At 38.7% G+C, this 144,179-nt stretch overlaps 2 protein-coding genes across 5 annotated transcripts; one reads left to right on the top strand and one right to left on the bottom strand.

Moving 5' to 3' along the window:
- Positions 1-26,492: 26,492 nt before the first annotated feature.
- Positions 26,493-37,578, bottom strand: C2H3orf85 (chromosome 2 C3orf85 homolog). 2 transcript variants are annotated; one of them, XM_088156812.1, is made up of 4 exons: positions 37,400-37,578; positions 29,481-29,629; positions 29,138-29,280; positions 26,493-27,400 (listed from the first exon to the last, which is right to left on the bottom strand). In XM_088156812.1, exons 1-3 carry the CDS (start codon positions 37,440-37,442, stop codon positions 29,161-29,163), a joined length of 312 nt encoding a protein of 103 aa, XP_088012938.1. In that variant the 5' UTR covers positions 37,443-37,578; the 3' UTR covers positions 26,493-27,400; positions 29,138-29,160. The 2 variants fall into 2 exon arrangements, with proteins under 2 accessions (XP_088012938.1, XP_088012937.1); XM_088156811.1 differs by lacking the exon at positions 37,400-37,578 and adding an exon at positions 36,724-36,856.
- Positions 29,608-143,125, top strand: GUCA1C (guanylate cyclase activator 1C). Of its 3 annotated transcripts, XM_088156796.1 has the most exons (13): positions 29,608-31,981; positions 51,016-51,106; positions 58,466-58,552; positions 59,263-59,339; positions 66,136-66,279; positions 76,400-76,529; positions 76,609-76,752; positions 86,029-86,177; positions 95,664-95,830; positions 96,698-96,794; positions 135,208-135,357; positions 137,962-138,049; positions 140,669-143,125. In XM_088156796.1, the coding sequence occupies exons 9-13, from the start codon at positions 95,676-95,678 to the stop codon at positions 140,797-140,799; spliced, it is 621 nt and encodes a 206-aa protein (XP_088012922.1). In that variant the 5' UTR covers positions 29,608-31,981; positions 51,016-51,106; positions 58,466-58,552; positions 59,263-59,339; positions 66,136-66,279; positions 76,400-76,529; positions 76,609-76,752; positions 86,029-86,177; positions 95,664-95,675; the 3' UTR covers positions 140,800-143,125. The 3 variants fall into 3 exon arrangements, with proteins under 3 accessions (XP_088012922.1, XP_014737509.1, XP_088012929.1); XM_014882023.2 differs by lacking the exons at positions 29,608-31,981; positions 51,016-51,106; positions 58,466-58,552; ... (5 more) ...; positions 95,664-95,830; positions 96,698-96,794 and adding an exon at positions 105,273-105,476; XM_088156803.1 differs by lacking the exons at positions 29,608-31,981; positions 51,016-51,106; positions 58,466-58,552; ... (5 more) ...; positions 95,664-95,830; positions 96,698-96,794 and adding an exon at positions 117,690-117,878.
- Positions 143,126-144,179: the final 1,054 nt, after the last annotated feature.

Below are 144,179 nucleotides of genomic sequence, written 5' to 3'. Positions count from 1 at the left end.
AAATCAATACTGCACATTTACTTCGATAAAACTCAATTGGTTTTATTTCCGTTGACTAGATAGACAGGAAAATGTCAAACCTGAAATTCTGAGGTGGCCCAGCCTCTGTCCACAGGTCTTTACCAATCTTGATCTGTGACTTTGGACCACTCTTGATGCTACAGGATAGAGAAGTTGAAACAGCTTTTTGTTTTGTTTAATCCTAAGTTCCTGTTGGACAATGCACAGCAAGAGTCCTCCCTGTGTATCAGGTCAGTTACTCACTCCAGCCAGGAGCTGAACTCAGTCACCTCTGAAGACACTGGATCCTTTCTCACACTAATGAAGGTGCAGGGAGCAAAGCTGTGCACCAAGGGTTATCCCTGTACCTCGGTTCTGGACAGGTAGAAAAGCATTTTCCTTAATCCTGCTTGTAGAGTTTTCCCAGGGGCTGTTGGAACTCTGTAGTCTGCCTTTGCTCCCTCAGAGCAACTCAAGAGCTATGACTCTGAAGTTGATTCCAGTTAGATTTGTTACAGTTATTTAAAATCATTATTGCATCTCAGAAATACATTTGGGTTGCAAGTGCAAAAAAAAAAAAAAAAAAAAAAAAAAGGCAAGGCTGAATTGATAAATCAAGTCCAAATATATTGTTTTACTAGAAACCAAGAATTCTGCTCTGTAGTAAAATTCTATAGTTGATGTTATTTTTCCTATTTTTCAATAATATTATTTGACCTTAGCAACAAAACTGGAAAATCTGATTTCTAAAGACAAAATTGCAAATAATATCACTTGATTCAAAACAATAATTTTTAAACAAACATTTTTATTTGAGTCTTTTGCCTCCCAGTTATCTTGTTTCAAAAATATTCCTTGGAGTTTAGTTGAACCCATGCAATGTTTTAGTCTGCTCAAAAGTGCATATTTCAGAAGACTTTATTTCTCAGAAAAACTTAACTCAGCTCAAATTATTTGAGATGTCTTTTTCTTTAACCATGTCTGAACCCAGTAAGTGAATTATTTTGCCTATTTTGGTACCAGTGATGTGCAAAGTGACTAACAATGCATACCTCTGTGGTGGGAGGGCAGTGGCTGATTTCTACAGCCAGTGTACCACCTTCTGCTGAAGCTGTCATCTGCAGGCAGGTGATTTCTTGATCCATCCGTGCTATTCATTTCAAGCTGTTCAGTAGCTGTTCCACAGTCCTGTGCTGGTTTTTATGATACTGCCACAGTAACCTAATAAATCCTCTCTGCCTGCACAAAATCAGAGGATGCTTAAGTTTTAGATGTCACTACCAACTTACATATTTTCACGGCTTTCCATTGTTTTGGGTTTTTTTTCTTTTCTGAATTTGACAGGTTTTCAGCTCCAGTAGGAGGTAAATATTCACTGAGGCCATTACAGCTCTATCTTCATTTTTCTGCACTTTCCTACTTCTCATCCTCCCTTCTGATTTTCTGTTTCAAAAATCAAGTCACTTTTGCAATTTCTTTGTAATGTATTCTGTGCAACCCTTGTTCTCCAGCATTTTTAGGAATTCAAGTTGCCTTCTTAATTGACCTGTCATTTATGGACTGTATCTGTAATTCTTGTGTGATACTTGGCAACCATTCTGAATTCTGATGAACAAAGCAGAAAATTTCAAATCTGCAATACTTTGGAAACAATGAGCTGTCTGCAGGAAGGATGCAATTATTATTATTCAGACTGGTTACTAAACTCTCCTTGCTCATGAAACATGCTCATATAACTATGCATTTTGAGTGTGAGTTTAATTTGGTCAGCTCAATCTATTACATCAATGCTAGAGTCAAATTAATCTTTTGACATGGACAACTGCAGTTTGAGATAAACTGAAGCTGTGTTAGTCAAAGGCAAGATACCAGCATAAAATCCTGGCCTACTTCATTGCTTAATAAGTTTTATAAATATGTATTTTTACAAAATTGAGACAATGGTTTTGAAGATCTTAGTTCTTTTTTGCTCTATGAAGTTGTAATCCAAGGTTATCTCTCTTTTCCTTTCTTTTTGTCATGCACATGTTTTATAAGCAGATCATTCTAAGTGACTGGACTTTGAAACCAGATATGTAGGTGGGAGTAATTGCTTCTCAAAAGCTGAGATGATTTATCAAACACGTGTGTTTTAGTTTGCTTTTTTACTGTTTGTGTTTCTGACATGAACCATTTCTGTTCAGTACACAACTGTGATAAGTCTTCTGCCAAACTTTGTATCTTAATGTTGCCTATAACATCCATAGTTATAGTATTCCTTCCCTGACTGAAGTTTTCAAGAGCAAATAGTTAACAGGTTAGGTTACAGGCCCAGTTATATTATTAAAAGCAAAGCTGGATGAAGAATCAACATTTCTCTGACATTCCTTCTCCTTAGTCATTGCACATGATCTGTTAATAATAACCTTTACTAGATCGATCTCTAGCAGAATTCTCATTATTTGTCCTTCTCTCTGCCCCCAAAAAGAATATGGTAATATCGGTGCAAAGAACAGCCTGTAGAAGGTTATGGGAGTCACAGTTAGATCTCTCTAGGAGGCTCTCAAGAAAGGGTTTTCTTCCTAGTGTTCAGATATTCCCATTTAAAGGATGATCACAATGCTCTAAAGAGTGTCCTGCTGTTAAAAAAAACCCCAGGAATTATCCTTAAGCCAGATCAAGTCCAGATGGATGAGTTTTTTAACAATGCTCAGAATAGAGAGCATCATTTAAAATATTGACAAAAGGTGCATACGTAGTAAAAAGGAAGCTGTTCTGTCAATCTCATAACAAAAAAACCCATCCTCTTCTGTATTACCTGTTCACATGGGGAGATTTTTGGCTCAAATTCTCAGGAAGGCATTGTTTTCCTATGGTCTCATGAGTATCACTAGATGCAGGACATTCCAAGTCAATTGCATTATTTTCTTGGAGTCTCTATGCATATTCAAATCTTGGTTTCCACATATATTCAAATCTGCATCTCCTTCCCCATTAAATCTACACTAATGCAAAGAAAGAATCTAGCCCTTTTCCCAGGAAAGGATTACTGAACATTAACCCCCTCTGGAAAGACTAAAGCAGCTTCTGGCACATCAGGTGCTGTTTTCTGAACATGACTGCCTCTATTAAAATTATTAACTATAAACTTATTCCTTAAGCCAGGGAAATACCTTTCCCAAGTACATTTCACTGTGAAATGTCTCAGGCATTTTATTATCAAGTACTAAATGGACAGATATACTCCAGGCAAATAATACCCATTAAATGAGCACACGCCTTCCATTACTGGTTGTTGATTTAGAACAGATACTGTGTAAATCAGCCACTTTAGAATGATCCTCAGTGGGTTTCAGACAGTCTTATAGCTGAGGGAAGCCATAGCTGAGATTTTTGGGCAGAAGAGTTAGACTGACAAAAGACAACTATTGAGAGAACTTTGGTGCTCTTAGATTGCTCTTACTTTAATTTGGAGATTGATCAACATATAGAATTGGAGCATCACAGCAACAATTCATATTTATGCAGTTGCAGAAGCTCTAAGTGCAACACCCTTTTTGATGGCTGAGGCAGAAATGCCTGTGACTTTAGCTCCTCTTCACAAAAGTGAAATCATATTAATTCACAGAAACAAAAATAAAAGGATCATTCCAGCAAGTCATACTCTTGAAAAGGTCAACAAAATTAAATAAGTCTCATCTTCATGCTAAACTCTGAAAGATTTCCAGGTTCTCCTGTCTGTGAATTGAAGTCTTGGTTCTATCTGTGACTCTGCATTTGTAGCTTCTAGCAGATGATTTCACTGTAATTCCTAAACCAAAAAAACTGGGAAATCCACTGCTGTTTGTGTCGGTATCTAACACTACTGTGATAGGTTGACTTAGGAAGAAGAAACTCAGAAGAGATTCTTCCTAAGGGAATTTCCTCTGTGGGGGTTGGGATACCCGCAACAGCCAATTAGAGAAAGTTAGTTCGCTCCGTGCACACACATTTTGAGGAAGGTAATCCGGAACTGACCCTCTTTGTCTTCCGGCGGCTGAGCAGGTAACACCAACCCGAGCTTCCCCCTCCCTCATGCGGGGGGGGGAGGCTCGGGAGGCCGCTTGGGCCCCGTTTGCCAACGAGGGGGACCCGATGGCCGGAGGGAGAAAAAGTTGTGTGCTAAGACCTTCACGGCTTCCTCCTCCACGGGTCTGCGGCTCTGGCGTGGGGGGCGGCCGACTCTTGCTGCTGCCGGACAGGCCGGGCCTGCCCGGGTGGCCATGAGCAGGGTGGGGCTGCAGCCCAGCCCCAGAAAGGCTGATTGACACCTCGGCTGCCCCCCCAGCACGGCCTGAGCCTGGCCCAACTCTTGTAGTTGTGTTAAACTTTAACTCTTTAGTGTTCAGATAAGATTTGCAAAGCCTCCAGCCTTTCCTTTGAATATGAAAGGGAATAAGAAGATTTCTGAAGTCAGTGATGTAAGAGCTAAGTTTTTAAGATGGAAGGAGAATGAGAAGATGCTGAAATGGCTGAAAATCTTTTTGTGAAATTGTAGGAATGAACTGATGTACTGAATATTCCTATAAACCATGGAAAGAGACATGGGGGGATGGAAATGTTCCATTTAATAGATGATTTGACTAAAAAGCACCTGTGTTGAGAATTTCTGCCCTGAGAAAAAGAAGGGGATTTTGGTTTTCTGAAGATGAAGCCTGAGCAGTGAGAAAGGAGACAAAGAGAATCTTTGCAGTTGAACATTTCATTCTTAAAAGTAATACCCCATGAAGCAGACATGGCCCACATCTACAACTTTGGGACGGTTGTAGAGTTGGGAGGAGCGTCACGGTTGCAGGTTCCCAGGCGGATGCAAATCGTGAAAGATAAAACCACAAGAGAACTGTCTTTTTCCTTCTTGTCGGAAAAATCCCTACAACTTCAACAAGAAGAGGCTTCTCTCTCCAGAAGTGAACTGAGAAAGACTAAATTGGGCACTGACCGAAGTATTTGTTATATGTTTGTTTTGTTATGAAGATTGGGAGAGGGAGGGAAAGGAGTGATCTAAAAAATCTTATTCTGAAATTTTTTTTTCCTCTCTTTTTGTTTGTGTAGTTAATAAATTTTCTTTTATACTCTCTCAAGTTTTAGGCCTGCCTTGCTCTTTTGCTCCTGGTTCTGTCTCACAACAGGAAAAATAAGTTTATTCAAATTGGCAACTCAAACTCAAGACAACTACACATCATGTTTGAGTGTACAACATTACTTTGCATGCTGGCACGAGCAATGGATCAGACTGCAGAACAATTACCTTTACTCTAAAATTGTGCCTTCTATTATAGTGTCTTCAGTTTTAATGAAGATCAACTATGACAAAGCTACACGGAGTAATGGAAGTAGCAGAGTGAAATTGCTTTTTGAAAACAAAAAGCTGTTTAAAAAGTCACAAAAGGATTGGGGGAGCCAGGAGTGAATTTTCTACCCTAACATTTTGGCATTTTTCTGTGGAACCTTGTGCTATCATCAAGGAATGAATAATTGCAGTTGACATCTACACCTGGCATTTTTCTCCATTAACGATTAATGCAGGGACTCTGTTCTCTTGGCTTAGTCTCCACCTGTCAGGTACTCTTTAGAAGAAAAGAAAGCAGAGAGAAACCAAACAGATTTAGGCTTCCTTATTTTGAACCAGATTTTCCAGTGAAATCTATAGGCAAGTGTTATACTCACATTCTTAATGAAACAACTTCATTGTGGCCCTGTCTGTCTCCTTCAGAGTTGCTGTTTCATTCACTCATCTGCTATGGAAATTTTCTGCCTGTCTTTTCATACCAGGAGCTAGAAATCAATTTTTATACTTGGCCCATCATTCAAAGATGATGGAAAGCCTGTGGCATAGCTGTTTTAATAGAGAGAGAGCACTTCTATGTCTCTGACACAGGAGATAAAAAGCTGCTGGAAGACAGAGCCTGGAGTCCTACCTGCTATGGGAACAACAGCTCCTTGTGGAGATTCAATGAAGCAGGAAAGTTAGAAGGTGGTTCCTCTGCATGTCTCAAAAGGAACATCCCACAGACTGCCAGCAGTGAGCCTGGAATGGCTGTAAGTGGTTCCAGATTCACCATCTCTTCCTAACTCAGACCATAATGTCCAAGAGCTTTTTCCTGAAAGCTGGTTGATTTTTTTCTTGCAATGAACAGGAATGGCTGCAACTTAAGAAGGCAAAAAGTATCACATCCACTAGCTTTTAAACACATTGATGTTAGAGGTTATCCATATCTTTCTGGCATCTTAGGGGCATAGTCTTGATGTCTGCTTGTTGTAGCTCCCAGGAGCACTTCTCAACTGCTAGAATTGGAGGCACACTACAGCAGTAACCCAGCTCTGTAGTATTTTGGGCAATTATCCCCACAAAGTAAACCTAGGCCAAATTTTTCCAAGGGTGCTGGGGCATGATATGCCTCTTCCATGGCTGAGTTATAATTTTCCAATGAAAGGAGATAGTTTGCTGTTTCACTACAGTCGTTGGAAACAGCTTTGAAAGACAGCATAGAATGCAATAAAAGAAATAACAGACTTAAGTCTGGGCCAAGGCTGTTTCTGAATAGAAAACCAAGAGTTGTTATAGCAACAGATGAAGGAGATTTTTTTTAACGAATTCATGTACCTGAACCTTAGAACCCTAACAGAGCTGTAACTGTGAGAAAGTCTAAATGGTACCTCTTAGTCTTATGTGTGTTTGCATCAGGCTGACCAAAGCTGAGTGCCAGTATTGCTGCCATCGTAATCCCAAGCTTCCAAGACTCATTGAAGATCCATGCCTTGGATATATCAGCCCAGCCCATGGTCTACTCTAACTGGGACATGATTTTTGGAATATAGTCATTTGCACTGGAGCCCCTGTGGACCAGGCTTCCATCTGCCCATGAGGTTTTGTGCAGGCACACTCCAGCTGAGTTGGCCTTGTTTTGCTGTCAGCAGCAGCGTTCTGAACATCACAGGGATTTAAAGCAGAGTGGCAGCTGCTGTGCCATCTCTCACCTAGCAATGGGCATGTCTAATCCACTCACTAATAGCCAAATGTCAACTGCATGAACCTGGATTTGAACTAGCATTCCTGTCCCTTGTAATGCTGAAATAGTAGCTACTACAAGAGTAGGAGTTTTCCTCACACACAAAAGTAGGAGAAGGGATCAGAAACAGCCACAGACAAGGTATTTGTGAATACACGTTCCACTAGAACCCAACCAGATATTTGACCTCAGGTTCACATTTCTGTAAACATGTATCTTGGCAATGTATAATTCAGTTTATCAACATGATACAGTAAAAACCGTTTCTCATTCATCTTGGCTGTCTTATTGTGTTATGATACAAATGATTACTGTTAATTCTGTGTTTAATTGTGCTTAGCATAATTTATTTTCTATCCAGTGATTTTAACTGTTGGACATAGCAAAATATGGTTGTTTTCTCTTCTGCTTCCTTCTGCTTCTCATTTGTGGATGCTGAAAGCAGCTGGACTTGTTCCATGTGAATGGAAATAGTTATGGGCATGTGCAACAAATTCATTAATCTCAAGAAGGCATCTCATCTACAGCTATGCTTGGAGTACTCTTCACAAATTGTCTTCATCTTTCCTGCCCTTACAAAATTCCTTTCTTTTTGTTTTCCGTTACAAACCTATCTTCTGAGAATCTACCTCCTTTCTCTTGCTAATGGGGTTTGGAAATAAAATGCATTTCAAGAAAAATTGGCAATGATAACGTGTTTCCTAAACCAAAACGCCCGTCCCAGATATTCTGGAGAAAAGGGAAGCCCTGAATCTTTCAAATGCAATTGGAGCAGTAGGACTATTTTGTACACAGTGAGCCCAAAGGAGAGCAATTTTGCTCAGTGACATTGTCCCTTACTTCTAAAATATATTTTTCCTGGTTTCCAGCTGCAGAGCAGTCAGGACACAAATATTTTATTTGGTAAAGTTTAATATTCTGAAAATAATCTATGTATTTTTTGCTAGATCACTTTTATTTTCCTCTTGGTTTTGCCTTTTTAATCCTTGTGAGTCATTTGTCAGTCCTCTATCAGACTAGGAGTAAACCTTGTTCCATTGGTTCCTAAAGGTTCTGCTTGCCCTTGAAGCCACTGTTGGATGAATCTGTTCAAATCTTACCCTTCAAGGCTCCCAAAGTGCTTGAGTAGGAGTCCACATGAAAAACCGAGCACAGGCCAGGGGGCTGGAGTCAGGCAGCAACTATGAAGTGCACCATGATGGCTTTCAAGGAGGGTAAGAACTGTGCATCCAGCACAGCAGCAGATGTGTTCGTGTTTCAGTACATACACATTAGTGTACATATTTCCATGCCCTTTCAAGTCTGAGCACAGGGATTTGTATGTGTAACCCTGTGGTACAGCTAATGAACTTCCCAAGGTATGCAGATGGAAGTTGCTCCTCCATCTCAAAATCAAATCTGATCATGCCCTCATCATTACCTTTTAAATATACTGGGTTTGATCATATCAGGGAATGTTTCCAGCTTATCCATATTCAATTTATGTTACTTCTATTTCTTATTTACCAAAAATACACTCCTCTGTGTGAAAAAATGAGAGCAGCACTTAGTGGAAGGAAGCTTTTGAGGATGTCTCAGCTATTGTTCACTGTCATCTGCCAAACAGAATAATGACAAAATAGAAGGCAGTGCATACATTATGTCTAATGTGATTAGTCTTCTAATGCTGAGGATGTAGGGAAGAACACCATCAGCAGGTAAAATGGACCACTGGGTAAATATTTAAAGAGTGCAAGGCCACCCTGAAATACAAAAAACCATACAAAATTAGCAGTTTTTTTACTGTAGATTCTGCTTTTATGTATATATAGTACTTAATTAAAATTTAGCAGTTTTTTCACTGTCGATTCTAGTTTTATGTATATATAGTACTTAATTACCTTGAGGAGGAACTGCAGTGACACTGCATGGAGATTAAGTGTTGGGAGAAGCAATATAAGTTTGGTGTGGTAGGTTATGATTAAATCATTACACCAATTATATTTTGCAAAGGAGCACTTCAGGCAGCAATCAGAATTATGGGAGGTGAATGGCAGTAGAAGTTCAAGAATCTATTTATCTTATAATGCACTGTAGACCTCTCTGCACAGCTGTTGTGGTTCAAATCCAGCTGGAAATTAAACACTACCAGGGGAAAATAATGCAGCCACAACAAAAGCGATCTCAGTAAAGAACTGAGTTGTAGCTTCTACCCAGTGTTGAAGGGGAATCTAGTATTTTATCTGATTTCTGAGTTCTTGCCCACTTTTCTCTGAAGGGTTTGATAGTGAGACAAAGAGCTTTCTGTTTGTTTCTGCGACTGGGCCTCCATCTATGCACTGAACCTCATTAGATGGATAGTGCTTTCACAGGCATGCCTGGGAACTGGATTTCATGATCCAGAAGGTCTATTTGACATCTATAAAAGCAAAAAAACCCCAAACCATAATCTATTGCATATTTGCGTATGCAGATTGATTTCCCATCTTCTGTTCCTCAGAGGATATTTCTTGTATTTTCAGTTTGTCACTGTAGTAGGAGCTGGTCAGAAACGTCTCAGTTTTTAAATTATTTTAAATTGCTGGTTAGAGTTGTTTTTAAAACCTCCCTTAATTTATTTTTTTTTCTGAAATACTCCAGTAGTAATTCTATTGATAATTATCAGCCCATAATGGAATTTTCACTTGAAAGAAAGACAGGCACAATATTAGATGTAGAATGGAAAATCAGCAGAATTGAAGTGTGGTGCAGAGGGTCCTTACACTGTATGCTGTGTATTGCTAGTGATTGGCCCAGGTACCTGCAAGCAAACTATTTTGAGCTGTGTGTACACATAATTCCTCCTAGTGCCCCCTATCAAACTGAAAATCTGTGCAAAGTCTTAGGTTGATATGAATTAAAAACTCTCCCCAGCTTACAAACATTTGAGGATGTAAAAATTCTTTGTTAGCAAACTTCAGCTGCCCTTTCCTTATCTGTAATCCTACCACTGCTTACATGTCAGTGCAAAGTTATTTTGATTTTAAAAACTTGTTTAGAAATTGAGGAGCTTTTCTAGTATCACAGTTCCAAAATTGGGAAACTGTGTAAAAAACACATGGATAAAATTTCATAGTTGTGTTCTCAACATTTTGAACTATACTGGTGTCTTTTATGAATGGAGCTTATTAGAAGGTCATAAATAAGTTTAATAGGAACATTTGAGTTCTTCATTTAGTATTCTTTATTTTCAGCCTAATCCAAAGAACAGATTTGATTTGCAGAGAAGAGAATGGTGCTGGCAGTAATTTCTAAATGAAACTTGAGTATGGCAAATTGTGTGTGTGTGTGCATAGATTCACAGTATGAACTGGGGCAATAGACTATCCTGTAAATGGTTCCTGGTTGAGTACCATTTTCTTTAAAATGTCCCTTTTTCCCCATAACTGGTGTCTTTGGTAATATTTTGCAAGCAAGGAAAAAAAATCAGCTGTTTCAGTAGGGACATGCATTAATTTAATTTCTGCTATTGCATATTTCCATATCAGCAAAGTACAATCTGTGTTATTTTTCTAGTGTTATAATATTCTTTCCAGTTCAACAGCATTCTTCAAGGTGAAAATATCAGCTGTTTTCTGATAGTCTCCCACTTAGGAAGAAGATTTAAAATCAGTTGTATCAGCAGCTTGTTCTTGCTGGCATTGAGATTCTATTTTCCTCTCCCTCACTAAGTATCTTAATGCCTTTTTCTGTTCCCTGCCACAGCTCCACTCATGAACCAGCCATGAGAGATTAAAGATTCAAGCAACAGGAGTGTTCTAGAAAAAGGAGATTGGGTATCCAAACAGCTATGTGTTAGCAACAAAATATATTCTACTCTGATTATAGAGATCTTTGCAATTTGGTTATGGCAGGATTTTGCACTAACTGGCATGGAGTGAAAAAGTTATGTGCGGGGGGAAAAAAAAGAGTAAGTAATTGTTGATATGAATGTAGCAAACTTTGTTCAGTTTCTTCATTGACTTTAGGACTTGAGAGTATAGAACTTCATACTGTCCTAATTAGGATGCCAGGGGAAAGAAACTATTTAGATCTTTTTTTAGTATTCTGTAGAAGTGGTAAGTCTTACAAGAGTGTCAGTTAGATCCATGGACCTCTCCAGGGAAAGAGGAGAGCTAGGGAAGCATGATGATTATTTAATGCATACAAATTCTGGACAAGAATAGTTATATCTAATGAAAATGCTGCGGGGGTGATAGCCAGTGTTTTCATTCGTCTCCAATTTCAGATGATAGGTCCTGTATTTTTCCTCTTTGTGGGTGTCTTCTTTGGAGTTGTAAATGTACAATTAATGCAGCATGGAAATGTGCACTAGCCATGTTATTGAAAGTTATCATGGCATTAGCTTTCAAAAATGAGTAGCAACTTGAAGCTGTATAAAAGACTTTCCTGTGAGGAACTCAATCATACAAAGCATTGAAATTTATTCCAATATTATTTCATTTGAGCTTTTTAATTACTATGGACAGATAAGCAGGTCTGTCCATTATCTTTGCAGAACATTTGTATTAATAATGTCACTCAATTTGCAATGATTGCCACAGAATATTCTGTCCCTATTAGGAGCTTAGTTTAAGCTGATACGCAAAAGCCAATCTTCTACAGGGCAGAAGGGTCCCCACTCACTTCCACTGGGCTCCCAAGTGACAGCTGTTTTTCTCAGCTGGCTGACAGCCTTCCCTTAAGCAATACAGCCAAAGGAAACAGAAAAAAATCTCTCCCAGAGCATTGCTTTACTTTCTATCCATAGCAGCAAGTTCTGAATGCACCCATGGTAGACAGAACCTTTTTTTATTTTAAGGTAATCCTGCTGTTTAGAAAATGTGAGACAAGGTCATTTTGTAATGCAAAACTGTACTTTCAATTATTTACAAGTACTTTTGTGGGTTAGGTTTTTCTTTTTTTTTTTTTTAATATCCATAACATGAAGCCCAGCAATTTATTTCAAAGCATCACTTTGCTTCTTAGTGGGATATTTGTAGCTATTATAAGGGATGAAAGAAGATATATTCTAGTTTATCCATCCTCTTAAAAAAATTAAGTGTCAAGTTCTAACACTGAATTTGAGCTTGAAGTAGAGACGGCTTTCTTGTAATGCTACAGAACTCACCAAAGCCCTACGTGTAATATTCCTGGTTTGGAATGATATCCAGATTTATATATTTCAAGCAGGAGTGATATTTTTAGTGAATAAGCTAAGCAAATAATTATTTATGGATATTGTTTATGCTACACTGTTCTGCATTTTATCTGTGGGAGAGCCCATCTCTGTACTCAGAACACACATAATGAAACAATGAAGAAATTCAGGGTTTGCTGTAGCACCACAATACCCATTTCAGTTTGTAATGAGATTTTTAAAGTACTGCTGAGAAGATTTCAAATATCTATATTGGCTGCAAACAAGTTTTTGTCCTTGAATTATCTTGACTTCATTTAATTCAGGACAGTTCAATGTTTGCATTATACTTCCACAGCTCTCAGAATCTTAAATAGAAAAGGGCCATTAAGATCCATTGCACTCCCTCTTCTTTGCAGGTCAAGGCAGTATTGTTCCTTAAATTGCATTTTTCTGGCGTTTGTCTGGCCTTGGTAAAGACTTGTTAGGCTGATGTTAAAAAAGGACAGCTACAGGAAATGAGCCACAAAGAATGAAGATGAGAAGGCTTCCAATTTTGGAAGCTGGTAAAATTGGGTTATGGTATTCATGCCAAAATGTGCAGGAGTGTCTTGAAAAGTGCGTTGGGGATGATTCCTGCTGGTAAGTGTAGAATTGCAAGTAAGGATGTCCACTTGTGTCTTCAGGGCATGAAAACACAAGTACTTTATGAAACAATCAAGTTTATGACCTTAAAGTTCTGCAGTTGTGCACTGTGGGGAATGAACAACCTTTAGGATGCTGGCAAAAAAGTGAGAAAATACTAAATTGAACTCTTAGATGCATCTGTTCAGGTTTTTTCTTTTGAATTCTGAGTCTATTCTGAGTTTAAAAAAATGCGATATTGTTCTCCTAATCTTAAAAGAGATTTTCAGTTCTATATGGAAACTTGTAAGATTTAATTTTTGTCTGCTGACTAAAGAGAAGTGCTTTATCTGAGGGAAAAGTTAGGAATTGCACAGCCAGCAGTAGAATGGTGGAAAATTGGATTTATGCAACTGAAGACACCCTTACTTTCTAATTCTAATGTAATAATTAACAAAATATTAAAAATAAAGATAATTTAGAATTTACCAGAAATAACTAATATGATAAGTGTTCTGCTCAAATATCTGTTTTTAAAAGTTTTTGTACATCTTTTTCTGGCTGCAGTCTGTGGGTCTTATAAATAAGTTGCAGTTCAATGTGGAAATGGCACAGCTGTTAAAAAAAAAAGAGGTGATAAATGTAAGTTTATGTAAGTGACATTAGATGGTTTACTACAATATATGACTCAAACAGATTGGATAGTTGCTGGTAAGACTGTCTTTACCTAAAATTCCCTTCTTTCAGTACGTTGTTTTATTATTATGATTATGATTTTAAATTTCATGAGCTAGTTTTGAATATTTGCAATACTCTCCATGCTGCCCTCAAACGCTCAAAGCCACATCTCCTTCACTGAAATATCAACTATTGGCATCTTTCATGTGAGCCAGTCTCATCCTGTCTTTAAAAACTTTTTCTCCTAGACTTATATGTCCTTTGTCTTCCTCTTTCCTGTAAATCAAATGCTCCTTTTAATTCTTTGATAAGCACTAGGAATGGGAAAAATACCTAAAATATTGTTTAAAATCATCACTTACGGCGTGTGAGGTAGTGCATCTTGAAATGAGCAAGGCTGCTCATGGTTGGGAGTTCCAGTCTCTCAGCAAAACCCCAAGGAATGCTGAAATCCAGCTGTGCAACTGGAGAAGTTACAGACAGTGGTCTCCCCATGCTGAGGTAACCCTCCTTGTGCTTACACACAGCATATTTGAAGTAGTGTCACTTATTTAGAGTTCCTGTCATCTGGAGAATCCTGGATGCACGTTTGCTGAGTTCCTTTGTTTTGCCTTTTTTCTTGTTAGAGGGATTGGCTTCTGAGAACAGGATTCACACCAGTCTGTTAGCACAGCACAACATTCCATATGGCCACACATTCCTCCCCACTGTTTATAAAAGGGTGCCACAAACGAGTTGATGTGTTCATCCACCTCCTCTGAAATACTGAGAAGAAGAGAAGCCCTCACTCAGGTAGGATGGGCAGGAGATACAGCTCCATGATGTGCAGCTTCTGGGAAAGGGGGTGGAGTAAGGGCTAAGGGTGAAATGAGAACTTGAAATAGAGATATTGTCACAAATCCAAACCTCAACACTGTATGGGCTGCTATGAAGGAAATTAACTCCATCCCAGCTGGACACAGTGTACACACAAGGAATGTTCAGTTAACGAAGAAAATAAATAGCTCGTTCCCCAGACCTTGAGGCTATCTGCAGCCAGCTTTACAAATCCCTGTTAGATCCCAAACCAACTTGTCAGTTTTCTCCAGCATGTAGGGCTGGACATTTTCTGCAGGTCAAATTCTGCCCCAATTGGTGACACCTGTACAAACACACTTGACAGTGGGGTTTGGGTGGGACTGATTTCCTCCTGGTGTTTACTTAGGTCATGAATGAGCAAGCAGCAACAGCATCTTTCCCTCTGTAGGTTAATCCTCTCTCAGTTAATTGGCAAGCTAGAAAAAAAACAGGGAGAAATTTCTAGTCATGGCAGTTTGCTACAATGATGGTTAACAGTATATGGATCTGTACAGTAAAAAGAAAGATCTTAAAACAGCTCTTCAGAGATGCAGTCTACTTGGAATAATTTTTTCTCTGTCTCCACAGGATGCCTTGTGTGAGGAAGCATAAAAATACTAAACACATGTAAGCTTCTGAACTGGAATTTGCTGGCTGCAGTTAGACATATAAGTCAGACCTGAAAATATGCCATTTTAAAAATTAATCCTGTGTGGAAGACAAAAAAAGAAAAAAGAGTAGAGTGACCACTGTCAGAGCCAATAATTTTCCTGTTCTTCATGTACCTGAACACCTGCTATATCCTGTGAGTTTCCTGGGTTTCCATCAGGCCTGCCTTCCACGTGAGCTTTCTCTTCAATAGACTTCAGTGTAAGGGGCCAGAAACAGGAGCTACTTAACATGAGTGCTGCTGGCTGTTTGTGGAAGGGTGCTCTGTATTTTTTTCTTCCCCAATATTTGAGAGAGAGCAAGCACTAGTTAGTATCTTGGAGCTCTTCCTTCAATTAATTACTACTCATTTTAGTAACAGAACATCCTTGAGCAGAAAATTTTCCTTCTTGTTTTGATTTTTTAAAGTTATCGGTACAGCCCCAGTAGCTTCATTACACCTGAATTTCAGGCTGCTCTCAATTCCACTGTTTTCTCTAACTCTTGAGCTGGTGTTTGAATAGGGCAGGATGAAGAATGTTACTCATATGGTTAATTCTCATTTTATATGCTTCAGTGTGTCCACTGCAGAGGAATTAGACAAGGCTGGAGGGACTGCAAACCAAAGCCAAGTGGTGATTGATCTCTGTTCCCTCTTTTCTGCTTTTGTCTCATGCTCTAGGTATTCAGCTGTGTCTCAGCATCTCCTTAACTTCTCCAAAGCCAAGGGTAAGCCTGCATCAAGAACAGTATTGCTTTACTTTCTTCACCTGTATCTGTATGATACAGGTCTGTCTAAACACACACTGTTGAAGTCATATCCCTGATAAGTTATAGTTCAGGGAAGTGCCTCCTGCAGCCTGCAGTGGACTTGTGTCTATTGCTGCAAAGATCTTAGAGCTGGGGGAAAATGTAAGGGCTGGACGGGAGTTCAAAGGTGAAGTAACTTTTCAGAAGAAACAGAACACTATGATCACAGTCTGGAAAGTGAATCATTTGAGGTTAGTTCTCTGCATATTCCTCTGATGGTGCTCAAGACCATCTCTGTGAGGAGGTGTGAAGAACAATTGCTGTTTCTCTGGGACGGAAATGTGGTTTATTGAGGGAATTATGTGTCAGAAATCTCCATTGTAACAGCACCAATAAAGGGTGGGGTGAAGAGGTTCTGTGACTTTGGTGGGGATTTTGTTTTCCTTTGACCTTTCAAAACAGTATGGGCTGATTTATTTGTCTGAACTGATATCAGTGGTATTCTATTTATCTACAGAAAAAGTGCAGCTTAAGCTGGCACAGGTATAAAAAACGTACTTCTATTTTAAGCACCTGTCCATCAAGTGTCTTGCTATAAATTCATTTCAAGTAGAGAGATCACTAGTGACACCTCTTCATCACTATCAAATTAGATTTGGACAAAAGACATTGACAAGACTCACTGAGTCTTATCTCAACATCTTTGTCATCACTTGTAAAGCACAGACCTTTCCTATCTCTGCATATGATTTAAGACCAAAGTCTTAAATTCTGGTCTGAAATATAAAATATTTTGCCTTTATAAAAAAATCTGAAGGTTTAGATGTCAGCAGCTCTTTCTTCTGTCTGTGAGAAACCTGCTCATCACCTGGAAGAAATAGTTAAAATTACTCTTGCAGGATGCTGATACTTATCTATGGTGTATTTTAAAAGCACTTTTTAAAAGGTCTGGTAAGCCTGACTAGTCTATTGATGAGCAATTAGCACTGTGCAGGATTCTTTCTTCACCTCAGACAGGTTTTTTTGACAAAATTATGATGAGACTGTACATAATAACACTTCAAATACAGAAGAAACTATAATTTCCCAAATACGACTACAAATTCCTAAATGGGGCTTGCAAATGGCAGTCCAGAATAAAGAGCAGAGATTAGCTAATTAAATTTTACCTGTGCAGGCTACATTCTGTCTCTTGTTCCTGTTTTAGTTAGAAAACTAAGACATGAGTGAGTTGCTTTAGATTAAAATAAAAACTATAGTGCTCTCATCTTCAAACTCAATTAAAAGTAATTACCATTTTGTTAAAAACTTTTTCAAGGCAGAGAATTGCAGGATTACACTTTTGCATGTTCTCACAAGTTCCTTTCTCTTGGCATGCAAGCAAGTTGCCAGTCATCGTAGAAAGTGTTTTGGCAGTACCTTCCTGACACTTCTGTGTGGGAGGTGTAAGAAGAAATAAGGAGTTTGCTCTTTGCTGCAACCATTCTTTCAAGAAGTGATTTTTGAGATGGTCGAAGATTTCCAAAGGGGAGAATAGCAAGAGTTATAAAATGGCTTTTAAAAAATTTTTATTTAAAATTTTTACGACATGAGCAATTGTGAACAGACTTACATGCTGTGTATGATCCCACATCCACCCAACTCCAGTCTCCTAGAACCCAAACTCTGTGCCTCAGATGGTTTCAGGGAGGCTTTCTTGGGCTTGGAGCCCTTTGGGTGGAGGACAGCAGGGAAGTCAGGAGCAGAAAGGAGGAGTGATGCACCCACCACAACTGTCTCCCCCTTAAAGGTAAGACAGGTTTCTTTGGACTCTGCACAAATTCTGCAAGGTCAAATGAAGAGTGGATGGTCCCCACTTTCTCTGACCTCGTGGGGCTTCCAGCTGTGTCTGAACTGCCTCTCCATCTGGCTCCATCCTCCCTGCCCAAGCCAGTGGTGACGTACACCAGGTGATCACAAACACCCTGCCCCTTTTTTAAATTTGACCCCACTCCAGTCTCCTCTGTCCAGGCTGGTGTGATGCCTGTTTCTGCTCCATGTCAGGCCTGCAAATAAGCAAAACCTCACAGCCCTTCCCCATGTATATGATGGGTCCACCATCAAGTACAGCTTGGGATGATGTCACTTCCCATTTTTGGAGTTATTCTGTGCAGGGCCAGAAGATGGACTTGATTATTCTTGTGGATACCTTCCAACTCAGGATATCCTGTGATTCTGTGATTTCTTCTTGCTTCCTTCTGCCAGGAAGGGACATATTTACAGTAATGGCCATGGCCATGTGTGTAGTCCCAGAGCACGACCTGAGCCCTGTTTAGATAAAGACTGGAGTCTTCTGTGTGGTCTCTTTTCAGCAGCCTTGCCTCCTTACATTAAACCTACCTAAGGAAGGAAGAAGCAGAGTGACACACTTATCATGACTTGTGCAATGGTAAATACTCTGCTGGGTGAGTAAATCACTTGGTCTTCCCCATGACAGCTTTAAGCAAAAAAAAACCCCAAAAACCGAAAACCAAACAAACAAAAACAAAAAACAAAAACAAAATCAAGTCTCAAGTTGGAGGAGAAAAGATATCTTTTACAGGAACAGCAAACATACAAAACTTATTTCCTGGGAAAGGGCACTCTCTGTGCAAAATCTTTGGAGTGTGAGGGTTTTAAAGGCACAGGGATGAAAAAGGTAGGTCCAGATACTTTATTTTTTGAAAGAGAAATATTTTCCAATCCTTTCACTTCATTAATTTTTCCTACTTAGTTTCTTCTGTGTCTTGAGGCCACATGAGTTTCCGATTCCTAGACAACAGGATCAGAATGACAGTCTTTTCTGTGACCCCCATTCTCCTCCACCTGCACCTGGCATACTTCATCTTTTCCCCTTGCTGCCCTCCTGCCCACTGCACCCTTTTGCATGAGCTACCTGGACACTTGGTTGTTATCTCACAGACACTTGCCCCACACACCACTGAATCATCATCTGCAGCATCAAGGAACAGAAACATTGGCACAAATATTCATAAAAGTCAGTCCCAAGGAAATGCAAGGAAATTACTGTAGTTCTATTGAAACTAAATCTAAAAGACCACTCTGTGCTTCCACTTGACTATTTTCAGTTGCCTCATGCAGACACTTCCCCTCCTCGCCTGTTCTATGCTTTCTTGTGCCCCAGCTCCAGGCTGCATCTGCCAGACATCAGCTCTTCCCAGCCAATCTCACTCACTCCCATGGATGCTTTCCTCTCCTGGAAGGAGGCAGGCTTATTTTTCGATTCAGTTTTTACTCTCCCAAGCCATATTTCCTTCCAAGGTGTTCAGGAAGATCTGTTTCCACTAAATAAACACTTGCTCTCGTTTTTGGAGGAGAAGCTCAGGGAATATTTCTGTTGCAAATTATGACCCATATTTGGGGTTTAACTATGTTATTTAACTGTTTCTACAGTTACCAAGGAGTTACACCTTCCTTTTCCTCTGTTTTTTTTTCCCAGACATATCAACATTAACCTTTGAATGTGAAATATGTTTATCTGCCAAAGTTTCTAGTGGATACCAGCTCCAAAATTGACTAAAACACTTGTCCAAACCACTAAATCAGAAAAATACATGCAGCTCATTACTAACTCTTGTCACTAGGCATGATGATAATCAACTAATTTAGGCTGATTATTGGCTGACTTGAGAGGTGTTTTGGGCTTTAGAGAAGCTGTTAATATTGAGATTTGGGCTTTATTCAATGATGTGTTGAATAACTTCCAGGACTGATGTCATCTTGCAAGAAGAAATTCTTGAGTCATCCCATGTAGTTTTAAAAATTTGAGACTCTTTTTGGAAGAATCTCTTTCTCTCACAGTTATAATATTAGTATTCAGAGGAAGAAAAAGTCAGTGTATTTAATTCAAACAATCTGGAGCTTTGTGGGACAAGATGAAACTGTCCAGAAGCTGTAGCCTATCGAGTCACTGGTGGTAGCTGTAGTTTCAATAAGGCTGTTTCAATAAGCCATTTTGCAGATTTAAATTAATTTCATATCCTTTTGACTGACCTGATCTCCTTGAATATGCTTAAAGAAAGTATTTCCTCTGTAAGTGTGCCAAGTGCAGCAACGAGGTTGAGGGTTAGTGCTGAAAAGCATCTCTACTACAACATGGAAGGAATTCAGGTAATTCAGGTGGTTATCTATGCATAAGTAAGTAAAAACACAAGTAGCCTCTCTTCATTCAACTTTCAACTGGAGTTCAAGTGACATGTTTATGCATGAATATTTGTGGGCTGAAAATTTTAATTGTTCTTCTGCTGGTCAATAAGGTGAGTGTCCAGTAGGACCTGTGCTCATTCCTCCTAAAAGCAAAAGACAACACAATAAGATCTGCTGTAAAAATTGCGGCTTGGCATTCAAGATAAAATATTTTTTTAATTTCTAAAAAATGTAATATTAAAAAATGTATACAAGCTGTACATTTAAAATAAATGCATAAACCCAACTGAAAAAAATCATAACTCTGATTTTCTTGAAATTACTCAAACCTTCTTCAGTGACATTGAGCCCAGGTAAGAGATGAAACTGAAAAATTGAGCTACACTCTCAAAGGAGACACTGCTAGCCTATTATTGTATCTGTCTATTGTAGTGATCGTTCCATTCTAACTGTGCAATCTTTGCATGGATTCATCACCTTCCAATGTTTCTGCTGATGAAGTAAGTACCTGTACAACTGCTATTGTTAATTATTTCTGGAGGCACAGTCTTGCACTGCCATACCAAATTAGCAGGACATCCACACATGCTGGAAAAACCTCAGACCTCATTATCACCTTGTAATTCGATGACACTTTCCAACCGTTTTTGGAAATCCACGTTCTCACTGTGAACTGTAATGCCATCTTAACAGCCAACTTTCCTGGGTTTGAATAAAAATCTGTGGTATATATTTAATTGTATTAATGCAAGCTCGGAGAACTCTGAAGCCCACAATCTCTTATTGGTCCATTCCATCTAGGACACTTGCTTGCTATAAAATCTAGGTAGTAGGGAAAAAAAGAAAATTAATCATATATATATGTACATATGTATGTATATAGCCTGTCCTTGAGGAGACTTTCTACAAAACTGTTGTTTAGTCACAAGTTAATAACAATCCTGTCACCAGATAATGAGACAGAAACACTTACAATCCATTATTTGCATTGGACATAATGATTGGTAGGGGCATTGCACATCGAGTGATCTTGTACTAGAAAGGTAATGAATTCACATCTGTCCTCTTCAGTGCTGTGAGCCATTGTCTGTGAGCCTGAAACACACACGTTTCAGGATGTCCAATTTCAGGGGGTGTTAAGATCAACTCTCTAAATTGATTGAGTCCTGATGCTGCAGGACTTGTACGAGAAGACACATCACTTGTACCAGGGTCAAATGCAAAGGACACATCCAGTCTCTGCCAGCCAATTTATTGATACAGATGAGCTACTTTCAATCCTTGCTCAGAACCAGAACTGACAATTTTAGAACATGTCTCTGAGAGTTCCCTTTCTGGACTAATATTAACAGTAGCAGTACAGTCTCAAGGTAGCAGATTTCAGAGCAGATTAGTTCAATTTTTAAAAAGGTTCAGAGAAAACTTGGCTTGCCCAGGCTGTCTAGTGAGCTTTTGAGACAAATCGAGTTATCTATTCCTGCTTCTCCTGAGACTCATTTCTTCTAATCAACTGACTACAATGCAGGTGATTAAATCTTCTGTGTTAATCTCTATTAACTCATTAATAGTTCTTTCAGAAGCTGATTTTAGGAGGGTGTGAGTAAATTTTCAGAATACATTGGTAACTGCCCCTTCATTTCCAGCATGTGATTTTACATGTTAGTTAAGACCTGAAAAGGAAGATTCTGTCAGATAAGATCCTGTCTTCAGTTGTCACTGCTCCTCCTAATAATGGAACTTCAAAGCTTTCATTGTGGGAAAGAAGGATCCAGCTGACAACAATTCTCTCAAAATCCTTCAGCTTTCATTTCTGGTTTCAGACTAGCATGCCTGAACTACAAAATCTACAATTTCAAGAGAAGGGACTTTTTTTTTTATAATTCTCTTTCTTTGTAATTGCTGCTGTAATATGCTGTTCCTGTTACAGTTGACTTGATAGATCAAGGTAGCCCGGACATTTTAGTGAGGCACAGAGTAATCTTTGATTGCTATAAGCAGTACCTGTAGTTGTACTTGGGCTAGATCTAATCCTCTGGCAATTATTAAGAGAATGAAAATAGACCTTAGCTTGGGGCAGAGAGGTTGAGAAAGGAGTAGGGAACTGTGTAATTCTGAATCATGAAAAGGGAGGTTATTTTCTTACTTGTAGAAAAAATATTTCTGTTACCCACAAAGTATAATATTGAATTGTTTGTACACTTAGCAGAAAGTAATTGTTTCAAATTATATATGAGAAACCATGGGGGTTTTTAAATTTTGTTCCTCTTAAGTTCACTATTGAAATGTTTCAAATAGACCCTTCTCTTTAGAAGACTGTAAGTCTTCTAAATTAAAAACCGAACGTCAGCACATGTAGCTTTGCTATAATGTAGTTGCTTTATGAAGTACCATAGCAAAATTCAGACTACATCCTGCCCACAATGTAATGTAGGGATGTATAGGTCTCAGGCCATCAGGAAGTTTGTGGTGGATCTTTCAGCACTGAGTCTCCTGCCTGAACTCCACAGCAAGGGTAGTATCATAAATATTTCAACAGAGACACCAAGAGGAAGCAGCATTTTATAATTCTCAGTGCTGTGTTTAACCAAAGCCAGTTTGAAGTTACAAATAAAATGTTTTTAAGAAATTTTTCTAAATAACTACCAAATCAGTTATTTTTCAGTGCTAAGCAGCCACCACCACCATCCATGGTTGTCTTTTAAGCCACTTTCTTTCTGTGGTTGTTTTCTTACCCTTAGATAGTCCTACCTTCATTTTGAAGATGTCACAATAACTGCTTTCTCATTGCATCTTGCACAGTTGGATTTATGATAATAGTATTGACAGCAGTTGTAAGGATGTTTTTTAAGCCTTCCTTGAGTGAGCTCCCTGCTGCACAGCAGCTTTCAATAACATGCAGGACATAGTTGAATTATTCAGATAGGATTTCACATGCTTATTCAGTTCTGCCACGGAAGCAGTGACTGGCATGAAATCACCTTAGCAGTGGCTGCTATGACCAGGAATAAGGAGCTGAATAGGAAGTGTCACTCCAAGCTGAGTATCCTGTAACACCTCATAGAGAAAGAAGCATTTAGGGATTGACCCTAGAAGGCTGAAATTCATCAGTCTGTCCCTTCTTCCTTCCCTGTCCCTGTCTGGATTGACACTGGCATAGGGAAAGCTTCCTCCCCTCGGGAGGTGGTAGTTAAATTTGCATTGCGAGTCTCAATGAGTGCTTGCTCCATCTCTAAGGCAGTCAGCTGCAGCTCTCAGCCTGCCTAGTGCTGCAGTGGCATGTGGCTTGGGCTCAAAGGGAGCAGATGTTTGCTGTGTTGCCTTATGTTGATCACCTTTACAGATAACCAGCTTGATACCACTCGTCTTTCACAAAAGGAATTGTTCCTCTTTTTTGCAGCTGGTGGAAAGTAGGCTCTGCAGGTTTGATGTAATGTTGTTTGAAATACATATCTCTTCAACAGTCTTCGAGGCAGAACAGTAATTATTGATGTTTGTTTACTTAACGTAATAGTCGCGTACAAAGACTGCTTATTTCCTGGCTGAACTATTTGGGTTTTGGATAACTTTCTATGTTTACATTTTAACTACTGAGCTCATTTTTTTCCTATGGATGATGCAAAACGCTAACAATTTATTTCACACTCTACATGAAGAGGTTACAGCAATGCACCTGCCTCAGGTGGGTGGTTTATATATTTAATCAGCCAACATAAATTGCTTTGAATACAGCTCACTCTTGCTGGCAGCCAGCAGCAGGTGTAGATTAGATGCATATTTTGTCTCAGCTGTTCTGGTTTAAATTAAGATAACAAAAGATCAAATGTAAAGCAAGGAGCAACAGTAGTGTGATACAAGCTCAAAAGGCTTATGCATTCAAATCATCTGGGACCAGGTTCAATCACATGAACTGTAGCAGTGATGAAGTGTGTAGAGCTACCAGTTGCTACTGTTCTGTTTGAAGAAACCATTTCAGATCATAAAATAAATGGTTCTTTCTCATTACCTCTATATTACCTCTACCTGCTGAGTTTATAGAAAACTGTACCTTAGTACTTATCCCATACTCAACATTTGTAAGGTAAGCTATAAATAGGTTACTTAGCTTCTACAGCTTTCTCTATTCGCTGTGTTCAGAATTACTTGCTTTTCTCATTAAAAGAAAACCATGGAGTATTATTTTTTCTTCGATTATTATTGAAATGATAGGTTTTCTTACTTCTCCTGTCATGTCTGACTACAGTGAATCCCTCCTCTGTTTCCCTAACATAGCAAGGCTCCTACAAACCATGCTATCTCAGTAGGTACATGTTTATCCCTTATGTCTAGCCACAGTAATTTTGAAATTTGTGGGCTGTTTTCAATTCAACTTGACAGAGTAGGAGAGTTTGCAAAGGCAGTTTGATTCTCCTAAGACTGGGAAAATTAGGGATACAAGAAGATGGGGAAATAGGCAAGTGCTCTGAGGAGGAATTTGCAGCATGACTGACTTGCCACTCCCATGGCAGGGATACTCTGTAAGGGCCTTGCCTGGCAAAAGGCTGCTGCTGGAGCTGGATACCAACCATGAGATACCTGGACATCCTGATTTCTGTCATTCTGTTGATTTTAGCCACCCTGTTCACATGAGTCAGGAAAGAGTTGGAAAATCAGGCTGCCTGGTGGGTGTTCTTCATCTATCCAGTTAATATCTACACAGAGACAAACCTGACTCCAGGTTCCTGTAATTCCCCTTCCTCTCTGCCTGTTCCCCTCTCTCAGAGGAGCTCTATTCTCTCTAGCCTCGGGGAGCTCTGGTATTTGTGTGGCTTTGGGGTTTTTTTCCTCAAAAAACTTGCAATATTCAGAAACTAGTAATAAATACTGATATCATTGCACCAGAAGCAAAGGTCCTATGCGCTGAGACATAATTCCACTCCCATGACCAGCACAGATGTACTTAATTTCTCTTTAGTATAACACTATTCTTTGGTTTACTCATTGCTAGGGTATTGCCTGTGTATAAGTGTTGTGTAGAAAAAGCAAGGAGATAAAATTTGTAGGGGGCAATATAAAGATATGTTGGAAAAGTCAGCAAAGAAGGGTCCAGGTTTACTTGTGTTAAAGTGCTGAAACAATATAGGAAGATAAATAGGGGAGGAAATTCACAGAGTAAATATTTTTCCCAGTTATTAATAAATGCAGATGAAGGTGTTCAATATCCAAATGCTGTGAAAGCCATTTGCTCATTGTCATGAGTGGCATGTATTTGATAACACAAAATAAGCATCTCATCCTCCACCTCTACTCATGCATGCACAACTCTTCCCATTTAATTCAGCAAGACTAATTATCTGAATTACTGACATTAGCTTGAAGCTATGGATTTGCAGATTGAGTATTGAGTCTCTGGCTTTCAGAACAACTTTTTAAAGGAATTAGTCATGTCTAAGTACAACAGACCTGTCAAATTGCATCCCCTGGCATCGTCTGATGTTTTGGTTGCAAAGCCAGCCTTGTGTAAGACTGTCCTTGTGGTAATAGACAGTGGTTATCCTAACTTTATGGCTCTGACAACCCTAAAATGGCTCATAAGGGTTGGGCAGTTACCTCACTAGCTGATAGCAGATGGTAGCTGATAGCACTTCACTTTGCCTTCCACCTCACTGATGGACTTTGTCATCCCCACTCCAGGATGTCTGCTGTCTATCTGCAAACCAGCTCCTGAACTACTCCCATTTTGGTTTAACTTGCCATGCAGGCAGGAAAACTGCAGTTAATGCACAGATAGATCACAAAACCCTGCCTTGGCAGCAACAACATCAATTAGAGAGATGGGAAGAAAAGAGCAGTATTTCAGGAACTGGTTCACAAGTGCTGTGGGCATCACTGCCTGCAGAGCTGCAACTTCTCTGGGACCAGCAAGATGCTCATCTGGAGCAGATGCATCCTTGGAGTTTTACTGCAGATCCACTTAAAAGGCAATGCTTAGCCTTACAGTCCTGCATTTTGCTATCAGTTGAAGAGTTTCAGTAACTCTGCCAGGTCTGTGCTGCTACTGAGCAAAACACTGGAATGTTTAGGGTCTGGAGCACTAGCTTATCCAAGGCTGAGCAGTGCAGAGAAGGCAGACAGCAGGGACAGGCCATTACTGTGTTTAACCAGTGAGGTCTTTAGTCTATACATCACTTGTCACCCCTTATCTTTGAATGAAATGTTCATAATTAAGTAGTGTGACTAAAGATGTGAAATACTACATGGCAAATACTGAACTTGCACCTCATTTATCTCTTTCAAATGTTTAATGAATTTTCAGCTTCAGCTAATGAATAATGGCAATTTCAGGCCCATTGTCCTACGCAGGGAAATTAATAATGGCCTAAGGATAGTTTCATACCTAGGAGCATGGTAGAGATTGCCAAAAAGCCAGAATGTGTATTTCTTTCTAGAAGACCCAACATTACCTTCCAATTTGTTCCAGTTGGTGTACAGAACATATTCCTAAAGAATCCTGAAAGCACAACATGCAGAATCTGCTCTTTGGGGATAAAAAGCAAGCAAAAATTGCCTTCTTTCACCTCCCCTGCCATTTTGTTTACCTCAACAGCTCATCTTTATTCATGCAAAAATTTTGGCCGAGTTTGAAAAAGCTTTTATTTATTAGCATTATATTAATAACATACAAAAGAAACATGGAAGCCTAATCCTCTCTTCAAAGATGTTCTGAAATAAGGTACATTAATGAATAGGAACCAGGAAACCTCCAAGCTCAAGAATGTGGCATAAAGAACATTTGTCACCACCATTTGCTTCTTAGGAAAGGAGCCATGAATGTTTCCACCATTTCCTATCTCTGTGGAGTAAGAAAAAACAACTCACAGTAGTAGCTGTGGGTTCAGTTGGTTTGGGCATTGAAAACCAAGTACAGAATATTAAATGAGGAAGGAGAAACGTTGACATGAATGGATGTGTACTACAAAACTTACTACTGATACTTGAAAAAAGGGAAATGCCCTTGAACTACAGAAGTACATCTGAAGCAAATGTGCTCTCTTTCTCTCACCCATCCAAAGTGACTGACTTTCATTTCTCATTCGCCTCCCAAACATGTAGCTAAAGGAAAATACTGAGAAATAAAAACGTAGTTTTCAGTCACAGAAGCAGGAATGTACATCTTCAAACAATTGTTTAGTCAAAAGAATGTTTTATCTGAAAATACTAGGCATTTTCAAACCCAACCTGCTAAAAGTTCATGGTTGGTTTTCTTCAATTTCTTATTCAATTTACCATGACCTACATCTCAGTTCTACTTATGAATATAAAATATGCAGTATTTATGCAGAGAATTAGTCTATTAATTTTGGGTTTAGACCCAAATGGGATGAGATAAAGTCATCTTATCAAATACATAATGGTAAATACATAACATGCCATATCCTAAAATGGCCAGATACAAGATGTGTAGGATTTAATAGCTTTTTGGTGGAGGTGAGTCCCAGACTTCTGTAGTAGCTCCATATAGGATCTGATGTTGTTGCTAGAAAAGATGGAATAAATTACTTTTAGAAAAAATTTTAAAATCACAGAATTAATCTAAAGATCCTGTCCACATCTGCAGTGTTCAGATTTGCCAGCTTTTGCAAAAGTTTTCTTCTGGAAGTACAGGCCCTGAACTAGATTCCTGCATAGGTTGTATAGGCTTCCCATTTCAGAACTATCACTAATCAGGAAAAATAAGGTTTAAAAGAATTGTTCTACTTTATCCATAATGGTTTTTGTAACTTCTAGCTTGATGCTTCTTTGCTACTATATGGCTTCTCAAAAACTCTGGATGTCAATTCTTGTCACATTAGCATTGGAAAGTTTATTTCAGTCTGTGAGTTAACTAGCCTTGCTTTGAAATCATAAACATATTTCAGTGGGAGTGCCTGTAAATGTGTTTATGTAAGTGGCTTTAATCCTGTCATATGACAATCATTAGAATTATCTTTCTGGAGGCATAACTCATCCTGGAGTCTGCCTGGCAGCTGCTACATTCACAGCCATCAGGCACATGGATGCACAACCAGTAATTAGACACAGTCAGGGCTTTTCTCTGTGAGGAATTTTTCTGATTGGAAAGACAGTGGGGTTTTTTCCAGAAAACTGCGTAAAGTGTCTTCAGGTAAATTTATCATAAGGCAGAAATGACTGCTGCTATCCACTCATATCAGTATTAGAAATTGTGAGTGAATAACCTGGTGCTTCCTTCCAGTTGCCCAAGGGCACCAGCTGAAGCCTCAGCAGGAGAGAAGGTAAATTATGGCTTTTAGCTATTCTCTCCTATTTGGCTTCTGCTCAGAGGAGTGAAACTCGTGTCACCTTTCAGGTGGAACAGTCTTGGAAAGCTCACTCTAAGACTCCCCAAGTCAAATTCTTATCTTATAGAAAATAAAATGCAGCTCTTTTCAAAAGCTGCTTTTCAAAATGAAACTAATTTTCAAAAAGAAAGGTACTTTTAAGTCAATAAAATTCAAAGCATATTCAATTCAAATTATATTAGGAGAAGAAGTTTACCCATTTTCCTATAGGTGGTTTCAGTCAGACTGACAGATTGCTATCTTAGTAACTATTTTAAGCACTGAAACTGTATGAGTTTATTCCTACCCACTCTTGTCCATCTTTAAGGACTGCAGTATCTTCACAGGAAGAGTGTTCCACAGGAATAAGGTGTGTATTGTGCTTGTCAAACTGAATCACTTAGTAATTGTTCCCTAAATCTGACAAAATTTTGTCCCCAAAATGTCCAGTTTTAGCACAGTCCTTAACAATTTCTCTGAGACAGTTTGCAAGGCTTCATTTCATGTACTCCTGTGCCAATCTATAAATACTGCTTTTACCAACTGGTATGTCTCATTCTCTGTTTTGTTCTGCTGAGCTTTTATTCCACACTGAATACAGTTTTGTTGCTGAAATAAATGGAGTTTTTTACCTCTTATTTTTCTCCTCAGGAATTGCTTTCTGTCTGCTTTTTAAATCAACTCTATAGGAAGCAGTTTAGCTTCTGTGGACTTTTAAAAGGATATGTATTCTTTAAGCTCTTAATGAGCTTTTCCAAACAATACCTAGAAAAGAACCCGCCTCAATAAAATGACCGCATATATATAACTATTAAACTTGGGCAGTAGAAACAAATCTTCTTAAATTTTTCAAGACATAATTGGGTTTTCACTGTGTCAGGTTATGACACTATAAACCAGCTGTCAGCGGTGTTGCATGGGTCAATTGTACTTACTGAGGTACACGCAGGCTCCAAGTCTACAAAATGCTCTGTTGAGAAGCCCCATCGAACACGGCTAGCGAGGGATCGAAGGCAAAAGGCTCCAAGCCCATGTAGTATTGTGCTGTTTCTCTCAAAGCTGCCAGTGACTCACTAATCTGAAGTAGAGCAAAACAGAAGGGAATATTCTGAGCTTTGGTACTGAATAAATACAGCCTGTGACTACAGAGCAGCCTTGCCCTTGTTGATAAATCAGAAGAATTTCCTCCCTTGACCCAAAGGATTTATGTTGCATGTTAATTCCAGACCTCTGCTTTCTTTTCCTCAGTAGGTGCTGCAAGAGGAAGGAAGAAGGTACCTGTTCAGCCACAGTGTATCCCCACGTGTTCTGGCTGCTGCTTGAGTCCCAGTAGCTTGGAGAGTATGGGATGTGTCGTTTCAGCCATATGAATTGATTTGGTGATTCTTCTGTCCGAAAGGGAGCTCCGAGGACACTTGAAACAGAAGCTGATAAATATTGGTAATATCAGAAAAATATGCTAGGATGGGCACTTCAAAAATATGTTTATATCCACAGAATTCAATGGTTTTGAATCAGTAGTTTATTTAATAGAAATCAAAGGTGGCCCTACTTTAGATTAGCAGAAAGAAACTGATTTTAGGCTTGAAATTAATAAAACAAATGCTCTGAATCATTATTTTGCTGTTGAATCTGAAGTAAATAAAGTTAAAATTTAATTAAGCCACTAATTTATTTTAATGCAACATTTTGTTATGAAAGTCCTATTAGACTGTAATTGCACTAGTCTCAGGTGTGCTGAGAGCCTAACGTTTTTTAAAAAAACACAAACCCTACCTATGAATTTATCTATGGTTCTGAACCTCCTGGCTTATATATGATATTTACTCTCATTAGTATCAGCATAGAAATTGCATGCTTGGAAATTACTTTCTGAACAGAAGATATTACACTTCTAATCTTGTTATTGCATTGCTTCAGATAGCTTCTGAGGTCACCACAGATGTGGAAGAGTCCTTGCAGATCTTGAAAAAAGTATTCTTCACAAGAAAAAGTTCAGAATTCCCCTTTAGCTTCATATGAAAGACCCTTGTATAGAAAAAAAATATTTTCTTTTTAGTCTCAAGTGTTTGAGACATACATTTATTTTGAGACATAAATTAATTTGGGGCTAAACGAGTCCAAAATAGAATGTCAGTCTAAATCACACAATTTTTAATGAACCACTGAGTAAGATTGAGCTCAGATCCATCAGCTGAGCTGAGGACAGTGACTGTAAACAGCTGTGCTCTAATTTAATGAAGTGGGTTTAAATGGACACCTGAGGGTCACCTGCACATGCTTGGAACAGTTGGGCCAAGAACTTGAACCCTTCTCTATTATGTCTTAGACTAGGAGCTCAGCAGGGCAAGCTATCACCTCACTCACAGCTCTCCAATGCCCTGATTCCTGAATTTCTAGGGGGGAAATCTAAATGGGAGTATGAAATGTTTGCTTTCATGTGCGATGTTCAGCTGAATCCAGTTCATATGTAATTATTGCTGGCTTTTTTGATTATCCACAATATAATTGCTTTTTAGTTTTTTTAAATAGAAGAAAATGTTTGTTGAATGCATATAGGTAGAAGATATGTGATCTTGTGTGTTTGCTGCTCCCTTTCACTTTGTTTTTCAGTGCCAAAATGCTTAAAAAGAAAATGAGAAAAATTTTGGTTATACAGTAATGAACAAAAAATAAAGTGAGGGTGGTTGTCATCTTTACTCTTGATATAGATGTCAAAGAATACTTTAGAAAAGTTACTTAGCAAGCAATCACAGTCCCAGCAGCTCCTTCCTACTTCAGTCTCTTCATATTCCAAGTTATTATAATCATAAACTGGAGGTACAAGTTTTAGGGTAGGGAGCTTTCAAGGAATACCATCTTCAAAACTGTTACCAGCTCCATGGAAGAAAGTAATTTCAGACATTTGGTGGAAGGCTGGGAAAGAAGAAAATGTATTTCATGCATATGTCTATTAAGCTGCTATACTTGTATTCTAGAGCTGCACAAGAGAAAACTAAGCTTGTGCCAAATTTCAATTTTTCTCTGGCAATTTACTATTTTCCAATAGAAAACTATATGAGCTGTTAATTTCTCTTTAGTGAATTTGGGGTGGGTTTTTTAATATATTAAATATTTTTTAAGCTCATGATTACATTTCTGGACTGAGATAATTGAACGGAGATCAGAAATTGACTCATTAAAAGGCTTCTGTTTTCTTTAAATGTACATATAGTTACTAAGGGCCATTAAACATCACATTTTATCACCAATATGTGCACTGGCCCTCCAGATTCAAAATAAGCTGCAAAAGAAAAGAAGATCATTAAGCAGCTCTGCTTCTTGTGGTTTGTTTTTTGTTTTGTTTTTTTGTGGGTTTGTTTTGTTTTGTTTTGTTGTTGTTGTTGTTATTGTTGATTTTACTGCCAGTGTCTTCAAAAATGAGGTTGTCATTCCACTGGTGGGACAGTGAGATGTTATCTTGGCTACTGTGGTGCAGAGAACTGCATCTTTAGGGTATTATATGTCAATTTTTAATACACAGCCTGCTCTGGCTGCATCTGTATCCAAGGAGAAATGCCACCCCTAACTATGCTAAGTATTCACTTTGATTGAAGTGCACTTGCCTGCTCTGAGGAGAGTCAGGTGTGCCAGTTCTGCTCTTGGCTTTTCTTGCCACTGCTGGCACCCGGTTCTTATTCTTTTCTAGCTGCTATTTCATCTCCTGGGAGCTGTTTTGCAGGACTTGTCCCCAGCTGCTGGGGCACTCCAAAGATGCATAAGTACCAAAAGAAAATCAGGTAAGTGCCTTTATATATCACCTAATCCTTCAGGCTTATCTCATTCTCTCCTTATCTTGCTGTAAAGATCACTATAAGTCTTTGAACATGGCAAACTTCATTCACCTCTGGAAAACCTCCAGTGAGATAATTTCTAGCATAACCAGAATTAGCCCTGTTGGTCTTTCAGTGTGACTGCACAGACAAACGTGGTTGCACATTTGCTTGTGCTCTGGCAGAGCTCAGAGTAAGCAAGGTCTTCACTTATCTCTAATGTAGACCTAGGGTCATCAGACCAGCTGTCTCCATCTGAGTAGCCCCTCTGAATACAGTGTAGGGATTTCATCAAATGAATTATGTCTTGCATCATTTTAAGTTTCTTGCACTGGGTGTAAATTTTCCCCCTCCTTTTGAACAGTTTAGCAAAATATTGTGGAAGGGTTTGCTTTATAAAAACAGTATTCCTGAAGGAGTGCATCTTGTAGAAGATTAGCATACAAATCAGGAGACTGGAATTTCAGAGCATCTGATGTGAGACTAGAGGGAGTTAGGAACAGGTGGGTAATGTTAATAAAATGGTTCGTAGTGCATAAAGTTGAGCTGCAAAAAGATGAAGAATTTCAAGTTGTACTGAAACAGTTAACTCACCATGAAGAACAACCAGACATGTTGTATGGGGTTTTTATTCTATTCTATTGTTCTCCTCTCTTAGATATGTGATTTGAAAAGCACTTTTAGACACAAATGTCCCAGTGGGAAAATAGGAGGAATGTGTGTGAAGGGTGAACTATTGCTGAGGTTGTATCAGCTGTTACCAGTTAGTGTTTCCTTTCATCGTCTCTTGAAGATTCACTAAATGTTCTCACATGAAAAGCAAATTATAGAAAAAATTGACTGGTTTTAGCAAGCAGATGCTTAGCTCATGTAATTATTGCCTTCAGCAGATAGTTTTGTCTATCCTGTGCACCTAAAGACATTGTCCAGAGGGAAAACTGTTAGTAGTCATTATTGCTACCATGCCTTCTGAGCATCTAATTTTGGATTACTATGATCTAAGACTAAACTTGAGGAGAGATGGTGGTGCAACCTTGTCATCTTTCTCAAAAAAGCAAATGTGCACTTAATCCAGCATTGAGTATATAAAAAAAACCCAAACCAATGACAAAACTCTGATTATGAAATGGCATATCAAATATCTTGGAATGTCAAAGTAATAATAAAAAATATCACAGTATAGCAAGCAAACTGCGCTCAAAATAGAAAATCAACCTGGATACATCTTAAATTACTGTGCTTTAAAATTTCTTCATTCTAGACTTTAATGGAAGCATATCTATCTTTACAAGGAAAGATTTCTAGAAAGCAACATATTCAGCTGGGTGCAGCCACAAAAATTTTCCCAGGAAGACATCTTTTTCTATCAGCTGAATGTGCAATGATCTACTTCATAACACAATCAAAAAGATGAGTATAGGATTCAGTTTTTACACATTTGCCTGCTAAGGGACCTATTTAATTGATATACATTTTCTTCTGTAAAAGTTAAGTAGCAAGAGCAATTGTATGCTTAGTAGTCTGGGGAGAGCAGGCAGGCCACCATTTGTACATCTAATGGCAGAGTTTAATGATAAGAAGACAAATCTTCAAACTTGCCTAAGTATAGGATATGTTTCTTCTTCCACTCGCTACCCCAAAGCCTGTTTTTAATCCAGATCAGCAGTATTGTATAAGTGGTAAGGAGCAATCTCTAGGCTTAGGACCAAAATTTATCCCTGATGTGCATCTATCACAGGGAAATGTGGTTTATCTCTGATTTGTTGTGATATTTACAAAATAACCTGTCAATTATTTATCAACACTTCAAACACTCTCTGTGCACACTATTGTTTCTCCCTAGTTTCTGAAGACTTGCAAGTTTCTGACAACCTGAAAACATATTGCTTAAGTTAATATCAATGGAATTTAAATGTCAAAAGCTGGCAATTGCTCTAGCTCCGTTCCTTTAGGTCTAATAATTCTTCTTATTATCAGCTACGGTGACTTTCTGGTCAAAATCTCAGCTCATGGCTGCCAGTCTTATCAGCTCTTTAGAACAGATCTTGGACACAGGCTAAACTTGGACAGAGCTAAACTTCAACCTTGCTGAGGTGGCAGGTGCTGACGTGTTGGGAACTTTGAAAAAGTAAATCAAGTCTGCAGCTCAGGTGTGTTTCCTAAGGCTAGAAATGAGCCAGAATGGACCACCTCCACGCCATGTTTCAGCTATCTGACTTTCTAAATCTAAATTCACAAAGTCAAGCCACAGGACTCGGTCTGAGGACTCAGAATACCACAGTGTAACAGCTGAAAAAAAATGTGGAAGCAGCTGCTTCTCTCCTCACTCAAGTATTTCTCTAGATTATGTGGCATTCCATGGAAATTAAGATGTGATTATCTGTCAGTACACTGCATAAATGGCTGGACTGCAGCAAGGATAGACTTGTGGATTCTGCAGACCACCTCTGGTCCAGATATCACCATTTTTCAGTTAAAAATGCAATCATACTAAAATCTAACACTGCGCTTTTTTTTTTTTTTCAAAGTATTAAAACATGTTTTTATGTACATAGGCTTTGTACTGTTTGGATGGCAACAAGCCTTAGAATAGAATTAAATCAGTAAAATGTGCTAATACCTGTTGACAGCAAGATTTAAAGTCACCACTTGTTAAGTGCTTCAACTCCTTCCATATCACTAAGTCTTTGAAATGTTGGCATCATCTGTTTCTTTTTCAAGCTTGAAGCAAAATAGATTTTATTTTTTTACAATTTTTAATTTTATATCAGAGGACACAAGAGCTCTCTGGTTCAAGAGATGTGATTAAAAATCCTTAGAGCTACAACATCAGCCTCATTACCTCATTACAAAGACAGAGAAGTTACAGATACTTAATGCAGAATTAGCTATTGAACATATTCAATATGTGTGATGATGCCAGGGGTCAGGACAGTTTACAGGTATGGGTAAATAACAAGGCAATTTGGCAAAAATCCTAGATAATTCTAGGGAAGGAGCTACTTCTACTGCAGCAAAGTATTAGAAAAAGCCCCAGTCCGTTGGTCCACTCAGAAATCTCAGTGTTGCGATTTCCTTTCTACATCCATATGTGGCAAAACACCCCCATCAGACACCTGAGAGAGTTCAGCATTTATCTCAGTGCAGACATCACACTCCTACCCCATCCTTTGCTGCTGCACTCTCCAGAGGCTAAAGCAAAATGTCCAGAGAGCCTATTCACAGCTCTGTGGCTGTGGTTTACTATGAGGAGTGATTTAAAGCAGCTGAATTGAGGGCATGGAGAAGAATAAGGTTCTCATGAGAATCTTCTAGTCTCTGTTTTACTTCACCATCACCTTCATTGTTGCTGGAAGGATTCATAGTTAATGAAAAACTGAGCTGATTGTGATCATTTAAACTTTTAAGACCTCATTAAAAACTAGTAATAAGTAGTTCTTCATGTACTTTGAAGAATAGAAACCTGGGAAAGAGGGTAAACAAGATGAGAAACACAAAAGAGATGAAAGTAAAGTCTTCCAAAAGGAGGGGCTGCAAGCTGCTGTGCTCCCAGCTTGGCTTCCGGTGACATTGTGTTATAAATGGCCTTTAGTGGAAAGGAGGTGAAGTTCAAGAAGATAGGAAAGTACCCAGGAATTGTCCCAGTTCAACTGCAGATCAGGAAGGACAAATAAGGGGAAAAGGTTTATAGGTGAGCTCAAACTGGCAGAAGAGGCAAAGTCCCTTTCCATCTCCGTATTTTCCTAAAGACCCTCACTGCAGCCAAAACTCGGGTTCATATGGCATGGAAGTGAATTCAACCCTTGAGAGAGATTTTCCCTGACTGTAGTCCCAATTTACAAAATCTTTTTCAATAACCCACAATTAATAATTGTCTCTCTCATTCTGCCTCAGCTATTCACATCATAGATTTACTGCATGTGTATTGGAGCAGTCAAATCTAAGAAATGCTTTTAATGCATGCATGTGGATAGACCATCTTGTCAAGATGCAGGCAATCACTTGGGAAGTCTTGCCTGCCTGGTTTGTTTTAATTTTGTGAGAAACAAATTAATCTTGCAGCATGTGCATCACTGATCATTCACTGTACCAGCGTGTGCTGGTTTGGGAAGAGTATGTGGTAGCCCTGACCCATCTATTTTCCCTCTGGTACAAGTTTTACAGGTTGAATCTTGATTGCAGATGCTGTGATTACATAGTTCTGTGAATGATCAGCATTCAGACAGCCTGAGTGCTTTAAAACTATCAGTCTCCTTAAGAAATTCAAGTTAGGCATTCAAAAAAATCACTTGTGAAATAGATTCTTTTGGGTCCTTATAAATGCATGTGAAATTGTTTCCTACAAACAGTAAATGTTGAGATAAGAATAATATTTAGAGATTTCACAGAAACAGCATCAAGCTCTTTTTACAATTTTAACAGTTCAGGAAATCATCCTGTAAGAATGCCTTTCAGTCAGAAATGCATCTTTCCTTCTTATACATGAGCAGAAAAAGGCTCAAAAGTAGTCACAAGGAGCAGAATCAAACTGTATTTCACAGGATTTGCCATGCAATCTTGTGCTCACCCACTCTCCTGTGTGTCCCTGCTGCAGTGATTTCCAGTTAATCTTCTTCCATTGATGCTTTTCTGGTGGTAAAACAGCGTTTTTTGCCAGCTGACTGTTCAACAAGCCTAAAGGGACATGAGATAGGATACCAGGCACTTACCTGTAAACAGCAGAGCAGACACCAAAATTTGAAACATTTTCAGAGACATGGTAAATTATTCAGAAAGGGTTTCCCTTGTAAAGTGAAGAGAGTGATACAGTTTTATACATTGCTATCTTCAGGTTTATAAATCATTTACCAGATACGTGTAAAGGATTGGTTCAGACAGAGGGCAGGGTACAATGCTTAGTTCAGATTTGTCCTGTATGGCTCTGTTTGTACACTTTGGACTTTGCAAGCTAAACCTCTAATGAGCCATCATGGCTCATCATTGTGTGGATGCATTTATTTCTTCTTAAGTTCTGTGATGCAAAACAGTAAACCTCAGTCAATCAGTGTTTTGCATGACTATTTGCCTCTCATCCTGGTGGCAGCCACAAGCAGTTTATAGTTGAATTGTGCAAATACAAATGGTGTTTGAATCCACCTGCTCTGAGAGCAGTGCCAGACTATGCCATATATTTCAGCTGCATACTGCTTGAGTTAAGGAAATAAAAGTATGATAAAATTGAGTGAAAAAGCACTAAGCAGGGAAGGAGGGAAGAAACTTGGATTCTGACCTGAACCAGGGTGACTTGTTGGTGTTAGGACTCTGTAATGTGGGACAGTATGAGTTCATGCTGCCTTACCTTTCCCACCTGCCCAGTTAGCTGTTGCCTTTTTGCCTACAACTCACCTGTTGGCAGCAGCAGTTGCAGTGCAGAGCAGTTTATCTCCATAAGCTCACCTACAGGGAGGATAAGGGAGCGCAGGAAAGCTGATCTCTGTCACACGTTGGCGCTTTGATCCGCAGTCCATGGGCACAGGCGTGCCTGCACTCCCAGCTCTTTGCGTCAGGCAGTCGGAGCCTGCTGACGTTACAGGTCAGGGACCAGACTCTGTGCTGATGGGCAGCACTACTTCATCCTCACACTCACAGAGACAGCCAGCCAGTCTAGAGAGTGCATTCAGTAAAGATTTGTTGGGAAGCAAAAGAGAATTTGGTTATGTAGCTACAAAACCTAATAGGTTTTCATTACACACGGGTGGGTAGGATGGGACACTATTGAACAGCAGATCTAACAGTGTAATTCTTAACTTTCCTATAGGTCATGTCACAAATTTAGTATTATTTGAGTATTGTTCTTAAAAAAATTATCAATCCATCCACCCCAGGTAGCAAATTAAGTATGGAGGCAGGTGTTCTGCATTCTGGTGCCATATTAGCAACAAATATTAATTATCCAAACTTATGATCAGTTTCCCCACCTCTGAGCTACTATTTTAAATGTTAGATGTCAGCTTTTTTGTAGACTAGGGAAAAAGGTATAATGGCTGGGATATTTTGTAATGGGTGACACAGAGCTCTCCAGAACAGTAGATCCCCCAGAAATAAATTCCTGGAAAGCATACACGTTTTCCTTTCACCTCACAAACTTCGTGGGCCGTTGCCTCTAACCATTTCCACACTTTTCTCTTAAATGGCCTGGCCTTTCTATTGCAGCTTTCCTCCCATAGGTTTTTCCTCACAGTTCCTGATACAATGACTGGAAGAACATATTAGTGTGTCATTTTATATTTATTGCAGTTATGTCTTCTTTAAGGTGTAGCCTGCTCACAGAGACCACTGCTAGTGATATGGCACAGGTGGAGAGACAAGAGCAGCCAGCAGTAGATCACAGGGAGGCATGCTGGACTGGCAACAGAGACCCAAGTCACCTACTCCTCCTATTTCATCTTAGGAAGCAAGAGGAAGAGATGAGAGTATTTTTCAGGAGCAGGAGTTAAAAAAGTGGTGAACAAGTTAGAGGCCATAAATCCCAACTGATCCTGAGTAACCTAAGTCCAGGCTCCCAGAACCTAAAGACAGCCTTGCTCCCATGATTTCCAAATAAAACCTGGAGAATATGACTTGTCTATATCCTTTACTGACGAAGCCTTGCGTCTGTTATAAGCAAAGTCCTCTCTGAGAGGCACAGAATATCTTCTGGTAGGGTCACAAAACCTGGTGGGGATGTTGCAATGCCTGGATTTGGCTGTGAGTTCAGAACACGAGGCTTTCTCTGCTGTAGAGTGGAACAGTGGTCAGCCAGATTAGGCTATGATACAAGATCTGGGAAGCAGCTAAATTACAGATAGCATGTCCCCTAGGGCATAGAGATCCATGACATCTGAACACTCCTCCAGTTTTCCTTTTTTTCCATCCTCTATTCTGCCATATTTCTTTGAATCAGGCCTTGTTCTTGGCCCATGCTCTGTCTTGTGTAGGCTTCCCAGCTCTGCGTTCTTCCCCTAAGACACATCTTCCCTCTTGTGTGCTTTGCAATTTCACATAAAATGACGTTATGCCCATAAAACCTAACATCTTCAGATTGAAGAATTTATAAGTCTGTTATGAGGAGAGTGGCTTTCCCTTTCCTCCTTCCTTTGGTGTCTTGTTTCCCATATCCACAAGGGGTGTTCAGCTCTGAGATTCACTCCCTCCCTGCCTCCTACCCCAGTCCTGCTGTTGCCAAGTCTCACTTCTGCTCACAATAGCCAATGTTTTTCCTGAAGCCCTGTAATGTATACGTAATTTGAGGCTTGCATATGCCCTACTGGCTCACATACAAAAAATTTCAGAAGACATATGAGTTCTTAGTAGTTCTTTGAGGGCATTATATAGGCAATCTGGATATCACTAAAAACCCATGAAAAGCATGAATTTATTTATTGAGAGTAAAATTTTAGCTGTTAATCACTAACAGATATGCAGGCTGCAATTTTTTGGAAGGTTTGTAACTTGGCCCAATGGCTCGAATTTTCATATGGAGGAATGAATCATTGTATCATTCTTTTATGATGCCCTCCCTCTCCTATCAGATTTCTATTCCCTACTTTAAGACATGGAAAGCTAAGTCAAAGGAGCTGTCATCAGAATATTCAGTGCAAACTAAACTTCCCCACATACATCCTTATCTCATTTGCAGAAATTATCAAGATATTGGCTAAAGTGGTTCAAAAAATTTCAGCTTGATGCAGATAACTGACATAGTAGAAAAAAAAATTAAAAAAACTCAGACCAAATTATAAAAGTTTAACGAGTTATAGATGAGTGAAAGTAGGATTATTTGAAGGGAAAAGAGTAAAACCCCAAAACTTAGCTGATTATAAATGAAACCGTTTTAGCAAGAGAAGGATAAAAAGAGGTTGGATTCATCTTATAAACATCCTGAGGAAGCTGATGGTGACTGGCTATATAATGAGGTCTCCAGCTCCTTGAATTTTTTTTTTTTATATATTTTTCATAGGTGGAGTAGTAGTAAAATATTTGAGAGGATAGCTGAATATCCTAAGATTACTTGTTGCTTCAAGTTGATTGTAGAAAGTTACTGGGAAGGAGAAAGCAGTGGGTTAGTTGGGTTGGGAGCAAAAAGTTGAACAACTTGAGCTGGAAAATCCATATTCTTTCTCTTCTTAGGCACCAGCTTCTCATCTGCCTAGGAAGCTTAATTCTTTTAGTTCAATTTCACAAGCTAAGTATAATGCTAATCTATAAGATTTTGTAAACCACTATGTAACTCTTGAAAAATGTAATCTTCTGATGTATTTCATATTAAAATCCTCATTTGTTTTAGCTTGTCTAACACCTACCAGTTCTCTTTGTTCATTTCAAAGACATCTTTAAGTAGATATGCCAACACCAGCATTTAACTTCAGGTTTTGTGTATCTGAGAATGCCTGTTGTATTGCTGTGGTATCTTTTTGGAGTAGAGATTAAACAAGTGCTAGGTATTATTTAAAAGAACGTGAAACATATGGAAAAACCTCTCTCAAGAAAAAGGATTAGGGAGAGGAAGAAGAAAATCATGACCATTGCTGTTGTGACATCATGACCTGTACAACCACCATGTTGTAGCTCAGGACTTGAAACCAGAGGCAGTAGCTTATTGTTTAGTGTTTCTTGACTGATTCTCAACACCTTAATTTTGTAACCACTTCTAATATCCAAAGATGAACTAGGTGCACCACTGAACCCTGCCCCTGGACCATTATTTGGCAAGATTTCTTCCGTTAGTTTTGTCTCATGGGAAGAGGCTGGCATAATTCTACATCCTATTTCTTGCTTGGTGGAAGGGCAGGAAGGCTGCAGTTTGACCTGTTTTCAGTGTGGGTGCTGCTGAAGTTCAGTAGAAAAGATGATCCTCGGCAGGAGTTTTGAGAATGCACTCAGTGATTCTCAGCATTTGAGGTCAGTCACTGATTCCAGTGAATGTTTTCTGTATTCTATCCTCTAAGAAGTGCAAGTCCTGAAAGACACTTGCAATCAGCCTGGCACTGAAGGCATGAATCCACACATGAACTTGGGACAGCACTCTGGTTGCAGCCACAGCAAGTAGTGCAGGAGAGAATCCCTCTCCAGAGTAATTTCTGGTGACTGACCTGCCTTTAGAAAATATTCCCCCCTTACAGAAATTCATTATCTCCTATTCCTCCAAGATTATGGTGTAAAGGCAGTTTGTACAAATCTGTGTGTCTTGGAATTAAGCTAAGACTCAAAAGGAGGTCTAACGTGAGCAAGTTAACAGATCTTTTATTAACAACTACTTCAAATATCTGTCATGTTTTGAAGTAAGCCTACTGGCACACGGTGGGATATTTAGCACAGCAGGACTGTGCACTTTACACCTTCTACTTGGAGGTGTGCTTTAGTTCAGTTTTTTCTTCCAACCAGCTACATCTCTTGATAAGCCCATGTCTGACTGTGCTGAACAGCACGACCAGTCCCATCCTACTGCTCTTGTGCTCGAGCACTTTTGTTTCAATTACCTTTACAACTCCCAAGGGCACAAGTAACTCTCTCTTCATGGTTGGAGAAGCCATGAATGCTTTATCTTGACTTGTCTTCCCAGAATTGTGCTGTGTAAAACTCTTACCTTTCAATGGCACACACTCCTCAATTTACCAGCTCTAGGAGCAGATTGTGCCCCGGTATTTGTGCAGCACGGCCGTGTCTGAGGCAGAATCCCCACAATGGGCTGCACTTCCTCTGGGTTTCTGGGTGTAGACAATAGTTCACAGCCCTGTTCTTTCCATGGCCACAGGCATTTCAAGCCCCCTGCAGGTATATAACCCACAGGCTCAAATCTCACAGACTTTTTCTTAACATGTCTTGAGTGACCAGCAAGCACAACTACTGATTGTGGTTTCCTTCCTCTAATTGGTGCAAAGTTTAAGAAAAGATGCCAATATCCAGATAAGTGGACTAGAAAGTTAATCACTGCTTTAAATGGTCATCTAGTTCCCAAAGCTATGACCTTCATACTTGGCTGTAGTGCCTAAGAAGTGCATTTCTTGTTGCTGAGATTGTAATGATTGAACATCTAACATTCTTTGCAGAACATTTCCTATGGTAAAGAAAACATTCTTCTAGAATTTCAGCAACTTCATTATGCTTTACAGTATGACTAATTTGGTACCTTCTGAATGCCTAATTTTCATGGGATAATGGGTGTCTTCAATGCAGAGGTAAGTCAGAGGAGCAACAAGTATGTGGACTGCCTAGATTTTTTTCTAACCATTGAACTGAAGTACAGGTCCCAAGGTATAACCAAGTGACCTGCTTAGTCACCCTCACTGATAACTGAGACATTGGCCTTGTTCTCAGTTCACCTGAATGAAGTTTTTCCAATGTAACAAGAAAATCAGAGTGCACAAGAAAGCAGAGCAGTGTGCAAAATGTCCAAGAGGCTATCAGCGCTTTATCATCTGAATGCTTTCTTCCTACTCTGCAGAAGATGATGCAGTCTGGGTGCCTTTTTCTATTTAAATTTCAGGTTTCTACTTTAAAACCTCTCATGGAAGCATGACCTGCAGTTCTCATGGCAGCAGCCAGAAATTGTCACAGCATTCCAGAGAGGATGCTACTGTCTGATCTTGCTGCAGTGTAGATATTAGCTGACAACTCTTGGAGCCATTCTAATCCATCACTCCTGATCCACAATGGAACAACTCGGGCTTGCAAAGACAAAACACACACCCCATGATCCCCTTGATGTAGCTTAAAGCCACATCCCAAATATTCTATATGTTTTTCTTGCCTTTCTGCCAGCAGTGATGTAGGAGCTGTGGTAGCTGCAACTTGAAACAATTTTAAATACAGATTATTTTAAGCCTCCCCCTTCTTCTGGAAATTAATATATATTGCTTCCCCTGAATAGATTTGGAATGGTGTTTATGAAGTCAAGATGATCTAGGCAGGGCAGGACCTGATGAATCTGCTCCCTCTAATATGATCCCCTTGGAGGCAGAGCATGTGGGTACCATTTCTCATCTAAAACAATAAAGCTGTTGGGAATGTCTTGTGCTGTCACCCCCTTTTTACTTACGTAGTGCAGCAATTTCTAACAGCTATAAACAAACAAATGTTTTAGCTTGTCATATAGTCAATTTTTATTACTTCTTAAAAGCTGAATAACATGCAGCCAAAATAATTGACTTTGTTGTATAGCACTGAGCATCAAACTGTAGCCTGCATTCTCATAGTCCTGTCATACAACTAGGAAAATTAGTGCCCCAATTAGAAATAAGAAAAATTCTACAGCTAGAGTAATATAAGGAGCATTTTAGCACTGTCACAAACTACAGTAGGAATTAACTGCTATTGGTGTGATTTATGCCACAGGTGTATTTAACACTGACAAGCTAAATCCTTGTTCTGTGAAGTCCGTCTGTTAATCTGGCTTCGATCCTGCTGTCACCTACTGTTGCTGAATGTGGGATGAACTGATCCTTATGTGCACTTGGAAAATAAGACTTGAGTTTAAATCTCATTATGCTGGTAAAACAGGGATAGATGCCCTAAGAATGGAGCTGCACAGGTATGAAACATGGTTAGATCTCTCTAATTACAATAACACAAGTCTGCATAGATCCAGCTCTTCATACATCATTCTGTCACACTATCACAAAATGAAGGGGGTGTTGTACTACATCCAAAAAATATGTATTAGCCTTAAAACCCAGGAGAGAACTGCCCTGGTAATTGCAGCACCATTTAAAGGGTCATAAATGGATGTACAGAGTGCAATATTTAAAAAAAAAAAGGTTAAAATGCAGTTTGAGATAGGGGATTAGATGCCTTGGTCTACATTTTGCTGTTTATAAATCTTTAACAGAACCCTCTGAATTATGTGTTTGCATCACCAAAAAAAGCAGCTTTTACCTGATTCAGTGGATCTAAACCTGAGGATATTGCTCCTGTTCATTAACATGGCACAGTTATTTAGTACTGCTAATTACTTCTAATTATTAAAAGCATTCAAACTTTTTTTATTTTAGCTCTACTCATTACTTCCATAGTGACTGCAGAGATGTTCAATAATTAGCTATTATTATATTTTTAAGGATGATACATTTTTTCGGATTTGTGGGATCTGAAGCGACCATTGGAGTGAGGAAAATATCAACTATCAGCTGGTTGGTAAAAGTTTGACAAAATCAGCCATGCCTTACAAAAATGGTACAGGAAATGGTAATAATCTGAACGAAGTCATATAATTCAAGTGTTTTGGGTTTCAGGTTTGAGGGTTTTTTCGTTGTTCCCTAATGAGAAAAAGTATTTTATTATGTCACAATCTCCATAACTGTGTTTCCTTTGCTATTTCAACAATGACTGGTGTCTGCGGCTACTCCATCTCAAGAAAATGCCAAAGACATTCTCTGCATTTCATAGGAAAAGTAACTGTTGCGATTTTATTATGATTTCTCTGATTGATTAAAATTACAGTAATTATCAGCACTAAATCTGGGAAGGTATAATCTACTTTGGCATGGTGGAGACACAAACTGAAGTCTCTGAGCCTCATATCTTAATTTCCTACACATAAACAATAAACAGGAACACAGAAATCAAGATTTATCTCATGCAATTGTTTCACTAAGAAGTGGCCACCAGTCATTTCAATTCACGTACTGGAGACACAGTTGTTAGTTGCTAGTTCAGGTTGACTTGCCCTTTTATCACAGTTCCTCTGAGAAGCAGCTCTGTCTAACGTGTTTCCTGTCTCCAATGATCAAACAGCATACACCTCTAAAATTCCTTTATTGTGCGTGCCAATTTATTGTTTTCAATTTTGTTATTATGAGAGATGAATTCTTTAACACAACTACCAAGAATACATGAGAAATTGCACAGTGTGCAAGTTAGTAGCTGAAGTTACTTCATAACATGCGAGCACAACAGCTCGGTAGCAGTACAGGGGGAAATAGTAATTTTTAAATAACTTTTAATGTAACTTAAACGATATAAATAGTTCCCAATTTAATTATGTCCATTTTCTTTTTAATCTAAAAACAATTCATCTTCAAGAAATAAAGCAATATTTTCTAAGTCATAAGATCTAGAAATTTACTCTGTATATTTCAAGTACTTTGAAAGTGCAAAGTGCTTGGATGTAATATCATGAAATATCATGTCAAGATAAAGGAAAGTAGCGACTAGTATTTAACTTTCACAGTAGAGGATCCATATTTAAACAGAAGGTGGAAGAGAAATTTCTTATAACTGAGTATTTCCAGAAAGTCATTAAGTAAACGTGCCATGAAAACATGGTAAACAGAAACAGTGTTTTGACAAGGTGTTAATTCATCAGTGTGCTCCACGAGCTCAAAGATTGAAAAAATTGTCCAAGCTGCTTAATGCCTTCCAGGGGAAGCAGAGGAGGGAAACAAGGTTTGTTTTAGATATACTTGTGAAATAAAGGACAATATAAATAATGTTATACTTGAACCCCTCTCTGCTTTGTAAGAAGCTAGTGTTCAAATTTCCCATTGTCACACTGTGTCTTGAAGTTCATGAATGAGGCTATTGAACGAAGCAATTGGAGAGAGTTTCCCTCTTTGCCTTGCCTCCTGTCACTGACAAGTCTACAGAAAACATCTGGGCTTACCTCTGCCTTGTCCCTTTCCTGAGAAATGAATGTCATGCCTTGTAAAATTCTTCTACTGTCCACTTTTACGCCCAGACCATGTGGTCTTAATGGTGGTGAGACATAAGGGAGAAGATCTGTTAAAGTATGTCACTAGAGGATGAGATAGGAAAAGGCAACTTGATGAGTCCATCCTTGTGAAATCTTTTCCCATATGGATCTGACCAGACTCTCACAGTTGGAAATGTTAAACTCCACCCACATCAGCAGCATTCAGGCGTTAATAAAAATGATCAATAAAATGACCAAGTATCAGCCTGCAAAGGCACCCTCAAATTCCACATCATTCCTGTGATGCTGTAGACATATCCCTGCAAATTCCCTTGGCAAGTGCTGGATGTGCATTGATTTAGTGAAACACTCTCCTTGGTATGAAAATCAGATTGAAATATCAGGATCCTAAAAGCTGCATAGCAACATCTGGAAGGCCTAAGGGCTATTTTATTATTTCTTAAGTGTCCCTGAGATGTTTACGCTTTCTGACCTTCCCCTGGCATCAGTGGCATTCTCTCCTTCATTTCTCGTGAAATATTCAGTAGCTTGCCTGCTAAAGCTTTCCACCTCTTAATCCTCTCGTTGTCTCTCTTGATATCAACCTTAGCTGCTGATGTGACTGCTTTTTCTAATATATATATGTGAACTAAATGGTTTGGATAAAAGCCAAGAAACATCTTGCCTCTTGGAGAATTGTAGTAAACAGATATTGCATAAGACCTTGCTACTCAGAGTTTACAAAAAAAAAAATCCTAGCAAACTACTGCCTGAACGACAATTTACTTCTGCAAATCTTGTGAAGGACACACGGACACACAGTACTCACAGCTCTTGGTCAGTCCCACTTGCTTAGAAGAGGTCAGCATCCCTGAGCTTCCCAGGGTAAAGTAATGGCTTTAAAGTTTAAATTACATTTATTCCTTGGAGTGGCTTTATTCTATTCCTGCAGATGACTTGCTAAAATGAAAGCTAAAGCTTTTTTGCCTTTTCGTTCTGCTTTTTTCTTTCAAGAAGGACTTTTATTCAGGAATCCCTCCCCACCTGGAAGAGCCACCCAGCTCTCTGGCATTGCTGGCCACAGTCAGTGGCCACCAGGTGCTGATAGTGCCAGGCTGCAGAGTGGTTTGATGTGCCAGACATCCATGTGCATCCCAGTTGCTCCCTCCTGCTATTGCCCCTGGACAAAGCTGGGCCAGTCCCTGCTTGTATAAGCGATGCCATCGATTTTCTGAGGACAGGCCCAGGATGGTGCACTTGGAAGGACGCCCAACCTGTCTTCACTGCTGCTACCCTCCTCCTCAAAGGGGAGCAGCCAGTCATCAGTAGCAGGATTGAAAGGAGGAAATAGCTGTCTTTTCCCCACTGTTTGCACCTCAGGAGGAGGGAGTGAAAGGGAAAGGAGTTTGCTCTGATCACTCCTGTGTGGGAGAGGCCTTCAGCTCCAACTCCCCTTGCTAACACTCTGTGAGTGTTGACATCTACACAACTCCTCAGAGGTGATGTTTTTCATAAGCCATAGAGGGATTTCTAAATAAAAATAATTTTTAATAGTTCTGTGGTTTGCTGAAAATGTTCAGACCTTTGAAGCCATGTGCCAGCACTGGCTAACAGCTCCCCTAGGCATCCTGGTGTGGTCCTCAGGCTCCTTGGGGGCTGTGGTGAGGAAAGGGCAATTCCTGACATCCCGCTGCCTGGGGCACCTCAGTGTTGGGCTGGTGCTTTCATATTCCTCAGGGGAGGTCTCAAAGGCACTGTGCTTGTGTGTTTGCAGGAAAGGGAAACCTTCTGCACCTGCATCAAGAACCCAGCTGTGCAACAAGAGAGGAGGGGATAGATTAGGCAGCCCAAAAGTTTCCTTGAGACAGGTTTTTGGTTAAATATGTTCTGGTTCTCTTCTCTGGGGATGTCACAGCAGAAATTTATTTCAAAGGAATATTCAATTAAAATTGTTTAGGTTTTTGGGGGTTTTTTTTCCCAAGAACATGTAAGTTAGAAGGATTCATTTTTCAACCTAAAGGTCCTGTCAGTGACTTTGTAGTGTTTATTTTCAGAGTGACCAGACTTGACATATTCACTGGTAAGCACAGTGAGCTCCTTCATAGGGGAAGTGACACTAATTGCCCCAGGGAAACATATGGAGAGTGTACTGGTCTGTGACCAGCTCTTCTATTTAACACTCCTGCCGGCACTCTGTCTCAGGAGTTGAAAGCTCAGCTTCAGAAATGTCAGGTGATGACATTTTCATTTCCCTTTGAAAACTATCCCACAGTCATATGGATCTTGCCTGTTAAGAAGCTTTTTTCCCCCTTTTTCCTCTAAATTGTTTTTATGCTTTAAATAGAAGGCATGCAAGACTGCATGTTTTGCATTTCTATGCAAAGCTTATTTCTTGTTATTATGGCCATCAGTGAGCCTGTGAAAGTACTATTTCCAGGTGAACTGTTTTCCACTGACCTTTCTATCCTTTATCATTGGTAGAAAGGAATGTCAGCTCCACAGAGCTGAGCCTTCTCCAACATGTTCTACCAGTTGTCTTGCTAGAAACTGGAGTTGAACTGATCTGATTGATTCCCCTAACAGCACCAGTTTCTGACAATAAAGATCCAAGCATCATTTATTATTTTTATTATTATTATTACTACTATTGTTACTACACAGGAGACTTATAGAACAACTCTTTTTATAGTTCTGTGGTGTCTCAGAAGCCAGCCCTCACTTGTGCTCCTCCCTTCTTCCACCACGTGTGTCATTTCCTCTGCATGCTGCCAGGAGCATCAGATGTGGCCTTGAACGGAGGCCAGCGTTTGTGTAGCTCTCGTCTGGCTTGGAAGGGATGTCATGAGAAGTTTCCTTTCTGCACAGCCTGCAACAAAATAAAACATGCCCATATGTAAAACACAACTTCAGTAAACGGCAAAAAAATTGAACTAGAAGAGCACATTATATCAGGTCTCTTCTGTGAGTGTAAGGGAAAAGTTTTAACCAAAAGAGTGTTATTTCCTGAATATTTTTTTTCCCAATGTGTAGAGGTGAGCTAGAAGCAATAGTAATCATGTGACCTCAAGTAAGGTAGTTATATAAGTCCTGAGCTGCATAGGTAAATTTCTCTCTGCTGCTAAGAGGTAAATTGCTTTAAATTAATGGAATACCATACACATAGAATAATTTATTATAAAAGGAAAAATATTTCTAGATCAATAAATATGTGTACATTATATTTATTAGAAGAAAAATATTAATATGAGACTGGGGGAATTGCTTTTTATTGTTTCTAAGATGACTGTGCATTTTTTTAAAGAAATGAAATGTCAGATTGATCTTTAGAGAAGCCTCTCTGACTTGCATTAAACAGTAGCACCACCACATGTCAGGAAATGGTCAGAGGTGCAAAACACTATATTAACTTTTAATCCTCTGATTAGGAAATAAAAATCCATAAAAGTACGCTATAAGGAAAATATTCAGTAGTTTTTGTTAATTCTATAAAAACAGGATATTACTCCCTATCTGCAAGTCAGAATAATTTTCCAGCTAAATATCTTTCCTATGATTCTTCTTCCTTCTTCGCTCAGTTTTAAGTAATTTCTTATACTGTGGCTACATTGTATAAGGTGACAGATTCCTCTCTGTATTGCATTGCCCTCTCTCCAGAACCTGTTTGTTTTCTGCCCTTATTGTGCTGTCCTTTAGGTTTATCTCTGCATGTTGGGATCCCCTCTGGCAGAAGAGGTAAAGTTAAAATGTAGCCAAAACCTCCAGGTGTGTAAGAATTAAGTTTGGGACTCTCATGCTCTCTTAGAGAGGTAGCCACAGAGAGATCCAGAGAGCACTGGAGAGCACTTTTTGCTCTGAATTCTCCAACTCCCTCCTGCTGTACAGATATTGGAAAGCTGACCTGCAGCAGTGCAGTTGGAGCATCCAAAAAAATTATGGCATAAATGAATGTATATGATCTTTTGCTTTGAAGTTGGTGGGGGAAGAAGCTTGCAAGACATTCTCATTTATTTTCTGAAAAACATGTCGAACTTTAATTGAAACATGATTTGAGCATTAATTAATGTGCTTAATTGTTACTGAGGTGTGGTTGGCGCCTGAATTCCAGTCCTTGTATTTTGCTTAAACCAGGTAAAGTGTAACCATTGGAGGTCAGTTATCTAGACAAGGCTCTATATGATCTAAATCCAGTAATTTAAAGGAAACTGCCATCAACACCATCTCTTTGTGAGAAAAGAGTCAACACAAACTTGCATCACTGCATATTATAATTTTCTACCTGGTCCCACACAGTTTCCTAAAGTTCTTTATTATAAATGGCTGTAATGGTGGCAACTTTCATTGGTTTGGAGACTCTGTGATAAAAATGTGCATGATTTTGCCATTGTGTTTTGCAAGCTCACATGTGAATACCATTAAAGTGTTCTGGTATGACAGTGCTGTTATTCACAGGTCATTCCTCTCAGGGGAAAAAATTACACACTGTTGTAGGGAAGGGTCTTTAGCTATCTTAAAAGTGTTTTCTGGCTTTCTCTTGCTGTGTCTTTATTTTTATGTCTCTTTTTAAGACAACATTTGCCCTTTTTGTAGTAGCCAAATAGTATTGTAATCAAAAAAGTGTCTTTGTTATTTGATATCTTAAGTAAATAATGCAGAATCTGTCTCCTGGTATCTTTAAATCTGACACAGGCTGCAAATAAGCTGTTCCTGGTGTTGCCAGGTATTCTTGCAAGCCAACTCTTTGTATTTAAGCCCTTAAAAGAGATCAAGTGTGTAGATTTTCATAAGAAACAGAGCTCTTTGATAGCTTCAGCAGGTACCAGTACCTCCCAGAGCTCCTGAATCTGCATGTTCATGTGTTCCCCTTGCCACGGAACAGTAAATCAGGCTGGTCTCCGTGAGGCCACTCAGCTCTCTGACCTCAAGTACAAGTAGACACTTGCTGTTAACAGTGGTTTTCTTAATGCTAGAAATGGGAATACTGCCCTTACGTCTTCTGGATACAGATCAATATACTCATGCTCCTGAAGTATTCAGAACACTGTGTCAAATACAATGCAAATATTGACTAGCTTGTAATGAAATATATAATATAATATAATATAATATAATATAATATAATATAATATAATATAATATAATATAATATAATATAATATTATATTATATTATATTATATTATATTATATTATATTATATTATATTATATTATATTATATTATATTATATTATATTATATTATATTATATTATATTATATTATATTATATTATTTCTAGTTTTATAAGATTAGAGAGTGGATCTAGCCATTGGAATTTGGCCTCTTGTCTCTGAAATTCTTCTTTGTCTTCTGTCAGTGACTTGGGCAGGTGGAAATGTGCACATGTTGGCTGTACTGTGTTTGCTGAGCAGGAGGAAAATGTGTTAGATTCTCACCAAGCTGAAGAGGTAATAATATACACTTGAGTTCTGCTTTGTTTTGAAGTATTGTGAATGATAATAGCACTAATAATATTACTTTATGTTTTTGAAATTCTGTATTGCAAATAAAATTTGAGGTATTATCTGATGAATGCCTCATAGGCACAACTCAGTAAATGAAAAGCCTGTTTGTGTTTCAGACAGTGAATTATTTAATTTATCCTGGAAAGCTTTCTAAATGGACTTGAGGCTCCAAGATTATTAGCTACAATTGTCTCTGATTTTAAAAAGTTGTTCATTTAGTGACAAATTCCAAAAATCAGGCAGAATTAAGTATATGACTGTTAGTCAAAAACGAATAAGTTATCTAACTCCGTGTTTAGATTACAGTTGTGGCTAATAATGCAGATGAAGCTCTGGAGTACTTATTTTCTGGTTATCTCTAAGGAGTCGTTCAGACATTTATTTTTTCTAATCCTGCTTCCCATTGTCCTACAAGTGTTCAGAAGAATGATGTCAACTATTATTCATATTCTCGCTTTGTATGGATGGAGTTTCTAAGTGATCTAGGTAGGAAAAACAGACAGCTTCCTTGGTACACAAATTCTGCAGGGCAGCATGGGATGGAAATGGTTTTCGCCCTTCTCCAGAAACTTTGTTTATGCTTGAGTTATAAGGAATGCAACAGCACAAATACTGCAAATTTAACCTTACCATATTAGAGTAAGTGCATCAGATATATTTCCACATTTTTCAAAATAGAGTAGCATCTTGATAACAAGCTTTTGAGAGTAATCAGTTCTTTCCTAATTTTATTTCACGTGAATATTATTCTCTGAAAAAGAAGAGACAATGACATAAATACTACCCTTAACTGTTTTCTCAGAAAGCAGATTTTAATGAGGCAAATTGATTTTCCTTATTTGCCATATAAGCAGTTTGGCTAAAGCTTTCAGTTAATTATCTCTTCAGTCTGATCAAAGTGAGTGATGTTTCTAAATCAACAGTTTATATTGTTTTGAAAAGTCCTCTCACTAACAACCCTTCTTGCTCAAAGGCTGGCTCACTGTATGCTGTTTGAGGAGGGAAAATCAAATGGATATAACAGCTGTGTCTGACCTTTGTGCACAAGAAAAGAGAGAGAAAGGTAGCAGAGATATGGTAGTATAAAGTCTTATATTTTCACAAGAATTTCTTTATATTTCTGGCAAAGGCAAGAGAGTGGGTCTATGTCCCTGTGAAAACTGCTGGGGAGCAGAAGTCTGAAAAATAATTCAATCTCCCCATAGATGAGACTCAACATCCTTGCAGTTCATATGCTGGTGTGTTTGAATGCCTGTGAATAAGTAGTGGCTGCCAACAACAGCATGCCATAAAAAAAATAAGACCCCCAACAACATTTCAGTTGTGTTAGGGGACAAAATTATAAACCAGAAACCCCAAAATAAGCATCATACTTCTGCAAAACAGTTACCAAGAGTAGGAAAATGTGACTGCACAAGAACAATTTCTTTTTAGATGTTCTTTTTCTGCCCTGCTTCATGTCACAGGTTGCAGTACCAAAGCATGGATCTAAATTTCAGACGTGCTTTTTTCGTGTTTTGTGTTGCCTTTGGTAACTTTCTCCAAATATTTAACTCACTAACAAGGGTGTTGATAAACTCTTATGAGAAAGGACTGTGGATAGCAGCAAGTGTGACCTGGGGTGTTCCATAAAATGTTGTTTTATTAATATTTATAATAACAGTTCATGATGACAGCACTGAGAGCCAAAAAAGATAAGGAATGTTGTACGAGTTCCATTTAGGGTTGATTTTTTTCTTAGAAGCATGCCATGATCATCTTCCTTGTTTTTATTTTTGTTTTTTGTTTTGGTTTGTTTTTTGTTGTTTCAATTTTGGCTTGATTTGGGATTTTTTGTAAGAGAAAAAGGTTTCTTTTGTTGGAAAAGTAAATTGTCCCTCTCAGCTGTTTAGTCATTTCTCCTTGAGGTAATGAAGTAGTGCAGCTGCTTCAAGCATTCCAGGTATCCTTATCTTAGTTAATGTTTTACAGATTTTGAGAATTTGGCAGTGAAGGCCAAATAGAAGTTAGAGTGAATCAAAAATTTTAGAAGAACCTTCCAAGACAGCACCCCTGTGTGAAGGACTTGTCACGCACTTGATTTCTTATTTGCAATCACTCAATGAAGGCGTGGTAGAGAATGGATCTGAACTCAGTTCTTTAAGCTGCAAGCTTACAACAACAAAGTAATTCAGGGATTCCACTGTAGGTTTGTAGCTGATATCCATAGGTTGGTATCTGAGTGATCAGCCAATTTTGCTACCATTTTTAGGGGTATTCCTTGAAAAGATCTCCAGAGAAATAGTAGTCAGCAACATATATTTCAGAACTATAAATCACATGTCTTGAAAATGAAATTAAAACTATTAGCAGATTTATCTATGTTTTTATTTTCCTAACTCATTACAAATGCCACTCTTCGCATCCTTTTTTTTTCTGAGGTTAAATATCTTGAGAATAATTCTTTCATTTGTGATTTCTCAAAGAAATTAAAAGTTCAAGAATAAGAACGTTTCTTTTCTATTCTTGAAAAGCTAGTGTATGAAGTATGCTTTTAATTATTTTAGATAGTTGTCCTAATGCTTTTAGAGTGATCGAGTGCCAAAGAACCAATCACAGATTATGTTTCTTCATGTTGTGGAGATGCCATTCGCTTTTAAATAATCTTTTAAATACCGAGCCTGAACTGATGCAATGGTTTGGTGCCTTCTGCGGTGCAAAGACTAAGTACACAAAGCTCCCATTTTAATGGTGATAGCTTTATAATGATCTTAAAATATAATTTATGAGTAGATATTTTAATGTGCAGTAACAATGAAGTATCATTTATGATGCAATGTAGTCGTTGCTTTTTATAGTGTTCAGTTCTTTAATTTTCTCTTTGGCCAGGTTTACTCTTGTTAAAATGCTTCCAGCAAAAGCAGTGCTAAGTGACTCAGGCTACTACAACAGAAGTCAGTGAAACCTACTAAATTTTGAGAAGAATTTATGTAGATGCTATGTAGACATTTAGGGGATTTTTTGTTCTTCCCTTGCCTTTGGGGCTGTTTTTTTTCTTTTTAATGTCTTTACATAGGGTGCAAGAACATTTGTTTTTAGTTTATACCTTATACAAGTGACAGAAATTCTTGGGTTTTTTCACCCACCTTTACAAACACTTGAAGTTCTCCATGATTTCTCTCAATTTCTTCTCTTATTGCCTTGGCCTGAATCAGCACAGGATGTTATCCTAGTTATGGTGTTCCAGGCATCTAAAAAAGGCAAGATTTGGGAAGAGAGATCTGAGTGCATCCTCCCTTCCAACTCTACTTTTGCAGCAGTAAATGTATTTACATCACTAGTGACTTCTCTAGCAGGATTAGGACCTAAAACTATGAGCTGTACTTCCACAGTTCTGTCTGAACTGAAGCAGACCTTAGACCTTTGTTTGTGTTTGAAAAATTAATATTTGTCTCTAGGACCTTTAGTTTTTTCAACTTCTTAAACTTGGGGGCAATGGAGAGCCCAACTATATACAGAAACACTTTGAATGCTGAGTTGCTGGGCAGGTGGCACGGTTTCATTGGGCTACTGGGATCATTTCTTCAGCAGACACAGCAGGAGCATGGTCTGTTATTACAGCAAGCTAATAACACCTCTGGAGGTGAAAAATAACATGGAAATTGTGCTACTTTTTTAATGAAAAGGAATATGGAGGCTTGGTTGTGAAAATGAAATTACATATGGAGGCAGTAATAAGGCATTGTTGAGGAAAATAAATGGTACAGCATTATGGCAATACTCAGGCATTTTTCAGTGAGGTTGGATGAACACTAGAGAAAATGTTTTAAATAAGTTAATAGAATAATAAATAAATAGATTAATAAATAAATCTACTGCCTGAGTTAGATAAGATTTTTTTACAAGAACTGCCTAGACGATAAAAAAAGGCAAGTTCAGCTCTTAAAAAGGAGGAAGCCACTCTGGAAATAGGGAATGCTTCATTTAGTGATTAATCTTTGTATTTATTTTGGTGGTATTCTGTGTCTTCCGACCCATAAGTGTAGTTTCAGATAGTTTTTTTAAAGCGACATCATCTGGTGATGCTTTTAGAGGAAAGTTCAAAATTGCTGGGACTTTTTTCTTTAGAGAGCATGTCAGATGTGACAACAAATCCTGACTCTCAATTCTTAGAAGGAATTTCCTAGAAATCTTGAGCCTAGAGGGAGAAGAAATAGATAGAATAGAAGAAAGGCTGTACCTGGTGACCAAGCAAAGCTGTGAAAAAATAAAAAGAATTGAGGCTGTCAAAGATGAATCTGTGGAAAATCTGTGTCAGCTGCTGGTGTTCCCTGTGCACAGTGTCCATGCTAATCTCGCATGCTTTGTTGCAGGTTTCAGCAGGGAGCAACGGTGGGCATAAAGACAGGGAGCAAAGAGGGGCTGAACCTCTCTTTGGTCCTGGAGCACCCTGAAAATGGGTGAAGAGCTCCCTGAAGCCACACTCAATGGGCAGGAAACAACTTTGTCCTTTGTGGTGAGCCTCCCAAAGCCTTTGGCCAAGAACTGCGACCAGGAAAGGGCTAACAAAGCTACACAAGCAGGGCAGAGGAGCGAGTCTGCCTCTGTCTCTCCCAGCAACCCGTGCTTTTTCACTACGACTCTTTTCACACTGACAGCAGTTCCTGCTGATTTAGTAACTCTGCAGGACAGCCATGCCTTGGACCTGCCCATCTATCATCAAATCCCTACAACTGGTAAATTTTCACACAGCATAGCCTCAGTATTCCATGATAGATCTTGTTTCTAGCCAAGCATAGTGAGTGTTAATTTCTGTTAGATTCAACTCCAGTGAAAATGCTCAACTGAAGCTTGCTTGCAAGGATCTGAGAAACTTACTGCGAGGAAAATTTACAAAATCTTCTAAATTTATGCAAAGCTTGTGGAGGTGACCAAGGACACTTCAGTCTAATAACTCTGTGATGATTTTGTCTTCTTTGCTTATTATGCACTTCATATCCACTATATAATAGAGTTTCACTTTATGATCTGCAAATAAACTTATTTACATGTTAAATATTTCAGCCTTCCAGGATGACAATCACTGGAAGACTAGGTAGCTATTATTGTGTTTTGACCCACAAATGAGAACATTTCTTCAAGCTGAGAAGGCAGTTGCAAATCACTTGCCTTCTTTTTTTTTTCCCTCTAGACTCAGGTGAGCAGATTTGCATTATTGTTGCATTCCAGGATATTTTAATTTTCAAACCAATGCACTTGAAAGCTTAAATAACCTTTTTTGTCATAGTGGGAATTGACTTAGATGGTGGGGTGACTTATAATGTAAGTAGAGTTCAAATCACATTGGCAGGCAAGTCTGTTTAAGCGTAACCATCTGTGACAAAAAAAAAGCTTGGCAGTCACTGCAATCCAAGGCAGCAAACATGGTACAAAATATCACCTTAACACAGCCCTTTTTTTCCGCCCTTGTCTCCAAAGCATATAAAAGTTGCCACATAAGATTATAGGTCACTTATGCGGATCTTTTAAAAGGGACCCTTAATCTTTTAACACATAATTTACACAGAATTGCTCCTGAAGTAAATCTTTCTATACCTAATTAGTGGACAGATTCCCACTCCTGCTGGGACCTGATCCAACTCTCCGTATCAGCACAGAGACTGACTAAGTGTACAAGCTGAAGCAATCCATTATTTAGCATTTAAGTTGTTAATTCAGATCCTTAATGGAAAGACTGATCATTGGCCCTATCACTCTGTACCACAGGTACATATGTAAAATGTTGCTGAGTCTTGTCGAGGAGGTTTGAGTAAAAGGGGTCTGCTAAAGTTTCTGCTAATACTTCCATTGTGTGAAATACAGCTCAGCCAAAAGAAGATATTGGAATTTCAAAACACAGACAAATGATGCAGTGTGGTGCTGGTTTTTGTGGGTGTTCAGCCTATGTCAGATATATTCAGGTCTAACATATATAAATGCTGGTGGCACAGCTTCTGTAAGAGGTTTGAGTAAGTCTTTAGGAAGACTTGCTTCCAGTCCTCTTTGTTTGTGATAAATTACAATAAAATAAATTACAAGTGTTGGCATGCTGTTCTCTGTGTGATGTATGAACAGACTTATTTTTATTTTGGTCTGGTTGTCGGTTTTTTTCAGGATTAAGGTTAATGCTGTTTAGATGCATGTTTTCTTGCATCCTCTGTGGAGTCCAGGAGTAAATTTTTCACAGTTTTCCCTTGACCTTATTTCTGTCTTTTCAAGTTAATGGTGTTTGGCCAGTGCTCTTTCCCTGCCCGCTGCTTGTAATCTGCCTGCTTGCTGCGGGGTGAGGTGCAGATTGTACCTGTCATATACACAGCTGGATTTCATAAATGATTCACACCTATTTTCAAACAAGTGCACTTTTCATAAAAGTCCTTGTAGTAGGTGTTTTATAAACTCAGCAAGCCCGATGAGTCCGACAATATAAATCGGAAAAGACCAGGGTTCTGCCGTTTTTGCTGGATGATGACCTTGCCTGTCCTTAAACCTAGATTTCAATCATAAAACCGGCCTTTCTAGCTCAAACTTCTCAAAACAGATCACAAACTCGTGGCTTTCCTCTTTCTTGCCTCATGTTTTTTCAGTGGATTTACTGTCACAAGTAATTCTTGCTCTGTGCCTTTATTTGATAATGACTTTCTATCTAGCAGTGTTAGCATTTCTCCTTCTTTTTCTAATTGTGATAACTGCTTATGCATAATAACTTTTTAAGAAAAATAAATTAACTGTTCCTGCTAGGCAAATTTTCCAATCAGAGTTGTAAACAACTTGTACAGTTGCTACAGTTTTTTGGGTAAATTCAGCACTTATCCAAGTATTTGTGTGAATTTTGTAAACATTTAAGCTGAAAATAGATATCTAAGGTAAATTGCTGATCCCAGTAGGAAGCAGCACACATAAAACTTGAAAGGTACACTTGGTCAGGGGAGCAATATCAAAGTGTGTGTGACATTTTGGAAAATGCTGAGCACAGACTTATTGGGATAAAGAGGTACATTAAAGACTGCTGGCTTGAAGAAAGTGAATTTTCAAGAGCTGTGGTATTAACTTAGTGAAATCTTTAGCTCCTGTCCTGAGGAGTTGCTTTTCCTTGCTTGAAGTCTCAAGGTGGCTGCCTGTTAAGTGGTGTCAAAAAATGAGTCGCTGCAGGTTTGTTGCTTTGAATTGGAAAGCACTCTGGATCAGAAAGGATTGCAGGAACCCGAGCCTTTCAGTTTCCTCAGCATAAAGGAAGTTAACTGATGTCTTCTAGATGACCTCTGAAAGTGCCTTGTAATTCTTCAGCAGGCTGGAGCCCGTGCTGCAATGCCATGTTGTGATCTGGGTCTCCTGGAGCAATGATCATCCAGAGCCACTCGCTGCAGATGCTGGGTAAATATTAAAATACATTTTGAGGCACCAAAAAATCATTCCTGCTTAAGATGAACTGACTATTCTTCTGTTCTAAATACGTGGGATAGTGACAATATTCACTTTTCCCATAATTTTTGGAGTAATATCAGTTTTTAAGGTAGTATTCATTTCATTTGCATGTTCCTCCTTTCTTCAATCACTTTTTAAATATTAAGCCCATTATCTTGGTTCTCAGTCATATTTAATGGACTTTTCTGTGATTTGTTCTATTTTAAGTAACTATTGCCGGTTCTCTTTTTTTTTTGTATCATATTTGATTTTCCCCTTTTTCACTTCATTTTACTATGAACTCAGAATCTCTTCAGATCTTATAATGTGCTGCTACATTCTTACATTAGTTACAAATTGAGAAAGCGATATTAGAATGAAATTAGGTCTAATCAGCTCTGTGTATTACCTCCCTCACCCAAGAGTTTAGAGCTTTGTTCACTTGGCCTTTACCTGCTCCTTCTTTTTCCTCCAGCAATGTGTGCTATTTCAAAATCTTTTTATTTAATGGGGAGAGGCAACTGTAAGGCAAAAAAAATTTTAAAAATCAGTCCAACTGATCCTTGATTGCCTTTAATTCAAAAATTGTTTTTGTAACTTGCTCAATAGTGGAAATGTCACAAAGAGTCACGTTTGGTGCTCCTGTCAGCTAAATCCAGTCTGCTCTCCACGTTCTTCAGGTCCTTCACAAAACATGTGAATTCAGAAGAGCCTGTGCTGAATGCTGTCACTACTGGTCAGCAACCAAAACACTGAGGTTTGAGTTCCTGGCTTTTATATCTTTTTCTTCATTCACTGAGTCCATAAGAATAAAAGATGAAAAAGGGGTGGCTCATGCTAAAAATATCCAATTTATAAGTCTTGTTTCTCTGTGTCCATAGAAATTGCCATCTTCATCCATTCTTGGCTTTTTCAGGACTGGGTTGGTTTGAGCTGCGTTTCTCCCACGCCTGACGTTCCTGCTGGTTTGGGATACAAGTCTGCACTTCAGACTGTGTTTGTTAAGAAAATTCCTTCATACAGACAAGTGGCAAGCAAAACACTCTATATGCAGGACCAAGATGCTCACAATTGTGTCTACCTTTCAAGGAGTCTGACTCCACATTCCCTACCCACTGATGTAAATGTTTTCTTTTAGCATAACTTAAGTTGTTTAATTACAGCATGAAAACATTAGGCATATGTTCAATTTCCAGTTATTATCAGTGTCATTTCTTGTTTGGTTTATGTGCCACAAAGCTTCTTTTTTTAAAAAATATCATTTTGTTTTGACATTCCAGGTTCTGCATAGTTTGAGCTGTGCTGTTGCCAGTGCTCTGTGGGTGTTTTGACTCTGGGAACCCTCTGGACTAAATAAATGCCTCATCATTCACATTTTATATCTGACATGTTCTTGAACACTGCATTGCTTCAGGTCCAATATTTAGATCTGACTGCTTTCAGACTTATAGAGAGTCATTATGACTAATTATAAGAATATTTCAGGTATCATGAAAATTTATTCTATTCATACTTTTGTTATGATGCGCTGCCACATTCCTTTGTGCTTTTCTTAGTAAGTGCTAAACAAGAGTAATTAATTAAGAACTTTTGCTGCAACGTCTTTCACTTATTTCTCCCCTGTCAAGGTGGTCTCAAGGTGTAGGAAATACTTGTTTGAACTCCTGTTGTCTTAAAGGTTTCTGCAATAAGAATTTCTGGCTCTGAGCTATGAACCCACAAGGCATAGATTAGATAGAAAGATTCATGATAGATAGATAGATAGATAGATAGATAGATAGATAGATAGATAGATAATAGATATAATAGATATCTAAACCCAGCATTCATTGAAACACAATATTTGACTCATGTTTACTGTCCTTAGATTAAAGAGATTAAGCTTTTGCTGAAAGTGTAGCTACGTGATTTTATTTCTTTACAAAGTTTGGGGTTTTTTTACCTCCCTGGTATTCCTCCAGCTCAAAGTGAACTTCACATTGGCCAATCTTTTCAAAAACAAGCTGCTGCTTCAAACAGGGCAAGTTGATTGACTTCCATGACTTTAGTGTGTCTTACTGCATCTGATAGTACCTGATCTTGAGCAGGAGTACAAATACTGATCAATTAAAGTGGCAAATCTGCTCCGGGGTCTACACAGACCCTCAGTTGCTCCAGTTCATTACACTGACTAATTATACCCCTTCCAATCATTTATTCTTGCTTCAATAGGTGGAGCTGTAGCACGTTTAGATTTGCCCTTGGCCAAGATGTGCCACTGCTGGTGCACTGACAAGAACAGCTTCCACTTCCCAACACTGCACATATTTTTCCCTTTTATACAAGTTGGCATTTTGCATCATATTGAAATTGCACATAAAAAGGAAATTCAAGCTCTTTGCTCATTCTGCTAGTTGGGAAAAGCAATCAGTCTCTGTTTCTAATATGCAGTCATCAGCTGTCTGATGGCTGTTTTCTACTGTTCAAAAGAACACAAAACATGTCTAGGCTCAATTTTAGTATTTTAGGTTTGGGGGAAAAATAATCTCTAACACAGTACATTTTGCATATTTTGCCACTTGCTGGTTTGAAACAGACTCTTTGGAACAATTGAGAATTCATGAAATCATTTCATTAATTTTTTTTCAATTTTAGAACCATATCAAATCCACTGACGATAGTTTTCATGTTCTCATGCAGTTCACTCTTTATATTGCCAATGAAAGCTCTTTAAAGAACAGGACACTATTGCATAAATGGACATTTTGATAATTTTTGCAAAATTGCTCTCAAAAATTCAGTGCTAGTGAAAAAAAGAAGAGCCTGGTAATGAGACTAATTCACTCTTCAAATGTTACAGCATCATTTGAACATTGTCACATCATCTCAAATCATTCTTAATTCTAAAAACCCTTTTCCATTTCAATTTTCTCTGGAAAGCTTTCTGCAAAAGCAATGAGAGTATCCAAATTAATTTTAAAGATCACAAAATTGCTATTTCCTTTTAGAGGAAGAGCTGTCTTCTACAGATCTCCTGTATGCAAAATTATCTTAATGGTATCTTCTTTCATCTTAGTATTCTCCCTTGAGCAATTTGAGTGCTTTCTAGTTCTCTTTGGTTGCAGCTCAATATTTCAAGCAGGCATCAGAAACATTACAGATTTTGGCTTCTCTCCTCTGAGTTCCAAGAGCTTCTCTGATGGGGGCTGGCCGTTCACATCTTTTCTCAGTGCACTGTATAACCCAGCAGTTGCTACCATTTTTCTGTACATTTTATCTTTCTAGGAGTTTCTCAGGTCCATGAGTTTTTCTGCCTCCTCACTGCCCTGCCCATGCAGTCCCCCATCCCTCGATGCAGGGCGAGGCTGCTGCAGTGAGCGTCTCCAGCCTTGGCCCTTCATCCTTGCCCTGTCTCGGGCACTCTGACCTTCCCAAGGGCAGGAGGAATTTAAGGGGGTGGGTCAGAGGGATGGAGAAAGGAGGATTTATTTGCAGATTTAGTGTCTCTCTTGGCTAGCCTGTGTTGCCAGCTCCAGGGTTCATACGCCCAGCAGAGCTCAGCAACTTGCACATTGACATCTCTCTTGATTAAGGTGTGAATCCCCTAGAAACCTCTAGTATCACCAAGGACTAGAAAAGAGCCTATCTTTCATAAAAATACCTGTTTTTTCTTGTTAGCTCTTGTACACGCTTTTTCATGATCTCTAACAGCAATTGTACATTTCATTTTCAGCTTGAAATATCGCTGTCCATTTGGAAAATGTAATTATCAACACTGGTGTTATTCAGGACACTTTATTTGTCTAATCAGCCGAGTTGTCAGGTTGAGTTAGCAAATCCATTTGTATGAATCACAGAGAAGCTTGCAGCCCTGGTGTTCTTGTTTATGATATTTATTAGGTACGTGTGCTGGATAGTTTGGATGCAGAAATGATGATGCCTTTGCCACAGTCCTATGCAATTTGTCATATGCAAATACTTCTGAAAATTCCTCTGAAAATAGTACTGGGGAGATGAGAAAAAACTTGTGGATTCTACGTTGGAGTTGGGTGGCAGACTACCTTTTGAGGAACTTGTTTAACATTATAGCTAGCAGGTGCTGTGCATTGTAGAGCCAGGTGTTATTGCTTTGTCAGAAGGCAAATTAGTCAAAACTGTGGTAAGCCATGGTGCAGGCCTTAATGTATTAAGAAACATTGTATGTGCTTGCAATCGTCTTGAGGGGTCTATAAAATCCACCCTTTGAAGAAAAGGTTATAAAGATTTGCTGTCCTCCTTCATAACATGTATCCCTTCACCTCAATCCTCAATAAAAAAGGCTGCAGTGAAAAGGCAGAAACATAGCTGGAGATTGATATGCAGCATCAACCTGCTGGCACTGTTTTGTTGCATTGTGTGCACTCTCACATTGCTGTTTAGTACATGCTTCTGGTTTACAAAGGTGAGCTAAGCTTAACCAACATTAAAACTCAGTAACATTTTCTTGTGAATCTTCACACTTTGTTCATAGATCTCTGTACTTCCAGACTATTTTTAAAAAGCATCAACAGTGATAATTGATCATTATTTAGGGATACCTTATTTTAGAGAAGAATCTTGCTTATCAAGTGCAACTGTAGTGATTGTTCTTGGAGCTGGTGCAAAAGGAGGAAAGTGTAATGTATAAAAAGGAAAATTTACAAAATATATCAGTTTGTTAATGCATAGAGTTCTTCTGTAAATTTTCAGTTAAAAAAATAAAAGCAAACTTTTCACTTTGATCAACTGATTTCTCCATGGCGATGGAACTGAATTTTAATAGCAGCAATGAACAACTGCTTCTTCTGTGGAAGCACATTTATTTTCTTTTCTCTTTCCCCATCACTTTCCTCATTCTTAAAAAAAAAAAAAACAAACCCAAAAAACCCAAAAACAAAAACGCAAACATAAAACCCCAATAAACTAAAACCATAAGAAAACCCAGAAGCACCTTTCTTTGAAATGTGTATATCCACATATATATACACATATGCACATGTGTATGAATGCTCCTAAGGAATACTTTGGGTTTACTGAGCAAGTGTTTTCTGATTGTCTCAGGCTGCATTATTTGCTACTTGTCTTGGTTTGAAAGACAGGTATGGTCTAAGGAAAGGCAAGAGTCCCCTTCCTGAGATGCGGAATGCAACCCCCTCCCTTTTAATTATTTTAGGTCCAAATCAGAAGCCTTCAGGCAGGAGATATGGGGATGAGAATAACAGTTCTTTACTGGTATTTAACAAAGCAGAAAAAAAACAACAACAGCTATAAAAATTGGCAACAGAAACAGTCTAGCTCCGCTCCAGTCCCTTCTGGCCGCAGGCCGTCTCCCTGTGCTGTTACCGGTGCTGTGGGGGCAGGGCAGGTCCCGCGCAGTTGAAGAGGGCTGGGTGATGGCGGCCGCGGCCCAGGGGTGAGCGGGGATGGGGAAAGTGACTCCCCCTCACGGTGTCGGTCGTGGTGCTCAGCAGAGTGTCCGGAGGTAGTAGGGTGAGGTGGGAGAGCAGCAGAGCGATGTCCAAAGGCAGGGAGCGTGGATCTCAGCGCTGGGATGGCAGGGGAAGATGCCAGAGCGGAGCCCCGGGCTGTCTTCCCACTCCAGGAGCCAAGCGAGAGAGAGTCCCCGCTCCAGACCCCCCTATCCCACCTTTCCTTTTCCGGTTCCCCCCCCCTCCCCCTCCAGCCACCCCCCTACGAGAGAACATTATCTGTCGTTTTAAGGTGTAGCCACAATTACTTAGCATAACAATGGGAGAAAATTCCCACAGAAAGAAAAGGGAACAATTCAATCCCCAACACAACTCTTCCTTCACCTATAGATCTGTAACCAAACTGCACTTTCTCACTCAGATTGGGGTTATTGTGAGACATCCTGAAACAGGAGTGGGGGAACACACCGCTCAGAAACCTCTGGCTAATTGTTGTTGGGGTTGTGCATGTGGCTGGTGTGGATGCTGATGAAAGCCAGGGAAAACAGAAGATTGAGTTTTCCCAAGCTACTCAAAGGAAAACAGAAAGGAAAGAATTACGAACAAAGTTTAGCACCTAGCGTTGTGGACAGGAGGAGTACGTGAGGAATGTGATGTTTTGGTAAGAACATGTTTTCAAGAAGTGTTGCCTTCCTTGGACCAATGAGCTTTTCTATCCTTGGTTCAGCAAACCAGTCTATAAAAATGTGCCTACTCCTACAATTGTGGGCACACACTGTTAGAAAGCTAGGAAAATTACAGCCTGGAAAATCTTCCAGGCTGGAGCTTCTCAGGTCCATTCCCAGGCTGATAAGCTGGTCCAGCTTCAGCCAGGGAGATTTTCTCCCAGGATGATAACTTGGTCAAAATAGAGAGGAATTAACAACAAAGATAGGACACTTGTTTCAGTGTGTGACGAGGCCTGGGAAAGAGGTGTCTTCTCTCTGCACCAATCAGCTTTATCCTGTCTTTTGAGTTTCGGGAGACTGTACTTAAGCAGTGTGTTTTAGAATAAACTCGTCTCTCTTTCCTGTCCTGAGAGGGACCATGTAGCCGTGTCTTATTTCTGCCGCATCTAAAGGGTTAATACCCTAAACTAACAGCTACATTTGGAGGACCACCGGGCCACACTACAATAAATCATTTCTTTTGCTCTCTAGATGAAGCCTGTGTTGCTGTGTTTTTTCACCGCTCCCTAGCCTTACAGCAACAGGCTGCGGCTGGCGGCTGGCGATGCCCCTCTGCCATCTGCAGTGGCTACAGCCACACTCAGCACCAGGCAGCCCCATGGAGCAGGTGCCTCCAGGCAACTCCATGGAGCAGGTGCCTCCAGGCAGCTCAGCCGGCGCTCCTGGTGGCTGTGCATGCCCCGCAGGTGAAAAAGCACTCAGCATCTCACAGATGCGAAACTAATGACTTTTAAATCTAATATGGCCGAGTTTTCATGCCAATTATCAAATGAATGTTCCTATTTCCTGTAAAGATGTGCTTTATAACACTCACAGCTACACTTTAACTGACTATGTGAAGCAGTCTGTCTGGGTGAACAGGCTGTAAAAGAAGCTAAGTGCCAATTAAAGCTTTGGGAAGCAGCTCTTCTGCACGAACCCAGCGAGGCACTGTAGCATACATAATATCACTTATACAAATCCTGAATTGCTGCCTTTCATTTCTAATACGCTGCAGCAACACCTGGCTTATAGGACCCAGGACGTTCCTGTGGAAAATCAACAATGGCAGGCTTTTGGAAAAACACTGTTTATTTTTAATCTAATTGTTCCAAACCATATCAAGAGCAAGCTGAAGGAAAGGTTCTTGACATTATCCCTCTGGTAGATTTAAATGATAGAGAAGATCAACAGAACAGTTTGCTCTTAATTACATATTTACTGTTACCAAGCTGGAAGTATTTAGTAGCTTTGGGATCAAATTCTGTCAATCCTCCAAGACAAGATCTTAAGCAATTGGGCTGATTATAATTCCCTGAGTTTACATGTACTGAATTTTTTATACTTCCTTATGTTTAAATCAATTGTATTGAGGGAGACAACAAATATATGTTTTTTTCCCATTTACTTCTTTCCACAGTCTCCTGTCTCTGTATGTACACAGACTAGAATTCTCTGCAGTTTCTCTAGGGATGATAACAGCAAGGCTTTTTTCCTCTGCAAACATATACGACTTTGCTGAATTAATAGAAACATGGTAAAGGAGGACCAGCAGTAGATGCAGGTAGGTAAAAAATTGCTAACCATTGAACTAAATTAATTTCTAAATTATTTTTTCACAGTAGTCTCACTTTCCAGTATTTGGAAGGAGTCTGCCATTTCTACCTGTGTTTTACAGTTTATTTTATATTTACTTGTCAAAAACATTGGTTTTATTTTTTCAGTTTTTTTCCTCATCTTCTCAGCTCACAGGACTGTTTTTGCTTTTTCTTTGTTTCCCTTGTGGAGAGAAAATTCCTTCAAGAAGCCAATGTCAATGTATCCTGCTGTTGCTTTCAGCTCCATCACCTTTACTGAAAGGTGGGAGCAAAGGCTTGGCAGCCTTTTAAACTTATTTTGATTCAGTTTCCAGCATACAAACATTAAGAAGAAGCACCAAGTCAGCTTTCAGAATAAGGGGTAGCTTTGCAACCAGCATGAGATCCAGATTGTATTCTCTTTTACAGCAGGGTGTAACTTGCTCTGCTTTACTTGATGCAAAATTAGATTTATTTTCCTCCTTCTTCTCCTGAAAAACATAGCCTGCTCAGCTGTACTAGTATCTGTACAGGAAAACGTAGAAAGAATGTGTCAGGAACTTGAAGAGAAAAAAGGACAGGGTGCAAAATATGAAAAGATTGGTTCCTCCATCCAAAGGACAGAGAAAAAAATGCTCTGGAATAATTGTAATGCATAAAGAAAGGAATGTCTGACATTCTGGTTCCCTTTGTTGGAAGTGTGGGGGGAAATTTTCCTCTGTGCCAGAGAGATTAATTTAAAACTGTCAAAGTGGGTTCTGGAGCCCCCAAGTGCAGCTAAGCCACTCAGGACAGCAAGAATGCAACAGGCAAGGCTGCTGGTAGTTTATAAAACTGGGGCTTTTGAGAGGAATATTCTGCTGTTAGATTCTATCTGGTATATTTCTGTATTGGTTTCTGAGTGCAGCCTGTACTTGCTTCTCTGTAGAGTCCTGTTAAAAAAAAATCTTTTTTTTTTATTATGAGCTTGGCTCTTAATTCCAAATGTTAGGAATATTATTATTTATTTAGTGTATTCTTTTGGAAAGCATAAAGGAACTAGGGAGCCTGGATTGTCTTCCTTGGCCCGGTCATCTTCAGAATAGATCTCGGATATCCTTGGGAATACCACATGAGGACAGCAGCATTCTGTAGGTACACTGAGCCTTTTTATCTCCTCAGCAGAGCTGGGACTTTGTGTTCTCTGAAAGAACAGCTGAAATCTAAAGCTATCTCAGCGATCTGCTAAAAACTCTACTTATCTTCCCTTTCAGCCAAGTGCTTTGATTTTTCATCAAGATTGCAGTAGGAATTCTTTGGTGATTCATATTCTCTGTATCAGTTCCTACTATTGAGAAGCCTCTGACTTTTCTTGGTATCAGAAAGGATAGACTAGTATTTTTTTCTTGTTTATGCTGTTATTTTCTCTCACACATTGACAGCTATTCAATGTCAATGAACAAATTCTTTCTAAACACAGCTTGGCAATTACCATTAAACAGGAAATATGTAAAGCATTTTAGAAAAATTAAAAAGAAACAGTCTCTTCATTTTTCACTATCTAGAAAATTATGTAAGTCAAAGAAGTGCTATCAAATATTTGCAATAAATGTAGAAAATAGAATTTAGGGCGCGTATTTAAATGGTAACAACATCTGTGGGATCAGAATGTATGAAAAATTACAACCCAAAAATAAACCACAATCTTAGCAAGGTTTATATTTGGGAGTTTTTTAATCATAAGACCTTGCTTAAAAACTTACATGTGCTTTCCCAGGAAACAGCAATTTTTAGTTGGTGACAAGACATTTACCAGCATTTGTAATATCCAAAATTTGGGATATCTAAAATTATGCCAGGATAAAATCTATTGTAGGAGAGCTAAAAGAGAATTAACTGGTTCTTTCTTTCTTCCAAGTTGTCCCACCTACAAAGTTGTTACTCCTGATTATGCTGTTTCAAGCTGGGGTTTTTGCTGGGGCAAGATAAAAGCAGAGGCAATGTCCTTGTTACTCCCCCAGGCTCCAAAGGTTCTTCCTTTCTCTCATCTACTACACATTTTCATATTTTTGCTTTATTCACTACCCCATGTGCTTTGGGTTCCAGCTGGTTTTCTTTGGGTTTGGAGCTCCTGTAATAGTTATGGTGGGTGTGCCTTTGGATGTGCTGTGAGCAACTCCTGATACACAGGCTTTTCCTGGGAATGAACCCCTCAGAGTCATCCTCACAACATATGTATGTGTGTAGGTAACACTGGGAGGGCACAGCCACAAACAAGTCTGACCACTTGTGCCAGACGAGTAGGGTTTCTTGGGTTCTTCTTTTTCATGTTTTTGGGGTTTTTTTCTCTCTGGATGTCATTGCTAATCCATTAAATATACTTGGTAAAGTAGAAGGGAAGCACAGGGAGAGGGCATAAGTCAAAAATGGTACCCATGGCAATTTCTGGATGATTTTTGCATGCAAATCATAAATGGAAAACAGATAAGTGATGTACTTGCTGTGCTGCTGTCACCTTTTCTGGGAATATATGTAGGAACAAAGATCAGTAAGTGCCCTGACACCTTGTAAGAGGCATGTTCCGTGTAGAAGGATATTAGCAATTCAAAAGCTAAACTGGGATCTAAGAAAGGTCATTGTCTGGTCAGCCAGTTTATTTTTGACCTAAGCAGTATTTAATTTAAGAAGCAGAAGGACTGGGATAAGCAAGTACAAACCTAAATGGGAAGCTGGCTGTTGGGTGATGTTGAAGCTGAGTCACCCTAAAGGGCAGCCCACTTGTACCCTCAATGAAGAGAATAGAAAGGTGAAGACAAGAATGAGAGAAAGCACACCCTCCCTGCCCATATGATGCCTTGGTACCACTGAACTCAAGCCATTCCTGTTCCAATGGCAAGGAAAGAAAAAAGGAAAGGCAAATAGAGAGAGATGTAAATTTTAAGTAATATCTGCCTATGTATGCATGCAAATTAGCTGAAACCCTTGTCGTGTCCAAGTAAAAGGAATGTTTTAAAGATGGTAATCTAGTTTTTGTAGTATTTCTTAATTCCAGTGTGTATTACAAATTTACGCAGTATGAATAAAACCTGAGCTTTCTCATAACAACTCAGGATTGAAAGTAATGAACAATGTTAGTCTGGCTTTCTTATAAATAAAACATGCTACTATGTTTTCTTTGGTCTTAAGTCCTCAGCTTTATGCAGGTGACTGGAATAATCAGGGTCTGTTTTTAAGGTTGTGATTTTTTTCAAGATAAGCATGAATTTGTCTCTTTTAAAAAGGAACTTTCTTCTGTTTCAGATAATATTTTTTCATAGTTTGGACCTCTTTCATCACCCAGCTCTGTTTCTTGCCTCATCCTTCACTACCATCAAGACTGTTCTTTTGGGGAGGAGCTTTTTGCTGCCTCAGAAGAGTTGCTGTCTTTTTTATTTCAGCTTAGGTTTCCCTTGTAGACCTCCCTCTTCCACCTTGGGCACAGAAGTGCTGTTGCAATACTCAAAAGCAGTATCTAATAGATCAGGTGTGACAGAACTCCCCTGAAACCTCTGTAAAAAGCTTTTTGCCCAGTTCCTTCCTGAAATATCACTGAAGTGGTTGTTACGCAGATTTGTGTAGCTATAAAAGCTCTCAATTGCTGTTATTACACAAGTCTCTAAAAATATATTGATAGGCTTAAGTCTCCCTATTTCTGATTCCATCCACTAAACACAGTCCCAGTCTGTTTCTCTGGCTGAATATCCTTTTTCTCCTGTCCATTTTCATCTCTTAGTTTAACTCTGGCAAAAAAAAATAAAATTAAAAAAAAAAATCGTAATTGCCATGGCCTCAAGAGTAGCTGGGAAAAAAAGGGTGAAGGAATTAAATACTTACAGTGCTCCAGTGCATAAATCATAGAAGGTGAAGTGGGGTACCTGCTTACTTCATCTCAGTGCATCAGAACCCACTTCTGGTGACTTCCCCGTGGCTCTGACCTGTGTCTGAGGGTCCAGACACCTGTGCCAAACACACGCTGGGATTTCAGGGACAGCATTGTGGAGTGGAGGAGAAGGTGCTGCTCATCTTTTCAGGCTGCCAATACCTCTGGGTGCAGCATTATGGCTTGTCTGCTTGTTGCTTATGAGATTTAGAAAACTACTGATAGTTGCTGAGTCATATAGATCATCTCAAAATCAATTTGGTTTTGGTAAAACATAAAACTGAGAAAAAGTCCCTGCTTCAAAAGATGCACAGAGGCCCATAGCTAACCTGGACAGATGTGCAACACCCAAGGATGTTTCAAGAGGAGAAGAGATGGACAGGGGCAATGAACTACCAGTTCTGCTGTTACAACGAGCAGGGGTGGTAATTGCAGGGGAAACAGGCACATAGGGCGTGCTGTCATTAACTTTTCCTGCCTGTCTTCACCCCATTATGTTGCACAGCATTGCTGTGGGCTTTTTGTGCAGAACACAGACTGACAGATCTGAGTGTCTGGACACTCAGATAACTGGGCAGTCAACTCCATTTACCTGGGACCAGGGCAGAATTTTCAGCAGTTTTCAATGGGCTTCAAACCTAGAGTAAGAAAACAAATCATACCCGTGTATGCCATGTACACTTATAAACACTTCCTGTACTGTATGTTCCACATGCTTCACCAAAACAAAATTGTCTCGTTCTTCTGAGACATTCTGCTGAAGACAAGGAGAGGATGAGAAATATTTTCTGGAAGTTTACTCGGCTCTGTATTTTTTGACAGTAAATCTTCCACTGTTTCCTGTGATCTTGAGATTCTCAACAATTTATTTTCCAAACCTAAATGCCCATGGGCAAGTTTTTGGAGTCAACATGTGTAGAATTTATGCTCTAAAATTAAATATACAAAGTATTTACATAATTTAGGACTCCATTATTATTAATTGCTTTGATACAGACATGCATATTAAATTGATGAGAACGCCTCAAAATTTTATTTTTAATGCCTCCGTAAAGTTTTCCAGAACTTAAATGCATCTGCATTCAAAAACCTCTCCTGGTCTGCCACTGTTTTGCATCACAGGAGACTGGAATATATTTAGCTTCAAGAAAACTAATTTAGTTAAAATGTAGTTTGAAAGCTCTAGAGATTTTTTAAGGAATGTATTTTACAAATTACTGCAAAAGTATCTTTTGCTTACATTTGTGCCTTGGGGTTTGGACAGATGGGAATAGCTTTCATTCTGAAAAGAAATAACAACACATCCCTGGGGAGTGTTCTACTATCCATACATCTCCACTTCTATTTGGCACTAGGCACTTAAAGCATATCTTCAAATTATAGGTGTGCAGGAGTTCACGACTTACCTAGTGGAGTTTAATGATGAAGAGATGCTTCTTGTGCATTTAAGGATTTTAAGAGGACTTAGAAGAAATGAAATAATCAGTCTTGCTGCAACCCTTATGTCAGGGAGGTAGTCAATTGAAAAAAAAAAGACAACCCTGATGCTTCTGTGGCATCAGGAAGAAAGCCCTTGGAGGGCAGCATAATGCCACATACATCTGTGTCCCAGCAGCTACTGGCTTCACTTAGCGTCTTGTCCAGGTGTGCTTCTTGATATGGAAAAAATTTGCTTCCCATATGTACATTCTTCAACCATAGAACTACTCAAACATTTTGCTCATACATAGGATTACTGGCTGGTTTTGGGGTTTGGTTTGTTTGGGGCTTTTTTTAAACCCAAAGAGGGTTGCTTCATTCTGGAACATGCTTGGTTTGTAGGTGACAAATGCTCTGTAAAAGCCTCAGGGGCAATTTAAAATTAATGAGGCCAGGCAGCAGAAATTCCCATTGTCACTCAGTGTGGTGAGACAATGTAATGGAACTATATAAAGGGAAACAGAGTTAGAATTTAGCAAGGTAGTACCCCTAAAAAGACATAAAAATAAAACTCTTTACTTCTCTTTCTAGCACCTCAAGAATACACTGCAGCTCTCTCATTTGATTCTTTCCACATATGTTTTATTTCTTAATGCCCTCTTTCTTCATTTTTTCATCTCTGCCTAAAAATTGCGCCAACATTTTTTAAAGGCTGATTTGCTGATTTCGTTTTTGTCAGTTTTTGTTTGGTCACTTCTGAAGACACACAAGAGACTTCAGTAGTTCAGAGCATCACAGTATACCAGGACTCATTACTTTAAGAAAAGGAGAAGGGAGGCAAAACTTTTAATCTAAGTCTAAACATCTGAATCTAACATTAATCATCATTCTAAACTCTTCTTACAAGAATTATCTTACAGAAGTGTGCTCCCTTTAAAGTTGTCTCATTCTTCCTTGCATACCAGAGGCTGGATTCTTCATGTCAGCAACACACTGAGCAGAGGCCTTGTCAGTTTAGTTCAGGTTCAATTTTCAACCATTTTTTCTCACAGATTCCATCCATCCCACGGAAATTTTTATTTTACAGATGGTCAGCTTGACCTACTGACTTTATAATAGGAAGCTATTCCTATGTCTCAATTTATCATAATGCAATTAAACAAATGCAGCACAAGTCATTCTGAAGAATTGAGGAGACAGAAGTTCCAAGTCAAAAGTTTAATAAGAGATGACTTCAAGGAAAACCTCCTGTAGCAGGGTGGGTGTTCTTTCCCCTCAATGTCTCTGAACAGTATTTTCTTGTTTAGATTGTCTGTTTTCATGGAGACTACTGTAGTAACAGTAAGAGTGAAGAACATGGCATTTAAACTGCCTTACAGTTAAAAAGGAAATAGGCACAGATGGTGTATGAAATTTTAAATGTATGTATCTTATATATGTTCCTCTGCTTCAGTGTAGAGCCAAAAATATAAAATTATTGTCTTTGTCCCTTAGATACATATATTTTCAAACACTGAAGATTGAAAAATTGTTGCAGAAAACCAACTATTTGACTTGCACTTGCTCTTAATGCTCAGCCTATATCAGTGGCAGAGAAGTCTCTACTGTGACACATAAAAACTAGTGATAAACATCAAATGAACAGGACTCACCAAAATTTGTCTTAGGTCATCAGAACCTCATACTGTTCAACCTCAAAGCGCCATGCAAGGTACTCATTTTCAGATTCAGAAAGACCTGAATAATAAATTGCAAGTCCTAAAATTTAATATCTGTCTGATTTTCCCAGGGCACTTGAATTCAAATGTAATTGATTCCCTTCTGGAGTAAAACCAGTAGAACAGGAAGTTAGGCAGAGCTGAAGCTGTTGAGCTGCTGCTTCCACAATAACAGCACAATCCTTTGTGCATTTCTGTGACTTCTGGGACACTGACAGTGTTGGAATTCAGTGGAGTGGAAATGAAAGGCAGCAGTGTGAATGGCAATATGATATTCTGACAGCAGATTTACTGGTTAGTCATTTCTCAAGTATCTTTAAGATGTTGGACTGATAGCTAGAAAAATATTGATTTCTCTCATAGAGGAAGCAACATTTAGAAAATATTCTGCTCCCTTAATTACTGTTTAAGTCACACAAAAAAACTGTATACCACAGATGAACTCAATTTTGACCAAGTAGGAACCAAAAGAGTTTAAGCATTCAAACTACAGCTAGATATATCAATGAAGTGACAAAAATTCTACCAGGAAAAGCAAATCACATGGTTGAGCAGTTTTGTTTTTAAATTTGGACAGGTGAAGGAAGGAAATTATTATTATTTTGAATAAAATATACTAATTATGCAAAATCCTGGTGTAGAAAGGTCTCTATAAGCAAAACCATACCTACATATCATTACCCTCTTTATTAAGAAGCATGTTATGTGCAATGCCAAGAAATTATTTTAAGTCCAAATGGAAAATTAACTGTCTAATTGAATAATGTTTATTACCCCACTGAAGTCATCACGGAAAAAATAAGTACTTTAAAATAAAAGGTATAACACAATAGAGCTATATATGTAATATAGAGCTATATAATAATATAGTCATATTCATGCTTCCTAGTATCTGCTACTTCTCCTGATATTATGCTCAGCCTTCCAGTGCCCCTTGGGCATTGAAGCTTTTGGAAATAAAAGGGGATCATGCAGCTCAAATCTTGAACCATGAAGAATATGATCTCTTTGATTTCTCCTGTCTCATCTTGGGAGCCTCTTGATTAATATTTCTGTGTTTGCTAAAGTGTCACCTTGCTTGCTCTTTACTGAGTAGTTCATGGTGCAGCTGGATTTCCTATCCATGGTCTATTTCACTCAGGCTGCATGTTTGTTCTCCATTCTCTTTGTACCTCTGCATGAGGTGTTGCTCAGCTCTCAGTCTGCATTTCTCCAGCTGACCATTGGTGAGTTGTGGATAGTGCTGGGGCTCCTGTGTGAGACTGACCCATTACTCACCATCCCACACCTGCACTTCTCTAGACCCATCTCCTGTGTCCCCACTTTCCAAGGTGCTATCATGCCATGTCTTTTACAGAGAACATCTGGATAAAACTATTGTACCATACAAAGATAAGCAAAAAATAAAGCAAATTAAGCATAACCACATGGTCACTAGAAAAATTTCTATTATAGTTAAGCTGAGAAATTGCAAGCAGCTCAAGAGCTTGGACAAAGTAAAGCTGCTGTCCTGAGGCCTTGCAAACTCAATACTGCTGCTAACATGGCAATACACTCTGTACTGGGCACCAGGGCTACACTGCACCAGCTATGAAATGATAGATGTTGTCTTCATTAGTAATGTGCTTCCTGTTAGGGACATCACTCTTGGAAACATTTTGGAACTACTTCAGCTAGTTTTTTTATATGTCATGTCATTTCTATGGCACCATATTTTCTCTCCTTGAAGGATTTATGGTCTCAATTCCTGACTTTTTAATGAAAAAGCTGGCAGCAGGTTTCAGTCATTCTTACTCCTGGATGGGCCATCATCTCTCACACTTCAAGTCATGGCATTTCATGTACCCTGTGTTACCCATTCTGGGATGTGGCAGTAGGTCAGGGAATATGAAAAGCAGGCTCCTCTGTGATGGGTTACTCTGGAGGTTTGCTTTTGTTTTTAACAACAGCTGTTTGATTACATTCATCTTGATACGTTAAATTAATCCAAGGAATGATTGGTAATGAAGGATGCAGTTAAGCATATTATTCAGAAGAAATGAAAAAATGGGGCACAGGGTTAGACATTAAGTTTCACCTTTACAATAATTTGGTAACTGTTTTGGTTTGCTCTCTCTGGTTGTCCCCCAATTTGTGTGTTACATGGAGAGACCAAACATACTCCTCTAGTGTAGAAGGTAGAGGTTCTAAGAGCTTGTGCAAAAATTCTCAGAGCTTTGGAGGAAACTAAGCTTTCAATTCAACGCTTGAGTCCTTTTGGTGGTGTTACTCCTCCATTAGCTGCCTTCAGTGTTGCTACAGTAATAAATCACACCCAGTAAAAATACGTGTAGAAACTAAATGTTAAATGACCTTTTGTCGTGATTTTGTTTATTATTTGCTCTGTTATTGCATAAATATATTGCTATACATGTCTAAATGTAGCTATAGCATCTTTTCGACAAGGCACAGCTGACAGCAAATTCCCTCAGATAAGTTCACTCTTATGATCTAACAATAGGGCGTGGTTTTGTTCCAACATTTGAGTCATCCAAATCTTTCTCTCATGTTCATACTTCCAGTTCCCAGGAACTCATCCTGGTGAGGGTAAACAGATATGTGACTGAAAACCAGGCAGCTTCCTGGGATCTTATCAAAAAACTGTTCTGTGTGGTAAGTGGAGGAGACACACATCCCATGGAGAGAGCTGGGGACCCTTTTCTTTGACAGTACAAAGTCATGTCGCAGACCTGCAGATCTAGTCTGAAAATTAACCTTGCAAACAAAATTTCAAATGAAACCTTGCTTCTGGTTGCTCTACTAAAAGAATCTAAGGGACAAGGAAAAGCTGTTGTCCCTGCGATGCTCAGCCAGGCTCTTCACATCACTGCTCTATTCTGGCTGTATAATTTTAGCACCATTTTTACAAAAAAGTGGCCTTTACCTGCCTTCAGTGCAATTAACAACTAGCCTTTCTTGCAGATCTAGTAAGCAGAGGTGCTGTGCATGCAGTGCCTGTGTCTGAGAAGTGTATGCTTCCTAAAGCTGACAGCTAAAATTAAAAATGCCTATGTTACCATTTGATGTTAACAGGAACAATGCAGAGTGCATTCACAGAAGGATCTATTGTATAAAACAAAGCCTTTCTTCCAGCGACTCTGGAGAACAACACTGTGTGAGAACTGCGCTATGGCCTAAATCATTAAAGATAACATCTTGCCAGGTAATGTGAGATAATGTTAGCACATAATATTCTTCTCTTGCTGCTTCTTTCTCATGTATTGATTGGCTCTATCCTGTAGGTTTGATAGACCAGGGTGCTTACCCTCTATTCCTCTGAGCACTTTGAAGAAATTCTACATTTGTCAAATGACCAAAAAAAAAAAATCATCCTAAGAGAGTCAACTGAGAGACATCAAAAGCAACTGGAAAATCTGTAGTCCCAGGTGAGCTGTTACTTGAAGATTATTCAGCCTTCAACTCATTTATGGTTTGTCTTTGAAAAGTTCTGCTGAACTCACTCTGAATTTGAGAACTGAGACGTGGATATTTTTTGTTTGTTTTCTGGGCTCCCTTCTTTCCCTATCTCCTGGGAAGAAAAGAGAAAAAAGCAGCATGGTTGAAGGGATTGTGGGCCACAAGTACATGTCTCATGGCAGCTATGGGTTATCATTGCCTAGTTAAAGATTATTTGTTTGAACATGCTTTTTGTAAAAAAAAAAAATTACAAAAAATCTCTACATCAGTTTTCCACAAAAAATATTCTGACTATACAAACATCAAAACAGTGATACTACATTCAATTTTTTTTTTTTTTTTTAAGTTTGCCTTAACTCAGGGGTTTTAACATGGGCATTAGGAATGTGCAATCAGCTGCTATAGCCTCTTATCCTAGTGCAGTGCAGGTACTAATAACATCTGAAATATTTATACATTATTGCCAAACACCAAGTTTGCTGACAATGAAACGGTTGATGACAAGTTTGAAGGATGTAGACCTTCTTCTGAGACCTGAAATACAGAAATCGGTGTTTGCTTTCAAGTAGCAATATATTTAGGGAATTTAGGTTGTAAGGAAGAGGATACATTAGTAGTTTACAGCCAAGTTGTTTCCTAAATGCTGTTAAGGAATTGTTTCAGGATCTTGAGCCTAAGCCCAGCATATGGTTTCAAAGGAGAAATCTTCCATTAAGAACTGTTAAATTAGATCAAGGGACAAACATTTGCTGTTCACGGGAATTTGCATCACAAAACTGTGTAGTTTAGTGCTTCTTCAGATGACAAAGTTCTTGTTCTCAGAAACAAACTTCTAATAGTGTGAACTAGGACATCTGCTTGTTTCTGCCATATTTAGGGAATAGAAAATTACTGTTTGGGCAAATTATCATTTTGTGATGCATAGTAACATTCTTTTAATCCTGATTTCTGAATCTGTCTTTTCGTGAGAGAAAAAGAGATCATAAGATTTTCCTTAAATATATTTAATGTCTAATTGCTCTCTTAGCAGTTGAAATTTTCCTTATCTACTAGATATGCAGTGGTTGCATAGTTCTAAAAATTACTTGGCATGTTCATTTTTAGACTACCTCATTCCATCTTTCTGTCACATTATGCTCTTTTTCAAACTATTCCACTGTTTCCCAAGAAGAAGGCTGACAGTGTTGTTATTACTAATCAGAGACGAAGGCACAGCACCTGAGGTAATTTCTGCCCTTTGCTAGGTAGCGATAAAAGGACAGGAAATTGCTTCATATTTTGTTTTTCTTTATTGCCCCACAAGTGTATAGTTAGCTGATTTTGTTAATTCATATGAAGTCAGTTCTCCTGGTGTCCGTTGTGCTGTCTGCTCACAGGCTGTGCAGTGTCACACAAAGCCTTCTGCCCCGTGCAGCACCTGGAGCTGCAGTGTTTGCTCCACGGCACCACCTGCTCTTCAGCTGCACAGGGAGCCCCTCCAGAGCCTGGGTCTCAGCACCACTGTCACCCTCTGTGACAGAGGGATGTCACTGTAGGGGCGGGCGTGACACACAAAAGGCACACTACACTTCAGGAGGCTAATACCTGTTTATTACAACATTGCACGGTCTTTTATACCCTCTCTACAGTTTACACTTTCTTATTGGTCACAATTAGTCAACAGAGCAATCATTGGCAGAAAGTTCTCCACCCCTATTCTTCCCAGGACATTTCTAAAAATACTTTCCACAGCTGTGAGGGTTTTTTCTAGTTATCTTCTTTTCTCCTTCTTTTCTTGGTCTCCATGCCAACAGCCTTGGTCAGAGCATACTTCTCAAAACAGACCTCATTTATTAACCTGCTCTAGCCCACAGACCAGCTGTGGGTTCTACTATAGAGGGACAGCCATTGGAGATTCCTGCAGAAAGTGGCACTTCTCCACCCTAGGGTTTACAGAGTGGTAAGCACTCTCTTTTCAGAGCCCTATTCCATAGCTGGGACTCCTTTGTGCTTTGTCTCTTTGAACATGTGTGGGAGTTGGAGAAGGTGGATTTCGCACATCATTTCTTAAATGTTTGCTATCTTTCCAGCTCTTTGGTAAAGTGGGAAGTAAAGAGTGCACCGTTCTGCCATTCATCAATACTTGCAGGTGTTCTGCAGGGTGTGGTTTGATGGCTTCTCACACTAATTTTCTTTCCCATCTCCATTCACTCTATTATGTATCACTTCAGAAGATCAGGCTTTTCTTCTACAGCCTGGAGCCTTCTCTCTGCCTCACTGTTATACACATCTTTGGCTAACCTGATTTTTCAAATTATCCCTTTTTGCCTGTCCTCAGCCTCATTCATAGCCCATGTGGTTTTTATCTCCATAGTGACATCTATCTACCTGTTGCTTCATCAGATTTTCCATTCAAGTCACTTCATTTCAGGGAAGTTAGTTCTGTTTAGTGTTTCACCACTGCACTCTGGACAATATCATTTTGGTTGATTAAGGATTTCTGACCACAATTTATATAAGAATCAGATGCTTGGACACATCTCAAGTCTTGCAAAAGTTGCCAGCCAGAAACATGCTCACGTAAGGATGGTCAGTAGTGTGGATTATCTTTGAATCTGTTTTTAATAGAAAAAACTGAAATCACTCCAGCTACAGGAAAGCACATTGACTCCAACTCTCATGATGTTCTTTGCAAGTCTTCTCTTTTATCCATTCAGCTCATCTGTATATTTGATAATTTTTCTGCTCTTCTTAAGGGATTTACAAACAAGTTCTTCATTATCAAAGTTCCTATTTATATTTCTTTCTTCTCTAGATCAAATTACATCTCCCGATATAGTTCATACATTGATCAGAAATTACCAGTAAATTAAGTTACAAGCCAAATTCTTTGTATTTCAGAATTTCTCCTTCTGTTTGCCAAATGCACACATCTTCTTTGTATTGTTTCCTTAAAATTTCTTTCAGGAATGTTGCTTCTCACCAAATTCACCAATTGGATTACTCTTGTCTTCATCTAGTTTTGTTTTTTTTCCTGAAGCTTGTCTATTCCAGCATTGGTTATCTTTATTTTTGTTGCTCATATCCTCTGTATCTTGGTATTTAGTTGCCTGGTAGCATAATCCCTTTGTTCTATTTAGCCCAATGTTTTCAGTTCTTACTTAATCCTGCTTCATTTATGCCAAGCTGTTAGCTCTCCTAAAAGAATTATGAGACAAGGATTTAGCAAAGTTAAGAGATTAGAGCATGTAGAATATAGGAATGCACTGATGATCCATAAATGAGGCAAATAAAGGTTTCATGAGTCACCATGCCCCAGCTATCACAGAAATGTTGAAATTTTACTTTTAATTTGATACACTTGTGTTACTGCCATACTAACTATTTTTTTTCTTAGAACATCTCACATTTATCTAAAGTGATAAAATAAACTACTGGCTTTTCTGTCTGAGGGCAGTCTCTAGCTCTAAGAACTGCCTCTCCAGATGGTAGAAAGCATTCAGGCATTGGAACCACCTCTGCTGAACTGAAAGCTTCCTGCTGTGAAGGTTTTCTCTTTTTTCCTTTGGAGAGCTTTTTTATTTCATATTCTATTGTACTTTCTTTGATTGAAATCCCTTGCCCATTTCTCTTGAAAAATCTAAATATTACTCCATCTTCCGAATTTGTCTTTATCTTAGTGGTAATACCTTCAAACAACCCTTGCAGTTAAGATAAATATTTTTTCACTGTACAAACAAATGAGGAATAACACTTCAGTTGTGCATGGATCCAAAGGAATTTTGACAAATGTGTTCATATTATCATGGTGGCCTTATACTACCTCTTTATACACAGCCTTTACAAGTAAAGCACCATTGTTTTCACTCGAGTCCTTTTTTCTACATTCTCAAACTACAAAATCTTTTGAGGATTTCCAAGTGAAGAGGGGTTAAGCTCTTTATTGCACACTTTTTGAAATTAAGTCACTTATCAAAGAATAGCAAATGAATTCCTAAAACGTAGTGATAGCACAATGCATAAAAGTGATGCACAATATATACTTTTCAAAAAGCAATGCAAACCTTTATTCTTAGGAAAAAAGAAAAAAGAAGAGAAAATAGGCATTGTTACACATTGTTTAAGTGGAACTAATATTTTTCCCAGAAAGGAAGTATGAATGCATTCATATTTTTGAGAATTTGTGTTTGTTTTCAATACTGTCCTGGGGTACAATGCAAAAATGTGTATTCTATCACCATCTGTTAAAATGTGGGAGGGGTGGTGATCCTTATCTCTGTGGGAGATATCCTCTGCTGATGTGCCATCTGATAAGATGGGGGGATGATCATCGTTATCTATTCACAACCCATCCTTCCTCCAGAAGATATATTCTGTTAATGGGCCATTAAGTCCTATTGTGTGACTGATAAGATTACATCATCCCACTGGGAGATGCCCCAACCAGGGGCAGGAGCCAAGCCTTTCCTACCTAGATAAAAAACTGGGGTTTGGGACCCGAGGGCAGCCCTTTCCACTGGATCCCAGAGGAAAGTCGGACCTTTTCCACATCATTGCTGGATCTTCGGAGGAAAACTGCACCTTCTACAGGAGCACTGCTTCAACTGAATCACATCCGTCATCCAGGAGGACTGCAGCCACCATTTATACGGACTGCTACCAACACCCTGACTGACAGGGTGTCAGGTTGTATTTCTGACTGTGTTGGTGGTTGTTTCTTTTATATTATTGCATGTATTTTATTTTTTTCTCTTTTCTCCTATTAAATTGTATTACTGACTTGGAGTCTCGCACTGGTTTTACTTTCAAACCAACACAAGTACAAACATACTTTAGCTATTTTCTAGAAAATGAACCAACATTTCATGTAAGAAATTTCAGCTGAAAGTAGCTGAAAGCTGTTGCAGCAGTATTACATATTACATATGCCCTGTTCCTTTTCTCCCTTTAGAATTTTCTTATAACATTTCTGGGAATAGACTAGGTGGTGAGAAAGGCCCTTGGACTGAACTAGATCACAAATTTACCTGTAGTATTTTGGCCTCACACTTATGAGATTGATATATGCATTTATTCCATCAGGAAACTCCAAATATAATTTTATGCTGACTGACCACTCTTACAAAGCCAGTATTCCTCGTGCAATGAATATTATGGAAAAAAATTTCTGCAGATAATGTGTTTTCTATGTGTTGAAAATGCATGCAAAATAGCTCTTAAGGAATCCCAGTGTGAGATATAATTTATTGTTGAACTAGTGTGATCTATGAAAAATTACCATGCAAACTGCTCATATTAAAACACATTCCTATTCCCATTTTTTGGTAAGTAGTTTTATTTGGTAAATTTGCATTCTGCTCATCCTCCAGTCTTCTGGAGAGTCTAGTTAACACCCAAAATCCAGACCTTTGAGAAGAAAAAATGATGGGACATTTCATATTCTCATTTCCCAAGTTTCCTAAAACAGAAAATACAGATGATAATGCCCAGGAAATGGTATGCCTGTGGTTTGTGTGTTTGTCCTGCATGGGAGTAGGGAGAGGCGGTTTGATATCACCAGAACATGTCCTGAATGATGTCTGAGAAAGGAGGTGTCCACAGCTGAAGTGACCTTTTTTTTTCCACCTGCTTGTAAAAGGGTAGTTGCACATTTGGAAAGGGGGGGTTGCAGCTTATTTCTGTAGTTGTTTCTTTGTGCTGCTACATCAGGGGGCATGCTGAATCTGAGCATTAACTTAAAATGTCAGTAGCTAACCTTTTGAATAGACATTCAGTGAGTCTTTACCATTTAATGACAGGCATATATAATTAAGTGCCAAAATTTCATGCACCTTTTTCCTAGAAGGCTTTTGATTAGGACCACAAACAGCTAGCTCTCCATTCTGGAGGCAGTAGAGCCCCAGGAGCAAATGAATTTCTTTGTTTGGTTTCATGCTTTCTGACAAATACTTATGAAACAGTGCTAGAATAAAAATGAAAATACTACATGCGTACAGTCAGCTTTTGGTTTACATTGTGCAAAATAGAAACTCGTCCCCAGAAAAGTCATGCTGTGTCTCACAGGGATAGTCTACCTCATTGGAAACTCATTTAGTGTGAGCAGGGAATTAGAAAAGGTCAAACTTTACACTTATTTATGAGATACTCTGTAAAATCAAATGGATAATTCTTAAGTAGACTAACCAAGCAGAAGTGGTGCAGGTCTCAGCATAGCTGGCCCCTTCCTTTCTCTGAGAAGTACATGAATGCTCAAAAAAGCAAGCACCAAAACTGATTTTACTTGACGGTTCAGTTCTGTCATTTCTCTGCCCAGAGAACTGTAGGGGGGGAAAGGGCCACATGATAAAAAAGTGTGTTCTAAAAGGTGCTGTGCTCAGGATAAAGATTTTCCATCTCCAATGAAAACTAGATCACCTGGAGGATGAGCATATTGTCTTTTCTTTTGGAGCCATGAGGATCATCCCCATGCTCCTGAAATACAGTATTGCAATCTCTCTTTCTCCACCTTACCTTTAGCTCTGCAAAGCGTTTCTTTTGTAACCAAGCAGGTTCAAATGCGCTTCCAGAAACACTGAAGATTGTGCAAATGCTGTCAAAAGCGATTTGCCAGACCTAACTGAACTGAAACATTAATTCTTTCTTTGTGAGCGCTGCTTGCTGGCTGGCACACACCTGGTGGCAGGTCACAGGTCAGCCCAGCACAGCTGTCCCCTGGGCTGCTGCCGAGCTGGGCTTGTGCAGCCCTGAGCTGCTGGCACACCGTGGCAGCGAGCACTCGCTTCACTACAACTCTGTGCTGGACAACAAGAGACTAAGGCAAGACAAACTTCCAAAAGGCATTTGTCACAAAGCAGGGGCTGATGGAAGACGGCCCCATGTACTGAATCTTGCTTGCTTTAGACTCATTGAAGAGTGAGTTTCTTGAAGGAGGAATTGTTCTCAGTATTTTTAAAAGGGTTCTAGCACCAACAAAACAAGCCCTGAGCTGAAAATGCTGTTGAAGTGTGTATACTAAATGCTTTTGTGCTTTATTTTCCAAGAACATGAGAAACCTGATTTCAGATTCTGAGGTAGTTTTAATATAATTGAAGAACCATTGATTTTTCCCAGGGGATCATTTGTGTGCACAGGCCAGAGTGTCACTGAAACACAAGTTTTTCCTTTCATCATTTGACAGACAGAGGCACATGGAAGAGGAAACACAGTAAAATATTTTTTTTTAATCTGTTAAATGCCACATAGGGAAGACCAAAAGATCAGATCACACAAAGGGCAGCCTATGGTGCAGTTGCAGGAACTTCTGTACTTGTACTCTGTAAGTGGTATTTGACTTCATAGGAAGAATTAACGCATTTAATGTTGAGCTAGTTTGGTTAGGGTTTAATGCATTAATCATGACATTCCTTAGCACTTCAATGGATACTAACTTCCCTGGAACAATCTCCAAGTCTCCCAGAAATAGGTGTGTGCTCCTTTTGCTGTGGTTACACACCTATTTTCATGTAACTATTGTTTCACTCACATCCACATTTGCTGCACATCAAAACACAAATGTAAGGTTAGCTCTAGCTTTTATCATAGTGGTTGTTCAGGGAACCATTAATATTTTTCCCTCAAGCATACAGAGTTTGGTGTCTATTAAAAAATTTCTCTCCTAGGACCTTTACTCTGCACACCGATCTTAAAATGGAAAACATGGTGATTAAATTTTACTGTATCTCATTTCTCAGTGAAAAGTTTTCTTGTAATTATAGATACTGGCTATATGTTTTAACATTTTCATTTTGAAACCAGTTGGTAGTGCAGAGCAAGACGTGAATGCTTTTTACTGCTATTGACAGAGGCTGTGTGAAATACCAAATTCAGGAGCACAAGTTTGGTATATACTGTATAGTTAGCAAGTGCTTTTGGAAAAGAGCATTCATTTGCTGAACCACAAATATTTCCACTTACCTTTTAGCTTACAAATGATGACGAAGCTCATCTTCTGCAATGGTAATTTTATTACAGTGATTGGATCAACTCAGGATTAAAGCTTCTTAGATTTGGCAGTAACCTCTTACACTACAGCAGGTCATGCTTTTGACAAGGGGACTTATTGCATTGCTTCTGTGAAAGTTTGATTATACTTATGCTTTTTCCATTAGAATAGCTCCCAAAGCATTTTAGAGACAGTTAGCTCATTGTACTTTGCTATCTTTTTTTATTCAGAACAAAAAAATTAACTTTTCTTCAATTAGATTGTTCTCACATTCCCTCAAGTATCAAAATGATAGAACTACTTTTATTTCAGATGGCTGAAAACTCCACCCACACACACATCTTGAAAGATTAAAGACAGGGGAAGGGTGTATGTGTGAACTAAGCAAATGTCTTTGCCTTGGATAGAGACCAGGCCTCTCTCATTACAGATTTCACTCCTGAAATAAAGGGATAGAATGTTAATGTATATACAATTGGAAAATAATGTGGTGTTATAGCTCCTATAATTCACCTTGCCCCACATTTCTCTGTAGTGCTAGAACAAACAGAATGTCAGAGAGTAATAAATAAAGCTGTATGTTAATACAAGTCTAAATTATAAGGCATGACATGAGTAATGCTTTTAGTTAAACTGGCTGGGATAAAAACTTATTGGTGTTGTCAGTCTTCATGCTTTAGGATGCACATTGATCACTCAAAAAGGTTGGGGAAAAATTTATCCCCTTGCAGCCCATTCTTCTTCCTTTCACTGCAACTTTATTGAGTATGAGCATGATTGTTTGCATTCTGGATTTTTTGCTTTTTCTTATTGTTGACTCCAGCTGAAGATTACATGAAATATTGGTTTTACCTGATAAAATAATGGCTGGTCATATTAGCAGCAAGTAGTAGAGAGGCATTATGAGGCCACATGTGAACTGATTAGGCTTTTATTGGTTTTCTGATTTCCTGAAAAAGAGCTGTGTCAGATCTGTCTTAGGAGGATTAACCTGTCATTAACCTGAGTGCTAGGAAAAAGATAGAGGCTTGCCAGCCAATAAGCTGTTAATTGAAAACTTTTTTCTTCCTATAGCAGTCAATCAGTGAAATGTAAAAGCATCCAGTTTCACTCACATTTTTCTGCAAGCAGGATGTTGGACAAGAAAATGGTGCTTTAAAGAGATGCCTCTTTCCTGAAAGCTTGTCACTTAAATCAGAACTGTGAACTGGGATTTTTTAGCATGGAAGTAAGTATATTCATTACTTACAGAAATGTGATTTAAGATCTCCTCCATGCACCCCAGGTACAGAAGTGCAAGTCACATCTGGAATGTCCTCTAAGAATCTCAAGACTTTTTCAAAAGGAAACACATTCTGCAATGTGACACAGAGAAGGAGGCATCCCAGAGATTGATTTCAGATTGTGAAGGCATTCAGCATGCACGTTTTTAAGGTAAAAATACCTCAGGCTTAGCTTGGTTCCTATGCAATTTTGCAGGTACCTCTTCCCAATCTCAAGGAAATCACCTGTTTTGTGAACTGCAGATGCTGCTAAAATTGATGTGAAAAACAATGGTCCAGAAATTATCTGTGTGAGGAATTTCTTTAAAATGCCAGAGCTGTTCTATGGTAACAAATTGTATCAAAATTGAACACAGGGGTGATGCTAAACCTCCTGCTGCTTAAAGAAATATCTTTTAAACTGGTATCTTACAGTGCTATACTACCACTGCCGGTTGAAAACATTAGTGCAAAAATATGAATTTACCATGGTTCTTGTAAACCATGACAAAAGGCTGTGCTGTAGCAGGAAAAGTAACATGGGTGCACTTTCAATGTCTTAAAGCCAGTAATACTCTTAATATGGTGACTGAGCACCCTAAATCTCTGCCTTGGGGATATCATTTGCCTTAATTACTTGTGGATCATCTATCTTAACGTGCTGACTTATTCTTGAAAACATCAGGTTGGTGATGTAGTGAAAGTCAACCAACAAATCTGATATATAACTTCAATTAATATTTTCTTACGAGTAGTTGCACAAATATAAACAACCTAAAAAATTACCAAACCCTCTAAATAACAAGTTTATCTTTTCCTTTCTCTCTTTACCACCTTTTCCAAAAAAAAAACCAAAAACAAAAACAAAAAAAAAAACCAAAAAAAACCCAAAAAACAAAAAAAAAAAAAAAAAAAAAAAAAAAAAAAAAAAACACAAGAGAAAAGCTATTGTAAATGAGTAAATGAGGAGTAAAGACATTTAATATGTATTAACTTTCAGAAATGAAAATTTGATAGCCAGAGGCCAATTTCCAAAATCATGAAGAAATACTGCAAAAGTCATATACTGAAAATACTCAGAATTTCATGCTCCAGAATCAAGAGGCAAAGCATAAGAAGAAGTAAAATCATGCAAAGCTTAGACAGTATTAAGAAGTTATGTTCATTGATTTGTTATAGCATTTCACTGCAGTACAAAATGGGATTTTTAGAGCACAAAGAGTATTAAAAAAACCCCACCTAATGTAATTTTTCAATTGAACAAATGAAATCTGCACCAATTTCTGGCAACTTTGGTGGAGAAAGAGAAGGACTTTTAAATCAAGAAGTAATAGCAGTATGTATGGATAGTAGCTGTGCATTAGGAATTAGCAGTTAATTTAAGAGCAGAACATTCCTGAGTTGATTGAAAGCAAAATAATTCCATTAAGCTAAATGCCAGTAAAGCTTTGAGTGCTTATAGCACACAACTGTTTCTCATAAGAGACACAAAGTTTGGCACTAAGCAAGGCTCCAAGGGTGTGTTACATCTATTATCAGACCTTGGAATTGATCCATTTTGGGATGATATCGCAGGAAGCTGTTTAGGTTGCAGTCCTTTTTGTCAAAATGAACCATTGTTGTATTACTTTTGTTTACATTTTGTTTCATGTTTTTCCTTCAATTGAATACCTGTCTGCATGTAAATAAGCTAATTTTTAAGAGGCAGCATGCATGATGGAATTGCAGTATAAATTAGTATCATCTGGCCCAATTTTTGCAGATTGTACCAAATGTTATAAATGAAATTTCCCACCAGCTGTTTCCTTTCTGTAATAGATGGCCTGTTCTCCTGATGTACAAACAAAAGTTGAGTCTATGCACAGTTCTTGGTGCTGTGGACAGAACCAAGACATCTTTAGGACACTTTTTTGTGTTACACTAACTTTATTCTTTTTTTATTGAGCAAGCATTCACCATAACACAAGTTTTACCCACCCTGCCTCATTCAATCCCAATCTGTCTTTAATTCCTGCTTAGATACTATTCTGGTTGTCCTACAAATGGTGAAGAGCTGTAAACTCACCCCAAATGGTTATGCTTTAACTGTTCAAAATTACTGCATAATTCTCTCCAGGTATGCTACCCCCACAATACTTGTGTTTTGTGATTCCATGGGAGTTTCTTTATCACTTTACACCTCTTACACCGTGTTTAGCCTTTCCTTGCCTGGTTCTCTGCACAGAGTCTTTCTCTCATTTTTATGTTTTAAACCACGCAAACTCTGGCATTTTGGCAGAATAAAAGTAGTAATTTTTACTACTACTAAGTCCCGGCTCTTTTTGAAAACAAGCCTTTGTTTCCTTAAGTTCCTGGATATCTGGCAATTTCACATGCACTGAGATCAGCCGTTTAATCTGTCACATGGAATAATGTAGGAGAGCTTTGATGGATGGTTTGCAGAACACGTATTATCCCTGTTTCAGAACTAGCTGAAATGTCTGATAATCATTATATCATGCTTTACCTCATTTTTATGTGTTCAGATAGGTAGTTCATTACTTTTAACACTTATCATCATGCCTGAGTGGTGACGGTAATAGCTTCAGTATTGCTGAATTCAGTATTTGTAGGAACGTGTTGTTAAGAAGTGGAGTGAGTTACATCTGTCCTGATCCTTTCCTTCCTTGGAAAGCATGACATTGCTTCTTTCCTCATCCCTTTAATCATCTGTTGGGCCTTGTTGGCCATAGCTGCATCAACACGCCTGGGGAAATGGCATAGTTAAAAATTGGGTTGAAATGGCATAGCTAAGCCTTGTCAAAAATGGATTGAAAACTCACTGTGGCCACGAGAGAAACAAGAGCACTAATTGCTCTTCCTCATGCTGGGCCCTTTTCATCCCCTGACAGAACCCTGCTCTTCAGGAGCTCTTTGATTTCTTTTCTTTAATTCTGGGGGACTGGAGGTGAGTTTTGGTGTTGGGTTTGGTTTTCTGTTGTTGTGTTTGGGTTTGGGGGTTTTTTTGGGAGGGATGGAGGGTGGTTTTTTGGATGGGTTTTTTAGGTTTTTTTTTTTTTTTTTTGCTTTAAGTTAGAAGTTTGCCTGTCTTTGCCTGTTTTGTGAAGTAATCATTCTTGGCTTTCCTTGACTTCTACACCAGACATATCTAGCTCCATGATTAACTTCTGTAGCTGGTCTGATTTCATTGTGGCTGATAATCAACTTTCTCTTATGGCAAAGAAAGTTTCAGTACTGTACACAGACACTACATAAAACCATCTTTCTGGAGCATCTCTACTGATAAGCAGCAGTGCACATGGACAGAAGATAATCAATGCCAATTACACTGTGAAAAAGGATCTGCTATTCTCAGATGGTAACTCCTATCACCTCTATAATAAGGGCCTGCTACTAGCTCTGTTACTAAACCCTTTTCTTCTGAAATATATAACAGTTCTCTAAGATAAAGCTTTGTATAATAAACCTAATATCCAAGAGCAAGTGTGAAATTACCCAATCACTTTTCAGTAGGCAATTAAAGAGGGCAGTTGAAGAAATTCTGTGCTATAGATAAATGATGGGAACTTGTAGGCCAGTAGGAATCTGTACCTCTGATCGAAGAGAGTTTTCAATTTCTGTCTCCAATAGACAGCCTGCACTCCACTGAGTGTTTTCTCTGCAAAACTAGTCTTATTTCTGTTTCTTCCTTTTGGACTTTACATGACCAAGGGCAGAATGAGCAAAGAGACTAACCTGGCACTGCCCTGGGGGGTTGATGCTTCTCTGTCAGATTTTGTGAGCACCCTCATTAGTTCAGCCACTCTCTTAGAGGTCTCTATATCTGCTTATGATTTATGATGTCATTTAGTAACCATCACTAGACAAATATATTTAAGATAATTAAGTCAGTCAAACACTGGAAAAAAGTTTAGTCTTTTTCATCAGACCTAGCAAAATGCTTTGTGTGTACTTACACAAACATGTATATCTTTGTTCTATATTGTGAGTACCCACCAGCCACTCTCTCACACCCCCACCACCTCCATCCCCCAGGAGCTGGAGGAGAGAACAGAAAAAGTGAGAAAAACTTGTGGTTCAATATAAAGACAGTGTCACAATCTGTTCTATAATAATGATGAGCTGGTGTTTGAAACTGTATTGGATTTAAATGGGAAATAATTAATAAGGAAATATTTATAGCTCAGCTCCACCATTTAAAACCCATTAACATCAGTGGACCTGTTTCTGATGAAAATAGAAGCAAAGGTAAAGTAGGATGCAGTTGCACCTGATGGACCAGTAACATTTGACTCTTGTTAGCTACAGCCTTGTTTTTAATCAAAAGTAAGGTAGGTTAACACATAGAAAACCTTAATTTCATGTACATGGCATTTTGTAAACTTTGCTTCAAGAGGAGTCTGAAGACTTACTTTGGGATGAGGCTTTTCTTAGGTTTGAGTGTGATCTTATGCATTCCATACCCACTGAAATGATTAATTTATTGTTTTAAAGATTTAAATAACAACTGCAGTCAATTAAAAAAAAAAAGTAATAAATAATAAAATAATAATTTTACAAGCCACATTTTTCTGTAAATAAATGCCTCTTGATGTAAATTATATCTAGAGAATTCTTATTTGTTCTTATTTTTTTTCAATTACTGATAATTTACTTTATAAATATAGGGTTAAGACAATAAATCTGACATTGTTGATGGAAAACAGCCTCAGCTATTTTCAGAAAGAAGACATTTAAAGCAGTGATTCAACACCTATTCTCTAAACTGCCAAAAAAAGAAAAAAAAAAAAGAAAAAAGAAGAGGATTTTTCTAAGATCCTGCTATTCACCCAGTGTATTAAAGTCTAGAGCTTGTCCAAGGCTTCAGATCCCTTAATCACGCTAGCTTAGTTTCAGTGGTACATTTTTAGCATGTACTTGGAACAATATAATTGCTACTTTACACAGCTGCAAGAAAATGTAACTGCTGAACTCCAGTGTGCCAAACACAACACGTAGTCTTGCAAGGCTTGGAGCAACATCTGCTCTCATAAATTTGCTATAATAAGACTCCCTAGGCTGGAGTGTTGGATGTCTGACCCCACTCTTGTCAGGGTGGCTAAATGCAATGTAGCATTCAGCCAACTATCTTGTTCTTTTTTGGATGGATGAGTGTAAAAACGTGTAGACTGTGCAGAGACAAGATAAATGGAAAAGGCATTTCAGTAACACTAATGCAGGTACTAAAATAATATTATATCAGAATGAGGTAGTATCTGGACAAATAATTTTCCTGCAGTACCTCAGTCATTTATCTTTATGTGGTATCTTGAACTGCTGCTATGTGTAGCATCAGTTTCTGCACTTTACCGTACCTATCAAAACCAGGAATTGTTGCTTTGAATTTTTTCATGTGCTTCTCTTAAAGGTCAGTAAAGAAAGCCCACCAAATAAAGTTTACGTTTCATCATATTTCTTAAAAAATGTAATATTTCTGAAGATGACAGGAATATTGGCATGGCACTGAAATACTAGACATTTTAGTGTAAAATATCCAATATTTTTTAAAATCCAAAATACAGAACACTAGGTGTTTCTTAGAAGTTTTAGTAGTTTTAACTTTGTGCAAAAGTTACCATTTATCTGTTAATTGTTTGCTTTTGCATGTTTTAAGTTAATTCATTCCTAAGGTTTCACTCCACCAACCACTTCTTATTTGCTCTTTAATAAAATTTACAACTCTAATTCACTTGTCTCCCTGCCACAGAAGTACCTGTCTCCTGTTGGATGAAAGAATATGTTGAAGGATGACTTCTGTTAATCCCTGACTGATACTACTGAACTCCAGTGGGAAAAACAAATTATTTAATCAACATTTATCTGGCTTGCACTGTGTGTTACACTCTAGCCTGCACTGCCAGGCTGTCAAAGATTCCATGCTTTTCCAAAAAACATATACTCTTGTTCCCAAAGCACAAGCACACATTTAATACTTGAGCTGTTTTCACTCCACTTCTCCCAAACTCTTCTAACACTTTCTCTTCCAGAGAAGTATTAATGCCACCATCATTTGGAAGGGCTTACACCTGCTTGAACCTAGAAGTTTTCTGTCAGCTCTTTGCTTTCACTTTGCTGTTATGCCTAATTTTGTTCTGCCTGGCTGAAGTGGCTGGGATAGTCATCCCTGGCTCCCTACTTTCTGGACCAAGTGGGCTTTCAGGGTTGGAGAAAACCAGAGTTCCCCAGTCCAGAGCACTGGGAACAGCATTCTCAGCCCAATGCAGGTTTCACCTGATTCCAGAGCCCAGACTCAAAAATAAGGACAGCGTGGTCTCCCTGTTTTCAAGTTTCATTTTGACACCAACTGTTGGTAGCTATAGCATGTTAACAGCTAAGAAGTCATAAGAACTGCTGAGGAAGAGGACCACTAACTTCCCTTAAGTCTGTAAGTTCTTCTTCTGCTCTCTGCTTATTTAGTGTACTGAAAAAGTCTGGACCATCACACAGAAGCTGAAACAGTGACAGCATTCACGGGATCCTGGGGTCTTCCTTCTGCATTTGTAGAACACTGGAAATGCCAACCTCTCATCCAAGACAAGCTTTCCTATGCAAATGTTTTAGAAATCCTGCTGTGATCACCTTGTGTACAGATTGTTTTCAATCATTTCTCAGTCTGTTTCAGAGCCTTATGGGCAAATATAAAGAAAAATTGAGCACTGTGAAAAATACCCAGAACATAATAAACCTCTAACCAAATTTTCATCAGTCTAGGACATGTGCCCTACAGTTTTATTCTGAGCAGAAATTCTCAGGCACTCAGTGATCACTCAGGAATCTGATTTTGTAACTTTGCGCTTTTTTTGCTTTTTTTTTGTGCTTGGGTGAGAGTTAGTTTTGAGGGCTTGGCTGTATTTTTTTTCTGTAGGAGCAATGCTGTTCATCCGTGTGAGCAGTGATTTTAATAAGGAAGGGAGCTGAGAGATTCGTCCCTTCACATGCTGAATTCCTCTTTTACAACATTATATAACTCTAATCCCTGTTTCAGCACTTCAGCAGGATGAAAGTGGCAGGTATTTTGGCTCTTTCCTGTCACATCACCATAGTGCAGTGGTGGATTTAGCAGGGTGAAGTGAGGATTTTCATCCCTTACTACCTCTTATGTCTGTCTCTGAAGCCAGTAATAGTCATGACTCCTGTGGGTGTTCAGGACTGTGTTTAGGGGCCGAAAGACTGTTCCATTTTCAGGACAATGAGTTGAATAAGCTGCAAGTAGTTTGTCCTTGGATGAGGGAGGAAATCTTTGGTTTAGTGTTGAACTCAGCTCTCAGGAAATTGTATAAGTTGAACATGTAAGTTTTTGGCAGATGTTGTGTTTCTACCACATTTGGAGGAGGAATGAGGATTTGAGAGTATAGCTTTGAAACATTGCACTAAGAATTTAAAATGGATGCATTGTGGCAGCAGTGCTGTCTAAATTGTCTTTGTAACTCTCACTTTTTACTGCATTTTTAATTTGGCTTGTGATGCACTACATGTTTTAAATAGGGATAAAACACAAAACTTACTCACTTGGCAGATTTGTCTCCTAAGACTGTCCGGTCTGTAGTAAAAAGCAAAGTGTTAAGTCAGGTTCTGAAGACAGAAGCAGTAAGAGTTTTAGATATATTCAGCCCATTTACCCCCTGGAAAAAAGGGAGTGGCATACTAACCAAATGACAGAATTAGGGGCATAGTCCACACTCCTGTTAACATTGACCATTAAAATTAAGAAGCTGTAAGTCAGGTCTAAAGAGCACACAGTCTCACAGTTGGTTTCTGCTCTCCAGGGGTCTTTTACATTGAGCCACTGGATAAAGTACACTTTAGTAGATTTTTCTTCATGTGGAGAAAAAATATAGTCAAGAACTAAATTTAAAATGTCGAAACTTAACCAAGCTTCTTATTTAAGGAAATAAAAAACGTGGACAGATGAAGACGTTTTAAAGGTAATTATTAGCAAAATGGTGACATTTCTGTTCCAGTGAATATAGCTGCTGTGGCCAGCTATTTTATTAAGATTTTTTATATAATGAGTCTAAGTTGTTTTCTGAAAGACAAAAACAGTTTCTTAATTCGAAAAAATGCTGAAGTCACTCAAAAATATTATATTAATTTTGACACAGGAAAAATTGCTGTGTTTTGTTTTATTTTTCTTTTATTCAGTAAATGCAGTTTGTAGAACAGCGAGAGTAAACTGCAATTGAACCATCAGATTTTAGTTCCTGCATTAAGCAGTCTTCTCAAATTGTGTTATAAGCGTGATAAAGCAGACTGATCATTATTATGTGTCTGAAACTGAGCAGATGTCCAATAAAATTGCCAGAAATACCAGTGGTTCCCTAAGGTGACTTTTCTGCCAATAGGGAGAAATGCACTAAACCCAGCCTTTCAACACTGTTCTGTGGGAAAACTAGTTGCAGGTAACACTAAACTTGCAAGAAGTTGACTTCCCTTAGTCTCTGGGCACAGTGGCATAATAATTCAGTGTGTAAGGCAAGATCTCACACAAGCTTGCAGTACAGTTTTTAGGTGTGTTTAGCCTCTATTTGTTATTTTGGTTGCACTTCATTTATTGAAACAACATCCTTGATTGCTTTGAATCCGCCTTAAGACATTCAGTAATTCAAGCAGACTTATTAGGCAATGCAGATTAGGCAACATGAATATTCTGTCTGAAAGAAGTTTCTCGTTAATCCCTTTTCTCTGCTGTTACTCCCACTCTCCTTGCTGAACTCAAAACCACTATGCAAGCAGAGGCTTGAGTAAATACACCCTAAAATGTCCAGTCGCACAGCAGAAGGCAGCTCTTCATCACCCCTTCCATTGAAGGAGACAGTCATGGGAGGGGACTTCATCCCCAAGATGCCAAGTGACTCAGTCAGGTGTCATATCTGCACACACTGGCACCAGCATGGTTTTACTGCAGCTCTGAGACAAATCTCTTCCTGTGCTGCAGCTTCTTATCTAAAATAAAGGAATTGTTCTTTAAAACACGGATTCTTTGCATCATTGAAATAAAATTAAAATATAAAAGCTTTCTGCACTACTACTGGCACTGTGCGGAAGACACATTGATAGTGTTGCATAGCACAGATACAGTGTGAAGACACATGGGATAGCAAAAAGAGTCGGCCTTCAGTCCAGTTCTTTAATTTTAATCACAGCAAATTATACACTATGGTAGCCAGATGGTTTGGTTTCACTTTATACAGCTGGTTGAAAAAAACCCAGAATTAATTATCATAAAATTGAGAAGTTTTCAACTACTTAAAAGTGTACTAAATTAGAAACTGCCCATTAAAGGCATTTTCTGCTACTTCTTCTAGCGGAATGGTGTGTACTCTTGTAAACATACTTTGTATGTATGATTTTAATCTTTCTCCCTAAAAGCCCTGGCTGAGTTATAAGATGTTAAAGCCTTGTGGCATTTAAAAGCATTGGTTTCATTTGTTGCACACACTTTGTTTCCCTCCGCTGTATGAGGGGACAGCAGCATTACAAGGCTCTTATTAAGATGCCCTGACTGAGTGACCAAGACATGGCTTTCCTGGCCTTGGTGCTTTGGAAATCTTCATCACTGATGTGCATTTGCTTTTATTGCCATTGAACTTCTCAGAGATCTGCTGTTGCTTTTTTCCAGATATAGGCTCTTATGAGAACAGTTTGCCTGCACGCCTGGAGGAGATCTTACATCTGTGTTTGCAGTCTGGGAACCAACAGCTGCCTGAATGTATTCACTCAGAATGCAGAGTTCCTATCATGGGAAACCACGGTGACCCTGACTGTGGCATTGTCACAATTTTTCCAGTGAGTTTTGTATGGGAAGTGGTTGGTTTCTCCTGTTTTCCCATGCAGACAGGGTCTGCTTTTGTCCCCATCCTCAGCTGCACTGAAATTGTGGTTGAAGCAATGTACAGGGTGCTGGTGGGGGCTGCAGAGTGGCCTTGGTGAGGAGTGGTGGGGACTGCCCTATGCTGAACACAGCCAGTTCCAGCTCATCCCACTGGACTGGCCACAAGGCACAGCTGAACCCTGCAACCACAAAAGCAGCCCCTCAGGAAAAGTCTGTGTGAGGAAGGGCAAAATGCTGCAGTCAGTGAGGAGTGAGGGGAGGGTGTGAAAAACAGCCCTGCAGACATCACAGCCAGAAGAGGAGAAGATGTTCCAGGTGTCCAAGCAGAGATTCTCCCTGCAGGAGATCACACTGGAGCAGACATCCACACTGCAGCCCGTGGAAAGGACCATGCTTTGGAAAGTGGACATCCCTGAAGGAGCCATGGTCCTTGGAGAACCCATGCTGGAGCAGAGTGATCCTCAAGTGCTGTAGCCCATGGGAAGGAGCCACCCTGCAGAAGAGGACAAGAATGCAGAGGAAGGATAGGCAAAGAGGAGCTGTTATGTACTTAGCACAGCCCCCATTCCCTACACTGCTTGGAAAGAGGGAGTAGAGGAGTCAGGAAGGAAAGAGGGAAGTTGAGCATGTCAAAAAGAGGGACTTTGGGTTTGGTTTTGTTCTTTCTTTCTGTTAGTACTCTATTTTAATGGAGAATAAACGAAATTAATTTTCTCCAAGTCAAGTCTATTTTCCTCATGAGAGTAATTGGTAAGCAAACTCCCTCTCTTTAACTTGACCCTTGAACTTTTTCATTTTCTTTTCTCCCCTGTCCTGCTGAGGAGGTGGAATAAGAGCAGCTGTGGGGCAGTGGCAGCTGGCCATGGACAACCCACCACAATCACAAGAGAAATTGTTACACTTGAGGAGTCACTCTGGGTAAGTAGAGCTACTCAGCCTGATGTTTTTTTACCACTCCAAGTTATATGTGCTTAGTTGCCATGTTTTGCCTCTGTGGACAAATTGCCACCCAATTGTTTCTACAACTTGCAGATGTACAATGAACTCATTCAGAGAAGCTGCAGCTCACTCTGTTTCCATCAATAAGTTGCTTTCCTACAGCTTCTGCAAAATGCTAATTCAATTTAAAATTAAAAGCTTTCAGATAGCGTTAAGGTGAAAAGAATTTGCATGCAAAGTTTGAATTGCTTCCCCATCAAGGGCCCAGTAAATTTTTTTCAGAGACCTTTTCATATTTTGTCTATGCTGACTTAAAGGAGTGTTTACTACCTGTGTGTGCTTACAGGCAGCTTATGTAACTGGGAGATGCCAGCAGCTGCTTGTCCAAAGCGCACATCCATATTCTTAGAGGTTTTTCACAGAAACAAACTTCAGCCTTTTACACTTTTCCAGGAAGTGCTCTAGAGCATTAAACAGCCTTTTACCCTTCTTCTTCTGAGCTTCCTTTTAGATCAAAGAATACAAAACTTGTAATAGTACTAGAGGGCATATTTATCCATTGTCCTGGCCTTTTACTCCAGACTTATTACTTTTAAATACTCCAATGTCACCTTTAAGGCATAAGAGGACAAATCAACTGTTGTTATTCACCTGCTGATGATAAAGAGTTAATTTGCTCAGCTAGGGCCTCTATACCCTCCTGAATTTAATTACTGTTCTGTCTCTATTAGCTTTTGTTCAGTTGCTTCTTCTTTACAATTTTTTTTGACTCCTTTTATACACACACAATACCTTGTGAATGTAAATACTAATTATTTTTCTTTTTAAATAAGATTCCTCTTAAACAATTGAAATCATGCTCTGTTCAAGTAAAAAATTTTCATTGAAGACATGCTGCTGAATAAGTGTTACAATGCTTTGTGGGTGCTCTTTCCAAGAAAAAAGAGCATGATTTTATTTATATTCTTGAATTTTTTAACAAAAGAATGTTTAATACTTCAAAGAGGTTTCTTAAATTATGTGCAGTATACAAATAGGTCAAGCCTAATTCAGAAAACCTGAGCACGGCTTTAGCTTGCAGTCATTGTTGCAAAATATTTTGATAGTCAAAACTAGCAAAAGATTAATGAAGACAGAATTTATTTCACTTAACTGGTTTTTGTGATTTTTTTTTTTTGAGGGTGGGTGAATACACTAATTTCTTTGCTAACAGCCTAGGATATTGGTCTCAAACTCACTCAAACTCATTAATGCAAAAGCAAGGAGAAATTTTGAGTAACTCTTCATATTGAGAGGAATTGCTCTAAGAGGCATATCTTATGTTCTAGATAAATCATATCAACAAGGTGATTTTTAAGAATTGTGATGGAAGAAAAAAGATAGAAGTCTATTACTGGGTCTTAGTCTAACAGCTGAGGGGAAGCTACCTGGTTGCACAAACAGAATATGAAACTCCCACTTCTTAAGCTAAAGAGCACATTTCTTTTCATAAAATTAAACCTTCAGACAGCTTTGGAACCCCCGTCTGTTTTTTTTCTCCTTAGTTTCTTTTCAAATTTTGATTGCAAGTCTGAGTCAAATTTTTCAGAGCTTAGAGTTCAAGTGATTTACTCTTAATAGTGAATGCTGATATTATGACCTGTTCCATGACGATGAAAACCATTTAAAAGTGCAAAAATGTCTGCAATAGATCAGCAAAAATGTCTGGAAACAATGATCTTTGCTTCTAAACTCTAACAGATTTCCTTGCCTTTATTTTAATTTAAGTGCTGATTAAGCACATGCATTCCTCCTCTAAATACACTGGAGTTGTGCCTTCTTACAGAGCACAGCTTCTCCGTGTAAGTTCTCTAATGTATGTGTGCTTTTATCAGTTTTTCAGACTAAAAACACAAAGCAATACTCTTTGTCAATACTCAGTTAAAAAAAAAAACACTCAAATAAATGTTGTGCCTGCTGCTATTTTTTCATATTTAAAAGTTTGTCAAGAATTACAGGAGCCAGGAACTACCTTGAGATTGCTGTGGCAGCATGAGACAACTGTAGAGCACAGTCAGAGCTGCATAGCACAGTGGTGATGAAATTCCTCTTGAGGAATATAAACTATAAAAGGTTGAAAGACCTTCATGCATCTTTCTTTTAAATTAAAGTCCATGCTGGTTTTATTTTTGTGCATTGCCTCTCAGGATGTAATATCAAATGCTGATAGTAAGATAAATAGATATTATTTTCCTTTTTGTTTTCTTTGTCCTATCCCATTACTATACCTTGCTCTTAACTCTTCAGGGTACTTTTGACAGAAAAATACAGGATTAACAAAAGTTACCAGTTTTTTCACTCTGAACTCACTAATGTAAAAAAATTGGCATCGTGGCTGGCCAAAGGTTTCGACTGTGGTACAAAGTTACTGGAATGACACGAGTCCATTCTACATCAGTTGGAGCTGCACATGGCACAAACCATGGATGGACCTTACAGGCCACTCTTTGCATGCCCTCTGGGTAGGGATTATTAACCATGGCGAGTTACTACCTTATAATTCTACATGCTGATGAATATTTATAGGAGCTCGCAATAGTTCTCACTAGAAATATATTTTAAAGGGACTTTAGGGTTGCCTATATTCAGGATATAAAATGAAACGCCCTGTTTGGATTTAAAAGATCTCATATTGTTTTAAAATGAATGAGAAAAATTCTATCCATTGCCATATCCAAAAAGCAGACTATGCTAGCAAACTGCAGCAAAGCTGTGAACTGCAAACATAGCTTTTCAAGGAAAACTTAATAGTCTAAGGAGAGAGATGGCAGAATTACTGAAGTCCCTTCACAGGGGAAATTACATTAAATTACATTTAATTTAATTTCTTGTTATTTAACAAAAGGAGCAAAATGTGTCTGGTTCTGGGCTTCCAGATTTATTAGCATGTTCAGCTATAAGCACAGATCCACACAGAGAGCACAGATATCCAACTTTGGATTTTGGTAGGGAAACATCCCTTGCTGCACTGGACTTGAACATTCTCATGTTTCCCACTGAGTCCCTCTGGTTCATGAGAGAATCTGACGCTTTGTGTGCCATGAATTCCTCTGCCTGTTCGCATTGCACTAATCTTGTCACTTAGATAATCCCAGACTATCCCAGGGAGGGACTGAAAGATTACATGCAATTACTGTTATCAAATCAAATTGGGACTTATTAAATGTTAGAATTCTTTTCAAGGTGGTGTAAGCATGTTATATATGTTCTTCAAATTGAGTTTATATAATCACTTACAAAATATTATTTGTTTATTTTATTAATTCCTGTTGGTGAATTTTATGACACTTACTATCCTTCTGCAGAAGAAATAAGTTTTATTTGTCCTGTCTCTATTTTCTACTTAGGTAGGAAAGGGGATGGTTGCTTTTTTTATTTTATTTTATTTTAATACAGAGTAATGTGTGTTGTATAAGAGTCCCAGAAAGATTATGGTGTCACCTTAATACTTTATAAAGGGCTTTAGTAGCATTAGAATATTACTTAAGTAACCTTAACAGCAATTTAGAACCCACATATAAAACTAATTTTAAAAGGCATCTAAAGAAGTTTGAGAACCATAAGAAATAATTATTAATTATAAAAAGAGAAGAGGAAGACTTAAAGTTTAATTGCCATCTAGTAATCTCCTCAGTGTAGGCTATCACAACAATCTGTTCTCTTATTAGTTGATATCAGTAGAACCTTGTCCCTTTATGCTTCATAACTTTGGTAGCAGACAGATTTCTGCAGAAGTATTTTTGTCATATAAGAAAACAAACCTAAAACAATAGCAAGGCACAAATTTACAGGTTTATTATTGTGTATTCAGGATTATGCATTTTCACATACAAGCACACAGAAGCTTACAAGCAAATTAAATCAGAAAATGTCCTAATAAAGAAGCAATAACCTGTGTGAAAAAAAAATAAGATGCAATTAGAAACTGTAGAGAAAATATAATTTACATTAATACTTTTATGATAAATATGCAATTTACAAAATAAACTGGGTTTGCCTGCATTGAACCCAGACATCCATCTAAGATAGGACCTTCAGAACTCCATAATTTTTCCAAAATGGTTGATCTTCAGTCAGCCAGTCTGACCACCAGCTGGATAAAGGTAAGCCAGTTAAACACTCTCTGGGTCATGTCTGGCACAAAAATAGCCACACTTCATTAAACAGGTTTAAGATACTCAGGTCCACTCTCCTGTCTCTGCTCTCCTGTCTGTGGCAAAAGCCAGGAGCATATGCCTAGGGAACAGGCACCTCTGTTACCCTCACTGCTTCCAGCAGCCTGTGGACACTCTCTCAAAGAAGAGGCTTAACAAATGGGTTAAATGGGCTTTTCCTACCTGAATTTTTCTGTTTTTTTTAAAATTCATATTTACTTTTAGCCTCTATATCACCTTGTGTTAATCAGTTCCACATTATAATTGCACAAGCATTCTTCTTTTTTTTTTTAAGAAATCTAATTTCTCGAATTATTTTGCAGGAATGTTTCAAGGGCTGCCTTGAGGTTAAAGGAAAATAAGACTTTTCATTTCAATAACCTCTGTTTTTCATGTCTGCAGATAAGACCATTGCTTGTCACTATAGTAAGGGGATCAGATAAAACTTTTAAATGGTTCTGTCTTCCTACATCTTTAAGTCCAATTTTTTCTTCCAAATTTTTACATCTTTAAGTCCAAATTTTTTATTCCTGTGTCTTGCAGAGACTAATGGTCCTAATATATAACAATGAGAGAGACTTAGTGTGAATTTGGCTTTGGGGAAAAGTTGAGGTCAGAGTTTAGTCTCTCGAAGCTTCTCCCTATAATAGATATAGATTTCTTTGTCCTGATCTTGTTGTCCTCATTTTCTGCAATTCTTAAGTTTCAAATGCTTCATTAAACTTTCCCCTGTATTTTATAGCATCATCCATAGAAAACTTGGAATTTTCTGGATACAGTATATCACACCCTTAAGGGTTTTTATCTCATAGCCTATGTTAGTAGCCCTGAGTCCCCACCATCAAATACGAAGGTCTAAGTGCCATCTGGAACAGGGCTAGGACATTCCAGGTGACCTGGATGGTTCTTTACAATCATATTCAGAGGCAAACAAGCACATGCCTGCTTGATAGAGACACTGCTCAGGCAATAATAGGTTTCTCTGCGTGTGTAATCCTTGATGCTGGATTTAAGTCATTGGAACTAATTTTTTTTTTACTGTAATGCATAAGTTCGGGTTTTTCTTTTCAGGCCTCACATTTTATGGCAGAATTTAATATATAACTTTTTCACCCTTTCTTGAAGTGCCTTGCCTCACTCCTATCTCTATTCACAAAGTCCTGTCAGTCCCTCGGATAGATGTTGCTTTTCTTTCTTGCCTTTCCTCCCTTTTGTATTACATTGCTTGCAGACCTATGAGAGTTCTCTGCTTGTACATTCTCCCTCATTCTACTTCTCGACTCTGTTGGAGGGTAACACACATGAAACAAAATGTACCCCCCAGCTAATGTGGGTGTGGACATGCAAGAAGTCTGAGAAAAATGTGCTTTAAATAGAGATGTAACTTTTCCTCAGAGTGAAAGTGAGGATATTAAATGGCTAAAAAGAACAGTGTTGCCAGCATAGCCCTTCTAATCCGTGTGCACTTCATCGCTATAATCCCTCAGTAAAGCTATTCTAGCAGGAACATGGCCAAGAACTCATTGAAAAGCAGCATCTTCTCCTACTTGCACCTAATTCTAGCTTCCATGTTTCCAGTTTAGTCTGGTTTATTGCCCTGCTTCTTCAAGTCTCCTCATGTTTTCTCTTAATTCTTTTTAAATCATGACCTTTGTTGATAAGCATGTCATTCTTGCTCATATGCTTATTTTTTCAAATGTTCTACCTTAAAATGTGATGAGTTTTTTTCAGATTCATCAAATAGATAATCTATAATAGCTTGATGATTATCTTGAAGAGTTACTTAAATAAACTGTAGATTTTTCTGACATTTTAACCTTGTCTTCTAGATGGACAACAACAGAGTTTGGAGAGTCTTCCATGCCATATGAAAGAAATATGCACATTTTCAAGGACTGAGATGGCTTGTTTTTTGATATTCCAATTTATGCTGTTGCTTTTTTCAGAAGAAGGTTTGAAAATGAAAATGTACAAAACCAATTGCAGGCCACTTTATTTACTAAAAAAAAATTGTCTAATCTGTGGTTCAAACCTTCGATTTTTTGGCTTTCAACACTGCTGTTGTTTTGGGAGGGTGGGGGGATGGGGGTAAGGATTCTGAGTAATATTTGAGTTTTTTAAACTTCCTCTTTTCATTGAACAAAAAATTTGGTAGATATACACTTGGAAAATTCTTTGTTGGCATCGCGAATTTCTAACTATTGAAAATTTAGATTTGATGAAAAACAATAAAAGGCTGAAGATTGCCATTTTAAGCCACCTTTCTTTTGCTTGCTGTTCTTTGTTTTTTAAAAAATGGCATTCTTTGCCTGTTAGGGATATTTTGAAGTGACGTATTTCCAAATACCTCTTCACATGTTTCAGATTCTGGTTTTATTCAGTATTTCATAAGGAAAATCCCTGCTCCTTCTCACTGTTGAAGGTCTTGATCTTATAACCGACAGGATGTTAGTGGGCAGCTATTTTTGCTCTGGGGAGACTGTTAAAAGTGATGCAAGGACTGAGTAGAGATTAGGAAAAAATCACCTTTTAATGATAACTACAGTATATGTCTCTGTTGAAGTCCTCCAGGCACCCATGTGCACTTTTTTCTCCCTTCTCTCCCTCTTCAGCAGCATCGCCCTGGCTGGCTGCAGACTCTGGCTTATGCAATGTAGGTGGAAATATGTGCTGAAAGTCTTTCCAGCAACAGGCCAGCTTGTGGCGTTTTTCACTGGAGGCTTGTACTCCTTTCTGAAACATATCTTGCAGTTCTGATCTTACATGATTAGCACATCACAGCTCTTCATGTGCCTAAAAATACTGGAGGACCACATGAACCTGCATGCCATGGCCCTAAACCTTTATGTATCAGGGCCAGCTTGCCCGGCTGGTTCTGCCAGCAGTGCACACCCCATGGATGCACCACCACAATGCTCATCACTCCTGGCACTGAAAAACAGGTCTCATGACATGTCTAGAGTAGCATTCAGCTCCTTTGCCATCTTGAGACCACATTTGTCTCTCCTGACTGTTGACACTGCTTTTGCAAGCAGGAGCCTTGGCCCAGAGGAGGATTCATCTCAGCACTCGAGGGCAATGGGACTGTGCCCTGCTCTCCAGAGCAGAGCTGCTCGAGTGGTGCTCACCTTCCTCTGGGGAGACACCACTGCAGTGCCACTGGTGGGACATCACCTTGGCAGCAGCCTTAGATGTAACAGCTGTGTTTTTACATTCTACCAATTTAGTCTCTAACTACTGCATGTCATAGTACCTGCTGTAGGGCTTAGATGCTGTAAACCTGTACATTTTTATGTACTGCAATACAGCACAGACATTATGACACTACAAGTTTCCACAAACAATTTGAAGCAGCAGAAGCAGCAGTCCTGCACCCCCAATACTGCTGGCCACCCTTTTCCACCCTCACTTAATCTGTTCTCTTGTAGAACCCAGTATTGTGACACCAGGCAATGCAAAAATGTAAGCAATGTTTTCTAAAGCTAGCTGTATTTATTGGTATTCAATCTTATTGCAAGCTTTTGCCTGGATCTGTTCAAACACTTGTTCCCAAGTGCAACCACGAACACTTCTGCTGGCCTAAGGGAAGGGAAAGGATGGGGTTGAAAGAGCAATGGCAGTAGGGATGCAATTTTCAGGACAACATTGGCTTGCAGGAGACTCAGATGCTTGTGGAACCTGCTATTTAAACATGAGTTTTTTGTGCTTAATGTACGGCCGCTTTCAGTTTTTTCAGGTTATGCAAGTAAAGTCGTGTTGCAGTTTTGACCTGTAAGGCAAGATTTGAATCACCATATATACAGAAATAATAAAAATGAAAAAACATTTACTCCAAGGCAGCTGCACGAAATGTATCCAAGTATTAAAATGGTTCTAAGTTTTAGTTAAAACTTCATAAACTATTAAAATGAAGGTTTAGAAACTACCCTCAAAGTTCTTGCATGTTGCTTTTTCCATATTCATCCAGTTTAAATACCTTTAGTACCACGGATGCAAGTGCAAGATGAGAACTGGTATAATCAGTTCATCTGAGGCTCTGCAGACTGACTGTGCACAAAGACTGTAATTAGCTGCTAAAACCACAGGCTACTAAAACTGGGTGCCAGTAATCTTTCTAGGGTGCTATATTTACTTAGTCTATCTTGGTGGTGATCTGTAAGAGGTTTAAAGTAGCTCTCAAAGGCAGAGTTGGTGTTTGAATGGTCATTGTTGGGAAGCAAGAATCAACATTTGGATGAATAAGTACTGAAAAAGGCTACCTGGTATGTTTGATGCAATGGGTGCTGCTGGATCAGCAGATGACATCAATGCTATGGAAATTCACCACTGGTACACAAAGTTTATGAAGGAGTGCCCATCCGGACAGCTTTGCCTGCATGAATTTAAACATGTCCTGGATCTACACGGACTTACTCCTGAAGCTAACAGCTATGTTGAACAAGTATTTCATACATTTGACATGAATAAGGTAAGAATTCATTCTTGACTTCCTGGCTTTCTTATGGCTTTATCGTTTGATATCGTTTGATGCACTCAGAGCTGTCTGAGAGAGCTGCAAACTCCCTACTCAGAGGTAATGGAAGTGATTCAATAGAAACCTCTGAGCAGATAAACAAGAGTGGCTGGAAAACAATGCTGAATGTTCCCAGTATATTTTGCCAATTTGAAAGTTTCATACAGTCATTCTAACACACACTGATAGTTTCTCATCTTTGAAAACCAGATTTTTATTATTATTATTTTCAGTGTGCATTAATAATTGAAATTTTTATTTATAAAGATGCTTGAAAAATCTAAGGCAGTGAGTGTTCAGCTAGATCCATAGGTATTAATGCTTTCAGATTATGCAACATAAGCACAATAAGATTCCTTCTGTCACGGGGTTCATTCTGAACACCTTCTGTGTCTTAATTCAGTATCAGTCAATCCCCCTTTTCCAAAGGCACATCTGGTTTTGGTACATCATCCTCATTTTACTGCTTAACAACACAGGTCCTGCTAAAGATACATCCAGCAGCTGATAGATGCATTGTTTTATATTATTCCATATAGATTCCTTCCAGTCATGAGACTCATCTAGAGTTATTTTCCCCTTAAGCCAAGGTAACACTTTCTACCAAATGTGACAAAAGGAGTGATCCATCTGTAATCCCTAAAAAAGTCAGAGAAATTAGGCTTAGGCTGAATTGTAAATAGTACAAAGTCAGCTTTCAGCTAATAGAACAGATGGGCCCATCTTGGTATAAAAAATATCTGAAAAAAACAATAAAGCATTAGTCTTCTCTACCCACATTACTTATCCCAATGAGTTCAGAGATGTAATGAAAAATTTGTTATTACACAAATTACTTTAATAGCAGTTTAAAACTGGTCCAAATAGTAGCCATAACTGCCCCAGACATTCTTCTGTTCTAGAAATTACCTTTCTGTTCTTCATTATGGAATTAATTATTCTTGTTTCAGAAAATGTTGGGAGTATAAGATACCTTGTGTGTTTTTACATGCAACATTACCTCTGTTACACTCTTTTCTTGTGTTTCCATACACATCTCCACTCCCAATTCTGCTTGCTTTTTTGGAATTATGTAATTCTTTCTGCCACAATCCTCAAGGACTCTTCCTATAAAATCAGGCTCCTTGCATGCATGCTCTTTTCTTCCCACTGCCAATTACCAGATGGTTAAACATACTAAAATTTGATTAAGTAGTACCCCCTAACTCAATAAATGTGCTAATTACAGATGATGAGCAAACTTCCAGTCAACAAACATGAAACCTGACTGTCAGAAATTGTTAATTTGAGGCATTAAGTTCCCCAGAAAAGCTTTATGACTGCTAACCTTTCTAGACAGCACACAGAGACAGTGTCTGAGCTCACCTAAGAGCTTTTCCAGTTTAATGTGTACTGCAAAAAGCCCTTGACGCTTCAGTGCTCTTGAAAAGGTGGGGAGTTTTGGGTGTTGGGGATTTTGGCTTTTTATTTTATGGGAGAACACCTTTTGGTTTGTTGGTATTTTAAGAGTTCCTAATTGCCTTTCTCCTACTACAAGTAGCTTATCACCCATGGAGTATTTTGCTCAAGTTATCTGAGGAATATTAAGATGTATGCCTTAAACTTGTCAGGTTGTACACACATCAGTTTGACTCTTCCTACCAATCAATATCTCATTTCCTTCTCTGGTATCCCCAGAACTTTTTTATCAATTGGTGTATTTCCACCAAATTTCAAGGTGTAGGCATTTCAGTTAATCAGTTCTAATGTTTTCATAAAACTTGGCAGCTGGGTAGCAGGGACACACCCAGAATGAATGCCCCATTCATGCAGAACTAAGCTTTTCTTCATTGTTTAAGGCAACAGTTGGCTGACAAAATGATCAGGCACTTGTTTCCTTTTACCTAGAGAAAATACAGGATGGAGCTGGGGTACCAGTGTTTGGGGTCTTAGGGGACAAAAGACTTAGTTTGTATGTGTCTGGGCTTTTGTTTTGCTGTTCCCAAAAGGGCTTGTTTAATTAATGTTCCATGTTAGACAGAAAAAAGATGCTTCAGGTTTTTATCAGTTTGGAAGTCTTCCCCTTATTTTAATGAAATTTAACCACGCTTGGTCCTTTAGGGTTTCATAAAATCCACTGTAAAACTGCTTATATTAGGCTTAAAACCTCATTATTTAATAATGTGCTCCCACTAAATATCTGATATTCATTTCCTGTTCTGCAGGATGCTGTAACAATCCTCCAGTAGCTACTTCTAATCTGAGGCATAGATTTTATTGTGTGCTTTCTTAATTGAGCTGTTGCTCAGCTGCAGCAATAGGACCAGGCAAAGTTATTTAGAAGGCAGAACAGGAATGGCACATTTAGAATTGTCAATTACATAAGATTGTATAGTCTATATCCATTTGGAGATGGAAATAAGATGAAGAATGGGGCTTCCATTCCCAGAAAAATGGCTGGCAAGTTTTAATTTCTGCCCAATCTATTTGTATAATTTAGTAGTTGGAAAGGTTTAAACACTTTGGGAAATGAATCAAGAGAACCAGAATGTTTTATCTGAATGTTTTACTTTTTCCCTTTAAATACTAATTAAAAAATCTATTTTTTATTAAATGGCAACAGTGTAGCTACATTATTCAGATACAATACGTAGCATCTAGATAAGCTGCAGCTCAGTTTTATTCTTTTCTTGCCTTGAATAAATTTTTACAAAAGCCTCATTGAAAACCCTGTGGCAAACAAAAACCAGGACCTCTCAAACAGCATGCCAGGATTTCATAAGTTTCCTCTTTGGCATTCACACTGCATCTGTTTAGTTAGACACGATGTGTGTATTTATCTGTTGTAATTTATGTTTCCTGTGAAGTCATTTTGTGGGGCTCAGGCTGGCTTAGGGAAACGATTTACGTAACAAGCAGAATGAACTGTGGCCATACCAGATTGCCAAGAGAAATGCATTTGGGAGTTTTATGGCTTGGCATGGCTTTCTCAGGAACAGTATCCTCATAGTAATCTTGGTCATTCCGACTGCATCAACACTCCTAACAAGAGCATGGCTCAGGCAGAGTACAATGGAAAAGCATTTGTCTGCTGGATTCTGGTCTTAATGCAGAAATCCAGCTCAAGACTCCTTTCTGTGCTCAGCAGAGACAAAGGATCTTACTTCAAGATGACTCAGCTCTTTCCAAGTTAGGTGAACCTGTTGGAGTCAGTAAGTCAGGAGTGTCTCTGAATTCTTCAGAGAGAAATCAGAGTGCAGGGATTGAATTCAAGCTTTCGGATGGATTGAAGTATGTTAAGCCACTCACACATAAAGTAGAGCTATAAGTTTTAGTATAAGCAAGCAAGTAAGTAAGTAAGTAGAATAGGTTTTAAGTGCTTTTAGTAAGTAAAAGGTCTTAGATACCAGTGTAGAAGTTCGAGTTCTAGTGAATGTTGAAAAACACAGTCTTAAATATTAGGGGTTCTGTGGAGACTCCAAGAACATAGTTTTAGAGCTTAATAAAGTTTTAGAGCTTTATAAAGCTATAGTAAGAATATTGCTTACATTTTTCAGTTAGAACAAGACAGACCATATGCACAGTTTATACGTAGCCTGGCATGTTAAGAAACTAGAATTCTAATAGGTTAAGAAGTGGTGGTCCGAGTTTGTGTCTTAGCTTGTTAGGAAGTTTCTATATAAGAACATGCATTAGGGAGGGCTAGTGCTTTTTGCCATTTGCTTTTTGCCATTGCTTTTTCTTTGCTTCTGCTTCTATTTGGGACTTTATACCAAAACTTAGCATGGACTTTAGTGCCTGTGACTTTTGCTTTGAGAATGATGTGCCTCTGCAATAAACAACTTTACAGCAACTATTAGCAGCTTGGCTCATTGATGAAAACAGCCCAATAAGTTGGGTGCTTAAGAGCACCCGGAGGTTTAACCTCACAAACCAAGTCTCTCTGCCCTGCCTTATACACCAAGGAAAAACAACTTACCTGAGTCAATGGAAACTATCTTTCTTACCAGAAGATTTTTTTTTAAATCAGCTTATGACAAAATCCTAATGTAAATCGAGGTTCTGAAGTGGCATAACACATACAGATGCAAAAAGCCATAATGCCATTTTATTTTGACGTTGAAAATTTCAGCATTAATTTTCTTTTGTTTTCTTCCTCCTGTCCCCTCCAAACATTCTCTACTCTGAATTCTTCATGATAATTTTCTGTACTAGAGGATTAGATTTTCTCTGCTGCCATGGTGGTAAAAATCACTGCTAGATCTATGACATTAGTGGACAAGGCAAAGAATTTGAGATTAAATTTCTTGTAGCATGTATGCGTTTAGATTTTAGGAAATGAGATTCCAAGCAAACAACAAACTTAGCTATCTGCAAGCTTCTCCCTGAACCTGAAATTGCTGAAGATGACTCTGTCAGCTTCCAGTTTCTATGATGACAAAAGTGCTATGCTTTAAATATTCAAATTTCTATCACTTTATTATCTGAAAACCCATCACTGAGCCTGTGAACAGAACATGTGTGTTAAGTGGATTATGCAAATGAAGAAATATGATTACTTTTTACTGTCTCCCCATGCTCTAGCTGCTTCAGAATTATATGAATACATCTTGCTAGTTATTTTTAATCTTAGGATTATAATAGGAAAAGTACTTATACCACGCTTGGTTTAGATGGGATGTTAAATCAAAGTGTGTACTTTTAATTGGAGAGTCATGAAGAGTTTGTTTTCAGTAAGAAGTTCCCAAATTTCACTAGCTCTGATTTATACCCTTTCTTCAGGTGCTATCATGTGAATTTCACCCACGTTTATATTTAAAAAACCTGATATTTTCTGTGGGAGATTTCTTTGAGATCTGAACAGTTTTTTCCCAATGCTAATGATGCTGTATGGTCTATTTCAAGTTTAGCAAGAGTACCAAGGCTACAAATCTGACACAAGCTCTTATACGACATAAGCATAAATGTCATGTTTTGCCTTCAAGATCGTCCCTGCAGAAGCACCTGAGAACACGTCAAGGTCACTCCAGACAAAGAGAAGGACCCGCCTATTGACAAGTCCTCCAAAAATCTCCAGAATTAGTTTGTTTCCTTGTAGGTGGGGCTGGATGAGAGCCTTAAAACCCTCAGGTTTTCCCCTCTCACTACTGGTAGGCTGTGTGAATATTTTTGTCTTCATTTGCCGTTTTAAAAATTATTTTCCCCACCATTTCTAAAATAAATTCTGTTCAGAGCTGCATTTTTAGACAGTTACAATTTTCTTTTCTGGTTTTCTTCTTTATTTTATCATTGCCATTTTTATTCTTATTAGGAAAAGTTGAAAAAAGTTATACAGCTGTTTTACTTCCCTATTCACCTCATACAAAAAACAACTTTTAAAGCTAGGTAGTGGAAGGAAGGCAGACTTCAATTTTTGCATAGATCAGAAAGAAGATTTTGTTATTTCAAGAAGATAAACGGAAAGAATTGACAAATGGAGTGGGGAAAGTGCAGTCAACAAAACAGGAATAGATAGGAATAAGTAGATAACAACTTTTGAGGAGAGAGGAGAAATAAGCGAAATGTAAAACAAAAAGCAAAATTTACAAAATATACAAAAAAGTATAAAGAGATGGGAAAAAATGTTCAAGGAGTAGAAAGAGGAAATAGTGCCTCATCCCTTCTTTGTACATTAATTAAAACCCTTGTGGAACTGAAATGCCAGCTGTGGAGAAAAAGTGTGGAAAAGATAGTTAAAATCTTAACAAGAGATTCATTCTCCATCAGAAACAGAGCTCACAGTTGGACAGAAACAACATAATAAATAAATTAATGTGTTTGTTTGCTCACTGCAGTGAGAGGGGGCTGGCAGTGTCAGCCACAAGATGCAGCCCCTGGAGGTGTCTCTCCACAAAGCCTCTCCAGTGTCCCAGAAAAGCACTGGAACAGGGATTACTGGACAGAAATATCACCGTGCTCTTTAGCAAGAACACGAGCCCTTGTCTTGCGAGCCCAGGCCACTAGGAGATGCCAGTGGCTCAGTGTCTGCTCACCTTGGGAAAAACTTCGGGCACCAGGAAGTAAAAAACAACCAAAACAGCTGCAACTAATTAGGGAAGACAGCTTCATCTTTTAATTAAATGTTTGCTGATGACTATTGGCTTGGCTTTCCTTTTTCCAAAGAGCTTAACTCAGGGGATTCTATCGCTAGTAGGAAAAAAATGAAAAATAATTTCAAATTTCTTCCAAATAGCTGCTCTGTGTAGGTAGATAAAAACAGGAAGCCAGGATTTTGAGTAGTTTAAGGATCTATATGTAGCATTATTAACGGGAAAAATCCTATTTATCTAAGCTGGAATCCTTCATGAAAACAGCCTGTGGCATCAAAACGTTGTTGGGGTGAGCATTAATTTGGATCTATCAATATTATTGAAGATTTCTGGGGATACCCCCATCTAGTTCATCAGCGTGGAAAAGTTAAGTTATTTTTTTTCTTCTTAGTTCTCCCAGTTGGAGCTAGGACATTTCACTGGCCTCTCAGATTTTCCCTGGCTGAGAAGACTCTTTGCCTTCATTTCTAACAAGACCACTGAAAAGTAGCAGGGATTGTTAGTCCCACTTGCAGTTCCCTGATGCCCACCAGACAAGGTGCAGCACAAGCTCTTGCCCACCCAGAGTTCAGGAAAATCAGTGAATTCACAATAGCTACTAAAGGAAAATATTCCTGACTTATCCTCCTGACAGAGGAGGATGCACCTCTTCAGCTGTAAACCTTGATGAAAATAGCAGCTTCAGCAGTGGGTCCTCGTTGTAAGTCATGAACTCCAAATGGAAAATGTAAAATTGGTATCTCAGAGCGCTTCCCATAATCATTAAAACTGAAGGAACGGCAATACAAATGGTTCTGTGGGAAGGATAACACTTATTTCATTATGCATGGTTTGCTGGTTATTTATAGATATGGGCGCACTGTAGCATGTGTGGCTGAAAACACCCACAAAATTAAGTCTGTAACTGGTTTAATAGCAAAAAAACCCTTTCTAGGCTGGGCTCTGCACAACTTAGATAAGCACAGTTGACTTTCTCATCACCAAGATGTGTATCACTGAGCTATACTCATAATCTCCATGTCAGGAATAATGGAGCAGTACTACATAAAGAAATCAGACATAATAGGCTCTTATGGATGTATTGTTTTAATGGTCACTGCCTTCTGTTTTAGTTTTAAAGCTATACAAAATCTCAGGGAGTTAACTGTTTGTACAGCTATAGTAGCAGGCACACAAGGAATGTGGCTGTGAACTAGCAAAGCCGGGGCAGTGCTTGATCAGTGTTTTCAATGGGAGAATAATTCAGCAATTTTGTCACACAATGGTGCCAGGGTTTAAGCACCACAGAAAGCAGAAATGACCTCTCTTTTCCCCAACCCAACACTTGAGTTAGCAAGAATCTGTGAATCCTCTTACCTCTGATTAGGGAGTTGTGTCCTACTAGAAATTTGTCTCATTGGGGAGAAATCTTTCTGGTTTATAAAGGAGAAAAGTACAGCTCTTAAAAGCAAGCTACATTCTGATGAAGATAAAAGAAAGAAAGGTCAGCTTGGTCTTCCTCTTTGTATCATGCATAGAAGAAATGCAGAACTGAGAAGCTAAGCACTCATTCAAATAGTTAGAAAACTGTAGCGTGGTCCATAGGGAGAAGATGGTGATGGTTGGGACCTAATAGTTTGCATCTTAAAAACCAAAAAAGGCAAACAACAAAACAGCAAAAACCCTTAACACTGAAAGCCTTCATAGGTAAATTTTCTGACTAGGATAGTCTGTTCTAGCTTTTCTGGGAGGACAGCCTTCTCTTTCCAAAATTTTGTGTCTTGTCCAGATGCTTCTCTTTCATTTGAGCTGTCTAGGTGGTCTCTCTGAGAACACCTCACCCAGACCTGCTTGAGGAGGTAGGTTGTATCTACCTTAAGAGACATAAATGGACTCTGAAGTTGGTTACAGATGATGAGTGGCTGCATGCCCATGGGGAGGTGGAAGGTACTAGAGGGAGATGGCAGGATAGGGGGAAGGAAACCATGCTCTAAAGCCAGGAACATGGGAATGCCTGCAATGGTGCTGCCTCTGGTCCTGCCCACACAGCTGCCCCCTGCCACTCAAATGAGCAGTGGCAGATCTCCATGTGTACCCAGCACTGGTAGGATCCAACACCTGATAGCTATGGAATGCTGGAAAGAAAGGGATAGAGAAAGAGAGAAATGGAGCAAAGTACAGGAGCATGGGCTGAGTCACACAAGCGAGAGATGTGGCTTTTTTCAGAGAAAATGCCACATAGAAATTGCTGAGGAAGGAAACAGAAAGTGGGGCTGGACTGAGCTGATGCAAAAAGTTAATTGGGAAAGATGACATGAATTTAAATAGAAATCTGTAGGTAAGCTTTTTATTCAAACATATGTAAAATTTGGCATTTGCCACTTCATGTGATAGTAGTTCTCTTTTTTGTATTGCACATCAAAGAGGTAACATTCAGCTGCATCTATCAGAGGGGAAAGATGTGTGTCCTCCTTGTTTCAAAACACAGGGATGTAGTATGGGCTGCTGACTGCCAAGGTATCGCTACTTTAAATAGTTTTCTGCTTTCTTATATTTCAAGTTAGCTCCTGATCACCCTGCTGGGAAGTTTTGTTTTGTTGTGATATGGAGTTTTTTCAAAGGCTCAATCTCTATTTTCCACCTCTGTCAAAAAACTACCTTTTTTCACTTGTAAAGAAATCTAAATTACATGATCCCTTCTAAAACTAAGAGCTTTCATACCATTTTCAGAGCTGAACTAAGGAATCTGATTTTTTTTTCTCATAGTTCCCTACAGAGACAGCTTTGCTTTCCCTGCAATGTGCATTTTCTGTATGCCCGTGTTGTTGCATTGATTGTCCTTGAACCAGAAATCTTTATTATGGGACTACCATTTTCAGTGTAAGTGCATAGTCCCGGTGTTTCCTGTTTGTATGGGGGTTTTTTGATTCCCCGAATATTGTACAGATTCCAGAAAGCTTCTTGGCATCTCAATAGATACTGTAATTTTATCCTCACCTTTTAGAATCAGCTTCATTTGGTACAGACCACTCACTAGGAATTGTTTCACTGGGTTTCCTATACACAAACTAGTCTCTACATCCATTGTTTCAGCATTCTTTGGAATGTCTTTGCTATATTAACTAATCCGGTTCGGCTCCATGTTGTTATCAACTTTTCTATTTTTATTTATAAATAGAAATGCTCCAATGCCTTTGGCTTCTGGAACAGGTGAGTTCCATAGAATTTCTACTATCTCAGCACAAGTTCTGTCTGCAGCTCATTAAATGCCGTCAGACTATGCAGAAGGTTATAAATTTTAGTCTTTTTGTGCCCCATAAAACTCACTCTTTTTTTTATGTCAGGTGTTATATCAACCAAATTATACTGTTCTAGTCTCCTACTATGGGTGAGGGATGCTGTGAGACTGAACTATAAATCAGACCATTTTTTACCCAGGCATTTTTGCTGCCTTTACAGGTGTTTTAGCTGTTTTTATTAAGCTAAAGGGATTCTGAAAACAGGTATTACTTTAAAAGCATTCCAACTTTAACTTAATATTCTCTTTTAAGTCTTTTGCCAGAATGCACAAAATCTGACAAAAAGTCAGACTTCTAAGGCCCTTCTTTAAGGCAGTGCAGCAGTCTCTCATGTGCCTCAGTCACTGTGGGCACACTTCCCCAAGACTTGCCATTTGGAAGCAACAAGCAGAAGTAATATATGGTTTTTTTGAGGGGTAGAAAAGAGGAGGTGGGGGAGAAGGATCAGTATATGCAAGCAGCTCCCAAGTTCCCTGTGCCTAGAGAGAAATCCAGTGACCAGAGTCTGTACAAGGTCACATGAAGAGATGGGAGGGAGCTGTTACTGCCTGAGTGAAAGAGAGAAAAGTGGAAGGACGACTAGCATTAGGTGAGTTATTGATGGACAGTTCTTAACCTAACCATTCATGTCAAATTTTCAGCCTGCTTAAGTCTTGTTTATGATACTCAGTTGTCTTGGTTTCAGCTGGGATAGAGTTAATTTTCTTCCTAGTATCTGGTACAATGCTGTGTCTTAGCAAGAGTAATATTCATAACACATTGATGTTTTGGTTGTTGCTGTGTGGGGTTTATCCTAAGTCAAGGACTTCTCAGTGCCTCATGCTCTGCCACTGAGGTGCACAAGAAGCTGGGACGGATGACAGCCAGGACAGCTGACCCAAACTGGCCAAAGGGATATGCCATAGCATAGAACGTCATGCTCAGTATATAAACTAAGGGGAGCTGGCTGGAATTGTTGCTCAGGGATGGGCTGGGCATTGCTCAAAGGGTGCTGAATAATTGTATTGTACAACACTGTTTTTTCTTGGGTTTTATTCTTCTCCTGCATTATTATTATTAGTTACTGTATTTATTTTATTTAAGTTATTAAACTATTCTTATCTAAACTCACTAGTTCTACAGTTTTTTTCCTATTCTCCTCCCCATCCCACCAGGGTCAGGGTGGGGTGAGAGTGAGAGCACAGCTGTCTACAGTACTGAGTTGCCACTTGGTGTTAAACCAAGTTTGCTCTTTGACACAATCACTGGTCATTCCTTTAAGAGCAGGGCATGATGGCTGAAGAAGAAAGCTCAGAATTGTCATCAGACTGTGTCCCAAAGAGGTTTGTCTGCTTTTCCTTTCACCTCCCTTGTCCTTGCATGTCCTTAATTCACCCTCAGTGTGTAGCCAGCACAGACCAGCAGATGAAATGTCTGCACAAAATGTGTTCCCATTGTGTCTCAGTCACTGGGATCACACAGCAGGTCTAGGGCTGGGACGTGGTCTCTGGAGGAAAGGCAACACACCAGCTATCCACTCTGCTCTATGTTCTTTGCCTTCTGAACCAGTTTTGGCTAAACTGATGGCAATGTCTGTATCTTTCTCTATAATCTTCAGATTGGCACCTGAGTAGTGTTCAAGCTTTCTTACTCATGTGCCATATTTTGAAGTATATGATAATAAACGTGTTGATGTCCTTGTGGAGGGAGCTGAAGCCCAGACCATTAGGAGTCTGGGAGTCCCTCTCAAAAACTGACCTGATCCTATAATATTGATTGCTCTCTGGCTGAAGCCAGGCTGGAGGATGGTTGCCATTTTTCATGGGCACTCACCACCTCACAGGACTGTGCTCTTTATTTCCACTGTGGATTATAAATGAAAAGGATGAGTGGCAGTTCTTGTTTCTGCATCACTAACATCCTGTATGTTTACACTGTTATTTATAGCTCATTTCTCTGTCCTATAGTTAACGCTCCTGAGCCGCTCATCTCCTTGTATAAAAGCTAATCAGTACAGAAACATTACTGATACCTAACCCCTTCCCTGAGCTTATGGAGGAAGAAGGAATTCAACTCCCGAAGGCTGTAAAATAAAAATCAGGACTACAGCACTGACCAAGAGCAAACCTGTTTTTAATTTACTTATCAGACTAAGCTGATTCCTGTTTAGGAAGTTACTGTAAAAGATTCCACTTCCACCCAAATTCTGTGACAAGGCTGGTGACCAAAACTGTGTGTTACATCTGGAAACCCATGCTGAGAGGGAAGAAAAAGGATGCGATTTGCACACAAATACAAGATGCCACACAGCATATTTACAATAAAAAGTACACCAAGGAGGAGTCCAAAGGGCTCAATTTTTAGTAGGTCTTAATCCACTTATAGCAAAGAAGATGTAATTGTTGTTTGCATTCTCAACTTTTCCATCTTTATTTGCAGCAAAAATTATAGCTATTCCTTATAGCTATTCCAGAATTAGACTCTCATGTGTTGCTAATGGTTTGTATATAATTCAAAATCAATCACTTTTAGAATATCCTCTTTATTTTTTTAATAACAGGTATGTTTGTAGTCAATGGAAGAGTGATTAACTATAATTCGACCATGGTGCTCTTTGCTTTACTTTAGCCACAATTTGAAATCCCATCTATTTTAGACCTGGGCATTAAAGTTAATCTCTTGAGTAGAGATAGGAACTACATAAAAATAGAAACTTACTCTGTAAGATGTTTAACGTAGCCATTTAAAAGCTGTATCAACCCGAGTTGTGGTCATGAGCAAGACTTTGAACCTGGGAGACAGAAATGTGAACAGACAGAAAGGGACGCTTACTGTGTAACAACATGGGCTCCCAAGAATCATTACCAGATGCTCCTGCACAGATGCACCATTATTACAGCAAATTTATGAGAGAATGTCCATCTGGGCTGCTTAGTCTGCATGAATTCAAGAATCTTTTGGATCTTCAAGGGCTGGATCCACAGGGAGACCTATACATTAAACGAGTGTTTGATATCTTTGATCTGAACCAGGTAAAACCTTTCTTTTTTTTTTTTTTTAATCTCATACTATTTCTTTGTTTGTGAGTTGTAGCCTGCAGGCTCCTCTTTCTGCTATCCTCCCAAAACTGCTCTCACGGACAGGTTTGTCATTAAGGTGCACTAGAGGTGAAAAAGTGAGACTGTGCTTTGAAGGTTTGGATTAGGACTTTTGTTAGTACTTTCTGGGGACACTTTAAAAAATACAGGAAATAATTCTTAAAAAGAGATGTAATTTCCAGTTCATTGGTTATTCTTCTATTCATTGCTTATCCTGTGCTTGTATATAAGCATATGAAAACGTTGGTGTGCTCAAAGTTAATAAGTTCTTACACTAGACAAGGGGAAATATGATCTGCACTTAACTGAAGATGAAGTGCAATGTATGTAAATGGAATTAAATGGATTTTCTCAGCGTACTATATGGAACTTGTGGCAGAAGGGAAAACAACTCAGATGAGGAGTTCACACTCAGTGTACAAGTCACAAGAACAAATACTAGTGAATGAAGAGGTCAGGCAGTTTCTCCAGGCTATACTTCTAATTTACCCTCCTTTCCAGTGCAATAACTGCTTATGATTGCAATCAGCTCTCTGTAATGTAGCTGGCTCCCAGACAGACAAGATATATTTTCCTTAGTAGTACAGACAGGGCTGAAGACACTCTTTTCTAGGTCTGTCTTGAGCATTGTCTCCTGTTTGTAAGGTCCTGGAGCTGGCCACCTTGAGCCCTCCTCTCATTGTGATGCTGAGTGGCCTGGGGCACATGCTCTGCAGTCCTGTGAAACCTTCAGATTCTGGATTAATGCAAAAGTGAGGAGAGTGGAATCAAAGCAAGTTAGAGAAAGAGCATTTGCTCACCCTTTGCTGTGGCAGTGGCCAAAGACACTTAAAACAAAACAGGAATCATCTGCTAATTGTTGCTACTCTATCTGGTGTTACAGAGTTGTGTCACTGTGCTCTGCAGGCTGTCATCACTTGTATGTGTAGAGTTAAGCTGCCAGATACTAAAACAACTGCTTTTATGAGAGGGAGAGGACAGATACTTGGGGGAACTTGATACACATTTCAAATGTAGACAGGAGGTATGGATGGTGTCAAAAACAGAGAGGCATGAAGAGCTGCACCAGGACTGTCACTGCCTTTTCAGCACGGCTTTCAGGATGGCTGTCCTGAAAGATCTCAGCTGCCTCATCTGTGTGACTGAATTCCCTCTTTTCTTACTGCATTTTTCTGAACTTTTGTCTTCTTCCTCATCTTCCTCAGATGAGCTAAGACCAGTACAAGTCAAAGAATGGGGTAATGACCAGGGTAATGACCATTCAGGAATTCAATCTGGCAGGAAAACTGGCTCATCACCCATCCTATTGCTGACCATCACAACTTTGAGAAACACGGGGACTGCGGGATATGGCTGGAGAAAGCATTTACCCCTGCTGTCTTCTCCCTTGTCTGTATTTTGTAATTCTTGGGGTCACAGATACCAGACCAGTGAGGGGTGGCCTGTTTGATTACACAAAGTGGGTGGGCTGGAATGCAAACCCTTCACCAGAGCAGGTCATGTGTGTCCCAATGATATCCTAGTGTAGCTCTTCTACCAGTCCCTACAGATATCCTTTTTTTTCAGGTGTCCCATAGTTTTAATGAAAAACTCAGCTTTCCATGTAATGTGGAGTTGAATTGTGGTTACAGCAAGAACATCCCAACCTGCAGATCAGTTTCCAAGCTAAAAGAAAAATTAGGAAATAAACCCCCAGAAAACAAAGTAGAGAAATAGGTATTAAACAATAGAGCAGCTGGAATCAAGCTAGAGCACAGCACAGATCAGAAATCTATGCTGATCAATAGCCTATGAGCATTTCTAAAAGTATGTTAGATACTGAGAGGATCAACCTTGCTAGGGAAGGATGTCAGGCAAAGGAAACTAAAACTGGCATATTCGAGACCAATAGATATTTTTATTCAGAAAAAAAAGGACAGGAGAAATTTCAGATGCAAGATGCAAGATTTATATTCTGTGCCCATGGCAACTTTTTACAGAGCTTTACAGATTTGCTGTATTTTAATCTCTATTCAGTATAATGATTGTATTCCTTTTCTTCTTTCTAGCATTGTTAAAAGCACTCTGTTTACATAAATTTAATTTTTTCTTTAATTTATGAATGGCCACTATCGTTAAGGAATACTTATAGAAACAAGAAGCATTGATCAAATGGTTTTCAAATACACAGCTCTGATACTTTTTATGTGATTAAGCTGAGAATAGAGTGGGAACAGCCAGCTTCTTAGGGTCGGAAGAAAGGAATGTAATATGTCACTGAGGTAAAATAAGAAGACGTCCTTACTCCACATACTTGCTTTTTGTCCTATAACCTGTCTACAGATTTTTCTCTGCTCCAGGATTTTTGGCAAAAATGGAGGATTTGCTCCTGAAAATTTTAAGTTAAGTACAGATGCATGAAGAGTAGTCAATGGATGGCTGACTGGGGGTATCACACTGTGAAATGGCAGCTATTATTGTAAAACAAGGAGTCTGTGACGTTATGTAGAACATTTAGACACTGCGCTGTTTTAAACAGATGAGAATCTTTCATCTCCAAGCCACAGAAGTTAGTGGATGTAAGTGCATAATGCACAAATTCAGAAATAATTTAGTCTCTTTTGCTTGCATCCAGTTCCTTCAGCACTTTAACAGCTTCTGAGGTATGAAGATCAAAATTTTGTTTCCTTTTCTACCACATTCTTTTCTGGCTTTTGCTTTCTAATCACTATCCCAGTGATGGGTGGAGTATACAAAACTTCTTGATAGAAATTATTTCCTTTTCCTTAAAATTACCCTTCACATAAAAGTGCTGTTATAATTAGATGGTTGGCAAACTTGAACCTTCTCCCATGCTTCCCCCAGCTGACTTTTTAGAGATATATGACCTGATTTTTTCCTGCTCTAACCATGGTTTAATAATGGACTTTTAGTGTAAAATTGTTATGACTTCTACTGCTGAAGCTTATAAAAATCATATCGTTTAGGAACTAGTTTACAGGTGATCTAAATCTAGAGAAGCTCGTCATGGAAAACTAGAGTAATTTAATATGGTCTTCTCAGCATAAAATATCTTTTTCACATGTAGGCTTCCGTTTTCTCAAAATAGGAATCTGCTCAGAAAGCTCTGCTAAAGAGTTAGTCCTGTGATTAATCTACAATTCCAATTATAGCAGCCTAATGCCTTGAGTTAATCTGAGGACATCCATCTTTGGAGGTATATAACATGAAACAAGATGGTAAAACACTCTTGAAAGGTGAACAGATTTCCGCCTCTGTTTCATATGTGCCCCGTTTAAAACCTCTAGCATGTAAGATATGGAATATTAACCTCATAGGCTGCCAGTGAGACTGTGGGATGTAATTACAGTTGTGAATTTCACCTTCTCATCAGATTTGCTGCTTCCCGCTGAAGCCTGGTGCAGACACTCTTCTCCCTCTTAGGATTTCCAGTAAAAACACAAAATTTCGAGTCAATTGAAAATAGTTTAAAAGGAATAATAGCAGCACGATAAGATTTTTTTTTTTTTGGTGATAGATTGAAAGCCCAGTCAAAACTCTTTTCACTCAAGTCATCCATACAAATACCAACAGGAATTCAGTTGCAAGCCAAACATTATCATTCCCTGCCTTTCTCTAGGTTGGAGATAAAGAGGTAGTTAAGCTCCCCACTCATGGAAATTAATGGCCAGTGGACAAATGACAGAGAAATGGGACATCTTCACAGAGCAATTTAACACTACGTGGAGATTGTGGTCTCCTGTGGTCTCAGCAGCAGGCAGATCATTTCATGCCAAAGAGGCAATGGTGCCGTGGCTGTTTGGCTTCAAGGGCTCAGTTATCTCATGTGCTAACGTGTGTACAGGTACATCTGTGAGTTATGGGTACACCTATCAGCACTGTACAGGTATTCGTGACTCTAGCTCAACAGAGTGCACCTGTTCAATGCACAAAGGCCATTTCCAAATATTTCCAAAACCTTTCTTCTCATACTAAATAAACACTAACTCTTTCTAGTATGTCTCTTGTGCAGACCACAGTTCATAGCTAAAACACAGATGTCTTTTTAATTTTTTAAAGTTTCTTAAAAACAGGGACTATAATGTGAAGGTTTTTCAGTCCTTCCTTGCCCTTTGTGGGATGCTTTGCTAATAATTAAATATACAAACAAGCAAACAAATAAATATGCTAGTGAAGTTTGAAAGCTGTTCTTCATCATTCTTAACAGCATTCAAAAATGATGCTGAACATTCAGAGCTGTAATTGTAAAGTTCACTTCCCTTGAGATTATCACAAGGAGTGCAGAAGGTAGCATTTCAAGCAAACATTTTACTGATGACTCATGCATTAATACTTGTAAGCATTATTTATATAACAACATTGGCAGGATAAAAGCGGTAGGTTTATCTTTTGCCACAGCTTTCCAATGAAAACTTTCAAAAATAATGTGTTTATTAAAATACAAGTGCAACCAAATTAATTTTTTTAAGGATTCCCTTCCTTAGATTTGAAGAGTCCCTTCTTAGGGAAAAATCATCTCAGTCTTCTTCATCCTTAAGCTATTTGTAATACAAAAAGGATAAATCTGCTAGCGCATAAAACACATTTAATTCTTCCTGCTTTTTTTCCTTCCCCTGCATCTCACAAACAACTGGCAGTCCTAGTTCATGCATCCTAATAATAAATTTTAGAGAAGAAACAGTTATATTCACCTATAATATCTCAGTAGTTGCCAAGTATACTGATGTATATTTGGGTTTCAGTAAGAATATGTATTCAGTGCTATTATTTCAGTGCTACTTCAGTGCTATTATATCCATTAAAACGAGGTTTCACCAATGTTAAAGGAGAAAACATATCTAGAAAAATAATGTCTGGCATATCCATAATACATTGGAAGTGTTACTTGCTCTTAGGCACAAATAAGGAAAAATTCTACAGTCAGCCCTGCTACTATTTAACACTTATTCTGAAATATCATCTTTCTTTAAATCAGGAATTCAGATCACTGTCATTCATTTCCTGTTAGCTTGCAGATAGGTTTTGCTGCTAAAAATAAAAAATTGAACATTGTGATTGATTGATTGATTGATTGATTGATTGATTAAGTTCTTATGACCTCTGAAGGACAAAATTTGCATGGCCATTTAACACTTGAAGCAATGGGCTGAAAATGGGATGCTGCTGTTATAGTTCTCTTGCTGCTTCTTTTGGCATTAATTGAAACTAGTTACAGAAATAAGTGTCTGTTGCTTTGTAAGAAAATTGGATTTTAAAAGGTAGGATTACTGTGAAGAGTAAGGAAGATTAATAGGTATGTAGCAGTGAAGTAAAATTATGCAAGTTGAAGGATTTTCTGTTAAAATTTATAAAGAATTGGACAGACCGTGTCAGAGAACACTATTCTCTGCTATTTCTTATACAGAGATAAAGTTGGTAGATTCACAAAAATGGACACTCCATAGCAGTTTTAGAAATCTTTAGATAAGGAGCCACCAGCTGATGTCAATCTTTAATCATTTTTATACTTTGTGTTTTTCATTTAAAATGTAAAGTAGTTCTCTGATAGAGTTCATCTGCCATCATTATGCAGATTAGAATGATAAAAAAAGATTTTTAAATGAATCCATTTAAAATATAAAGAAGAAAGTTTTAAAAGGATGTTTGATGTAGAACAGATAATAAGAAAGGCAAAAAATATGTTACTTCAATAGAACTTTGTTATGTATAGGGATGACTACATAGCAATGTAAACTAAATCTCAAGTTAAATCTTTTTTTTCCTTTTTTCCCCTGAAGAATAGCTGTTTCCCTTCACTCCTTGTACTTTGAACAAAGCTAAGAAGTGTTTAGGAGGAAGACCACCTTTCCTTTTTTCCTCATCCTAGCTCCTTCCCCAGTGTCCTGCTGTGTCTTTATAATTCAAATTTTCATGTAGACTTTTCAGCACCTGATTTTGTGTTCTGGATATAAATAGATGTTATCTTCTTTTGGTTATACAGACATGAATGTGGTTAGCCAAGTACACCATCTTTGCTATTGTAGTAGAAGGAAATGAGAGTCATTTGGCCACAAAATTCTTTAATAAAGCAGTGGCTGCACCTCCTATGCCACGAAAAGCATACAAATGTCCACAGAAAAACAACATATTTTTCAGAGGTCTTTTACTGCTTATTGCAATTTATTCTTCATTTGACTTCAGTTGTTTTTTTCCTTCCACTTTTTCCACTTTAACAATTTTGAGAGAGAGAGGAATGTTATTTTCATCTCTATGAAGCATTCAGTCCAGAGATTCTAGTGAAGATATTATTTTGTTAAAGACTACAGGGCCCAACTAGCAATTGTTACCTATCACGATGTGTTAGCTGCCTCCCACATGATCACAGAAAGCATGGAGAGCTCTTAAACGATGAAAAAAATATGGGTGCTAGAGAGCAGCGCTTCAAAAACTACCTGGAACCTAAATCTTAAGCATTTTCACTTCTTGTGGGATTAACTATAATGGCTCAGGATAACTTTGCTAACTGTCCTTTCCTGGAAAATACAATTTTCAGTTGGGCTTCCTTTCCCAGATTGTCTTGCTCTGCTGTGTCCTGAGAACTGGGAATAGCAGCTCTGATATGAATTGTCAGGCTGCCTAAGAAGTCACTTAGCCGCTTTGCTACACCCTTACATGTTTGCAGACATTACCAAAGCTGACACAATAACATTGGGTGCAAGAGTTAATAGAAAATAAGGATGATAATCAGAGAATTATTTTCCCAAACTTTCCTGAACGACTTTCCCCTTTTGTGTTATAGGTCTCTGAATAATTGAGCAAACACAAGTTCAGCAACACGCATAACTTTAGGGAAGTCTTCAGCCTGAAGTGACTCGTTGGACACTTTTCTTAGCCTGTTCTAATCAACCAGCCTAGCCAAAGCAACAAGGTTGCAGCAGCAACATCTGCATTACTCTAGGGGACTAAGAACCATATAAACTGATATTGCATTGAGGCAGGATGTTTTACATTATTCCTTTTTTATAGTTCTTGTATTGGCCCAGCACTTCCACTTTGCCCAGAAAAGTCTAACTCTTGCTTTGTCTGATTTTGAAGGCTTTGTCACTCTCATAAATGTCTCCACAAAAATAAAAGCTTAGAAAGCTTATTTTTCTTTCATGATAGTCATTGCTATCACATTGTAGTCAGCAATAAAAGCTTGTATGCAAAAAAAGTTAATCAGCTTCCAAACCAAGGGCTAGAAGAAAATAAGGCTCTAGATATGTGTTAGAGAGAAATAATTCTTCTGTCAGAAGTTAAAAAAATCTACAGCTCTTACTTCCTGATATATTTGGACTTTTTGAAGGTGACATGTAAAAATCCTGTTCCCATAAGTTTCAAACACAATCCAACAAAAGCAACAAAAACAACAAAGCCAAGTCATTTGCTTCTCCTTAATTTGGAGTAATGTTGCATAAAATTATCTCAAATGTAAAGTAACTAGCCTGATTACTGTAAATGAGGAGGTTAAATTATGCTTTGTTGTGTTTAAGGCAGTACAGTTACCTAATTTCTCTCAGTATGCTTAAGTACCTTTGAAAGGTGCAGTGCCCTGATAAAAAAATTCCATGTTCTATGAATATTTCACCTGTTTGCAAATGCTACTCTATTTATTTATAGACTATACTAAAGAATGCCTTTTTTCTCCTTCAAAACTGCCTCCCAAATTTTTTACATTTAATTTTATATATTGATTCCAAAATACAAAAAAAGGGATTCTGTAATATTGTAAGTACTTCACACAGTTGTTGGTGCAATTTCATAATCTTAATTTTGTTTTCTAGTGGTTTGTCACAGGACACACTGCTGTGACAACACAAACTTATGCTATAATAATGTGTCATTACCAGCTAAAAGCCTACATTATCATTAAAATCATCACTTGCTTAACGCAAGTACAGTTGAATTCTTGACTGTAGGATTTAACGTTTTGAGTTAAGACCTAAAAGTTTTAGACCAGAGGTAATTCCCCAGTAGTGGCACAGCACCATCAAGCATAGAAGGCCAATTCTTTACATGGGACATCTGTTCGGTTTTTTGTTTGTTTGTTTTGCATTTCCAAAAGGGTAATCTGAACTTCCAATCAGTATTTCTCTTTAAAATCTCAATTTTAAAATATTCAACTAGATAAATGTTACAGATTAATAATCCAGTTGAGTTTTCCTTGCATCACACAGCCTTGACACATAGCTGGTCTGGATTAGGTTAGGGCTTCTTCATAAAGTCTTTTTAAGTGCAAACAAAGTAGCATATATTCTGCAGCTTTCACTGACCTTAAGAAGCATTTAGAGCATATACCATTATCAGGTAACACTGTAATTTTGTCATATTATGTGAATAAACAATTAACTTTGAGATTAACCTTGGACAATTAATCATAATTATTTTTAGGTATTATTTCTCAAATGATGATGAAGGGGAAAGTAATTTTAATATGAAACAGTTCAGGAAGGTACTTCTTTTATTCAAAGAAATTTTAAGACTTCTTTTAAGGCATAACTGTCTTTTTTTTCTATTTATTTATATATTAATTAAGAATAAACCAGTTATTATAGTAATAGTCTACTATAATAATACCAGTAACAGTCTACTATAATAATAATACAAGTCTAATATAATAATACAAGTAGTTTAGGAAATTGTAGTATATGCATTTAACTTTTAGGAGCTGTCTTTCATACATCCCTTGAGATTCACAGAACATTATATAGAAGCACCCAAATTTGCCAAATAGAACATCTTTGCCACTAGAAAATACGTATGTCTTCAATGTACTTTTGTTGGGGGTTAGGATTTTTCCTTTTGTTTCTTTCTCTCATGGAATTTTATTCCATCTGTTGGTTAGAGACACCAACGACTGGTACCTAAGAGAGACAAAAGAAATGGCCAAGATGGAGGAATTCATGGAAGGGACAGACAGCATGGTAATGATCCTGAAAAGGTCACGTGCACAGGGCAGACATTGTGGAAAATCTTGGGCCATCTCAGTACACCACCCTCATTGCAACAATTAATGCTGATAACAACCGAGAGACAGTGGGTTCTGTCACCAACAAACTCAGAAATTATGAGTATGGTCAGTGGCCTGATGCAGGCTCATGTCTCTACTGTGGCTAAGGACCTCAAAGAGGAGTTTAAAGAGGAGATTAGAGAGGTGAGAGAGATGAGGAAGAACAGTGTGGCATCAGTGTGAGTCACAGACCCCAACATCAGAGCCTGATGTCCCCCATCTAGGGAGAGAGGGTACACCCCACAAGCTGACCTGTGGTTTTTCCTGAGTGACCATGGGGAAGACATGAGAAGGTGGGATGGGAAACCCACTTCTGTCCTGGCAGCACGGGTGCGCCAACTCAGGGAGGGAAACACTAACTGAGAGAAGAGCTCCACTAAAGTGAAGGTAGCCTCAGCCTCCCATGACCAAGGTGCAGGGTATTACAGGAGGGAGGATGATCTGTCAGATCCCCTTGAAGGAACCTCCAGTATGTATGCCCAGGAGAGAAATAATAACCAGGGCTAGAGGGGCCCTGCCTCTAGCCAGGGAGAGGCACGGGAAAAACAGATCTTTTGGATAGTGTGGATCTGATGGCCTGGCACACCACAGAAATATGAGGCATTAGTTGATACTGATTCACAGTGTACCCTAATGCCATCATGACACGTGGGGGCAGAACCTGTTTCCATTTCTGGGGTTACGGGGGGATCTCAGGAACTGACTTTGCTGGAGGCTGAGGTGAGCCTGACTGGGAAAGAGTGGCAGAAACATCCAGTTGTGACTGGCCCAGAGGCACCATGTATCCTAGGCATAGACTTCCTCAGGAATGGCTATTACAAAGACCCAAAGGGACTCAGGTGGGCTTTTGGAATAGCTGCTGTGGCAGCAGAGGGCATTAAGCAGTTGAACACCCTGCCTGGGCTATCAGAAAACCCATTTGCAGTGGGACTCCTCAGGGTGAAAGAGCAACAGGTGCCAATTGCTACCTCAACAGTGCACCGCCGGCAGTACCGGACGAATCGAGATGCCGTGATCCCCATCCACAAGATGATCCGTGAGCTGGAGAGCCAAGGGGTGGTCAGCAAAACCCACTCACCCTTCAACAGCCCCATCTGGCCTGTGCAAAAATCTGAAGGAGAATGGAGACTGACCGTAGACTATCATGCATTGAATGAGGTGACTCCACCACTGAGCGCTGCCGTGCCGGACATGCTGGAACTGCAGTACGAGCTGGAGTCCAAGGCAGCAAAGTGGTACGCCACTATTGACATCGCCAATGCATTCTTCTCCATTCCTCTGGCAGCAGAGTGCAGGCCTCAGTTTGCTTTCACCTGGAGGGGTGTGCAATACACCTGGAATTGTCTGCCCCAGGGGTAGAAGCACAGTCCCACCATCTGTCATGGATTGATCCAGGCTGCACTGGAAAAGGGTGAAGCTTCAGAACATCTGCAGTACATTGATGACATCATTGTGTGGAGAGACATGGCAATGGAGGTATTTCAGAAAGGAGAGAGGATCATCCAGATTCTGCTGGGAGCCAGATTTGCCATCAAGAAGAGCAAAGTCAGAGGGCCTGCCTAAGAGATCCAGTTCCTGGGAGTAAAGTGGCAAGATGGATGACGTCAGATCCCCAGTGAGGTCATCAATAAGATCACTGCAATGTCTCCACCAACCAGCAAGAAGGAAACACAAGGCCTTCCTAGGTGCCATAGGCTTTTGGAGAATGCACATTCCTGAATACAGCCAGATTGTGAGCCCTCTTTACCTGGTCACCTGCAAGAAGAACGATTTCCACTGGGGCCCTGAGCAGCAGCAAGCCTTCACTCAGATCAAGCAGGAGATCATTCATGCAGTAGACTTGGCCCAGTCAGGAGGGGACCAGAGGTGAGGAATGTGCTTTACACAGCAGCTGGGAACAAGGGTTTGTCCTGGAACCTTTGGCAGAAGGTGCCTGGGGAGACTCGAGGCCAACCTCTGGGATTCTGGAGCCAAGTCACAGACAGTCTGAAACCAACGCTGCTGTGACAGTACAGACTTAGACTGTAATAATTTGTCATTACCAACTAAAAGCCTACATTATCATTTAAATCATCACTTGCTTGATGCAAGTACAGTTGAATTCTTGACTGTAGGATTTAGCATTATGAGTTTTGAGTTATGATCTAGAAGTCTTAGACTGTGTGAGGAAGACACGGCTGAGCCCGCGCCACAACGCCCCCTGCAGGCAGGGGGGAATCATCGCCTCTGCCCTGCCCGGCCGGGAGCCACCGGCGCCCCTGCTGGCTGTGAGTGGAACTGCACCCAGGGGAAAGCACCGGCGGCCCGGAGAAAGCTGCGCTTGGGATTCTGTTCTGTTTGCTGTTGCTGCTGCTGTTGCTGTTTGTTTGCCTTGTTATACATACTAGTAAAGAACTGTTATTCCATTTCCCATATCTCTGCCTGCAAGCCTCTTAATTTCAAAGTTATAATAATTTGGAGGGAAGGGGGTCATATTTTTTCCCACCTTCCTTGGCATACATCTTTCTTTCAAACCAAGACAACATTTTCTGGAGGTTTGTCCTGCTACGCTTTTGAATTTGTCAAACAAGAAAAATCTGCTAGGATTATCAGCAAGGAATTTGCTGGAAAATGTGTTGCCATGGCTATATTTTTTAGCATTTTTCCTCTCTTGCCTAATGCTTTAAGTTGGAAAAGATGTTCTTAAAAGCATAGGCAAAGGCTCAAAATTAGGAGTGCAGAAAGCTAAACCCCAGCATCCAGGAGAGGATGGCAGAGGGGCTAGGTCTTTTCAGTACAGCCTTCCTGGGCAGAGGCCCCAGATTGGTGACTTCCCTGTCTTCCCCAGTAATCTTGAGAGAAAATGATCAATGATGACAGGGAGTTAGGGGGTAGTTGTTAATTTAAAGAAATAAAATTGTTTGTCATCTTAACATTTTGGATTTCACCAGGTTTTACCAGGGTAGCCTACAAGTCTGAGAGCCAGGACACATAGCTGGCTCCTCATTTCCAACTCCTCTAAAGCAAATGTCCTGCTAATTTCTAAGTCCCCAAAACCTTGCATTCCTTTCCACTGGGGCAAAGCAGAACCTTGTGTAACAATTTGGTCAATACAGCCTCATCTCTTTACGTAACATCAAGAATGTAATGATTACAAAACCACTTAACGATCTGCAGCTCCTAATTCCCTGCTTTGTTCTTCATCCTTATTTAATAATCTTTGCTCCCCCACACCATGACAAATGACAGCTCTATTTATTTACAAAACCTGTGAGTCTGGCCAAGCCCAAGCTCCAATATATAAGATCTTAGGGAAGTATCAAAGCAACAGAGTTACAAGTAGCTCTTTATTTCTTAAATAATTGCATATACAGCCCTTGAGGAACAGATGAAAATACTCAGAAGTAAAAACAAGCCAAGGATGGTTGGACTTGATGATCTTTGAGGCCTTTTCCAGCCTACATGATTCTATCATTCTCTGATTCTCTGATGAAATGAGAGGAGAAGAAATGGAGTGAAATGAATCTTCCTTGAGGTTTCTGAGGGCAGAGAAAGCAGTGCTGTGTTTGAAATTGGACCCAGAGAGAAAGAAAGAAGCACATAAGATTAGCTATAAATTTCACAGTTATTTTGAGCTGTTTGACCCATGCCTCCTCCCTCTGCCTTAAGAGGTTTAAGGACTATTCTGAAAGACAGGCAGCTGGGAAAAGGTGGCTTAATGGTTTCAAATACCTGGACTATCTATGTTAGCACAGTTATTAATCCTGATAAATAATCTGAGCTATTCTCCTTCTGTCAGATTGAGTTTAGAGATTTTTCAGGAGCAAATTTTGGAAACAAGTCACTGCTTATTGTGTATAGAGTCTTAGTGGAGCACACAGCAGTCCAAGTAAGATGATGAGTTCATTCACCATAGGGTTTTCACGGACAGAAATTGTCCCTTTCCACATGCCTGGCCACAGCATGTGGTGTGAGATGGCTGACTATCCCTGTAGGGGATCCCTGCCACTGCCAGGAAATCACTCTCAGGGAAGAGCTAGGCAGCCAAAATACCAAGTTCAGATCGCTCTGGCACAACCTTAGGTAACTGTACTATTTCAGATCACCTGTGAATTCATAGCTGACAAGTCAATTGTTTTTAATCTCTGTAGTTTGAAGTCATAAGAGTTTTTTAAGGATCTGTGAAGATTAGCAGCGCTGTTCTGGAAGCCAAAGGCTAATGCCCTCCTACAGCTCCAGGGCTGGTGTATTAATGGCTGTTATATAATGTGGCAGTCCCTCACTGCCCAACTTGGCCCCAGGGGACACACATCTCTGTCCTCATCAAATAATGGTGAGTAGCCTCCAGTAAAGGTACATAGACTGACAGCCTGAAGCAAAAACCTCTCATAAAAGGACAAAATTATATTCCTTTTTCCTCAGGAGATCCAGTAGCTAATGAAAAACTGAAATGTGCTCTGGGCCTTAGGCAGTCACACATGGTAATGCCCTGAGGACCAATGTCATACCATCAGCAAGTACTCCTTCCATTTTTGAAGCCTCCTTTTGTCTTTGTTCTGTGAATCAATCTGTTGCAAGTGCTTAAAAAATTACTCATCAGCGAAAGCAAAACAAGTTACAAAAGCACAGTATCAAAGGGCAAAGGGCACAAACACATGCATGACGCTTAAGTGTGCCTAAACTTCTAGTTCATCCAGTCAATCTGTTAAAAGAATAAAAAAAAAGGTCTACATTTTTATTAAGCCTACTATGTATAGAAATATTGAAGACTTTGGGGCAGGTAAAAGAAGTTCTGAATCCATTCCTTTGGTATGTCTACAGCCCACTCCCCAGGACCACACTAGGAGAATTCTGTCCCTATGTTTTACACCATTCCCAGAAGGGTACCCTGTGAACTGACTCCATGTGCCTCTGTTCATTTAGGCAGGGGAGGGTACAGGACTTCACCACCCCTACAGGTGCCTATGGCAATGTGCTGCAGACAAGGAAGGCAGAGCCAGCACCATACAGACATGGAAAGGAAACCTTCCCACACCCAAATTTGTCTTGCATCATTAGCTGATGAGTAAGCAGATTTCACTAGCATTAATTCCATTTAATAAAAATATTACAAATATCTGACAATTACAGAGTTAAACACCAAAAGTAAATAACTTGTCTCTTCCACCACTGGTAATCAGTTCTGCTTATTATGTTGTTGGGCATTATTTAAAAATTTATTTTATTATTCTTACAGTAGCCCTCTGTTTGTGAATTAATGACTTCCTAACAGGCGACAGATGCATCACTGTGCGTGCTGCAGAGAGGTGTTTTACAGAGCCTAGAGACACATAAGGACCTACCTAGATACTTGTATTGAGAATGATTGTAGAGCAGCAGATGGGTAAATCAGCACAGCAGTATTCTTTTAATAACATCACAACACATTTATTGCATTATTTGTTGTACTCACAGAACCACAGGATGATCTTCATAGGTTACTGTTATGTTTTTCACTGTTTAATGTAGTGTTTTGAGATGCTACTGTAAAAAGTGCAGTAGTTCTCTTTAACTCAGAAAGTTCTGTATATGTGCAACAAGACCACATGTAGCCTTCTGCATCCCATAAATGTTCTCTTTTTTACCTACAATGTATGTGTTTTTTTGGTGTAGAAAGGAAAACATCACATTTTTCATCAATGCTTTTATGAAATGCTTCTGGTTCCACATCAAGTAGACAAACATGTCTACATTCCCAGCATTTCTGTTCCTGAGAAACAGAAACTGGCTGCTGGTTGCCATGTCACCAGTAGTTTTTGCACAACTGCAGAAAATATCAAGGGCTTTCCTGACAACTTCAAATTTCTCCCAGGTGTTTTTCAGAAGTGGGAGTTTTTGACCCTTGCCTTCAGTCCCTTCCTGTTTGGGATAGGCCATATAATCGAGCAGATCAGAATTACACACTCAAACACGTTAGACTGGTTATTGCATTGTCCAAACTTATGATGCTTCAGCAGAGCAACAACAGTGACATCAAGATGCAGAAAGGAAGCAAACAAAATCATACTTTCCAAAATCCCAAATGAAATGTAAGGGAGAAAGAAGAAAATTAATCTGGTCATGGACATCCAGCAATCCTAAAATTAATCTGTAGTTGCTATAAGCAGTATGAAATGCAGTAGAAGAAGCAATGTGAAATGCATTTAACCACATTCTTAATAGATATATCAAATCAGATGATGGAAATGCAATCAGCAGAATACATTTTGACCTCCAGTAAAATACTTTATGAGATCCTTCTTGAAATAATACTTGCAAAATGGAAATTTAAGCCAGTGTGCCAAAATGAAAATTAAGTTTGTAGTGTGTGATATGTCAATTTTGGTTAAGCATCTGCTTTTAATACTGAGCCTAACTTTGTTTGAAAATTATATGTAGTTACTGTCAAATTTCATTTAATCTTCAGCAGTGTTTGAATGGTGTCTTTGCTGCATTTGCTTGTGACTGCAATTAGAGTAAAACAAGCAACCACCAGAGAACCTGCAGAAGGTCTGTGAAGCAATGGTCAGTCTGCATGACTTATGCACACACCATTTCTGCATGAAAGCTGAATCCAGTGTGTTTGAATACATTGGATTTATCTCTTAGGTGCCACTCTGCTGATCAGCCTTGCACAGAAATCAAAACAAGCACTACAAGGGGCTCCCAGGAGCTCTGACCAGACCAGCATCATGAGGGCACAATTGGGAGGAATCTAAAAGGAGAATGAAGAAAAGAAAAAACAAACAAAAAAAGAGGATGTACTCCTATTAAAAAAAAATATATCTAGTCTTTGAGAACCCATATTCACTCCCACAATTTATTGTGATTGAACCTAGGCAGGTAGATGTGTGGGGATGGTTTTAGGCATTTTCAATGGAAGGCTGATCAGCAGAGCTCTCAATTTCAGTATATTCTAGCCCTTATAAATTCCTGTTTGTTGTCATTCTTTGCACGTATTTGGTTCCTTGTCACAAAATATACTGATAGTGCCTGGAGGTCTTCAAAAGACAAGTACGGTGTGGCACTTAGGGACACAGTTTAGTGATGGACTTAGTCCCAGGTTAACTCTTGGTCCTGATGACCTTAAGGATCTTTCCCAACCTAAATGATTTTAGGATTCTGAATTTGGCAATGAGTCACACTGTATCCTTACAGGATGTACAATAGTACAATATGTAGTACAATATTGAGGACTGCTGATTGTAAATCTCAACTGGCAAGATGTTTGTTGATATATGACAATAATCACTAAGTAACATGCTAAACCTACAGGATATTCATCCAACCTTCTCTTTTCAGTCAAAGGCCCTCTGAAACTGACAAGTCTTTCCAAGGTTTTCTGAGCAATTGGATTCTGACCAATTGGATTCTGATCACAAGATTAAATTTACCAGCTGTTAATTCTTTTTGTATGCACACGAGAAACAGTTGGAGCAAGTATGCTCCAAAATTCAGCAACTGTTTCTTCCATCCTAACCACATTTTTACAGAAACAAAAAAACCTGACTATGCAGGCCTGTCCTTGACAGGCTTCTATCAGTAGCTTCAGCAAAGCAGTAAAAAAATAATGAACTAAATCAATCTGAAATGCTCTCTCCCTATGACTATCCCCGATCCTTAATATTTAGAGACTGGTTTATGCCTCGAAGGCTTTATATCCCATGCAAAATGTTCATCAGAGAGACTTGATTTTTATTTGGATAAACCACAGTACTTAGGGTTTGTGCCAGAGTATTGGTTACAATTTTAAAACACTTAATTACATGATCTCTCAGATGAATAACACCTGGAACAGCTCTGTGGCAATGGAAATCATACATAGTTCTGCAGCATAGATGTAAACAACTCCACTGTAGCTATCTCATTAGCACCAAACCAGATATCCCAAACTTCTCTTTTTCACATGGCAGTCTGCCACAAAACTGATTCTTTTCCTCTTAAAAACTGTCAATAACAATTGATCAGAACAGATTTGCCCCTCACCTCCACAACCCCTGGATTTCAGGGGAGAACAAAACTGTCCTTCCTAACACCTCTTCCTACAGCTCCTCCAGTTGACCGCATCCTTTTATCCTTTTCTAACACCACTGAAGATTTCTATGTTAAGGTGCTTCATAAATCAATGTGTATTGTAGGGAATTCGATGACCTGTTTCTGTGCAATTGCCTGAAAGAACAGAAAACCAATGTTATTAAATAGGTGTGTTTTTTCTCTCCCTCTCTCTCTCTCTCTTAGGATGGATTTATAGACTTCTTGGAGTTCATAGCTGCAATAAATTTGGTTATACGAGGGAAAATCGACCAAAAATTGAAATGGTATTTCAAGCTATACGATGCTGATGGAAACGGATGCATTGACAAAAAAGAACTATTAAGCATATTCAGGGTAAGCAAGTTATGACCAATTGCAAGAGCACCTGATATAGTGCATTGCCCCTGAAACAGTGGTTCATCATGTGCTGTAAATGGATTGTCAGTACTTTATCTAATGTTCTATGGCTGTAAAACCAGAATTAACAGTGGCTAGTAGTGACACTCCTGACATTAGTTTCTTCCTTATTGAACACGTCTAAGTAGTATTTTACTTTAGACCATAGTTCTACAGACAAAATACTTTACTGAAAGTGAAATACTGTAGAAACAGTAGAGACATTACTGTGATAAATTAAGCCATAAGCCAGGGTAGAACTATAGCAGCAAAATGAATAAAACAGATGGTTACAAGTATACGCGCCAGTCTATTGTGGAAAACTGGCTTCTAAAACTGATCTTGCAGCAAGAAAAATATAGATGGCATCAAAATATTACAATATTTTAATTTTTGAAAGGCCTTTAGATTTGTTTACTACAAATGCCATTACCCCCATTTTAAAACTAAATCATGAAAATACAATTTTACTATTAAATCACATAGTAATATTTGGATAAAAACACTTTCAAAATTTTGCAGAAAACTGCAAACCCATAAAACCAAAGAAGTACCATGCTTTCTTTAAAATTATCTTCAGCTTGCTCTAATGAAATAACACCGTGCTCTTCATGTGCTGCTTTCATCCAAAAGGTATGTTAGGGCTCCTTACAAATATATATGACTCAATACTGCTCCCTAAATATACAGGACTCACTACAAATCAAAGTTCTGCTGCAGGGAGCATCAAACCTAAATAGAGTTTTAATGTCATAACAAACAAGGAAAATACTTTTCCTGGATTCTGCAGTACTGCTGGTGCCAAGCCAGTCACTGTTAGAGACTTTAAACTTTTTTTGCTGCTGACAAAACTGAAAGGAACTGGAGCCAGACAGAGCTACTGGGTCAAACAAATAAAGCTGATCACCTAAAAAGTCACTTTCTAAAGGGAGAAGGAGAGGCTGAATCTTCCAGATTTCTCCTTTGATACTAATGAAATCTTCCTTTCACAAATTTTCTCCATAAATTTTCACCCAGAGCCAATGACTTAACAGTGTTTTTTCTGGGGCTTTATCCAAAGTGAGAATTAAAATTAAAATCCTTTTAATGTAAAGAATATTTCTTTTTTAACTTACCTGATTTTAAAACCACTTTAGACCTCTGTGTATTTTCATCTCATTTGGAGTATAAGAACTTTAACTTAAACCTGCCTAAGGCATTGACCTAGACTAGATTAAAAATAGTGGGCCCTAAAAGAAAAAAAGAACAAACAAGCTCACAGCCATTAAGGGGTGCCCAGCTTATAATAAGCATCAGTAAACAAAGGCTTGTCCAAAGACATGTGTCATATTTCAGACATTAATTTAGAAACACCGAAGTGCTATTAAAATGAAATCTGTCTCTACAGCTATGCAAACTATGGACCAGCATACCACTACCAACCATCAAAACTCCTTCCAGATAACCATGCACCCTTTCAATGCCCATTATTTTACTGTTTAAGGGGCTTCTGTGCTAGTCAGTGACCCAAATACTTCAGGAACCACTGCTTTACTCTTGGCACTGCAGTAAATTTAACTGTGGAAGGGATATAACTTTCTACTGAAGACTGCAGGAGGGTCAGACATATAAAACACGAAAAGTACCTAAAGTATGAATTAGTAATAGAAACAAGTTTATGTAATTATTTTTGCAAAATTATTGCTGTTTTTTTAAACAGACAGGAATTTGGAGCATTTGGAGGGGGTATTTTTATGATTTTATTTGGTCAAGAATTCCATATCAGTGCTGAATAAGTTTAACTTACATTGTTTTAAAATAGGAGGTCTAATATAATATTAGGTAAGAGACACAAAAGCAACAAGTGGCACATACAGTGACTTATCTTACACAACACAGTTCACCTCAAGATAATTCAAGTGCAGAAAAACAAATTCTATAGTGTGCCCATTACATCATGTATATGTATGTTTATATATTCATATATTTTCTCAGTCTAAGGGACACAATTTTGCAAAAACATACATTTGTACCTTTACTCCAAATATTGAGTCCTTTTACCATAAAAAAAGAAGGGGGGGGGGTGGAATTCTTCTGTTTTTCTTAACTTCTCTGGAAGAAAATTAAATTCTGCCAACTTCCAGGACTGCTGGTCTGACTTTATTTGTGATTACTAAATGAAACATGTCTTAATAGAAAAATTACTTAGGCTTTCTCTGCATGTGCTTTCAGCTGGGAAAAACAATACTGCATTTAAATCACACAGACCAAAGGGCAGGGAACTCTCTAGGGCCAGATGAAAATGCTGATGTGGAATTTAAAGTGTATTACAGAGCAGAGGTGCCACAGGGTTCTTCAGACCTTCAGAGATGTGCAAATTAGCCTGTAATCTCCAGGCTGTGTTATGTTAATTAAATTTCCAGTCCTCATTACTGAAGATTTACTTGAAATAGCTATTTATTTTGTGATTTTTGAAAGGGTTTGTGAACTAAGTTGCACTTCAAGTACTGCTTCTGCCAGTGTATTGTTTTCACAACTTGATAAGAAAATCCCTGAAAGATCTTCCTTTGTTTCTGCCCTCAGGCTATCCAGGCTATTAATGGCTACACCAACATGACTGCTGAAGAGTTCACAAACATGATATTTCAGAAGATAGATGTGAACAATGACGGTAAGAATCTAGGTTTTGTTGGCATTGGCAGAGACTCCTCTGCAAGAAGGGATTTGAACATGCAACTGAAGGATGACTGGTTTAGATACCTGAAAGCCTGAATCTGTTCTTCTTTGATTAATGATTAATGCCCCTCTTCATACTTCTAACTATTAAGATACTCCTTCCACTGACAACTATGTTTTACAGCAATTGCTGCCATCATTGATAAATTAGGAACACTAGGAAAGCAAAAAAGAGCAAAGTGAGGTCACAGACAGGAATTTTGGGCTGTTTGGCAGAGGAAGGGGCATTTTTATGGTCTTATTTAGTGTATTGAGGTTAGAAAGTTGATTGCAATATATCATCAGAGTATATAAAAGTAACAGTGCTCTTGTGATGTTTGTTGTTGAGGATGCATTAGTGGAGGATTTTTTTGACCCACCTCCTTGGCCCACTCTTTGGGTGAAGACAAATTATGAAAGGAGTCCAAATAACACAGTCAAAATCTAAACCAAATTCTATGATAATTCACTGCTTTGACCATACGTTTACTGGCAAGTAATAATTGTATCTGGGCTAGACCATTGTTTGTGTCATACATTTTAGCAAGGAAACATGACATATTCAGGATTATATTCATAGTGGTTCCATAATTTCTTAGTTTTTAAATTGGTGGAGAACAACAGAACTAGCTCGAACTGAGGAGTGGGCCAAGTTTTACCAAGTTTAGCTTCAACTATGCTACCTCCCTGTAGCTTATTAAGGAAAAGTGCAAATAGACAAATTTGCAAAGTCCTTTGCAAAATTGCAAAGTCCTTCCTTGCATTAATAATCAAGTCCTTCCTTACAATAAATAATTCCATGGGTTGTAAAGAACAATTCTTACAAGAAATCTCCTGCTGGTTTTTCAATTTATTTTCATTATCTGACAGAAATCTGAGGCCCATCAGAGCAGCAGTGAGTCTAGGCCTGCCAGTGTAACCTCATCTGGTAACTGCAGTGTGGTTTTTATATCTGCTGTTGGTACCTCCAAACGGACAGCTTGGAATCAAGAGGAGGGAACCCCAGACCAGCTGACCTGAATAAGCAGGAAAATGGTGCAGCATGTCCATGGGATGAGTCCAGGAACCCCATCCACACAAAGACCTGAGTCAAAGGCAATACACAGGGAAGGAGAGGGGACTAAGAGGAGTGCCTGGCATAGGAGGAGAGTTCAGAGGGAGTGAGTGGATGAGTGACAAAGCAGAATGATGCACGCAAGTGTACAGAGATGGCTTTTTCTGATTCTGCTTGTGGAATGATTATATAGGCTGTTATCGAAAAAAGAAGTACAAACTTCCTCAGGGCTCTGCATGCCAGGTCCTGGAGAGGGTCTTAGTACTTTCATTGAAGCCTAAGAACCAGGACTTCTGTCAAATGATGACTTTCCTCTTTATATGAGCCTGTAACCATTGTAGCAAGGACAGATGTGACTAAACCAAAAGCAAACTGACTATGGCTAGAAAGTGGTTTTCACATTTTTCAAATGCTGATTATTTTCCTTTTTCATGTCAGATGAAGTTTCCAAGGCTGCCATGGACAAAAACCAAGACACAAAAAAAAAAAACCAAAAACAACCCAACAGGGAGTACTTAAACCTGAAAACAGCCAAAACTCAGCATGCTAGGCATTCACCAGACATACACATGACTTGAATTGCTGCTCCCTGCACCCTGGGGCATTATCATCCAGCTATTTTCCCCTTTGCCTAGCCCTTATCATTTCTCATTTTACTGAGAAATCATTCATTGTTGTGAATTTAACAAGAAACTTTAAACCGTTCTCAGAGGAAACAATCTGGCTTTTCTTATTAAACCAAGATTTATTTCTCCTCGGAAGGTAAAACAGTATCAACTGGAATAACCCCCAGACAGAGAACTGTGTATATTTCTGTGTACTATGCAAAGAGACACATGCCTAGAACTGGCCTTTGCTGACAGCCAAAAGAGCAGGACAAGAGAAAGAACATTAAACAGTATTCCTACTCTTCAATAGAAGAGTAAAAGAGTTTTATTTTTGTCTTGAAACTTCCAAGTTATTAGCTGATTTTGACATGAGCCCAAAAAATCACACTCTAAATGGCCATTTCAGTTCCTTGGAAGAATGTATCTATCAAACTACTTAGATAGATTTATCTATCAAACCACTTTTTTTTCTCCCTATATCTGATCATGGCTCTAAATAATCCTAGTAGTCAACACAGGGACTATGCCCACTAATCCTTAGCAAATCACACCCTAATCTCTTTTAAAACCAGCTCTAAGATAAATTCCAGTTATCTCAGTGAGAAGTGGCCAGTACATCTAAATTCAGCCCTGATACAGGCTTCATTAGAGCCCCTTAACACACATTTATGAGGACTTATAATTGTCTCAGACTTCTGTGAAAGCTGTGTTTGACCTGTTTCAACAGAAAAACAAGTGAGTCTGAGTCCTAGGATCTGACTGATGCAAAGTGAGAAAACATTAGCAAATATTCTACCTGCATTTTCCTATCAGCAACTTTCATAAGGGACTCAATCTGGCATGGATGGTTTTTTGTTCACTGGAGAGATTGCTGGGTTTCTCAGTTTCTAAAGAGTATCTGACTTTCTTTCAGGGGAACTGACTTTAGAAGAGTTTATCAACGGTGTGGAAAAAGACGAGGACCTAATGGAATTGATTACAAAAAGTTTTGACCTTTCCAACGTACTCAAAGTCATACAGAACGGCAGGAGAAACAGTGTCTGAAGGATCCAGTCATGGAGCTGGTCTTTGTGTCAACATTTCAAGGAAGTTAACATTTGATATATTCAGAGAGCTTGATGTTGTCAAAGCCTGCCCTGGCAATACTGAGCAGCCTTCTCCAGGAGTAACAATTTTCATTCTTCATCTATCTCCTTTTATGTTCTTTATTCTTTCCCTTGTTAATGACTGTGGCAGCCACAGGAAAAAAAAAATAACAACTGTCGTCTGCATATAATAGAAAAGATATTTGATGCAGTAAAAGTAACTTATTTGTTCTCTATGAACATGTTGTGGTCAAACCCTGGCTAGCCACTCGCTCCAGTATAGTGGAATGGGGAAGAGAATTGGAAGAGCGAAAGTGAGATAACTTCTGAGCTGAGATAAAGAAAGTTTAATATGGAAAGAAAATGCACACAAGCAAAGCAAAGCAAGAAATTCATTCACCATTTGCCACAGGCAGGCAGATGTTCAGCCATCTCCATGGAAAGCATGGGTCCATCAAGTGTAAGAGTGACTTGAAAAGATCACTTTGAACATCCCCTCTCTTCCTTCTTCTCACCCAGCTTTATATGCAGAGCATGACTTCACACAGTGTGGGATATCACTGTGGTCACTTGGGCTCAGCTGTGTCCCCTCACAACTCCTTGTGCACCCCCAGCCCTCTCAGTGGTGGGGTGGGGTGAGAGGCAGAAAGGACTTGTCACTGTGCAAGTGCTTCTCAGCAGTAATGAAAATATCTTTGTGTTATCAATATTGTTCTGGTCACAAATCCAAAACAGTCTCATACCAGCTACTATGAATAAAATTACCACTATCCAAACTGAAAACAGCACATTCTCTTCTGTTCAGACCAATAAATAAAACAACGAAAATAACGCAAACTGCAATTTTTCTAGAAGACACGAAGTTAATAATATTTTTCTTTTAATAATGTGTTCTTTAACCTACTATCTAACGCGTGGGCACAACCTTTTAGGTAGGACTGCGTTCTATCCAGATGAATTAAGAACAAAGGCTGCTTTGTATTAACCTTTGCTCTAATCAGTACTTAAAACTGGATTAAGTTCTCTGGGACACACTTCAGTTAGCTTAATATTCCCAAGATGTGTATCCCCCTTAACAAGGTCTCTACTACTCTTGATTTTATTATATTTGTTAATTAAAATAATATTATATTTTTATGTTTTTGTCAGGACTCAGCCACTGTTCTTTCAAATTAACCTTTTATAAAAGTGTTGGAGTTAAATTTTGTTGTCTTTGTAAAGCAAAATTAGAAGTTCAAAGAATAGCAAAACCCAAATCATTTTGTAAGCACTCCCAGAGATTTGTGTCCTTTGACTTGTATGTCCTCCTTTGCAAAAAAATGTTTTACTGGGCTCTTTGCCGTGGCTGCATGAGACAAAAGGTAAGAGGTATAGGGTACCTTGTCCTGCAAAACAGACAGCCTTTCCCTGACTAATTTAGGTATCTTTGCCCTGTCCAAATACCTGGGTGAAAGCTTCTAGCAAATGAGGCTTTCTGAGATTTCTACCTCCTGCCAAACTGGCTTGCAATTGCTTCTGAAGGTGTTATCCAGGACTGCAGGAAAGGCATTTGCAGATGGCATGATCACATATTCTCCATTTTTTTAGGAAAGCAAGCTCGAAGCACAACCTTACTTTGTAAATAACAAGACTAATTCTATGAGCTGAAATGGAATGCCATGAAATGTGTGCAAAGGGAAAACTTTATTTCTTTCTGCTTCTATCAGGATTGATTCTCTCTCAAGTCTGTAACAAGTTTTATCAAATTACTATATTATACCACCAGACTAAGTTCTCCTTGCCTGACAATGCCCTGCAGGCATCACACTAATACTAATTACTGTTAGAAATATCAGAAGTAAGCAAAATAATTCATGCAAGGATTGGTGCAGGTTGAATAAAACAGTTATCGAGACTTTGATATGAAAGAGTTTTCCTTCCAAATTAACTTCAAATTCATGTCCATTTGCACATGAAATGTACTCCATCATCTACAATCATTATCCCAGGTTCTGTTTGATCAATGGAATATAGAAAGAATATGCAACATGCATCACTTGACATTATAAACACTTCTGACATTATAGTTCTGACATTTGAATATTTTATATCCTTAATAAAAAAAATTAAAATAAAATAATGTATGAGATTTGAATTTTAAGTTATTGTATTTATTCATCTTTGATACATAAATATGTCACTGTCAGTTTTCTCACACCCAGACTTCAGAAAGTCACTGTTCTTAGTCTGATGCTTTTGTATTTAAAGCCTATGAGAGTGGTGTCCTTCAGAACTGGCTTCACAATATTTAAAATAAAATGGTCCATTCTAAGCAGATTGGGTGTATGGAAAGAGTTGTATTTGGGATTTTTGGTTTTAAACTAATGAAGTGATAGACTTGGAAAAATAACTACTATCTATATATACACTGACTCTTTTTTTTTTTTTTTAAGTGGATTTCAAAACTAGTATTTCCATTTAAATTTGCCTAATTTTTCTCCGTAACTGTAATCATATGAAGTGAATTACCAATTCTGGGAGAGTACTGTGTTGCATTATAAAACAATGTACATAACGAAATTCTTGGTCATATTCTGTTAGACTTAATTAGGAAGGTGTAGCTGAAATGCTCATTTCCTACACTAATATAAAATAGTTTAGCAGAAACCTGTGTAATTAAGATGCAAATATCTGTGTATTTTAATGTAAACACTGAGGCACATAATTTCAAAAATTATTTATCTGCAGTAACTCCATGTGTTTGCGACTGTAGATAAGATGCTACCTAAATATTTTTTGTAACTTGATAAACATACATTTCTTTTGACTACTCAAACACAATTTGATAACAGCTGCTTGAGATAAGTACATTATGGCCATAACTTCTATCTAAACTTGTCAGCTGCTCATTAAGTGTATCAGTAAAATCAGGTTACACATTGAAAACCTGTCAAGCATGACCCCTCCTCCCAAAATCTTGTTCTGAAACAACACGAAGCTGCAACTCATCATTCTGGAGGCAATTTGTAGTCACAACGGTATGCTGCCAGTTGTCCTGACTGTCAGAATGCCTGTTGCTATTTGACTGGACAGCAGAAGAAGAAAGCAAGCCCAGTGCTGGTGCATGCTATGTACACACCTTAGCAAACACTTGAGTGGTTTAGGGCATTGCTGACCTGACTGATGATCCTGAGGGCTGCTCCAGCCCACAGGGTGCTTCTCCTTAGAAGCCCTGCACAAGAGAGAAAATGCTCTTCACCCAGAGGGTGGTCAAGCACTGCAACAGGCTTTCCAGGGAATGGTCACAGCACCAAGAGCTCAAGAAGTGTTTGGACAATGCTCTCAGGTGCAGGGTGTGAC

Source organism: Sturnus vulgaris, chromosome 2 (assembly GCF_052056855.1).
Source record: "Sturnus vulgaris isolate bStuVul1 chromosome 2, bStuVul1.hap1, whole genome shotgun sequence".
NCBI lineage: Eukaryota > Metazoa > Chordata > Aves > Passeriformes > Sturnidae > Sturnus > Sturnus vulgaris.
The sequence above is the reverse complement of the archived record's forward strand: the minus strand, read 5'-3'. Positions and strand labels throughout refer to the sequence as shown.

Coding starts and splice junctions, on each gene's coding strand:
- C2H3orf85 (XM_088156811.1), bottom strand. CDS start 36,772: ATGTCTCTGAAAATGTTTCAAATTTTGGTGTCTGCTCTGCTGTTTACA. Junction 29,630..36,723: donor GTCTGCTCTGCTGTTTACAG/GTAAGTGCCTGG, acceptor AATATTTATCAG/CTTCTGTTTCAAGTGTCCTC. Junction 29,281..29,480: donor GATACACTGTGGCTGAACAG/GTACCTTCTTCC, acceptor GCTCTACTTCAG/ATTAGTGAGTCACTGGCAGC.
- GUCA1C (XM_088156796.1), top strand. CDS start 95,676: ATGAGAACAGTTTGCCTGCACGCCTGGAGGAGATCTTACATCTGTGTT. Junction 96,795..135,207: donor CACTTGAGGAGTCACTCTGG/GTAAGTAGAGCT, acceptor TCTCTCTCTTAG/GATGGATTTATAGACTTCTT. Junction 135,358..137,961: donor AACTATTAAGCATATTCAGG/GTAAGCAAGTTA, acceptor TTCTGCCCTCAG/GCTATCCAGGCTATTAATGG.